Source organism: Salmo salar, chromosome ssa16 (genome assembly GCF_905237065.1).
Source record: "Salmo salar chromosome ssa16, Ssal_v3.1, whole genome shotgun sequence".
NCBI lineage: Eukaryota > Metazoa > Chordata > Actinopteri > Salmoniformes > Salmonidae > Salmo > Salmo salar.
The window spans coordinates 15,954,743-16,098,921 of record NC_059457.1 but is presented as its reverse complement, the minus strand read 5'-3'; the positions used below and the strand labels follow the sequence as shown (position 1 = coordinate 16,098,921).

General features: G+C 43.1%; 5 protein-coding genes across 9 annotated transcripts in view; 3 read left to right on the top strand and 2 right to left on the bottom strand.

Annotated features, from left to right (window-relative positions):
- Positions 1–35,251: 35,251 nt before the first annotated feature.
- On the bottom strand, positions 35,252–77,457 carry LOC106573268 (zinc finger protein 536). The gene is made up of 5 exons (XM_014148177.2): positions 77,391–77,457; positions 58,861–58,915; positions 57,072–58,711; positions 50,252–51,490; positions 35,252–35,749 (listed from the first exon to the last, which is right to left on the bottom strand). The coding sequence occupies exons 1-5, from the start codon at positions 77,455–77,457 to the stop codon at positions 35,475–35,477; spliced, it is 3,276 nt and encodes a 1,091-aa protein (XP_014003652.2). The 3' UTR covers positions 35,252–35,474.
- Positions 77,458–84,945: 7,488 nt separating this feature from the next.
- On the bottom strand, positions 84,946–99,530 carry LOC106573169 (unconventional prefoldin RPB5 interactor 1). The gene is made up of 10 exons (XM_014147885.2): positions 99,147–99,530; positions 97,946–97,980; positions 97,632–97,710; positions 95,597–95,732; positions 94,354–94,445; positions 87,299–87,564; positions 86,887–87,160; positions 86,600–86,751; positions 86,150–86,390; positions 84,946–85,879 (listed from the first exon to the last, which is right to left on the bottom strand). Exons 1-10 carry the CDS (start codon positions 99,216–99,218, stop codon positions 85,697–85,699), a joined length of 1,530 nt encoding a protein of 509 aa, XP_014003360.1. The 5' UTR covers positions 99,219–99,530; the 3' UTR covers positions 84,946–85,696.
- A 1,504-nt stretch (positions 99,531–101,034) lies between these two features.
- zgc:112052 (protein C19orf12 homolog) lies at positions 101,035–111,927 on the top strand. Of its 2 annotated transcripts, XM_014147886.2 has the most exons (3): positions 101,035–101,274; positions 102,053–102,213; positions 111,357–111,927. In XM_014147886.2, the coding sequence occupies exons 2-3, from the start codon at positions 102,054–102,056 to the stop codon at positions 111,620–111,622; spliced, it is 426 nt and encodes a 141-aa protein (XP_014003361.1). In that variant the 5' UTR covers positions 101,035–101,274; position 102,053; the 3' UTR covers positions 111,623–111,927. The 2 variants fall into 2 exon arrangements, with proteins under 2 accessions (XP_014003361.1, XP_014003362.1); XM_014147887.2 differs by lacking the exons at positions 101,035–101,274; positions 102,053–102,213 and adding an exon at positions 106,904–107,375.
- Positions 111,928–126,570: 14,643 nt separating this feature from the next.
- Positions 126,571–131,162, top strand: rxylt1 (ribitol xylosyltransferase 1). Of its 4 annotated transcripts, XM_045696662.1 has the most exons (7): positions 127,359–127,863; positions 128,000–128,116; positions 128,245–128,332; positions 128,495–128,597; positions 128,713–129,027; positions 129,389–129,559; positions 129,915–131,162. In XM_045696662.1, the coding sequence occupies exons 5-7, from the start codon at positions 128,846–128,848 to the stop codon at positions 130,315–130,317; spliced, it is 756 nt and encodes a 251-aa protein (XP_045552618.1). In that variant the 5' UTR covers positions 127,359–127,863; positions 128,000–128,116; positions 128,245–128,332; positions 128,495–128,597; positions 128,713–128,845; the 3' UTR covers positions 130,318–131,162.
- An 8,338-nt stretch (positions 131,163–139,500) lies between these two features.
- LOC106573171 (SLIT-ROBO Rho GTPase-activating protein 1) overlaps positions 139,501–144,179 on the top strand; it is a 157,138-nt gene continuing 152,459 nt past the window's right edge. The window contains 1 exon segment of the mRNA XM_014147891.2: positions 139,501–140,021. Within this exon segment, the coding sequence (XP_014003366.2) occupies positions 139,958–140,021 (64 nt within the window). The 5' untranslated portion in view covers positions 139,501–139,957.

Below are 144,179 nucleotides of genomic sequence, written 5' to 3'. Positions count from 1 at the left end.
CTAGCAGTGCCGCGGAACCAGTTTGAGGACCACCTCGAGCAGATTTTGTCAGTAGTCCAGTCGTGAAGGATCGGCAGGGTTCCGTGCCCCGTACTGGCAGTAGAAGGGGTCCAGGCCAGTTGGCAAAAGGGTATTATAGCCCAGGAGTGGCTGTTGGGCTTCTTCTGCTAGCCGGGATATGGGCCTAGCATGGGCTAGCTCCAGCCTAATTGGTGCTAGCTTCGGGACAGGGACGTGGCGTTAAACCAGGAATAGTCACTCGGATTGCAGCTAGCTAGCTGTGGTGATCCAGGTGAAAAGGTTCAGCGCTTGCGGTAGGAATCTGGGGATATAGAGAGAAAATAGGTCCGGTATGCTCTGTTTTGAATCGCGTTGTACAAACTGGCGAGAGCTTTCCGAGCTAAAGGTTAGCTGATGACTGCTAGCAGTGGTTAGCTGACTATTAGCTAGTTAGCTGGCTAGCTTTTGTTGGGGAATACCGGTTCGGAGGTGGATAAGAATACTTTAGAAGAGACAGATCCACACCACATTGGGTGAGGCGGGTTGTATTTGGGTGAGGCAAGAGTATTTTGAAGTTGAGGTTTAGAAAAATATAAAAGATATGCAAAGAAAAAAAAGATATAAAAGATATATACATGGGACATATACAAGATGAAGAACAAAGACGTCTGACTGCTACGCCATCTTGGATATTCATGAAGTAGACTTCGATCCAGAGGGCTCAGTGGACCAGACAGAATGGGGCCAAGACAGTCGAGATAGTCTGAGTATCTGCGTCTGCTGGATACTCCAGGTGTGGTGGGTACATTTTTTTTATTAGACTGGAATTTCATTCTGTTTGCTTTGATTAACTAGCCTGGCTAACGCGACCCACGTAACTCACAGTGCAAGGAGAGTGGTGACCACACTGGTCTGCAAAGGAGGCTGTTTGTTAATGCAATATTTGCAAATAAATTGTATGTCTGGGTTTGATTGATTCTCTCAAATGTTTTTTTTGTTGGTTGAGACCTCTCATTGTTTGGATTTGAAAGTCCAACCATTGTAATAGGAGGGGGCGGCGCTCAGAGGCTGTGTGTGGCTGTGGGTGTTTGAGCAGTGGTGTAAAGTGCTTAAGTAAAAATACTTGAAAGTACTACTTAAGTCGTTTTAGGGGGTATCTGTACTTTACTATTTATATTTTTTAACAACTTTTACTTTTACTTCACTCCATTCCTAAAGAAAATTATGTACTTTTTACTCGATACATTTTCCCAGACACCCAAAAGTACTTGTTACATTTGTTATGCCTAGCAGGACAGGAAAATTGTCTAATTCACACATTATCAAGAGAACAACCTTGGTCATCCCTACTGCCTCTGATCTGGTGGACTCACTAAACATATGCTTCATTAGTAAATAATGTCTGAGTGTTGGAGCATGCCCCTGGCTATCTGTAAATAAATAAAAAACAAGAAAATGGTGCCATCTGATTTGCTTTATATAATGAATATGAAATTATTTTTTACTTTCACTTTTGATACTTAAGTATATTTTAAATCAAGTACTTTTAGACTTTTAATCAAGTAGTATTTTACTGGATGACTTTAAGGTATCTTTCCTTTTACTCAAGTATGACAATTGGGTACTTTTTCCACCACTGTGTTTGAGTGAGAAAGACACAGGAGAGCCAACCTGTAAAAGCACGGCCCACTTCATTATTGACACATTATGCCAACAACATCAAAGAGCCATTCCAGACTCTGAAGTCAGGAGGACTTCAAGAGTTAGGTGTTAGCCAGACTAGTGATTAACTGCAATGGAAAAGTAATTGTTTGTCTGGCTACAACGTAACACAATTTGAAATCATAAGGGGCAGAGTCTCACAAGCATTAGAAACAGCATTGGGTGTGGATACATACGGTTGGAACGTGGATCTGAGCAAGTGTGATGTCATTCATTTTTGTGGAAGTGTATGTAAATGTTAAGTTGTCAATTGTTTTTGTCAATGTGTTTTTGTTTGTGAAAAAAATCAATAACTAAAATAAAATATGACTGAAAAAGTCATTGTCTGCTTTACTACAGATTGCTCAGGACTTCTACATTTTAACCGACCTGCTCGGGGAAACTCACTGATGCCTGGATTGTGATCTTCAAGGACAAAAAACTTTGCTTCGCCATCCCAAAGAGAAGCAGGCCCAAGATACTCTCAAAGTGCAAGTATAGTTTGAAATGACCCTGCTGGTGGTGCCTCAGATGCTCATTTATTTTTAGCCTGAAACAATCAAGTTATTCTCGAAACATTCTTCTCTCTAGATACATGTGACATCACATTAAGACTACTGAGTGGTCCTCCCAACACCAGTCTACAGATAGGCAGAAAGAATTTCGACCCAGCTTCAATGAGACCAGAAAGTCCTTAATTGACTTGCAGCCTGTAAGTTTAAATAGTGGAGATTGAAGGTGGAAATTAGATGATGGCATTTTGTAAGCCTTGAATGAAAGGAACAGCATTCCAAAATCTGTTACCCATAACTGCACACACCAAGACACTAGCTAGGTTTCCATCCAATTTGCGACAGATATTCATACACATATTCTAAAATCTGCAGTTTTTCAACTGTTGCATTATATGGCAAATGTGCCCACTCTGGTCTTGGCACATGCTCTCTAGCCAACAGCTTGGAGCTACGCTATCTACATTATGAGATTATTATGAATAAGAGTGATATTATTTGTATTTGTCAAACGGCAGCCAAGTCTGAGTCTGTAATACCAACATGTTTCAAGCAGACAACCATAATCCCTGTGCCCAAGAACACTAAGGTAACCTGCCTAAATGACTACCGACCCGTAGCACCCAAGTCTGTAGCCATGAAGTGCTTTGAAAGGCTGGTCATGGTTCACATCAACACCATTATCCCAGAAACCCTAGACCCACTCCAATTTGCATACCGCCCCAACAGATCTACAGATGATGCAATCTCTATTGCACTCCACACTGCCCTTTCCCACCTCGACAAAAGGAACACCTATGTGAGAATACTATTCATTGACTACAGCTCAGCGTTCAACACCATAGTGCCCGCAAAGCTCATCACTAAGCTAAGGACCCTGGGACATCAACACCTCCCTCTGCAACTGGATCCTGGACTTCCTGACTGGCCGCCACCAGGTGGTAAGGGTGGGTAACAATACATCCGCCACACTGATCCTCAACACGGGGGCCCCTCAGGGGTGCATGCTCAGTCCCCTCCTGTACTCAAATCAAATCAAATGTATTTATATAGCCTTTCTTACATCAGCTGATATCTCAAAGTGCTGTACAGAAACCCAGCCTAAAACCCCAAATAGCAAGCAATGCAGGTGTAGAAGCACGGTGGCTAGAAAAAACTCCCTAGAAAGGCCAAAACCTAGGAAGAAACCTAGAGAGGAACCAAGCTATGAGGGGTGGCCAGTCCTCTTCTGGCTGTGCCGGGTGGAGATTATAACAGCACATGGCCAAGATGTTCAAATGTTCATAAATGACCAGCAAGATCAAATAATAATAATCATAGTAGTTGTCGACGGTTCAACAAGTCAGTAACACAAGAGTAAGTGTCAGTTGGCTTTTTCATAGCCGATCTTTGAGAGTATCTCTACCGCTCCTGCTGTCTCTAGAGAGTTGAAAACAGCAGGTCTGGGACAGGTAGCACGTCCGGTGAACAGGTCAGGGTTCCAGCAGGTCTGGGACAGCAGGTCTGGGACAGGTAGCACGTCCGGTGAACAGGTCAGGGTTCCATAGCCGCAGGCAGAACAGTTGGAACTGGAGCAGCAGCACGGCCAGGTGAACTGGGGACAGCAAGGAGTCATCAAGCCAGGTAGTCCTGAGGCATGGTCCTAGGGCTCAGGTCCTCCGAGAGAGAGAAAGAAAGAAAGAGAGAATTAGAGAGAGCATATTTAACACAGGACACCGGAAAAGACAAGAGAAACACTCCAGATGTGAAAGACTGACCCTAGCCCCCCGACACATAAACTACTGCAGCATAAATACTGGAGGCTGAGACAGGAGGGGTCAGGAGACACTGTGGCCCCATCCGATGAAACCCCCGGCCGGACAGGGACAAACAGGTAGGATATAACCCCACCCACTTTGCCAAAGCACAGCCCCCACACCACTGGAGGGATATCTCCAACCACCAACATACCATCCCGAGACAAGGCCGAGTATAGCCCACAAAGATCTCCGCCACGGCACAACCCAAGGGGGGGCCCCAACCCAGTCAGGAAGACCACGTCAGTGACTCAACCCACTCAAGTGACGCACCCCTCCCAGGGACGGCATGGAAGAACACCAGTAAGCCAGTGACTCAGCCCCTGTAATAGGGGTAGAGGCAGAGAATCCCAGTGGAGAGAGGGGAAACCGATCAGGCAGAGACAGCAAGGGCGGTTCGTTGCTCCAGCCTTTCCGTTCACCTTCACACCCCTGGGCCAGACTACACTTAATCATAGGACCTACTGAAGAGATGTGTCTTCAGTAAAGACTTAAAGGTTGAGACTGAGTCTGCGTCTCTCACATGGGTAGGCAGACTATTCCATAAAAATGGAGCTCTATAGGAGAACTACTCCCCGTTCACTCATGACTGCACGGCCAGGCACGACTCCAACACCATCATTAAGTTAGCCCGATGACACAACAGTGGTAGGCCTGATCACCGACAATGACGAGACAGCCTATAGTGAGGAGGTCAGAGACCCGGCCGTGTGGTGCTAGGACAACAACCTCTCCCTCAACATGCTCAAGACAAAGGAGATGATTGTGGACTACACAAAAAGGAGGACCGAGCACGCCCCCATTCTCATCGACGGGGCTGCAGTGGAGCAGGTTGAGAGCTTCAAGTTGTTTGGTGTCCACATCACCAACAAACTAACATGGTCCAAGCACACCAAGACAGTTGTGAAGAGGGCATGACAAAACCTATTCCCCCTCAGGAGACTGAAAATAGTTGGCATGGGTCCTCAGATTTCAAAAGGTTCTACAGCTGCATCCTGATTGGTTGCATCACTGCCTGGTATGGCAACTGCTCGGCCTCCGACCACAAGGCACTACAGAGGGTAGTGCGTACTGCCCAGTACATCACTGGGGCCAAGCTTCCTACCATCCAGGACCTCTATACCAGGCGGTGTCAGAGGAAGGCCTTAAAAATTGTCAAAGACTCCAGCCAACCAAGTCATAGACTGTTCTCTCTGCTACCGCATGGCAAGCGGTACCGGAGCGCCAAGTCTAGGTCCAAAAGGCTTCTAAACAGCTTCTACCCACAAGCCATAAGACTGCCGAACATCTAGTCAAATGGCTACCCAGACTATTTGCATTGCCCCCCCCTATTTTACACTGATGCTACTCTCTGTTATCTATGCATAGTCACTTTAATAACTCTACCTACATGTACATACTAACTCAATTATCTTGATTAACCGGTGCCCCCCGCACATTGACTCTGTACTGGTACCCCCTGTATATAACCCCGCTATTGTTATTTTACTGCTGCTCTTTAATTATTTGTTGCTTTTTTTCTTATTCTTATTTATTTTAAATTTTTTAACTGCATTGTTGTTTGGGACTTGTAAATAAGCATTTCACTGTATGGTCTACATCTGCTGTATATTCGGCGCACGTGACAAATACAATTTGATTTGTTTTGATTTGAGAATAAGGAGCGTCAAGCTCATCACCTTGAAAATTCACCATCCTCTGAAGTTCATCATAATTTATTTAAGTTGTAGCCAAATAAACTGCATTCTTTCCCGAGTCGTAGTGGGAGGACCACACAACATATCATTGTGTGACCTCAAGTTTACATCAATGTGATGGTTACTATATCAATATTTGCACATAAAGGATTTTCCACCGCCATTTCTCGCATAAAAATACAAAATCCATTTTGTGTGATGGTATTGTCAGTGTGCCTCCATGCTTTGCACAAGTCTTCATATTCTAAAATCAAATGATTTCTCTAACAGGTTGGGACCAACATGGTTGATTAACTGCACCAGGCGGAGGTGACCAGACCCTACCCGTTAGTGTTGGCTCTTGGGGACAGCTCACAGGTGTTTACAGCCATTAGTGGACCGGCATCAGAGCAAGGTACACTGCTTGGGGCACTGGATGCGTGCTTCAAGTCCTATTATGTGTTTGATATCAACTTTCCCACTGTGCCCCCAGCATGGGAATTTCTACAGACAACGGTGTATCAGGTGCCAGGAACAGAATCCCCCACAGTAAAACTGTTGCAAGCATGTATTTTTTCCACTGAACAATAATGGATAAGTATCTGCTCTTGTATGTAGTGTGAAAAGTGACAGGAGGAAGCACAGCCCTCCGGCTGATGTGTTCCAGTGAATTATTAGATCAATGGATGGATGAGCCAGTGTCTCATTTTGATGCTAATATGCTCTTAGGGCACCATTTATACAATAGGTCTGTTTGACTTTCTCAGATTGACTTTTGGTTTGTTTTTTAATACATTTGTGCCTGCTTTTTGCCTACAGTAAAGGTATGCGGTTTGTTTGCTTTTAGTTCAACTACTGAAGCGCTTTCTGGTCGTTTTCATTCTATCACAACAATTTATTTTAAATACAAATGTTACATTTTGGGGATTGTGAAAAGTGCTTTATGAATGAAATACAGTTATTAAGTAATAAGTCATTAGTCCATGTTATTAGGAGAGTGACCTTCAAATGTAATATTTTATACTTATACTTTTATACTTGTTCTGTGCAACAAGGTTTTAACTCGATCCAAATGTACAACATTATTGTATGGCAAAACAGTATTATGAGTGTGTGTGTGCTGTCAGCTACAGTAAGATAGCCAAAGTGTGTCACTGAATGTGAATATCTATTGATTAGCTCTGACACTGTCTGATAGACAAATCTGTGTTAATACCACATAAGACAGACAGTGTCACACGCATGCAAGCTTTGTTTTTCTCAAATTGCAATATGAGAGTGCACATCAATTGCAACTGAGGCTTTAGTCTGATGTTCGGACTGTTTGGTTCATAAAATAATATAAACAAATTCTAATAATCAACCCTATCTTATAAAATCTTATCTTGAAAGCTTTGTTTCAATGTGCTACTTAAAAATGGCATATATTCTAGTACATTCTCTGATGTGATGTATGTTCTGAAAAGCAGGCAATAGAAATGAATTATTTGAAATTCAACATTGCATCTTGATTGTGTGTGTAGGAAATGGAGGGGGTGGGATGGTAGAGATGACAAAAATATGCAAGCAAAATAGAAATGAATATGACATTGAAAATAACCCCAGGATTACGTAAAGAATTACCTAACTGCTGACTCAATCCCTCAACAAAATGTTCTGGGTTTATGTCACACTGGGTTGTTTTAACCCAGCAATATAGTCTAATTTACCCAGCAGTTGGGTCAAGCGCTCAACCCATGGCGCTGGGTTGAATTAACACAATGCTGTGTTTGTCCAATATTGACCCAGTGCTGAGTTGTCGAAATTAGCCAAAATAGGGTATTTTTAACCCAGCATATCTTTCAGTAACAATAATTCATTTTGGAAAAATAATATGAATTGCCATATTAGGCATAACTAAACTTAGCTTTTAAGATGCAAAAATATAAATTGTTTTCAGTATCCTAATTTTGTTTTGTTTTCTGATTCATTCATCACGCTTTGGACGAAGGACTTCCACAGTTCACTCAAAAAGGCAATAGTTCTGAACTGGGTTTGATTTAGTTTTTGTTGTTTTAATAATGAAAATATCCTTAATTATCTTTTAAACTTATATTGGTCAATCTATTGCTCAGTTATCACTTGTCTCATGTAATACATTCTGTTGTTGTATCACGTTTCAGGTAAGACCCAAATGCAGACTGTGTCGAAGTGACAATGTTTATTACAGCAACAGGGGCAGGCAAACGACACGTCAAGGCAGGTAGGGGTCAATATTCCAGAGTAGTGGGGCAAAGGTACAGGATGGCAGGCAGGCAGGCTTAAGGTCAGGTCAGGTCAGGCAGAGGTTGGTAATCCAGAGTAGTGGGGCAAAGGTACAGGACGTCAGGCAGACTCGGGGTCAGGGCGGGCTGAAAAGGTCAAAACTGGGGAAAACAGGAATAATCAAGAGATAGGAACAGAGGGGAAACCGCTGGTATGCTTGATGAAACAAAACGAACTGGCAACAGACAAACAGAGAACACAGGTTCAAATACACAGGGGATAATGGGGAAGAAGTGCGACACCTGGAGAGGGGTGGAGACAATCACAAAGACAGGTGAAACAGATCAGGGAGTGATAAGTTGCCCCTTTAAACATCCTAAGGTCAACATTTCTGTAGTGTTCACATTTCTCTCATGTAAATGTTGTAGCTACATAAAAATATTAAACAATTTATTTGGGATTTATTTAATTAGCATATTCATACTGAATTTGCAGCAAAGATAATGTTTGCCAGAAGTTCACAAGTTGGTGCAAATTTACCGCAACAGTTTGCCACAAAACTAATTTGCTTGTGAAAATATGAGCTTGCCGCCAATTTGCCTAAAATTGGCCAAAGGTTTGACACAACTGTTTGACAGAAGCCAGTTTTTTCAGTAAGGGAAATCCTGCCTATTTCTACAATTTATCTTCATAAAATCGGGTTTAACCTTAAACACACTGCTAACCTTATGCATAACCCTAACCTTAAATTAAGACAAAAAGCTTATTTTTGTTTTCATTCACTTTTACAATACTGACAATTTTGACTTTGTGGCTGTGGATGTTTACGGTGAAAGGCAAGGTGATGGTGGTGAAGTAGGTACGATGGCCGACAATAAAAAGATAAGCTTTATAGTTTTTCAGTAGAGAACATAACCAACTAACTAATCAATTATGATTTTAATATTGAAATTGAAATAGGTGTTATTTGGTCTCACCTAGTGGCTAGCTAGGAGCTAACTAGCTAGCCAGTTAATTAGCTAGCTAACTCTTAACCACATATAAAAGTTACTAGTATCTTTGGTTTAACCAAGAGCACTATAGCTTGCTAGCTAAGTTAACTAGGGGTTAGTAGGGTAGGAGGATTTGCAAGACCAGCATGACTGGGAGGGAGTGGTGGAGGAGGGTGTCACGACTTCCGCCGAAGTCGTGACACCCTCTCCTTGTTCGTTCGGCGGTTGACGTCACCGGCTTTCTAGCCATCGCCGCTCCATTTTTCATGTATCCATTTGTTTTGTCTTGTTCCCTGCACACTTGGTTTTCATTCCCCAATCAATCTACATGTATATGTATTTATTCCTCTGTTCCCCATCATGTCTTTGTGAAAGATTGTTTGTGTTACGTGTTTATTGTTGACGCGCCAGACTGGTTTGTTTTTCCGTGGTATTTTTTCACAAAGATGTTTATTGTTAAACATAATTCTTGTGACTGTTTTGCGCGTTTTGCACTTTTGCCTCAATAAAGTGTGCACCTGTTCACAAATCTCTGCCCTCCTGCACCTGACTTCGCTACCAGTACGCACACACCTGACAGAGGGAGAGGTAGGGTTAGAACAGACAAGGAAGGCTCACTGGGGAAGATGAGATGGGGTGAGGAGGAGCTAAGAGAGATCAAACCCAAACTAAATTTGTATTTCTATTTATTATGTATCCCCATTAGCTGCTCCCAAGGCAGCAGCTACTCTTCCTCAGGTCCAGCAAAATTAAGGAAGTTAAACAATTTTAAAAACATTACAATACATTCATTCATTACAGAATTCACAACACACTAAGTGTGTGCCCTCAGGCCCATACTCCACTACCACATATCTACAACACAAAATCCATGTGTACGTGAGTGTATAGTGAGTATGTTATCATGTGTGTGTATGCATGTGTCTGTGCCTATGTTTGTGTTGCTTCACAGTCAGCTGTTCCATGAAGTATATTTTTATCTGTTTTTTTTTAAATCTGATTCTACTGCTTGCATCAGTTACCTGATGTGGAATAGAGTTCCATGTAGTCATGGCTCTATGTAGTACTGTGCACCTCCCACAGTCCGTTCTGGACCTGGGGACTGTGAAGAGATCTCTGGTGGCATGTCTTGTGGGGTATGCATAGGTGTCTGAGCTGTGGGCTAGTCATTTACAGAGACAGCTCGGTGCTTTCAACATGTCAATACCTCTCACAAATACAAATACTGATGAAGTCAATCTCTCCTCTACTTTGAGCCAGGAGAGATTGACATGCATATTATTAATGTTTTCTCTCTGTGTACGTGAAAGGGCCAGCTGTGCTGCCCGGTTCTTGTATCAATATGTTTTGACCATGACAGTTTACAATCCAGGGTTACTCCAGCAGTTTGCTAAATTTCCATATTATTTATTACAAGATTTAGTTGAGGTTTAGGGGATAGTGAATGAATTGTCCCAAATACAATGCTTTTAGTTTTTGAAATATTTAGGATGAACTTATTCCTTGCCACCCATTCTGAAACTAATTGCAGCTCTTTGTTAAGTGTTGCAGTCATTTCAGTTGCTGTAGTAGCTGACGTGTATAGTGTTGAGTCATTCACAATCATAGACACACTTTTCTCAAAGCCAGTGGCATGTCATTAGTAAAGATTGAAAAAAAATAAGGGGCCTAGACAGCTGCTCTGGGGAATTCCTGACTCTACCTGGATTATGTTGGAGAGGCTTTCATTAAAGAACTGTCACGGCTGTCTTCGTCTTCTGACGATATAGCGAAATCGTCGTCTGAAAATGTAGACCAATACGCAGCGGATGTCGTGTTCATTTTTAAATGTAATTAATCGCTCACGTGAACACTATACAAAAAACAATAAACAATGACAGTGCAACAGTTTTGCAGGCTATCCTAACGCAGTGCAAAAACAATCTCCCACAACAGACAAACACAAACACACCCTCATATGGGACTCTCAATCAAAGGCAAATAGACAACACCTGCCTTCAATTGAGAGTCCCAACCCCAATGAACCCAAACATAGAAACAGACACACTAGACTCAACATAGAATTACATAAACATAGATCATAAACCAAAACCCGGAAATACTAAATCAAACGCCCTTTTACCAAAACACCACCCCGAACCACATAAAACAAATACCCTCTGCCACGTCCTGACTAAACTAAAATGACAATTAACCCTTATACTGGCCAGGACGTGACAGTACCCCCCCCTTAAAGGTGCTAACCCCGGAAGCACCTTAAGAAAACAAGAAAAACAACCCCAAACAACAAAACAAAAATTCCCCCCTACTAAAGGGAGGGAAGGGAGGGTGGCTGTGCTACACCCCCCGTCCCCAACCCACCTATATCTAGAGGTGGCGCCGGTTCTGGCCGTTCCAGGCAGTCGGGCCACTCTGGCAGCTCGAGGCAGTCTGGCAGCTCGGGGCAGTCTGGCAGCTCGGGGCAGTCTGGCAGCTCTGGCAGCTCGGGGCAGTCTGGCCACTCTGGCAGCTCGGGGCAGTCTGGCCACTCTGGCAGCTCGGGGCAGTCTGGCAGCTCGGGGCAGTCTGGCAGCTCGGGGCAGTCTGGCAGCTCGGGGCAGTCTGGCAGCTCGGGGCAGTCTGGCAGCTCGGGGCAGTCTGGCAGCTCGGGGCAGTCTGGCAGCTCGGGGCAGTCTGGCAGCTCTGGCAGCTCCTGACTAGTGGGTGGCTCTGGCGACTCTTCACTGATGGGCGGCTCTGGCGATTCCTCACTGATGGGCGGCTCTGGCGATTCCTCACTGACGGGCGGCTCTGGCGATTCCTCACTGACGGGCGGCACTGGTGACTGTTGACTGGCGGGCAGCTCTGGTGACTGTTGACTGGCGGGCAGCTCTGGTGACTGTTGACTGGCGGGCAGCTCTGGTGACTGTTGACTGGCGGGCAGCTCTGGTGACTTGACTGGCGGGCAGCTCTGGTGACTGTTGACTGGCGAGGCTGGGTTTACGCACTTGAAGCCTGGTGCGTGGTGCTGGTACTGGGCGTACCAGATTGGGAACACGCACCTCCAGGCTAGTGCGGGGAGCGGGAACAGGACGAGTTGGACTGGCCTGACGCACTTCCGGGTCCGCACGAGAGACAGGAGCTGGAAACCCAGGGCTATGGAGGCACACAGGCGGTCTTGATCTTACCTCCTGCACAACCCGTCCTGGCTGGATGGAACTAGTAGCCCTGCATGAGCGGGGTGCTTGTACAGGGCGGACTGGGTTGTGCAGGGGCCTGATGGTAGCCGTGCGTAGAGCGGGAGTTGGGTAGCCTGGTCCTCGGAGGCGTACCGGCGACCAGATGCGCTGCGCAGGCATCCTCCTACCAGGCTGGATGCCCGCTCTAGCACGGCACCTGCGAGGGGCTGGAATAACGCGCACCGGCCTGTGCGTGCGTATGGGTGAGATAGTGCGCTCCTCAGTGAAACATGGCGCTCTCCACCTCATACGCTCCTCCAAAAAACCACGGGTAGCTGGCTTCCGGCTCTTCCTAGGCCTAGCCAAACTACCCGTGTGCCCCCCCAAAAAACAATTATTGGGGGTGCCTCTCGTGCTTCAACGCCAGTCGTGTCCCTCGGAAACGTTCCCGGTCCATACCAGCCTTACTCCATGGGCCTTCTCCCGCCATAACCTGCTCCCATGTCCATCTCTCCCCATAGTCCGTATCCTGAGCGTGCTGCTCCTCTCTCCGCTGCTTGGTCTTGGTTTTGTGGGAGATTCTGTCACGGCTGTCTTCGTCTTCTGACGATATAGCGAAATCATCGTCTGAAAATGTAGACCAATACGCAGCGGATGTCGTGTTCATTTTTGAATTAATCGCTCACGTGAACACTATACAAAAAACAATAAATAATGACAGTGCAACAGTTTTGCAGGCTATCCTAACGCAGTGCAAAAACAATCTCCCACAACAGACAAACACAAACACACCCTCATATATGGGACTCTCAATCAAAGGCAAATAGACAACACCTGCCTTCAATTGAGAGTCCCAACCCCAATGAACCCAAACATAGAAACAGACACACTAGACTCAACATAGAATTACATAAACATAGATCATAAACCAAAACCCGGAAATACTAAATCAAACGCCCTTTTACCAAAACACCACCCCGAACCACATACCCTCTGCCACGTCCTGACCAAACTAAAATGACAATTAACCCTTATACTGGCCAGGACGTGACAAGAACACCCTCTGTGTTCTGTCAGACAGGTAAGTCTTCATCCATAATATAGCAGGGGGTGTAAAGCCATAACACATACGTTTTCTCTCAGCCAAGCATCAGCCATTTGTGTAAGTGCTGTGCTTGTTGAATGTCCTTCCCTATAAGTGTGCTGAAAGTCTGTTGTCAACACAATTTTTTCCAAAACTTTACTAAGGGTTGGTAACAGGCTGATTGGTTGGCTATTTGAGCCAGTAAAGGGGGCTTTGCTATTCTCAGTTAGCGTAATGACTTTTGCTTCCTTCCAAGCCTGAGGGCACACACTTTCTAGTAGGCATAAATTGAAGATATGGCAAATAGGAGTGGCAATATCACCCGCTATTATCCTCAGTAATTTTCCATCCAAGTTGTCAGACCCCGGTGGCTTGTCAATGTTGATAGACAACAACTATTTTTTCACCTCTTCCACACTCAATTTACGGAATTCAAAATTACAATTCTTGTCTTTCATCATTTGGTTAGATATACTTGGATGTGTAGTGTCAGCGTTTGTTGCTGACATGTCATGCCTAAGTTTTCTAATCTTGCCAATGAAAAAATTATTAAAGTAGTTGGCAATATCAGTGGGTTTTGTAATGAATGAGCTATCTGATTCAGTGGATGATGGAGCTGAGTTTTCCTTTTTTCCTTTTTTCATTGAAGGTGCTCCAAAGCTTTTTACTATCATTCTTTATGTCATTTATCTTTGTTTCATAGTGAAGTTTCTTCTTCTTTTTATTCAGTTTAGTCACATGATTTCTCAATTTGCAGTACGTTTGCCAATCGGTTGTGCAGCCAGACTTATTTGCCATTCCTTTTTCCTCATCAATCCACGGGGATTTAACAGTTTTTACAGTAATTTTCTTAATAGGTACATGCTAATTAGTAACTGAGATAAGCTATTTTATAAATGTGTCAAGTGCAACGTCTGTTTGCTCCTAATTACACACCATGGACCAACAAATATTCTTTACATCAGCAACATAGGAATCACTACAAAACGTATTGTATGATCTCTGATACACTATATTAGGCCCAGCCTTTGGAACTTTGGTTTTCCTAGATATGGCTACTATATTGTGATCACTACAGCCGATGGATCTGGATACTGCTTTCAAGCACATTTCTGCAGCATTAGTAAAGATGTGATCAAACTAAATAACCAATATTGTTAACCGCTAATTGCATACTTTGAGATAGTCCATTTGAAATACAGATTTGATTACTTTTACTCTGGCCGTTGTTTTGTGCAGTTACAATAAAAGAGAATGACCTCTAACCTTCTCTCTCTCTCTCTCTCTCTCTCGATCCCTTTCTCCATACAGGCCCACTTTCACTATGTGGTGGGGAGATATGAGATATGAGATATGACATAGATATAAGATACAGGAGTCCACTCTGTTCCAAGTACCCTGGCTCTCCTCTATGCACCTCACTCTGGGGACTTCCTGCAGGTAACCATGACTTCTATTAATCACTTCCATAACTGAATCATTAGTGGTACTGAGAGATACTCTAATTGCTTTGACGCTGTATGGAGGCATTGTTATTAAGACATTTGTCATGTCGAGTTATTGAATTTAACCAATTGCTGTCTATTTGGTTAGAAAGATGGTTCTATACAGAGGATGGTTCTATACTGACTGTGTAGAAGTAGGTTAGGTAAGGGATGAAGTGAACCTACAGGAGGATAACTCTCCACAACGAGGGTTGGGCATGAAATGACAGCAGGTTGTTCAGTGCCGAGCCATACTGACTGACTAGAGGGGTGGATTGGTACAGCTCGGCTCAGACCAACATGTAGTATGTTATCACTTATTTGGCTAAATTAGAATCCATATTGCCTCTTTTGATACAGCATCAGTATTAAAAGTGACACTAAGATGTTAAAACATACTACATCTCCAATTGAACTCTCCAATTGAACTCTATGACATTTCCTATTTTTACTCTTTCTCTCTGCAGTTGTTCTCAGGAGACGGGTTAGTGTGTGTGTGAAGAATATATGTCTGGCAAGGTGGAGTCAGGTTTCTACTTCATAGCCCTGTGAGTCTCCTTTGACCTTGACGTAACTTTCTTCTAAGGCTATTGGGGTAATGGATGTTCCCTAACTCATCTTGTGCCTTACACAACTCATTATATACTGTATGTATCCCTCCACCTTCCTCAGCGGAGTCCTGACCAGGGGTATCAAACTCCAATGTCTATGAACCTGTTGTGTTGGCGTAGTTACCGGACCAGTGGGAAGAGGTGTTGATGACAGTGATGTGTTCTCAACAAACAGCCGCTGTGCCAACACCATGCCTGATGATGAACACCAGATGATGTTCCTCCACCCTGGATCACAGTAAACACACACCTAGTCTCTCTCTTTGTGTATGTTTGTTGAGAGTGAGTAATGGGTCTGTATATGCAAGTGTGTGTGTAGTGTAGGATATATGTGTTGTGTATATGAGTCTACACCCTGTATTACCTGCTTGTGTTTTGTTTGCACACTGTTTTTTTTGTGTGTAATTAGTGCAGTGTTTTGTGACATCCCTCTCTCTCTCTGGTCTCCTCAGATATTTGGTGCTCCCCAGACCAGTGTTTTCAAGGCAGGGATGGACTGCACTGTTCGTCTGAGCTTGTCCCTCTACTCTGCACTCAGTGATGTCCGGTCCCCATACACAATCATCAACTCAGTTAGTTCCCACACACACACACTGTTAAACACCTAGATACAACTGAGGCTTTTGCGTAAATCATGCATTGATGTCACTTGCATAAATATTAGCGCTACAAGAATTTTATGTTGGGATTCAGCCCTTTGACTCCATACTAAATCTAATTCAATATTCTGTATCTTTCTGTCCTCTCTATGGGTTATGCTGATGCACCACTGTAAGAACCTGGAGATCTTCACTGGTTCTGAGGGGGATGATGTGGCCACCAGCAGTGCTTGGAACATGTTACCGAACGTGGTCAAGACCCCTTCTACAGACATCTGCTTCAACTTCACCTTTAGCGTGTCAGCTCTGCTGCACCAGGGAGCTAAAGGTACGTACTCCTAAAAGTCATGTATGACTACTTAAACATCCTTAAACATACTTCTATGATCATTTAGGGTATGTGTTTCTTAACTTAAGGTCTAAGGAAGTTTCTAAGTTTCTTATGGCTCAAAACTGACAAACGGCGTGGATTGTACACCTCTGCTCAGTCCCTCATAGTGACGTCTGCCATCCCATTTTGAGGCAAACATGCAACAGCTCTGTGCCATTTTATCTTTCCTTATTTCCGTGCCTCCTTTCTAAAATTCCATCGGAGTAGAGGACCCAAGGTTCCTCTCCTTGGACCTCCAAACAGTAGCAGTGCGTGAGTAAATCACTGGGGAAGCCAGAAAAAAAAGCCATGTTTTAACCTATTTGTTGTGATAATTGCGTTGTTTGCTCTATAACCTGTTAGTTCATATGCCTTACCACCGTGAAATATAGGCCTAAAGGCTGAGACAATAAGAAGACATAAATTCAACCACACCTTTGTTTCATCACAAAACCGGAGAACAACCCCGGTGAACACCACAAAGCATATTGCATTTAACAAACAGTTACATGACCTACAGCATGGTCAAGCAAGTTAATGTTTCCAACATTTTCTGACCGCTAAACAACTATTGATTTAGAACCACGGAGAGTTACCACAAGTCGCAAAGAAACAAGAGCTGCTTCCACTATTCAATTTCAACTTCAACATTTTCAAATCACCTATGCTTAGTCTAATACAGTGACAACTGAAAGATACAAAAAGCAATTTAGTCCAATCAACGTAAGCTAAATATGATGTAACTCTCCATGTTTCTGATATCTGTGTGCATGTGTGTGTGCGTACGATCACGTTCGTGCAAGTAGAAAAACATGTTGACTCAACCTGCTTGTAGAGAAACGCCAATGCCATCCTCCTCTCTTTCATGTTGACGAAACGGTCTATTACTCTGTCATGCAGTACACACTTACATTTTTGTTGTCTTGGGCTACCTGGCTAAAATGCCTGCTCTCTAGCCTAACTTCCTTTCATGGGCAACATTAGATAGTTAACATTAGCCTATATATTGAGCTTCCATCCTCGCAGGTTCTTAACTGACTTGCCTAGTTAAATAAAGGTTAAATTAAAAATAAAAAAATATAAATATTTAACTTCTGTCCTCTCAGCTAAGGGCACAATGTATGAATTAGTGGTTGGATCAGAATCGCCATTATAATTATTGGCCAGTACAGAGAATTAAGTAAAACCTGTCACGTCTGCTCCCGCTCTTCCCTTCCTCTGGCGCTTGAGGGCGCCAGATTACCCTGCATCACACACTCCTGCCATCCATCACGCACACCTGCCTTCCCTCATCACTCGCATCAGCGTTATTGGACTCACCTGGACTCCTGTTTATCTCCTGTTTATTTCCTCCCCTATATTTGTCAGTTCCCTAGCTCTGTTCCCTGCTGCTGCATTGTATTGTTTTTGTCTTTGTATTTGTTTCTGACGCTGTTCCTGTCTCGTCTCTGTTCCTTATTATTAAATGTTTTACTTGCTTCATCTCTCCAGTGTCATTCCGCGTGACAGAATGAAGCAGCCTACATACGAAGCATCGGGGAGTACTGGTGTTCCGGTTGGAATGGTGGCAGCTGTTCTGGGTCGCCACCGATGGAACCGGGGATGCCTAGCCAGCTCATCGAGCTTCCACTCCCTAGCTGGCTCGAGAGGTTTCCTTGGCTCGGATGGTTCAGATGGCGCCCATTCCACGTCGGGCCTCAGCCGGATCGTCAGTTCTTGTTCGCCCAGCTGGTCCAGGGGTTTTTGTTTTTTGTTTTGTTGGTGACATCGGGGTGAATCCCGCCGCCGATGGAAGCGGGGGTGCCTAAGCCAGCCCGTCGGGCTTTCACGACCTGGCTGGCTTGAGAGGTTTTCCTGGCTCGGCGGCTTCCCATCCCTCGTCACACATCACTGGATCATTGGGCTCCCCGTCTGCTGCGGGATCAAAAGGCGTCTTGCCTCAGCCGGATCGTCAGGCTCTCATGCCTCGGCCGGCTCGCCAAGCTCTCACGCTCCTGCTGGTTCGTCAGGTTTTCACGCCCCAACCGGCTTGCCCAGCGCCCATGTCTCAGCCGGTTCGCCCAGGTGGGACGCCGAGTGGCGCTTGAGGGCGCCAGATTACCCTGCATCACACGCTCCTGCCATCATCACTCACACCTGCCCTCCCTCGTCACTCGCTTCAGCGTTATTGGACTCACCTGGACTCACTTATAACCTGTTATTTCCTCCCCTATATTTGTTCCCCAGCTCTGTTGCCCCGCTGCTGCATTGATTGTTTTTGTCTTTAGTTTTAGTCTTTGACGCTGTTCTGTCTCGTGCCATGTCCGTTCTTCATTAAATGTTTACTCCCCGTACCTGCTTCGTCTCTCCAGCGTCATTCCGCGTGACAAAACCACAAGTCCAAATCCCTATCTCCATCCATCGCTAATTTATGAAGGGGCCAATTTTAGCATGCTAGCTAGCCACTGGAGGACAACACAACTAGAGGCAACAATTCAAGTTGTTTCCGTCAATGACGTATACTCTCGATGCGATTTGATAGGAGTGACGCCAAATCCAAACTGGCTTCCCTTTACACTTTTTTTTGGTGCGCCAGGACCATTCACAGTTGAGCTCACACAGTTTATCTCAATGCTGATTGGCTACTTTATACTTTTTTATCAAGGGAGGCCAAATGCTCGCTGGCTTTTATTGCATTCAATGCTGCGGGCGGCAACAATGTCATACTCTTTTGGACCAGACCACATCAGATAGATGGCCTACACATACAGACAGAGAGGTGTTGTTTCGCTCGCCATCCGGTGAGATACATTCAGCCTCTTGCGAATTTAAGGAAAATTATGTAACAGAGACGAAAGATAAATTATTTGATATGTTTTTAAACAAATGTATAGGTAAATTCTTTTGGTGAAGCCTAGCTTCCCTTGGCAACCATGAATACACGCTACTGAATTTAAGTGACCAATGTTTTTATTTCACCTTTAGTTAACCAGGTAGGCCAGTTGAGAACAAGTTCTCATTTACATCTGCGACCTGGCCAAGATAAAGCAAAGCAGTGCGACAAAAGCAACAACCCAGAGTTACACATGGGATAAACAAAGGTACGGTCAATAACACAATAGAAAATCTGTATACAGTGTGTGCAAATGAAGTAAGGAGGTAAGGCAATAAACAGGCCATAGTGGCAAAGTAATTACAATTTAGCAATTAACACTGAAGTGATAGATGTGCAGATGAGGATGTGCAAGTAGAAATACTGGTGTGCAAAAGAGCAGAAAAAAACTAATATGGGGATGAGGTAGGTAGTTGGTTGGATGGGCTATTTACAGATGGGCTGTGTACAGCTGCAGCTATCGGTAAGCTGCTCTGACAGCCGATGCTTGAAGTTAGTGAGGGAGATATAAGTCTCCAACTTCAGTGATTTTTGCAATTCGTTCCAGTCATTGGCAGCAGAGAACTGGAAGGAAAGGCGGCCAAAGGAGGTGTTGGCTTTGGGGATGACCAGTGATATATACCTGCTGGAGCGTGTGCTACGTGTGGGTGTTGCTATGGTGACCAGTGAGCTGAGATAAGGCTGGGCTTTACCTAGCAAAGACTTATAGATGACCTGGAGTCAGTGGGTTTGGCGACCAATATGTAGCAAGGACCAGCCAACGAGAGCGTACAGGTCGCAATGGTGGGTAGTATATAGGGCTTTGGGGACAAAATGGATGGCACTGTGATAGACTGCATCCAATTTGTTGAGTAGAGTGTTGGATGCTATTTTGTAAATGACATCGCCGAAGTCAAGGATCGGCAGGGTAGTCAGTTTTACGAGGGTATGTCTGGCAGCTTGAGTGAAGGAGGCTTTGTTTTGTGAAATAGGAAGCCGATTCTAGATTCAATTTTGGATTGGAGATGCTTAATATGAGTCTGGAAGGAGAGTTTACAGTCTAGCCAGACACCTAGGTATTTATAGTTGTCCACATATTCTAAGTCAGAACCGTCCAGAGTAGTGATGCTAGGCGGGCAGGCAGGTGCGGGAGCAATCAGTCAAAGAGCATACATTTAGTTTTACTAGCGTTTAAGAGCAGTTGGAGGCCATGGAAGGAGAGTTGTATGGCATTGAAGCTCGTTTGGAGGTTTGTTAACACAGTGTCCAAAGAAGGGCCAGATGTATACAAAATGGTGTCGTCTGCATAGAGGTGGATCAAAGAATCACCCGCAGCAAGAGCGACATCATTGATATATACAGAGAAAAGAGTCGGCCCGAGAATTGAACACTGTGGCACCCCCATAGAGACTGCCAGAGGTCCGGACAACAGGCCCTCCAGTTTGACACACTGAACTCTATCTGAGAAGTAGTTAGTGAACCAGGCGAGGCAGTCATTAGAGAAACCAAGGCTGTTGAGTCTGCCGATAAGAATGAGGTGATTGACAGAGTCGAAAGCCTTGGCCAGGTCGATGAAGACTGCTGCACAGTACTGTTTTTTATCGATGGTGGTTATGATATCGTTTAGGACCTTGAGCGGGGCTGAGGTGCACCCGTGACCAGCTCGGAAACTGGATTGCATAGCGGAGAAGGTACGCTGGGATTTGAGATGGTCGGTGATCTATTTGTTCACTTGGCTTTCGAAGACTTTAGAAAGGCAAGGCAGGATGGATATAGGTCTTGTCACGACTCCCGCCGAAGTCGGTCCCTCTCCTTGTTTGGGCGGCGTTCGGCGGTCAATGTCACCGGCTTACTAGTTGCCACCGATCGATGTTTCACTGTTCGTTTGGTTTTGTCTTTATTGTGTACACCTGTTTTTCATTTCGCTAATCATGTTCATTATCTAACCTCTGCATTTCCTGTTTGTCTTGTCGGTGATTGTTTGTCTGTTTTGTGTAGTTGGAGGTGTTTCTCCAAACTATGTATTTTTCGATGAGAAGATTTGATTGATCATTTTAGTAAACACGTTTGTTTACCTTTATCCCTGTGTCCTGCGCCTGACTCCTCCACTTCTCTAAGAAAACCATTACAGAATCACCGACCTCGCAATGGAGCCAGCAGGAGCAGCCAGTCCTCCTCTTCATATAGAGGAGCGCGTTCAGCAGCAGGCGAGTATGATCCAGAATCTTATGACTGCCATGGATTGCGTGCTGCTGACCATGGAGAGAGTGGAGAGGAAAGGATGTCCCGTCGACCCAGCCACACCACCGCCCGGCGCACCTCTGGATCATATCCAACCGCCGTCTAGATCCGGTGGGATTCGGCTCTCGCTCCCGGGAGCGTATGACGGAGCAGCTGCCGGGTGTCAGGGGTTCCTACTCCAGCTGGAGCTCTACCTGGCGGCTGTCCAGCCGCCTCCCTCGGGACGCGAGAGAGTGAGCGCCCTCATCTCCTGTTTGACTGGTAAAGCCATGGAGTGGGCCAACGCCATCTGGGAGGTAGAGGACCCGACTCGGGATAACTACAAGGACTTCTCCCGCCGCTTTCGGGCAGTATTTGATCATCCACCAGAAGGAAGAGCGGCGGGAGAGCGCTTGTTCCATTTAAGGCAGGAGATGAGGAGCGCTCGGGAGTTTGCACTGGATTTTAGAACTCTGGCGGCTGGTGCAGGATGGAATGAGCGGGCCCTGATCGATCACTACAGGTGTGGTTTGCGAGAGGATGTTCGTAGGGAGCTAGCCTGCAGGGACACCACCCTCCACCTGGACCAGCTGGTGGACTTATCTATCCAGCTGGATAACCTGCTGGCCTCCCGCGGACGTCCGGATCGGGGTCCGTTGGTTCCATCCTCCAGTCCCTTAGCGGGGCTGATACTAGGGAGACCGGAGGGGAAACCGTTCCATGCACCAGAGGTGACCGCAGAGGACACACTGCTGGTCGGTGCTGGGGAGGTTTTCCCGGTAGTCGAGGTGGTAGGCGGAACACTGGTGGTTCATCTCAGGTGAGTAGGCACACGACTCACCCAGACCCCCCTGTTGCTCACATGTGGTTATCTATAAGATTTCCGGGGTTTTCCCCGCATTACCAGCATAAGGCGCAAGTAGATTCAGGCGCAGCTGGGAACTTTATTGTTCGGTCCTTGGCCAATAGATTAGGGAATCCTATTGTTCCCGTTGATGTTCCCTTCCCTATACATGCCCTAGATAGTCGTCCTTTGGGGTCTGGGCTGATTAGGGAGGTCACAGTTCCCATTGCTATGGTGACGCAGGAGAGTCATGAAGAGAGTATTAGTCTCTTTCTGATTGACGCTCCTGCGTTTCCCGTTGTGTTGGGGCTTCCCTGGTTGGCTTCTCATGATCCTATTATTTCGTGGCAACAGAGGGTTCTCAAGGGATGGTCCTGTCAGTGTTCAGGGAGGTGTTTAGGTGTCTCCTTAGGTGCCACTACGGTGGAAAGTCCAAACCAGGTTTCCACCATGCACATTCCTCCCGAATATGCCGATTTGGCAATCGCCTTCTGTAAAAGGAAGGCGACTCAATTACCACCCCATCGACCGGGGATTGTGCGATAAATCTCCTGGAGGGTGCTGCACTTCCCAGGAGTCACGTGTATCCTCTGTCACAGGAGGAGACGGCGGCTATGGAAACATATGTCGCTGAATCTCTGGGACAGGGATACATTCGGCCCTCCATTTCACCTGTCTCCTCGAGCTTCTTTTTTGTGAAGAAGAAGGATGGAGGTTTACGCCCGTGCATTGACTATCGAGGTTTGAACCAGATTACTGTGAAATACAGTTACCCGCTACCTCTGATCGCCAGTATGACAGAGTCATTGCTCGGGGCGCGCTTCTTCACAAAATTGGACCTCAGGAGCGCGTACAACCTGGTGCGTATCATGGGAGGGGATGAGTGGAAGACGGCATTTAGCACTACTTCTGGGCACTATGAGTACCTCGTCATGCCGTATGGGTTAATGAATGCTCCATCCGTCTTCCAATCATTTGTGGATGAGATCTTCAGGGACCTGCACGGGCGGGGTGTAGTGGTGTATATAGATGATATTCTCATATACTCCACCACCCGCGCTGAGCATGTGTCCCTTGTGCGTACGGTGCTTGGTCGACTGTTGGAGCATGACCTTTACGTCATGGCGGAATGTCTCTTCTTTCAACAGTCCGTCTCCTTCCTTGGGTACCGTTTGTCCGCGTCAGGGGTGGAGATGGAGACTGACCGCATTTCAGCCGTGTGTAATTGGCCGACTCCAACCATGGTAAAGGAGGTGCAGCGGTTTTTAGGGTTTGCCAACTACTACCGGAGGTTTATCCAGGGCTTTGGCCAGGTGGCGGCTCCCATTACCTCCTTACTGAAGGGGGGACCGTTGCGGTGGTCGGGTGAGGCGGACAGAGCTTTTGGTAACCTGAAGGTTCTGTTTACCACGGCTCCAGTGCTGGCACATCCTGATCCCTCCTTAGCGTTCATAGTTGAGGTGGATGCATCCGAGGCTGGAATAGGGGCTGTGCTATCTCAGTGCTCGGGTAAACCACCAAAACTCCGCCCCTGTGCTTTCTTTTCGAAGAAACTCAGTCCGGCGGAGCGAAACTATGACGTGGGGGATAGGGAGTTGTTAGCTGTTGTCGGGGCTCTGAAAGCGTGGAGACATTGGCTTGAGGGGGCTAGACACCCTTTCCTCATTTGGACTGACCACCGAAATCTGGAGTATATTCGGGCAGCGAGGAGACTGAACCCTCGCCAGGCTAGGTGGGCTATGTTTTTCACACGCTTTTCTTTCACTCTTTCCTATAAACCAGGTTCCCAGAACGTCAAGGCAGACGCACTGTCCCGGGTGTATGATACAGAGGAGCGGTCCACAGAGCCCACTCCCATAATTCCAGCCTCATGCCTGGTGGCACTGGTGGTTTGGGAGGTGGACGCGGACATCGAACGGGCGTCACATGCAGAACCCACTCCCTCCCAGTGTCCCGTTGGGCGTGTGTACGTGCCGTTTGATGTTCGCGATCGTTTGATCTGTTGGGCCCACACATCACCCTCCTCTGGTCATCCTGGTATAGGTCGGACAGTGCGCTGCCTTACGGGGAAGTACTGGTGGCACACGTTAGCCAAGGACGTGAGGGTTTATGTCTCCTCCTGTTCGGTATGCGCACAGTGCAAGGCACCTAGACATCTGCCCAGAGGGAAATTACAACCCCTTCCCGTTCCGCAACGACCGTGGTCACACCTATCGGTGGATTTCGTGACGGATCTTCCCCCGTCACGGGGTAACACCACGATCCTGGTCGTTGTGGATCGGTTTTCTAAGTCCTGCCATCTCCTTCCTTTGCCCGGTCTCCCTACGGCCCTACAGACTGCGGAGGCCCTATTCACCCATGTATTCCGGCACTACGGGGTGCCTGAGGATATAGTCTCTGATCGGGGACCCCAATTTACGTCTAGAGTCTGGAGGGCGTTTATGGAACGCCTGGGGGTCTCGGTCAGCCTTACCTCAGGGTTCCACCCCGAGAGTAACGGGCAGGTGGAAAGAGTCAACCAAGAGGTGGGTAGGTTTCTGCGGTCCTATTGCCAGGACCGGCCGGGAGAGTGGGCATCATTTATCCCTTGGGCCAAAATTCCCTACGCCACTCTTCCACTAACCTTACCCCTTTTCAGTGTGTGCTAGGGTATCAGCCGGTCCTGGCACCATGGCATCAGAGCCAGATCGAGCCAGATCATGGAACGCTGCCCATTTACGTCTTCAACGAGCCATCAGGCGGAAAAAGGCGAGTGCCGACAGCCACCGCAGTGAGGCCCCAGTTTATGCACCGGGGGATCGGGTCTGGCTCTCGACCCGAAACCTGCCCCTTCACCTGCCCTGCCGGAAGCTGGGTACCGGCGGAAGACATCCTGGATCCGTCGTTAATCCAGGATTTTCACCGCTTCCGTCCGGATCGCCCTGCTCCCCGTCCTCCGGGGCGTCCCCGAGGCCGGTGTTGGCGTGCCGCTGGAGCCGCGCGTCAGGGGGGGGTTACTGTCACGACTCCCGCCGAAGTCGGTCCCTCTCCTTGTTCAGGCGGCGTTCGGCGGTCAACATCACCGGCTTACTAGTTGCCACCGATCGATGTTTCACTGTTCGTTTGGTTTTGTCTTTATTGTGTACACCTGTTTTTCATTTCGCTAATCATGTTCATTATTTAACCTCTGCATTTCCTGTTTGTCTTGTCGGTGATTGTTTGTCTGTTTTGTGTAGTTGTGTTTCTCCAAACTATGTATTTTTCGATGAGAAGATTTATTGATAATTTTAGTAAACACGTTTGTTTACCTTTATCCCTGTGTCCTGCGCCTGACTCCTCCACTTCTCTAAGAAAACCATTACAGGTCTGTAACAGTTTGGGTATAGAGTGTCTCCCCCTTTGAAGAGGGGGATGACTGCGGCCGCTTTCCAATCTTTAGGAATGTCAGACAATACGAAAGAGAGGTTGAACAGACTAGTAATAGGGGTTGCAACAATGGCGGCAGATAACTTTAGGAAGAGAGGGTCCAGGTTGTCTAGCCCAGCTGATTTGTAGGGATCCAGATTATGCAGCTCTTACAGGACATCAGCTGTCTGGATTTGGGTGGAGAAATGGGGGAGGCCTGGGCAAGTTGCTGTGGGGGGTGCCGAGCTGTTGGCCGGGGTTGGGGTAGCCAGGTGGAAAGCGTGGCCAGCCGTAGAGAAATGCTTATTGAAATTCTCGATTATCGTGGATTTATCGGTGGTGACAGTGTTTCCTAGTCTCAGTGCAGTGGGCAGCTGAGAGGAGGTGTTCTTATTCTTCATGGACTGTACAGCGTCCTAGGTTTCTAGACATGGAGAGTTAATGTGTGGGGGCACCAATTAGTCGAGGTAATTGAGGTAATATGTGAATGTAGGTAGAGTTATTAAAGTGACTGTGCATAAATAATAAACAGAGAGTAGCAGCAGCGTAAAAGAGGGTAGCCATGTGTAAATAGTCTGGGTAGCCGTTTAACTAGATGTTCAGCAGTCTTATGGCTTGGGGGTAGAAGCTGTTTAGAAGCCTCTTGGACCTGGCGCTCCAGTACTGCTTGCCGTGCGGTAGCAGAGAGAAGAGTCTATGACCAGGGTGGCTGGAGCCTTTGACAATTTTTAGGGCCTTCCTCTGACACCGCCTGGTATAGAGGTTCTGGATGGCAGGAAGCTTGGCCCCAGTGATGTACCGGGCCGTACGCACTACCCTTTGTAGTGCCTTGTGGTCGGAGGCAGAGCAGTTGCCATACCAGGCAGTGATGCAACCAATCAGGATGCTCCCGATGGTGCAGCTGTAAAACCTTTTGAGGATCTGAGGACCCATACCAAATCTTTTCAGTCTCCTGAGGGGGAATAGGTTTTGTCGTGCCTTCTTCACGACTGTCTTGGTGTGTTTGGACCATGTTAGTTTGTTGGTGATGTGGACACCAAGGAACTTGAAACTCTCAACCTGCTCCACTGCAGCCCCGTCGATGAGAATGGGGGTGTGCTTGGTCCTCTTTTTCCTGTAGTCCACAATCAACTCCTTTGTCTTGATCACACTGAGGGAGAGGTTGTTGTCCTGGCACCACACTGCCAGGTCTCTGACCTCACTATAGGCTGTCTCATCGTTGTCGGTGATCAGGCCTACCACTGTTGTGTCATCAGCAAACTTAATGATGGTGTTTGAGTCGTGTATATACTGTAGTATATACTGTTTGACAGTTATTGTCTGATAGCCTATATCTGTTTTCGCTCTCTTTCCAATTCCATTTCTGTCATGTGAGTTGGCAAAACAGCACAATCACATTTGGGACTCGGGCTGAAGGTTTGAGATTAAAACTTGGTTCAACAATAGGTCCATTAAGCTGGAACTTTGATCCAGGGGTCATCTGGGGGACTGACAGGAGAGTGATGATGCTATATAACGCATAATTTCCCTTACATGACATCAGGGCGAACAATTAATGGTTTGTTCTCACTAGGGATGTATTCCAGTCTCCGGGGTGGGCCGTGAAAGTGATCGACCACTCAGGGACGTAGCGGACAAACCATGCTGTATACATACATTCAGACACAGACACCCAAATTCACATGCGCACACACACACACACACACACACACACACACACACACACACAGAGAGAGAGATAGGCACACACATGCACATATAGAGACAGAGAAAGATCTTGTAACTCTTCAACAATTTAACATACACTCTTAGAAAACAGGGTTGCAAAAGGGTTTTTCAGCTGTCCCCATAGGAGATCCCTTTTAGGTTCTAGATAGCAAGTATTTTTTCTAAGAGTGTGTAGTAGTAATGCTTATAGATATACAAAGATGTCATCTGCACAAGGTGTTGACTTCTAGGGCTAATGTTTAAAGAAAATATGTCACTTATCCCCCTCCACTCCTACATTGTCTGCACACGTTTAACAACTGGAAGCACCACGTTTTCCTGTCACACACACACACACACACTCCTAGCGAGGCAAGGCCCTTCGAATACGCACCGTGTCATCAGTGAGGTGCTACAGCTTGTCAAGGTATAGAAGTGTCAGAGGGCCTTGGCGGGACCACACGTTCCCTCAGATAGAAGTGACCCAATAATGTCAAAGGCTGTGAACCAGAGGCTTCCACTCTGTCCATCCATCAGCATGGTGTCTCTGCACAATACAGTCAGTGTCTCTCTGCTGAAGCCCGTCTGAGTGTCCAGGTACTGTACACAACATCGTTAGCAGCCTGTGTTACACATCATGAAGAATGATGCACTATTGAATTCTCATTGAAAAGCAATTGATTGATCTGTGCAGTGAGACACACATCTAGAGATAACAATGTTATGTACACACGCACGCAAAAACACACGCACACGCACCCATAGACACACATACGTACACCAAAGGTTTTTGTTAGGGCAAATCAAGGCTGACATTTGTAATTGGAAATTACAACCTTTAGAAGCCTTTTTAAAACTCAAATATACTACAGCAAAACAGTAATCTAATTAACACATACACAGTGAGAGAGAGACCCCACCCCCAGCCTTTTCAAGCTGAACCTCAGTATCTACACCACAACAGACCTGAGACTGACCCAGTCTATAGGAGTGAGACTGGGGCTGGGGGACTCCAAGGAAACAATGAAAACACAATAAACCAGGGCTTTATGGGATGCTTGACCAGTGATTAAGCAGATATTTCATAATGAAAAAGACTACAAGGATCCATGATAATGGGATGAGACCAGAGACATGATAATGGGGTTGATGATGATGATGATGATGATGATGATGATGATGATGATGATCAAATCAGTCGAAAGCAGAGGGCATGATCTATATTCATGTAGATCCCCTGGCTTGACATCTATGAGCCTCTACGGAGAGAGCAAAGATGATTTAGAGTTGGTGCAATGTCAAAGGAACAAACCCTAATGCTTACACAGTTTACTTCTATATAGACAAGAAGAATAAATCACATCAAAAGTTGAAAAAGATAAGCACAAGGACGTCGGAAGAGACAAGAAAGGAGCTATAATATATTAAATATAAAATGTTATCATTTTAATGACATCAAAAGCACTCAGGATTAATGGCATATCAATCTGTAATTAAAGTTGTTTATCTGAGATGTAATGATATCCATGACCTGATAGAAAAATACATACAATTATATTTTCATTAGAGTTTAACTAATGATGAGCCTGACCTCTAAGAAGAAGTACAATGTTAATAATCCAAAACAGGCAGTAATCATGCTCATTACAGGAAGTACTAAGTGGTCTGTGAATCTGTTTTGCTCTGAATCATCATTACTCAACATTGCACTATATTATCTTTAGGAGGCAACAATAACAATGTCAAGATCATCAATCTAAAAAATGCATTCAACATGTTTGTCTTCTCACCCCTGATCATTTTCTTTCTTTCCGGTCCTTTGTTTGAATAGTTCCATTCTTTCACTCTCAGAGTTTCTACTATTACTGTATATAAGGGAATATACCTTCACGTACTCTTGTGCAAAAAATAGACAACAAAGATAGCAATAAGTACATGGATTGAGAAAATAGAGCATACAATACACACATCTCGAATTTAAAAAGAAAAGTACAATTTTGTGTGATCGCTCTACGTCTCCCTCAACACTTATGGGTGGGCTGTCGAGAAGGGTTCACTTCAACGTTTTTCCCATCAACCCATGGCGCAAGAGATGGCACCAACACCTTCAGAGTCAGACATATGACATCTAGTGAAGCTATGCAGAGAGACAGGAAAACAAAGACTGTGTATCTCTGTAGTGCCAGAGACTGAAACACAGTGTGCCAGGTTATATTCAACCTGATTTGTTAGCATTTGAACATCCTTTATGAAACCCAAAAACTCTTAGCACTTTCAATGTCATTCACAGTGAGGGGGGAGATAACAGTGAATGTCACCCTTCTCTGATCTTTCAATCATCCACTTTCAATCTATCCCTGTCCCAGGGTTTTTGAGACAGCTTGGTGATGATGCCAGTAAAATGGAATCAATAGAATAAGGGAGAAACCGACCAGACAATCTCTTACCCCCTTGAACTTATGTACTCATGATTGATTTGTCCCTTGTCTCAAGAGAGGAGGCATTACAGCAAAGGAAACATGTGGTATGGTGTGTGCATGCGTACTTACTTGCGTGTGCGTGCATGCATACATGGATGCATATGTATGTGTGTGTACGGGCATGCTTGCATACATGTGTTTGGGTGTGTGTGCGTGTGTGTATGACGTACTTGCACACTAAGCCCAGTGATTGATGATCTGAAGCACACACATCATCAGTAAGGCATTTGTGAGGTGTGTGAGTCAGCTATCATCCCCCTTAGTCTCCCCCAGCATAGCCTACTGTGGCTGATTTATAGTAAATCATTAAAATCTGCTTATTATTGCAGCAGCTCATCACCCACCTCCTCCCTCAGTCCCCATAACCAGCCCCTCCCCCAACGCTGCCATTGGAGGGAGAGAGAGAGAGAGAGAGAGAGAGAGAGAGAGAGACCAATTCTTCAGAACCAAACAGGACTTTACCAGTCCTGACACACAGAAGCCATGCAAACAAAAATGAGTCTCTAGGACGTCCCCAGAACATCCTGAAGTGATCATCTAAAGTAGTCAGGACGTTGTGTCGTGGTTTTTGTCTAGGTCTCAGTGTTTTCCCAAGGACGTTTTTAGGATGTTCTTAGGACATTGTGTCATACATTTTAGTCAATCTAATTTAAAGTAATAATTGTATCCAACTCAAAATAACAAGTTCTCCCAGCAAAGGAATAGCATCTATTTCCCAATGTGTTGCTTGGCATGGCAAAGTAAAACATTGACGTTTACAGAAATGTATCCCAAAGAGACACACAAACAACCACACACACTTTCATAGCCTCGCTTGTGTGACACTGACAATGCAATGTGACGACCCAATGACAGGTGTATATTTGTCAAGGACGTGGCTGTCTCTTCAAATCAAGATACAGAACCAACCACTAGAGGAAACTTTCCACTTCTGAAGGTTGGGTCTGACATGATTTCATCAAAGAACGCTCACCGGTCTGTCCCTCAATACATAGAGATGCACAATAAAAGGGTTTGAGGGTCAAACCACATTTCTAGTGTAAGACATGTCTAGTGAATATCCTAGCATCCGTACTGTCAGCTAGCAGTGTATCATCTGGTAAAATAGATTTCAATTAGAGGTCATAACTCAAAGCTGTATCACATCCCCCGTGAAGTGCTTATAATGGAGTTTGCAGTGGTGCAGACGTTTATAACGCAAGACAGGTCTTATCTGCAAATAGCAGAGAGGAGGCCTCATACCCAAATTAACTACAGGGGTAAACAGACACGATTGGCTGAGCATTCGGCTGATACTCCATGTACGAATTGAACCTAACCGATTCAATGTCGGTCGTCAGCCTATACTTTTAATGCATTTTCTGCAAAAGGTGGGTAAACACTCGCACAGAATAAAAAAGGTGCGGAAACAGTTTTTACGTACATTTACCCTCCACTACACCACTGGTCATTCCTGTGTATGACAATGTGCATTTATTTATGTAGATTAGGTTCATCTCCCCATTATGTACGTGGGTTTTGGAATCCAAGCAAGCAAAGTTTCTCAGGGCCCACGCTCTCTCTCTATCTCTCTCTTTCTCCTACCTCCACCCCCTCTCTTCTCTCTCACATCAAAGCGTCTTCCCTCTTTCCAGCCTGTCTCTAAATCCCCCTGGAGGTTTAGAGCACAGGTGCAGGACTCGGGGGCTCCAGTCTGCAGCTTCTGTAACAGGAGAGGAACGTACACACAGAGAATTATCCAGCCTCCATTTCTCACACTGGCATAATCCTTGTGTTTTATTTGTAATTATTATTTTTTTATCTTGAGCTTGTGTTCTTTGGAAAACACTCAATCCCAGCCTCGGGACATGGGTGGCTGTGGGGAACAAATGTGTGCCTAGTTGCTGTTAACGAGCATTTGTTTCTTTGTAACTGTGACTAAACTCGCACGTCTCAGTTCTGTGGGAGGGAGCGTGTCTCCTTTTTTGACAGACAGGCCTTGACTGGATTCTGTACTTTAAGTCTCACACGGTCTTGTCATGTGTGACGTGTGGTATGTCAAAAGCATTCTGTACTCAGCCGCCTGGCCTGCATGTCTGTCAGTCATGTTGATATGGCGAACCATTATATCCCTGAATTGTTCTAATGTATAGACCATGTTTACCTCGACAAGATGTCCTTAGTCTTGAGATCTGACATGGAGAATGTGAGTATATTCTACAGTGGGCTTGGTTTCATCACACACTCTACCCTACCTGACAACTATTTCAGTATTCAGCAGATGTCACTGCAAGTACACTGAGGGTGTGTTTTTTCATCCAAGAGTTGAGACGTCTGAGGTTGTAAACTGTCAGGGGGGAAATCTGTTAAAACTGTGGCACTACGATGCCAACGGTCTTAAATAGTGTTTTCACAACTGTGCGAGCTAATTAGCATTAATTTTTCATGGGCAGTGTTCAGTGTGAGGAACACAGTGTCTGTGTCCGAAATGGCACCCTATTCCCATAGGGCTCTGGTCAAAAGTAGTACACTAATTATGGATAGGATTCCATTTGGGATGCACCCTGTGATTAGTGTTCCATTAGTTCTCATTACCTCTCCTGTCACACTGTTTCCTTTACTTCCTACAGGCTGATTAGCTCAACATGACCTGTCTCTTAGAACTAAGAGTTACAGTACTGTATGTGGTGGCCAACTGGAAAGAGATCATAATGTGAATGAAAGGTTGAGTGTATTACACTTGAAAACACAATTATGAGAGCGCTAACCCATATTTTAACTTGACAAACTTCTACTTTAACCTTTTTTTAAAGAGATGCTCAGAATGCGAATACTAAAGTAAGTGAATGAAAGGTGGAATGAGTAGGTTTACATTCCTGTAAGTAGTATTACACTTAAAAACACAGTTATGAGAGCGGTATCCCATTAAGTTGCATCAACTTTAACTTGACAAACTTTGAATGTCCTCGAGGTTCCTTCACATCTTTACTTTGTTGCACATCAGTGCTGAACATGTTATGACTATTTTCCCCATCAGATGTAGTCAAAGGTTAATTGTTTGGGAGTGAGAAATGACATTTCCTCCAGGGTCTGATGGAGACAAGTATATTTCTGGATCTTACACAAAATGTATTAACAAGGTAAGCGTCATACATACAGGTGGAAAACAAAATACAACCCACGTTCGTGGTCTCCTCTGCTTCTGCTGAACTGAGTAGTGAACCTCTCTCAGTATGACATTGGCTTTGGTGCAAGATGACACCTGAAACATTAATCACGATTAGGAGTAATTAAAAAAGCTGATTAATGGGGTATGCTTTAAGGGAAATTGTACGTAATTAAGAGTTTGACATGACAAGGTTTGGGGTGATGTATACTGAGTCAGGTGTGTGTGTGTGTATGTAAGTTTGTTCACAGAGTTTGTTCAAAGACACAGGTTTTAATAGTCCCTCTAAACTCTGTGTCCTCTGTCACACATCATCCCACCCCAGGCAGGTAGGATAGGGTAGGGTACAGCATGGCCAGGTTTGGCAAGGCCTGGGCAAGGTATTAACAGATATGACAGGTCTCTGATTACCCAGTCAGCTGGGCCTTGTCACCTGTCAGGTACAGAGATGGAGGGATGAGTGAGCAGAGAGAGGGAGGGGGAGGGAGGAGAGGAGGAGCGGGACAAGACAGAAAGAGAGGAAGAGAAGGAGGAGTGGATTTGAGAGAATTCGAGGAATCACCAATGACAACAGACAGCACAAACATTAAATACATAGATGCAAATAATTTCCTCATACTGCACACAAGCAAACCTCACAGGGACTTAACATATGCAAGAGTCCCCTGCAAAGTTGTTGTGATCTCCTTCAATACCAGCACAGATCATTTCCCAGAAAGACAGACAGACAGACAGACAGACAGACAGACAGACAGACAGACAGACAGACAGACAGACAGACAGACAGACAGACAGACAGACAGACAGACAGACAGACAGACAGACAGACAGACAGACAGACAGACAGACAGACAGTTGAAACCCAAGGAATTGTGGGGATTAAGCGGCACCCATGTCTCGGAAAGAAAGAAAGAAGTGAATGTGAGGGAGGGAGGGGGAGGGGGAGGGGGAGAGTGTGGGCTGCCAGGCAGTGAGGGAGAGCAGGAGAGGAGAGCTTTGACAGACATGTCTCGCCCAGGCTGACAGCTCCGTCAATAGCCCCGGGATGGCCGCCCTGATTGACAGCTAACAGGTGGCTGGCTGAATGGAGTTGTCAGACCACCTGTCAATCAAACACATCGCCGTGGTTACTACGGCCAGCTGCAGACACACAGCTGCCCAAGGTGAGCTCTTGTTCTACAGTCGGAATATTGGCACACCGGTGGAGCTGCCGCCTGCCTTATTCATACTAACATTACCGTAGATAGCCACTACTGTGTGTGTGTGTGTGTGTGTGTGTGTGTGTGTGTGTGTGTGTGTGTGTGTGTGTGTGTGTGTGTGTGTGTGTGTGTAGGGCTTACTTTATTAAAATGGGCCAATATATAGTAAGTAGGCTGATACACTGAGTGTACAAAACATTGAGGACACCTTTATAATATTGAGTTGCACCCCCCTTTTTGCCCTCAGAACAGCCTCAATTTGTTGGGGCATGGACTCTACAAGGTGTCGAAAGCGTTCCACAGGGATGCTGGCCTATGTTGACTCCTATGCGTCCCACAGTTGTGTCAAGTTAGCTGCATATCCTTTGGGTGGTGGACCATTCTTGTTGAGCGTGAAAACCCCAGCAGTGTTGCAGTTCTTGACACAAACCGCTGCGCCTGGCACCTACTACCATACCCCGTTCAAAGGCTCTTAAATATTTTGTCTTGCCCATTCACGCTCTGAATGGCACACATACACAATCCATGTCTCAATTGTCTCAATGCTTCAAAATCCTTCTGTGACATGTCTGCCGCCCTTCATCTACACTGATTGAAGTGGATTTAAAAAGTGACATCGATAAGGGATCATACAGCTTTCACCTGGATTCACCTGGTCGGCAGGCTATGTCATGGAAAGAGCAGGTGTTCTTAATGTTTTGTATACTCAGTGTATACATTTATGGATGGTTTATCATCTTTGATTTGTAATGCATTTCAGCGCATCCGTGACATCAATGAATCTACACAGTTTTCCATTTCCTTGGTTCCCCTTAATTGAGCATTGTTGCATTGTTCCACAGAAGAAGGCATGAAGCATTGGAGTTAATGGGAGATAATGATACGTGTGTGAGGCTTTACCCCCCGAGTGGAATAGAGAACAAATGGAAGCATTCTACTCCATTACATCTGCCATGATTACACCCTGAACATCTGGTGTAGGATTCTGACTGATAACTGTTCTGAAGAACTCATATCAGGAGATATTAACAAAAACACAGGCATTTACACTGCGTGAAAGAGCATAGCTTGGGGGAGTTAGTTTGGTGCCTGCTCACGATCCGACAATCAGTCAGTGTTGAGCTGATAGATTAATGTGGGTAAATATAAATCATCATGACACTGAGTATAAATGAAGTAAAAAGCACTCAATCGCTCCGTGCTACACATACCACAAAACACTTTATTATAGGCCGTTTGTTTTTTACAGATAAATATATTTTGAAGTCCACACTGGAATGTACATCAACTTTTTTTTTAATCTCTTCCAACTCCATCTCCAACAACAACCCTATCCTCCGTCTCTCATCCTTCACACGCCAAACTAAACGACATGTCAGTGATTTCTAAATGTCTATATGTAGTTGCCATAACAACATCAAGTCCCACACAGTGACGTCATGGTGATATCTCTCACAGTGGGTGTAGGCCTAGGGGTGTCTCCCAAGCACATGATGCTTTGGGGCAGGTAGGAGGAACCAGCGGAGCCTTCCTGGGAGGACACAGGGGCGTTGGTATGGATCCGGCGCAGGCGTCTGTCTGGGTACAGGCTGCTGTCGAAGGGCCTGCGGTGGACACACAGGACATGGGTTTTCAGGTTACCCTTCTGGGTGGCGCTGTAAGGGCAGTACCTGCACTGGAAAGGCTTCCCACCTGGCAGAGAGGAAAGCATTGCTTTAGACAAATCAACCTCCCAGCCCTCCCTCATTCATTGTCTTTACTACTGCCAACTCTGTTGTGCCAACTGTTTACTGGTAATCATAAAATATTGTAGACTAAATCATAATAACACCAGCAGTGGAATAAGGGAGAAAATGATTCTGTTTTCACTTTGGGAACTCCATCCCCATGTGTTCCACATATACTGTAATTCCACCTCTGACTAGTACTACATGCTACAGGTGTGGTTTCTTCATTTGACCAGTTCTCACAGCAGGAAAACAATCCTGCAGCAACAGGAAATGTGAAATATTGTGTGGATTATAATTAATGGCCATTTGTGTTGGGGTTTGATTCATTTTAGTTAGGGCAAATCAATTCAAATTACAAACTTTAGAAGCCTTTTTAAACCTCGACCTCTTTAAACACTACAAGTTTGCATTTCCTGCAACAACAGGGGGATCAAATTAAGACATCTGTACATACTACTTTCATTGGCAACAGAAACACACACACTTCCTGGGCTCATGGTGGTGATGAGTATTGGGCTGATGAATGACAGACATCTGCAGCTGGCTTCACTAAGGCCTGCGAAAGCTTCCTGTCTGTTCCTCTCTCTCTCTCTCTCTCTCTCTCTCTCTCTCTCTCACTCAGATAGTTGTGTGCCTAGACACAAATGACCATAACACACCAATGTCCTCTATTACTTGCTTGCAGTACTGTCTTATTTAAACAAGCACTTTACACCCAATTTGAAGACCAAAGCATTGAATCTCATCTGACACATTTCCGCTGGATTATACTCTGTTTTTACTTTGACACCAACACAATGTCTATTTCAGGCTCTGTTACTTCACCACTACAGCGCCATGCTTCCTTTCCTTCTAAAAACCCTGGGACTTCTTCTATCATTCATGATTACAGTAAACCGTTATGAGATGGTTATGGGATGATGTCATATGACATCACTTCCCAAAACACAAGCTGCCATAACCTTTTAACCTCTCTCCTCCTCTCCCTTCTCCTGTAGGCTATGAAACTGAAAGCTCTCTTTCACATCTACATAAAAAGTCATTTTGGGGAAAAATGTAAAAAGCCCACAGAAGGTGTTGGGCAATAAAAGTTAATGCTCCATCTGTTGGTGTATAATAACCTGCTGGTTATAAAGGACACATATTTAGTCAGCAGTACAGGAAATGAGACTGAGTGACACATCTGAATACCCTCTGAATATCACTAACCTCTCTGTCTGATAAGCAACATATGTCTGAATATCACTGACCTGTCTGTCTGATATACAACATGTCTGAATATAATCTTGGAAACCCAGAACTAAAATCTTGCATAAATGCACTAGATGTTACGTATTCTGTCCATGAAAGACTAATCTGAATATCACTGACCTGTCTGTCTGAATATCACTGACCTGTCTGTCTGATATACAACATGTCTGAATATAATCTTGGAAACCCAGAACTAAAATCTTGCATAAATGCACTAGATGTTACGTATTCTGTCCATGAAAGACTAATCTGAATATCACTGACATGTCTATCTGAATATCACTGACCTGTCTGTCTGAATATCACTGACCTGCCTGACTGAATATCACTGACCTGTCTGTCTGAATATCACTGACTTGTCTGTCTGAATATCACTGACCTGTCTGTCTGAATATCACTGACCTGCCTGACTGAATATCACTGACCTGCCTGACTGAATATCACTGACCTGTCTGTCTGAATATCACTGACCTGTCTGTCTGAATATCACTGACCTGTCTGTCTGAATATCACTGACCTGTCTGTCTGAATATCACTGACCTGCCTGACTGAATATCACTGACCTGTCTGTCTGAATATCACTGACCTGCCTGACTGAATATCACTGACCTGTCTAATTGACACTGGGAGCTAAGATATAATTACTTTACTCATTTAAAAGCTTTGCCATTGTATTGGAAGAAGAAAAAAAATACATTTAAACCCTGACTTGGCTGAATTGATGTAATACATAGTTTAATGCAGAATTAAATATGTTTGGAACAGGTCAGGGCAGTACATTTGGTTAACCATATGTTTCAAGGAAATCAAATTACTACCAAATTTACTTTTTCTTAGAACCATTACAAAATGCAAGTCATTTTTTTACCCACATTAAGCAACATCAGCAAATAATACGATATAAAGCCAGTCTTATCCCTACACGTATAGTGCTTTCCCTATCTCTCCCCTCTTTCTCTCTCCTCTTCCTGTCTCGTACATTCTTTCTTCCTGGTATTTCCCTCCCACTGGAGGAGAGGGGAGGTCCAGGACAGGGCAACCTCCAAATAAGTTCCATTAATCACAGGCCACAGTCTAATGTAACTAATATTTTACAATTAGAGGAGACAGGACTGAGCCCAGGGCCATCCATCTCCCCAGCGCATGATCATCCATTCATAGGCTACACACTAGCCTGAGACCTAACCAGCTCACACACACATTTACCAGGAAACAAGAAAGGATGGGAGAAGGGGAGGGAGAGGGAGAAAGTATATGTGTGAGTGTGTGTGTGTGTTGCAGGCAGAGATAATGACCATGATGACAGTGGCGGGGCTGTGGGGGCCAGAGGAGCTGAATGGTGACGGATGACACAGCGCGGAGCTCTGATGGCACACAGACAGTGAGTGATGACTGCACATCATTCCCAGCGCTCCACCCTTCATTATCTCTATGGGGAGACCCAGTCACAAAGGCAGCCCGCTCTGCCTGCCCTCTCTCTGCCCTCAAACGACATCTGCTCACAGAGACAGCCACACTAGCCTTCTTCTTTCACCTCTCTGTCTCGCCATCTATCTCCATCTATGCTCCCTCTCTCGCTCTCTTTCTCACTCTGTGTTTCTCTGTCTCTCTCTGTCATCCTTTCAGTAGAGGGTTTACACCCGGCAGACAATGAGGTAATGACTCTATCCCCTTTCAAATCAGCTCTTTTCTTTATTTTTCTTTCTTTCATTCTTAGATAATCCGCTCTGTATCAATCTACTCGTATTCACCAAGCCTCACGTGTTGGGAGGCCCAATCTGATGTCTCCCATATGTGGAGGATGTGGTATGCAAGAGTCGCTGTCCTCTCATCTATTCTCTCATATCGGATGAAACTCCTTTGTCAATAACATTCCGTATATACTGCATTATCTAATGACACATTAAATAGCAACGGACAGTGAACTAACGTGTAAATATTTCCTAACATGGCATGATGCCTTGAGCAAAGTAAACATGTAACCACAGCTATATGATTATATCGCCATCTAGTGGCTATGGTTGGGAGATGTAGTGACAGGGCATTAGCCATGAGGGAGGACTCTATATGAAACTAATGAGCATGCAGACAGATTCATCCAGGGGTCACCATCTGGCCAATTACCACTGTTGGCACACTGTGTCCGACCTGAACTGTCATCGCACACACATGGCAAATCACTCCATGTCCACGGTGCCCTGCAATATGTCACAGAGTGACTAGACCTAGACCACAGTATGGGGACATAGGGATAGGAGGCAGTTACTTGACAATGCCACCTAGTTAATACTGCAAACAGGGCAGGCAGAAGTAGTTGGCGTGATGAGAACGATGTCTGACTGGCCACCTGCTTGTTGTTTGTAGTTAGAGCAGCCAGGTCACCCGTGATACAAGTCAGTATTCGACGTCCATCCATGTCTGAGGACGTCGGGAGATAATGCGGAAACCAGACACTAGGGGCAACAGTGAGCGCTGTTAACTTTCATAGGTTTCGTAAGCATCTGCCTCTGGTGCCAAAGGTTGTATGTTTGTATCCAGCGATAGAAGGTTGTTTTTGAAATAATTTCAATAAAGTACTACTGGAATTTATATATAAACGCCTGGAATATTTCAATTTTGGAGAATCTCTTATAAAACGGATTAAAGTCATGTATAGTAACCCTAGGTGTAAAATAGTAAATAATGGCTACTTCACAGAAAGTATTAAAATGTCAAGAGGAGTAAAACAAGGTTGTCTATTTATTATGGCCATTGAAATGTTATTGATTAAAATCAGATTCAACAATAATATCAAGGGGTTATAAATCATGGGCTATTTGGAGTATCTTGATAATTTTTGTAACCTCTCTGGATTACAACCAAATTATGATTGGATTGGGGTGGACCACTAAAAAATACAATTTTTACATTACCGCGAAGTTTACCCCAAAAATTGTCTGCCGGTGATGTGGACATACTCGGTATACATATCCCGAAAGAAAGAAATGAACTCACAACAATCCTTTTTTTACCCCCTTTTTCTCCCCAATTTTGTGATTGCGATCTTGTCTCATCGTGGCAACTCCCCATTGGGCTCAGGAGAGGTAAAGGTGGAGTCATGCGTCCTCCAAAACATGACCCGCCTAACCAGACTTCTAAACACCCACTCTCTTAACCCGGAAGCCAGCTGCACCAATGTGTCGGAGGAAACACCGGTCAACTGACGACTGAAGTCAGCATGCAATCGCCCGGCCCACCACAAGGAGTCGCTAGAGTGCGACGAGCCAAATAAAGCCCCTCCAGCCAAACCCTCCCCTAACCCGGACAACGCTGGGCCAATTGTGCGCCGCCCTATGGGACTCCCGGTCACAGACAGTAATGACACAGCCTCGGATCGAACCCCAGGCTGTAGTTGACGCCACAACACTGTGATGCAGTGCCTTAGACCGCTGCGCCACTCGGGAGGCAACCACAATACATTTTTTTATAGAAAGTTAGCAAAAATAGATACGATTTTGCCACCATGGAAAGGAAAATACCTGTCTATTTGTGGAAAAATCCCCCTGATAAACTCTTTAGTCATATCCCAGCCTATTTATAAAATGAATTCGGAGGGCAGAAATGATTAAATATTAAAGCATTAGACCTCTCACTAAAGGCTTCGTCATACAAAAGTTATACTTAAATCCAAACTGGTTCTCTAGCAGATTAGTAAGAATGTCTCACCCCATGTTCAAGAATGGCCTTTTTCCCTTTATGCAGATTACAACCATTCACTTTCGTTTATTTGAAAATGAAATAATCTCCAAAATATCGTTATTTTTAAAACAAATAATTTGACCAACTTGGGACATTTTGTTAGTCCCCATGAGGTCAAATGCTATTTCTATGGGGTTTAGCGTAAAGGTTAGAATGAGTGTTAGGGTTAGAATTATGTTAAGGGTTAGGGTTAAGAGCTAGGGTTAGGGTTAGTTTTAGGGTTAGGGTCAATGGTTAGGTTTTTTGGTTAGGGTAACAGAACGGGTTAGGGTTAGAGGTTAGGGCAAATAGGAATTTGAATCGGACTGAATTGTGTGCCCCCACAAGGTTAGCTGTCTGGACAAGACTGTGTGTGTGTGTGTGTGTGTGCGTAACGATGTGCGCTGAGTGTCGGGAAGCAAGTTCAGGGAGTGAGTGTTTTAATAAATAAAGAAACAGGAACAATGCACAGGAACAGAAACAATAACGGCTGGGGAAGGAACCAAAGGGAGTGACATACAGTTGAAGTTGGAAGTTTACATGCACTTAGGTTGGAGTCATTAAAACTCGTTTTTCAACCACTCCACAAATGTATTGTTAACAAACTATAGTTTTGGCAAGTCGGTTAGGACATCTACTTTGTGCATGACACAAGTAATTTTCCCAACAATTGTTTACAGACAGATTATTTAACTTATAATTCACTGTATCACAATTCCAGTGGGTCAGAAGTTCACATACACTAAGTTGACTGTGCCTTTAAACAGCTTTGAAAATTCTAGAAAATTATGTAATGACTTTAGAAGCTTCTGATAGGCTAATTGACATCATTTGAGTCAATTGGAGGTGTACCTGTGGATGTATTTCAAGGTCTACCTTCAGACTCTGTGCCTCTTTGCTTGACATCATGGGAAAATCAAAAGAAATCAGCCAAGACCTCAGAAAACAAAATTGTAGACCCCCACAAGTCTGGTTCATCCTTGGAACAAATTTCTAAACGCCTGAAGGTACCACGTTAATCTGTACAAACAATAGTACGCAAGTATAAACAGCATGGGACCACGCAGCCGTCATACCGCTCAGGAAGGAGACACGGTCTGTCTCCTAGAGATGAACGTACCAGAACAACAGCAAAGGACCTTGTGAAGATGCTGGAGGAAACAGGTACAAAAGTATCGATATCCACAGTAAAACAAGTCCTATATCAACATAACCTGAAAGGCCGCTCAGCAAGAAAGAAGCCACTGCTCCAAAACTGCCATAAAAAAGCCAGACTGCACATGGGGACAAAGATTGTACTTTTTGGAGAAATGTCCTCTGGTCTGATGAAACAAAAATAGAACTGCTTGGCCAAACTGACCATCGTTATGTTTAGAGGAAAAAGGGGGAGGCTTGCAGGCCGAAAAACACCATCCCAACCATGAAGCACAGGGGTGGCAGCATCATGTTGTGGGGGTGCTTTGCTGCAGGAGGGACTGGTGCACTTCACAAAATAGACGGCATCAGGAGGATGGAAAATTATGTAGATATATTGAAGCAACATCTCAAGACATCAGTCAGGAAGTTAAAGCTTGGTCGCAAATGGGTCTTCCAAACGGACAATGACCCCAAGCATACTTCCAAAGTTGTGGCAAAATGGCTTAAGGACAACAAAGTCAAGGTAATGGAGTGGCCATCACAAAGCCCTGACCTCAATCCCATAGAAAATTTGTGGGCAGAACTGAAAAAGCGTGTGCGAGCAAGGAGGCCTACAAACCTGACTCAGTTACACCAGCTCTGTCAGGAGGAATGGGCCAAAATTCACCCAACTTATTGTGGGAAACTTGTGGAAGGCTACCCGACCCGTTTGACCCAAGTTAAACAATTTAAAGGCAACGCTACCAAATACTAATTGAGTGTATGTAAACTTCTGACCCACTGGGAATGTGATGAAAGAAATAAAAGCTGAAATAAATCATTCTCTCTACTATTATTCTGACATTTCACATTCTTAAAATAATGTGGTGATCCTAACTGACCTAAGACAGGGAATTTTTACTAGGATTAAATGTCAGGAATTGTGAAAAACTGAGTTTAAATGTATTTGGCTAAGGTGTATGTAAACTTCCAAAGCATCCTTCACTCATGCTGCCAAACATACCCTCGTAAAACTGACTATCCTACCGATCCTTTACTTCGGCGATGTCATTTACAAAATAGCCTCCAACACCCTACTCAGCAAATTGGATGCAGTCTATCACAGTGCCATCCGTTTTGTCACCAAAGCCCCATATACTACCCACCACTGTGACCTGTATGCTCTCGTTGGCTGGCCCTCGCTTCATATTGGTCGCCAAACCCACTGGCTCCAGGTCATCAATAAGGCTTTGCTAGGTAAAGCCCTGCCTTATCTCAGCTCACTGGTCACCATAGCAGCACCCACCCGTAGCACGTTCTCCAGCAGGTATATTTCACTGGTCATCCCCAAAGCCAACTCCTCCTTTGGCTGCATTTCCTTCCAGTTCTCTGCTGCCAAAGACTGGAACGAATTGCAAAAATCACTGAAGCTGGAGTCTTATATCTCCCTCACTAACTTTAAGCATCAGCTGTCAGAGCAGCTTACCGATCATTGCACCTGTACACAGCCCATCTGTAAATAGCCCACCCAACCTCATCCCCATATTGTTTTTGTTTTTGCTCCTTTGCACCCCAGTATCTCTACTTGCACATTCATATTCTGCACATCTATCACTCCAGGGTTTAACTGCTAAATTGTAATTATTTCACCACTATGGCCTATTTATTGCCTTACCTCCCTAATCTTACTACATTTGCAGACAATGTTTATAGATTTTTCTATTGTGTTATTGACTGTATGTTTGTTTATCCCATGTGTAACTCTGTGTTGTTTGTGTCGCACTGCTTTGCTTTATCTTGGCCAGGTCGCAGTTGTAAATGAGAACTTGTTCTCAACTGGCCTACCTGGTTAAATAAAGGTGAAATAAAATAACAAATAAAATACCAGTAGATGGCGTAGTATAGGCTTGGGCCTTCAGCAAATGACTTGTCTGAGAATGATAAAGGCACAGATGAGCCTTGTCTAGAATAACCGACTGAGGTGCAAAATAAAAAGTATTTTTGTTTTAGGCTAGGCTTATTTTGTTATCTAAATATGTCATGCTGTTGTGTCTTATTTAATAGCCATATAATTGCATAATTAATTTATATAGCCTACTGTTGTGATCATGTAACCTAATGAATCACACTTTTTCCAGTATTTGGGAGCACGGACTGTAGGCCTTATATTAGGCATTTTGACTGTTGTATTAGTGAATTCCTCTCTGTGTGTAGGCTCTGTGTGTAGGCCATGTGTATTGCACAACCCCATCACGCAGAGGCTATATCCATATCAATAAATGAGACAAAACAAAATATTGATTAAGTATTGGCTATAACCTGTCCTGAGCGAAATAGCCAAGGGGCCCCAAATGGTCAAAACTATCCATATGGCCTATTCTTATTGCCAGATCTGTTGTCCCTATCAGCCACTGCATGTGCTTCTTCGACTATTTTGTTGAAAATCTATTAGGAGGCTATAATTATAGGCCTGTGAGGTAAGGTCTCTTGTTAAGGGGAGCCCTGTAATAAAAACAGTTATAAAACAGAAACAGAGTTCTAAAATTATTCTGCAAGACACCAGTACCCCAAATAATAGCCTGAAATGCAATACCTCCAAGTTGAAGGCCTACTTTTTATTTGGATATGCCTAAACTAAACATTGACTTGAAGTGATAGGCTAAAGAACTTTAGAGAATTTAGATAATTTTAAATACACACATGGATTTCAACAAACAAATGGATAAGACTGTTATATTCTCTTTGATTTAGTTCCTATTGCAACTCAGACAAATGACTGAATTGATGACATACTGACTGACTGAACTGAATAAAATATTACTTAAATGTTCAAATATGTTGGAATGATGAGTTTCACGCACCATACATGCTCTGCACTTTATTGGCTAGTAGGCAAATAGGCCTACATTAGGGTATAATGACTCTATGGCTCCAGAAGGGCATCCTTTGAGGCTGATGGGTGCTTTTACGAAGACGCATTGTGCTGTAGTGCTGCATAGAGATCACAAGCTCTTCAACTGGCCAGCAGTGTCGTGATGGTGGGAAGAGCCTATAGGGAGACTAAGACCACTGCAACAGAGTTATTGTAAGTGTGGAAATAAGTTTATGCCAGATTTAGCCTACGTCCTCTCTCTTGTTAATTTCAATGTCCATATGTTCATGACCCGATTCATATAAATCGTGTCAAATTATTTAAAATTCATATTAACCCCTCCTGCAGAATATGCTTTGGCAAGATGTTGAGTGATGAAATAAACATAAAAATATTCTAGAATTTTTATTTATTTTGAGTGGCAAAGACTCCAGTGGTCATGCATAATTCATAGATTCACCAAACATCTGTTATTATTCTGTTTCATTATTCCTGGTATACACTACTGTTAATGATTTATTATTCCTGGTAGATACTACTGGTTATGATTCATTATTCCTGGTATATACTACTGGTAATGATTCATAATTCCTGGTATATACTACTGGTTATGTTTCATTATTCCTGGTATATACTACTGGTTATGATTCATTATTCCTGGTAGATACTACTGGTAATGATTCATTATTCCTGGTAGATACTACTGGTAATGATTCATTATTCCTGGTAGATACTACTGGTAATGATTCATTATTCCTGGTATATACTACTGGTTATGTTTCATTATTCCTGGTAGATACTACTGGTTATGATTCATTATTCCTGGTAGATACTACTGGTTATGACTGCAGACAGAGCCCAGAGAATAGGATGGTGCAATATTGAATTAGTCATATTTTGATACGTGTATGCATGGGGATGTCCACATCACCCAGAGATATACCCATGCTGTACAGATACACCTAGCGGACTGAAACTTCACCGTTGTAGGCATAATACAGCTAGTGCTATCTAGACTTGTGCTGGCAAACAAATCCATTACATTAGCTACCTACATGTTAAGTAAACTCAGCTGAGGAGTAATAGAGACTTTTAACTTGAAAACATGCAGGATACCTCTTTCAGGTTTCCCTGACTTCCGTTTTTTTTATACTGTGTTATGCTTGTTTGCATAGCACTCCTCACAGGCAGTTTGGTGTACTTTGTTTTTAACTGCCAAAACTCTGAAAGGTACTATTGTACTTCAGAATTGCAACACAAGATTTGTTCAAGCCTAAAATGTTTGTCCGTAATCGTAGCATGGTGTTTGTATGTTCACATATGAAATTTCACGTTTACGTTTCATGTTTCACACATTGCCATTGCTTTTCTTACGATCCTAACAATTTACGCATGGATTTTCTTACGATCCTAACGATATGTACATTTCGGCAGGTATCTAGCTCCATTCATCTCTCCCTGTCAAACATATGTGCAGTGTATGTGTACATTAAATTATACAGCGCGCATGGCTTGAGCGAGGATTTTCGTTTGCAGGATAGGTTAAGCACAGTTTCGACATGGTGGGATCTTTTTGTGTCAGTATAATTAATTGTGCAAGAAATGGCGTTGGAAATGACTTTATGCGCAAATATTGATATAATAACCATCATATCGAAAGTAAACTTGGAGTCACACGATGATATGTTGTGTGGTCCTCCCACTACGACTCCGAAAATCATGCAGTTTATTTGTCTACATATGAAATAAGTTATGATGAACTTCACAGGTTGGTGAAAGTGCACGGTGTTGAGTTTGATGCTTCTTACCAATAAATATCAAGAGTCGTATTCTAGGTGACATGATGAACAATCCTTGGCTGCCGTTTGACAAATACAAATAATGTAATAATAATAATAATATCCATAATAATCTCATCATGTAGGTAGCCTACCCGCACTGTATCTGCGAGCTGTTGGTAAGAGCGCATGTGCCAAGACCAGATTGGGCACATTTGCTATGTAATGCAAAAGTTTTTGTGACAAAATCAAATAGGGTTGAACGTGCAATGGAAACCCATTTAACTTGTATTTTTTAATCGGTACGTTGGAATTTAACCGCAAAAGTGTTTTTTTTTGTGCTCTACGTCATCACGCACAGCCGTTTATCCAAAATAAGACAGTTTGATGGAAACATCTCCAGTAGGAAAATGCGAATATTGTTTTATGCAGATTTTTGAATATTCGTATGAAACTCTGTTGCCAATTAGATGGACACCTAGCTCCTGACACATTTGTTCATGTGTCATTGGTGCTGGTGGCCTGTGTTCGAGACTCGCTATGGGAATCACCCTACTCTCATATTCTTAGCAAAATTGTATATGTGATATATATTTTTAAAAAGACCATAGAGTTCTCTTTGAGATGCTCAGCTATATAGAATTAATACATATTGTTAATTCATGAGGTAATGGAAATGTGGTCATAATTCGTGCTCAAGGGGAAATCCTACACATTCCCATTTTTCAATGACAAACACATTTAGATCAGAGAGGTGTGTTGTAACTTGCTAAATAATGACATTAACATATTTTGCTAAGAATATGAGAGTAGGGTGATTCCCATAGTGAGTCTCGAACACAGGCCACCAGCACCAATGACAAATGCCCTAACCACTGTCCCAATATGGGATATCTCTAGGTGTGCTTATTGGGCCAGCATAGTTAGGCCCTGTACTGTCCAAAAGAAACCCTACCCCTCCCCCATAGGCAATTGGGTAGATCCGAAACAACTTGATAGGTGTAAGGCTGTAAGCAATAGGATGAATGCACAGTAAATCTCAGCTCTGTTAAAAGTACACTCAAGAAAAACTTTTATTGATCATAGTGATTTAGAAGTATCATTAAAACAGGTTAATATGCCCCACCAACGTTAGACAACTATACTGAAAGCCCTTAAATTGCTGAAATAAGTCAATGAAATAAGTGATGAGACTAGTTAAATTAACCCATACATGACATGGACATGGTGGCGTAGCAGGAAGATCGGTGTAGCAGGAAGATCGGCGTACCGTGAACCAAGAGGTTGTGAGTTTTAATCCCAGGTGAAGACTGTTGAATAATAATTACTTTAGAAATGAACATGCACAATTTTATCATGTGTGTCAAAGTGTGTCAGTTGAAAACACTCTATGTGTCAGTATCTTTATCATTGCCAACAGACAAAGAGCTATGAATGGATCAGTGGTTCACCAATCAGGGCCTTGATTGGCCCAGGCAACGGTAACAAGGCATGATGTGTAATGATGCCATTTTTTGGTGGGGAGAACATTTCTTTGGTTCCATCAGGCGACGTCATGACAACTGATACACAGAAATGTTCTTGCAACGTTCCCATGAAACGTGTCTAGAACATTAATATCTTGTGTTCTGAGAACATGGCAACCATGTACTGTGTATGTTTGGTGGGACGTTAATGGAATATTCTCCTAACCCTCTGAAAACTGGACACGCATGTTCTTGCAACATCCCATGAAACGTATCTAGAACATTAGTATTGTATATTCTGAGAACATGGTAACCACAATCTGGGTATGTTCTGTTTGACATTCTACAACGGTGGGTCTAATCCTGAATGCTGATTGGTTAAAAGTGCATTCCAGCCTGTGTCTATTCCACAAGTTACCACCGGCTAAGTCTATGACGTTAAAATGCCTATTTACTCTGTTCCATCTGTTCCATCCACTGTCTCATCAGCCCAGGCAGTGAAGTTAGAAACTTGATCTCCACTATAAATGGAACATTTAGAACGAACGACTGGGTCGCGTCCATAGATACAGAACAAAAAGACTGAACGACTGGGTCGCGTCCATAGATACAGAACAAAAAGACTGAACGACTGGGTCGGCGTCCATAGATACAGAACAAAAAGACTGAACGACTGGGTCGCGTCCATAGATACAGAACAAAAAGACTGAACGACTGGGTCGCGTCCATAGATACAGAACAAAAAGACTGAACGACTGGGTCGCGTCCATAGATACAGAACAAAAAGACTGAACGACTGGGTCGGCGTCCATAGATACAGAACAAAAAGACTGAACGACTGGGTCGCGTCCATAGATACAGAACAAAAAGACTGAACGACTGGGTCGCGTCCATAGATACAGAACAAAAAGACTGAACGACTGGGTCGCGTCCATAGATACAGAACAAAAAGACTGAACGACTGGGTCGCGTCCATAGATACAGAACAAAAAGACTGAACGACTGGGTCGCGTCCATAGATACAGAACAAAAAGACTGAACGACTGGGTCGCGTCCATAGATACAGAACAAAAAGACTGAACGACTGAGTGGCGTCTCTGGCAACCGAACCGATAGAACAAACGACCAGCCGGCTTGGGTAGCAACCCTAGATTTGTTTCGGGACTATATCTTGTGGAAGGATGAAATAGTATGAATAAATTCATCAAAATAATATTTTTAATGAAAATATGTCAATCATTATTTGAATATGTTGGTAACCCGTTGTATAAAGTGATAATGCCTGAGAAGCCGGTGTTTAGAGGATATATCGGCATGGTTTGCCAGCCCTCAACTTCGTAACGGGCCTAACAACACCCGTGCCAATATATCCTCCAAACACCGGCTTCTCGGGCATTATCACTTAATTAAGGGAATGTTCTCCTAACAATGACACCAAAACATGCTAACTAGATAGAATGTTCTCCCGACTAACAGAATACTGGAAATTCAAACATTAGAGGAACATTACGGGTAACATTACAAAAACATTCTCTCTACCCTAGAATTGTTAGCTGGGATACTGTACACTTTTGAAGGCAGTAAGTCACACAAGAACAGAACAGATGTTGTGCCCAAACAGAGTTGACTGGCACTTTAATGTCTTTTATAAGAGCATATTGTGTTTCATATAGTGTTTCATATTGTGTTTCTGCATCAGATGGATCAGACTGACAGAGTTTCGAGTTGCACGCGTATTACATGCATATAATATCAAAGGATCCCAGCTGTCTGAAAGATCTCTCTAGAGAGGCAGGTGATTAAATCTTGCTCTCTGCAGGCGTATCACACAAGATTTAAGCCACTCCATCAAATGGGTCCCGTTGCCTGGGTGATTTGTTACTGATCAGATGGTGAAATTGTATCTTCCTCTAAGTGGGGATGTAATCAGTGCCACACACCTATGACTCCAATACCCTTGTTTTAGTCCTTCTGAGAATCACAATCAAAAGTGTTCAAACTAACTACAGTGCAACCGTTTCCTCTGACACATTGTCTGCTGAGGTAAGCCTATCTACCTAATGAAACAGTGTTCTAAAGATCCAAACATAGGAGAGGATAGTATAGGTAAGGCGTATGATGTTATAAGGAGGCAGGATCACTACTTGACCACTAGATGGCATTGAACGCTCATGTAATATGAAGTTACTATGGGGAAAGAGTAAGATTAGGAGACAGAGGTACAGATGACATCATTCATGGGGTAGAGAGAGAGAAACACTCACCTGAAGTCTCTGCTCTCTCCATGGGCCCTACACCGCCACCATTCAAGCTGGCTGCATGGCCGTTGAGGAGCATATGGTTCTGGCCACTGGAAGACTGGAGGACTGACAGGAGGTTTCTGTGGAGGTGGTGGTGGTGGTGGTGAGGAGTCGGCACTGGCTTCAGCAGCTCCAGAGGAGAGAGGAGAGGCTGGATGACCGACCTGCCCCACTGGCCCTGCTTCTCCTGGGGACACTGAGGGGCCTCACTGGGCCCATGGGGACGGCCAACCATCATCTCTGTCATCTTCTCACTCAGCCGTGCTTCGCTGCTGCTACTCTTCATGATCCTTAGCTTGTTGAATTCCTCTTCTTCCTCAGCTTTGTTAAACACATGGCTCTCGGGTGCACAATCCTCATCGTGAGCTGAGAAGTCATAGTTGTGTTGGTCGTCCTGCTCTGTGGGCATCTCCAGGTCACCAGTGCCAGATCCAATCTCTGACTGTTCGGCCGTGTGTTGCCCAGTGTGTGCCTGGAGCCTGTTGCTATTGGAGGAGAGGGAGCCATTACACACACTGCTGTGCTGCAGGAATAACCCAGTCAATCCCCCTTGAGATCTGTCCATGTGGGCTGAGCCAGCCTGAGGCGACAGCACCCAGTCTGGCCTGAGAGACAGATCCAGAGGCTCATACTGGGACTTCCTGGTCCTAGGTGTGACTGCAGAGCCACCAGTACCTGTCTCCCCCTCACTGTCCCGGTCACTCCCCTTGACTCCAACACGGTCCTCCCCCTCAGAGCTCCCCTGTCCTCCCCCCCGAGTGCTGACCATACCTCCCCCTGCCCTCCTCTTTCTGTCCCCTCTCAGAACACTAGATGTCAGGCCATTGATGAAGGTCTGAATGGATTGATGAAGACCCTGTGGCTTCACACTGTTGTCCTCCATAGCTGGAGGTCCTCCATAGGCCTGGTGCAGGTTGGAAGGTTTAGGCAGATTGGGTGCTAGCCTGTCCATGTGCAGAGTTGCTGGGTTTTTCCTGTTCTCATCAGGATCCTCCAGCCCACTGTAAAGGTCAGAAGTTGGGCTCCGGTCCCTGGGGCTGGGGGTCTGTGGGGACGAGGGGTCTATGTTGTCCCTGGTGTCGTGGTTCCACTGGGGGTGGTGGTGGAGGTGGTAGCCTTCCAGACGGTAACTGAGAGAAAGTGACTGTGGGCTGGTGTAGTCACTGGGGGGACAGCTGTACGGCTTCTCCTCACCTGTTAGAGCTACAAGACAGAACAACGGCACAGCCTGAATCAGATCGTCTCGACTACCAATCTTTCACATTCATGTTTCTCTGGATAGTATGTGCTATATTTCAGAGACAATTGTCTGACTTGTACGACTAAATTATTGGCATACTGAAAACCAACCTAAAGAACCTGAGCGATTGGATCATCTCTGTGAACTTGGGAAATGTGTGTGTAAATATGGTCGCCATTTCTGAACATGAACAATGTGTGCAGCGCCACACAATACTGAGTTGAATGATTTAAGTTGTGCTCTGTAGTAAATCAGGCTTGTAATCAGCTTTCAGCCCAAGCCATGCATCATTGCACAGTATGGAGAGCAGAGCACCATACGCAATGAATATACTCAAAGATGTAAGCAGCAAATAAGAATCTTTATAATGACATACTGTAGTAGCTATCTTCTAAATGAAATGAAAGAGGTGCACATGTTGCAGACAGAGGGCCCCATTCTATCGAAAGCAACTAACTGGGTTTCCCCATAAACTTGGTGAGCAACTTGGATTGACTTCTCACCTGTACGATGTTCATATTAGGACAAAGTCACATGTCCATGAAGCTTGTGTTAAAGTCATTTGTGTGCCTGTCCTAATATGGACTCCGTATACATGAACATTTCCCACCATGTGTCATGTTAGGTTGAGCTGTGTAATAACAGCCTTTCCTATAGGGTTACATAAACTTCCACAATTTTGAGTTAGTGCTTGGCTGTGTCCCAAATGGCACCACATCCTCTATATAGTGCACTACTTTTGGCCAGGGCTCTGGTCAAAAGTCGTGCTGTATATAGAGCATAGTATGCCATTTGAGACACACTGCTTCAATTCCTCTGTCTTTAAGCAGCCCAGCTGTTTCTGTGCCATTCCAATTACTGTAAAAGTCATCCGGCGCCATTAAGCCACAAATATTGGCAGTTTATTGTCCAACACTCTCCTGGCATTTGAAGGTCAGGTCATATATTATACTGTGTCTTTTAGGGATGTGGCGTCTGGGATGGCGAGATAAAGCCCAGCGCTGTTCATCTAATTCTATGCATATTGATGCCTTATTGTTCTTCTTTAATGGACTAATATCTGACTAACAACAGTGATTCCTTTCCCTTGGCTGAAATATACATTTTATAACAACCCCAGATCAGACCTGACCCTGAGGAATTTCTCCCTGAGGTCAGTCTCTAATGATCTAGAGTTGTTTGTTATGCTGTCTCCAACTTTAATACTAACACCATCCATCATTTAATGATAAATTATTTTATTTTTAAAGAGCCTTTCTTTAAATATTAGAATTTTAAATGACATAATATAGCTAGAGGAGAGAGGAATATAAATGAATTGAATGGAGCAGATCATAAAGCCCCACACTAATAATGAGGTAGAAAGCACTGCTAGTCACATATAAATGACCTTGAACTACACACAGTCAACTACACACAGTGTGTGTGTGTGTGTGAGTGTGAGTGTGAGTGTGAGTGTGAGTGTGTGTGTGTGTGTGTGTGTGTGTGTGTGTGTGTGTGTGTGTGTGTGTGTGTGTGTGTGTGTGTGTGTGTGTGTGTGAGTGTGTGTGAGTGTGTGAGTGTGTCCAGCCAGGACAGTGAGCAGGTAAGGAGCCTCCTCAGAAACACCCATTGTCTCCCCACTTAGCACAGACGTCAGTTCAACATATAATTTTGATTTACATTAGACTGAGTTGTCCACTAACGTGAATAACAAAAAATGTTACCATGTTATTCGATTTAGGTAAAAATTCCCTTACCTTGATGGTTTTTTGCAAATCCAATCCGTTTTCCAAGTGTATTCAATGTCCTCACGTTGAATATTTTGGTTGAAATAAAGTGGAAATAACGTTGATTAAACGAGTTTTTGCCCAGTGGGTCCAGTAACAAAAAAAAATCCTACTGCTTAACGGCAGTCTTTCAGACTCACAGACACACGAGCTAGGTTTCTATCCAATTGGTGACAGATTTTCATGCGACTAATAAAACATTTGCATGAAGAAAATATGTGCATTTTCACACCAGTAGTGTATTTTCACCAAATAGGCTTGTTGCGGACAAAAAATAAATAAAACGCAGAACACAGACATATGTGACCTTATCTTTGGCCACTGTCTCTTTCATAAACACATTTGCTCGCTAATACCCCCCAGAGCAGCAAAACCAAACAAAGACTCAACACCCGACTCTCCCCTTTTCTCTTGTCCTTGGACGGGTGCCATCTTTGTAATTGTGTTGTTCATGCTAACTTAATCAGTTTTAGATTTACTTACACTGCTGAGGCCCACATTATGTGCGAGAGTAATTTTAGCGCTTCGATTGATCAACCGAACTCCAATTACTGTATCATTACAGGGCCCTGCCTCTCTCACCTAACACAGAGGATCATACAATGAAGTGGTGCATATGAGTTATACAGCCTGCGATTAGAAATGCAAAATAACAACTCAAATAATGTGCTGTGGCAAACCATCCAGCTGGTGGGGAAAGTGATTCATTTCATATGGAAATGCATTCTTTATTCAATGTATTCACCCCCCATGTATACAGACACACACACACACACACACAAACACACATGAGTGTGCACACACACACACGTGTACACACACAAACACATTATTGTTCTATTATAAAAGTATAGATGCAGTATAAACTAAAGCACCTAAATGAATAAACCTAGGTGGTTTGCTTTAAGATGGAACCATCTGAGAGGAAGAGACACAAGACTGCTGGGGAGAAAATAAGTGCACCAGATGTTCTTTGATGTTTATAATAGCATATATTATTAATATTAATTAGACCACATCGTCAATGACGCATTTGGGACGTTTCCAAGTCAATTAAGCCAAATGGCATTCAGGAGACGTGGAGCAATATTTCAAGGCAGGTGTTCACAACTCCCACGGTAAATCTTTTTATCAGCGTCTAGGAAAACAAGAATTTTGAGCTTCATTTGAGCCTCATACCTCTTATCTGCAATAATAATTAAAAAGAGGATTAAGGGACAGAAGTGAGAATGGGAAGTCAAGCCAAAAGGTAATCCGGTTTACAAATCAGAAATCAGAAGTGTTCAAATCTACTTGTATAGGCCCAGTTTATGCATTTAAAACCCCCCAGCTATGGTACACATTTAAAGGGATTGTTCAGCGAAATTACAAATGTAGATGTTTTTTTCTGAACTATCCCTTTAAGCATCATCAGATGGAACTAGAAGTTAGAACGATTAAATACAGTTACACTGATTTCTATACCCCTAAACATGATCCTTCCTTGTCTCTCTGTAACCACTCGTAACGTGTTAACATGTATACAGTAAAAGTAGCGTGAAGGCCGGGGAAAGGAACAAAGACTAAGTGATGACGATATCATTACATGCTCATTGACCTTGGGGTTAAGAGTTTGAATAGGACTAATGAATAACTGTCAGAGGATTTCAGGCATGTTTATGTTCCCAATTCAAATCCAGACGCTCTGATGTAGGTCAGGGGCCTCTAAAGCACTCCCATTAGTTTATCTTTTAAAAAACGAGTCATTATTCACGATCCAAGATTAGAATTAGAGTATTTCATCTGTCTTGATTAGATTTTAAGAACACCATTCTCAAGACTAGCTAGTATCCATATGAGTAAACAGACCATAATCTAACATGTTGACACTTGTATCACTACTGTATTTGGACAACTTTATCTGCATGTACTGTATCTAGTAAAGCAGTCGCTAACTCTGACAACTGTATCCGCTATCCATATTGGAAACATCAGTATAACTTCATGACTACAGCCATTTTGGATAGGAATAAAACGGCCACTTATTCAGGCCTAATCAATGTGTCTCAAGCTGAAACATCTGGCAACAATGATAATTCCTCAACATCTCCTGAATTAGAACTCCTCCAGCCACTGTAATACTCCAGCCCATCGAGACACACTCGATCAGTTAGCAGGCGCAGCAAACTTATCCCATTCCTAAAGCCCCTCATCAAGACTTGCACTTAGTGCCTGTATGTTCTCCAGCAGCTGCAGAGGTCTCGGGGATATATTGTCAGAGCAAAACAATGCAGTCCTTAAGCCCCTGAGTGAGTCTTCCATTACACAGGAACTAGGGGAACAAGATGAGGAGAGGCGAGCCGGGATCCATCATTTAAAGAAGCACTGACGCCTGACCTTTAAAATGAATTAGTTTCCATGCTTAATATCGACTCAAATTACACTCTGATACCGAACGTGGCAGCCCAGACTTCCTCCGATTCATTCTCAGCTAGCTTTTACAAACATAGGCCTGTAGTATTGGCTGGGGACTGGGGAAGCAGGAGAAGCTGAAAATACCATAGATTGTAGCTGTTTTGTAAAGGGCTGTGGCAGGATTACCCTTAAAATGCTGGTATTTACATGTGCATACAAGTATAAGTAGACAATATGTCAACAAAACATTTAACAAGATTAGACCTGATCCATTTATCTCTGTTTCACGGCCTTCATTTGGGGAAACAGTGGATCAAATCCCCCAAAACCGTGTCAGAGACACTGACTCTCACTAACCCTGCTAGAAGATCAAACCTGGGTTCAAAGACTATTTGAAACCTTTCCAATACTTTGAGTATTTGCTTTAGTCTACCTAGAGTGCCCAGTTGCCTGGTGGGAGTTTGCACTTTGGGGACTTTTCTATTGGTTCCATTGCAACACGCGAGCTCAATCGACAACAGCTAAAGTATTTGAAAGAATTTCAAATAGCATTTGAACCCAGGTCTGTAAAAGATCCAGAATTCTAAGCTAAGGAGGAGATGAGGAAGCTTGTATTTTTATCTGAAAACACTAGAGCTGCAGCTAGAATCCAGACAATGTGTTAACAGGATGTCATGACAAGAAAAGCATGCACCCAGGGAGTCAAATCATCAAAATCACCAGGTGGAACAGAAGACTATCAATAAAAATACCATGTGGTATATCAAATCATAAAAATCACCAGGTGGTATATATCAAATCATTAAAAACACCAGATGGCATGCATTAACATATTGTGCCCCGTAGGAAAGGCAAGGGGTTGGAATTGGACTGATATAAAATAGCAGAGGCTAATTATCTCTAGCATTCAACATGACAACATTAAAGTTAATAAGCAAAGAAAGGCCTTATTATTACTGATTATATTTTTTGTATGGATATGCTGCTGTACTGACCCTGTGCTTCAAGACAAGTTCACCTGAATACATTAGTGAAGTTTAGCCAAAGGCATAGTTTTATCTCCTAATGGAACGGTGCAGTTGTGTTCCATTCTAGTCTATGCATGATGGGAGGGATAGAAAATGGTATATATTTGGAACATATGGCCGATTTATGGAAGTTCTCAAACATCCTCTCTATATAAATGTGCCCATTGAAGTCATCATATGCTGGTCATCTATTTGACCTTGACCCTGGAACTGAGGATACGTCAGTTACTGTAAAATATTGACTATAGAATACAGAATGCATAAATAGACCTATAACAAATCATTTAGAAAACCAGAAACAACAATGTCTTAAACAATCTGCAACCACTAAGTAAGAGAAGATGGTTATGTACCTGAGACTGGGGAGGAGGGTAGGCTGCTGTCATCCTGGGTACTGCCAGTCTGAGAGAAGCATGGTCCTATGAGGCTCTCTTCCAAGACATGGCTCAGTCCTGGGCTGCTAGGCCTACTAATAGCCTGGTTCTCTGGGTCGCTCACAGATGCTTGTCGCTCATCTAATGACACCCTCCGCTTAGCCAGGTAGACCCGCTGCTGTTCTTTAGCTGTATATATGTCTCCCTGATCTACAGCCGGTCCTGGTGCCATGACCTGCCAGCCTGGGTAGCTGTTGAGGTTGTCTCCCTTGTTGGCAGAAGCCTGTAGTTGATACTCCCTGTTGCTGGCAGTCAGAGGAGGCACCAGATTATTCAAGCCCAACAAAGAGTGATTACTCTCCCCCTCAGTCATTGAATCGTGTCCTGGTGCCAGCATCCTACCCAGCATCTCTTTCACCTTCATCCCAATGCCAGTTGTGGCGAAGATCTGCTGGAACTCCGAATGGCCCGCTCTCTCAGCGGAGAGGAACCTGCTGTTGAGGCTTGAGATGTACTGGGAGTAGAGGTGGATGTAGTGGGCATCCTGGGCTACACTAGTCATGCTGACAGATACCCCCGGGTCAGCAGGGAGCTGCTTGTTCTTAGCAGCCAGCTTGTTGAGGTGGACCTTCATGTGGTTCTTGAGGAACCAGGGTTCTTTGAATCGCCGGCTGCAGATCTGGCAGCAGTGCTCGAACGAGTCCTTGTGTTTACGCATGTGTCCCTTGAGGAACCAGGCCTGACTGAAGGTCTGACCGCACACCTCGCAGGGGAACTCCCCACCAGGGTGCTTCATGCCCCGACCGCTGCCCAGCGTGGGCCTCTGAGTCTGGGCCGACTCGGAGGCGATGTGGGCCGTCTCCACATGGCTGATGAGCTCCTCCTCATGGGAGGTGGCGAACTCACACAGGGTGCACTTGTAGGGCTTGTGGAGGATCCGGATGTGGCGCTCTAGCTCCTGCTGCTTCCTGAACTTGCCCTTGCAGAAGGAGCAGCGGAAACCTGCAGAAGGCTGGGCCTGGGTGTGATCCTCCAGGCCTGTGATGGTCATCTTGGGGGAAGTGGATGGCAGTGATAGAGTCTCTACAGGGCTAGAACCTGTGAAGGTCAAGGGGAGCTGGGTGGTGGTCGAGACAGGCTTGGGTTGCTGGGGATGGGCTATGTGGGGTCGTGGTGGCTGGGGCAGACCACCTAGACCACCCCTGATGTGCCTGTCCCTCAGGATGGCTCTCTCCTCCAGCTCGTGGAGCAGTCTGTTCTCCTCTCTGATCCGGCCACGGCCTTTCCCAAGGTTGCCCTGCTTGTGAGTGCGCAGGTGGATCTTGAGGTTGCCCTTCTGTGCTGCCCGATGGTCACAGTAAGGGCATTTAAAGGGCTTCTCGCCCGTGTGCGTGCGCATGTGCAGCGACAGGATGCTGTTAAAGCGGAAGCGCTTGCCACACAGTTGGCACGGGTACTTCCTGTTCTTGCGCGTGTCTTCCTGGGTGCCATTGACTTGGGTCATGTGACCCTGGTTCTGTACCCTCAGGAACTGTGGGAAGTGGTCCACCCTCCCATTTATGACACTCACAACCCTGGCTGAATCCATCAGCTGATTGGCTAGCAGTGCCATCTGGCTCCTTCAGTGTGACTGTCCTCGTCCAATGGCGTGGCACCTTTATCTACTCAGGGATCTGTGGACTGTTACAGTATGGTGGTCAGAGATTGGATGTCCCAGAGTCCTTCAGAAGCTTCTGCTTGTGGTTGATGGTATAGCAACCTTTGATACCTTTTCCTCAGACATGGGAGTTGGACACACCTAGGCACATAATAGAAACTTCCACCTAAAAAGAGAAAATAATAGAAAAAAGACACATAAGGCATGAACGTGAGCAATAAGTGCAATAGAGCCCTCATATTACATATTACATTTACAGAAAACTCAAAGTGAAAATTATGAAGTATTCTAGGGAAGTTTTGGTGTAAATGTTCTAGTTAAAGGCCCAGTGCAGTAAAAAAACATTTTTTTTCTGTGTTTTGTTTCATATTGTAAAACAGCAGAAAACTAACACTCTAAAAGTGTGGAAAAAGTTGGTCAGTGTTATTTCCTCATACTTGCTGGTTGAAAATACAATCTACACAGTTCCTTGTAATCAGCAGGTTTGCATTGGCGGGAGTTTTGGTTTGCCTGTCGACATCACCAGTCGGTAAATTGGATAATAGACCAATAACAAAGAGAGTTCAAAACCTCTCTGCCAATAACAGCTAGTTTTCAGTTTTCTCCTCCCCAGTCAGACCACTCCCACACAGTCCTAGAAAAATTATTGCTTGAGAAATACTTTTTTTCTAAAAGCTATTTTAGTTTTTTGGAAAACTATTACATTAAGGTAGTTAATTGTTATCATGAAATGTTTTAATATTGATACAAAAATGGCTGCATCGGGCCTTTAAACATATCTGACAAATTAAGTATGTATGTTGTTAACATGCTTGATCATTTCAGCTAGGAGATAATGCACCTGAAATAGGTAATCAAGCAGAGTAAGACAAATACTGTGTGTTTCTTATTCCTGTCTTTAGTATTTGTCTCACCTTATTGTTGTAGGATGCTAAAAAGCTGATTACGCCTAACAACAAAGTCTTCCTCTCCATTTACAGTATACCAATACTATGATGTGAGATGGAAATCTTTCTCTTGGTCTCATTTTAGACTGACAGAAGGTAGCTACAATACTTAGCAAGCATAAACAACACAGCACCAAACAACGTATCAAATCATGTCCTACAAATCCTACCAAATATTTCACAAATATTTCAAATTGTTGTACAACCAAAAGCCAAAAAACAATGAAACATAACCTCTTCTCCTCTTCTCCACCGACCCATTTCCTCTCCATCTCTATGTACTAACAAACAAAGAGGCAAGTTCAAAACATGCTACGACGGCATAGGTTACATAAATACTAAAAACCAAAAGTTCTATATAAGAGTTATTTGGGTTGTAACCATAGCGGATACCTTTTTGGTACTATATAATAAAAAATAAAAAAAATTACAATCGATATCAGTCAGAATTAAACAACAGTTGGACTGATCCTACAGCCTTCTTAGACTCAACAACCTTGAATCAACTATCAGCAGACAAAATATTCAATAAAAACAGAGATGACCCAAAAATAAATATTAGACACTGTTAAAACATTCGTATGGAGAGAAGCACCAGGAATGAAAGGCTTTCCCATATAATTATATTTAACATTTTGGGACAAAGTAGCACCCCTATTTACACAAATGACAAAACACCACACTCAATTCAGTGCTTCCTAGTTCCATGTATCAAACAGTTATTTCAATTATATTAAAATCATGAAAATCTGGAGAGTCCCCTGCTGATTACAGACCCATAAGTTTAATACATTGTGACAATAAAATAATAACAAAGCTCATAAGCAATAGAATGGCAAAAGTCTTATCAGACTTGATACATATCAATCAAACAGGGTTTATTAAAAATAGACACTTACAAAGAAATACAAGAACATGTTTTAGTTTAATACAATATGCAAAAAAACAAGATATAGGTTGATCAGACTTTCGACCATCTTAAATTGCATTTTCTATTCAAAACTTTGGAAGTTTTCAACTTTCCAGCTGAAATAATAAATGTAATAAAAGTATTATATAAATGTCCAAAAGCAAAGATATACACAAATAATACATTATCTGATGAAATTGATTTAGAAAGAGGCACAAGACAGGGATGTCCTCTTTCCCCATCCTGTTTGCACTTTCAATTGAACTGCTTGCAGAAAGAATTAGACAGGTATCAGTATTGGTAAACATGAATATAAACTAAACGTATTTGCAGATGATCTCCTGATATACCTGACCAATATTGAAAACTCAATGCCCCCCTTGTAAACAAATATTTTCTGAATACAATAAAATCTCAGGATCTAAAATTAATGTGGGAAAAAAGGAAATAATGGCAATAGGAAAAATATAAATAATAATTATACACCAATCCTTTAAGTGGACCACAAAAAATGTCAAATACATAGGATGCTTAATAAGTGATAACAAATATATAAAGATAACTTTATCCCATTCCTTAACAATATGAAAGCAGATCTAATTAAATGGAACAATCTTCCCATAAATCTTCCAGGTAGAATAAACCTTTTCAGAATGGCATGGCTCCCAAAGTTTTTATAGTTATTCTCAGTAATAACAATTACCCCACCGAACATATTCTTTAAAAAAGTATACTTGGTCATAACAAACTTTATTTTGCTAATAAAACTCATAGAATAGAAAGGAGCATTTTACATCTTCCTAAGTCTGAGGGTGGTTTTAACCTTCCAGACTTGAAATTGTATTAATTAACTTGCCACCCAAGGCTTTTACTTGCAATATATAGTTAAAAGCAGTAAAGAGGAACAATGGGTACATAATGAAGAGGTGCATGCTACATGATGAAGAGGTGCAATCTTTTCACGTGTCTGTTTTCAAAGGATGGAGCAAAGAACATTAACAACTTCAAAATTAAGAACATTAGAACAACATGGAAGAACCAATACCACTCCCTACATACCAACGCTATGGAACAATCCTTGGATAGCTTTTTAGAATTCACAGATACATTGGTCCACATGAAAATCTAAAGGCATAGAATGTACGTATAATCCACTATGAACTAATGTATAGATTTGTTTTATATAAATTGTACAGCAAAATGGCTGAGTCATGTCTTAAGTGTAAAATGAACAATGACTCAATCCATGACTTCTGGGAATGCTATAAAGTCCAAATGTTATGGGCGGAGTTAGAAAGTTGGCTGTCAGAAGAATTACAATGTAAATGTACTTTTAACCCGCCTGTCAGTATATTTCAAGACATGGCATATGAGGGTGCAGTGAGATACCCGATGGGTTGGACAATACTTTTCTTGTCAATCATCTTGAAAAAACATATACTTAACTGGAAATCAACCAATCCTCCGTCGTTAACACAATGGAAAGGTAAAATGCTTTATTATCTAAATGTTGACAGTGTGTGGGCTTTGGAGAGAAACAAAATGGTGCAGTTTGAGGCCATGTGGCGGAGAGTGATGCTGGAGATGGGGGTTGTCATCAAGGCAAAGGGTAGCTATTTGAAGAATCTCAAATATGAAATATATTTTCATTTGTTTAACACTTTTTTGGTTACTACATGATTTCATATGTGTTATTTCATAGTTTTGATGTCTTCACTATTATTCTACAATGTAGAAAATAGTAAAAATAAAGAAAAACCCTTGAATGAGTAGGTGTTCTAAAACTTTTGACTGGTAGTGTAGCTGCAAAACATTGTTCCGCTATGGTTACAACTGTTTTAGGTGCTATATAGAACCCTTTTTTATTGGTTCTTTATAGAACCTTTATGGAGTATGGTTATCTAAAGAACTTTTTATCAATCTCAAAAGTTATTTTTCGATCCTTTTGAAGAACCATGAAGGGTTTTTTAATCTGGTAAGCCATATTTTACTGTTAAAATTCCTTAGGCGTTATTGTTGTGTTAAATGACAAGTTGAATCAGTTGTGCTAGCTCTGAACAGCTGGGGATCCCTAAGGAGAGAATTGAGAACCACTGATTTAGTAAACCGTTCTCAATTGACACAAGGCCATACATGAGTCTTGGCCACAGTCACATGGCATACAGTATATTTGAGATTTGTATCTAAAATAATCATTGACAAATGATTGGCATATGAGATTTTGGCATTACCCAGGCTTCCTTCGAGACTCAATAGTGTTTCAAATGTACAGTGCATCCGGAAAGTATTCAGACCCTTTGACCTTTTCCACATTTTGTTACATTACAGCCTTATTCTAAAATTGATCAAATAAATGTTTTCCACATCAACCTACTCATAATAACCCATATTGACAAAAGTGAAAACAGGTTTTTAGGAATTTTTGCAAATGTATTAAAAATAAAAAACAGAAATTCCTTATTTACATAAGTATTCAGGCCCTTTGCAATGAGACTCGAAATTGAGCTCAGATGCATCCTGTTTCCATTGATCATCCTTGAGATCTTTCTACAACTTGATTGGAGTCCACATGTGGTAAATTCAATTGATTGGACATGATTTGGAAAGGCACACACCTGTATATATAACCACTAAGACTCTTCCTAGATCTGGCCACCAGGCTAAACTAAGCAATCACGGGAAGAAGGGCCTTGGTCAGGGAGGTGACCGAGAACCCGATGGTCACTCTGACAGAGCTCCAGAGTTCCTCTGTGGAGATGGGAGAACCTTCAAGATGGACAACCATCTCTGCAGCACTCCACCAATCAGACTTTTATGGTAGAGTTGCAAGACGGAAGCCACTCCTCAGTAAAAGGTACATGACAGCCCGCTTGGAGCTTGCCAAAAGGCACCTAAAGGACTCTCGGACCATGAGATAAAATTTCTCTGGTCTGATGAAGCCTGAATGCCAAGCGTTACATCTGGAGGAAACCTGGCACCATCCCTACGGTGAAGCATGGTGGTGGCAGCATCATGCTGTGGGGATGTTTTTCAGCGGCAGGGACTGGGAGACTAGTCAGGATTGAGGGAAAGATGAATGGAGCAAAGAGATCCTTGATGAAAACCTGCTCTAGAGCCCTCACCAAGGCGAAGGTTCACCTTCCGAATGGGACAACGACCCTATGCACACAGCCAAGACAACACAGGAGTTGCTTCGGGACAAGTCTCTGAATGTCCTTGAGTGACCCAGCCAGAGTCCGGACTTGAACCAGATTGAACATCTCTGAAGTGACCTGAAAATAGCTGTGCAGCAACGCTCCCCATTCAACCTGACAGAGCTTGAGAGGATCTGCAGAGAAGAATGGGAGAGACTCCCCAAATACAGGTGTGCTGTATAGTGTCATACCCAAGAAGACTCGAGGCAGTAATCGCTGCCAAAGGTGTCTCAACAAAGTACTGAGTAAAGGGTCTGAATACTTATGTAAATGTGATATTTCATTTTTATATTTGTAATACATTTGCAAAAATTTCTAAAAACTTGTTTTTGCTTTGTCATTATGGGGTATTGTGTGTAGATTGATGAGGGGGAAAACTATTTAATCCTTTTTAGAATAAGGCTGAAATGTAACAAAATGTGGAAAAAGTCTGAATACTTTCCGAATGCACTGTTGGATCTACAAAGAAAACAATGGTGTCATATGAAGCTTTACTGCTTTCTCTGTAATATGAGTAGTATTATGATTTCATGAACATTTTAAAATATAAACATGAATATACAAAATATACTATTTTTGATTTTGCATTTTTTTATATATATTCTTGAAAATAATTTATTCTACGGGCATATCAAAGTTCCAGAATGGGATCTCTGCTACTTTTAGAGGTATGATCCAATTTGTCAGCATTACCAACAGAGTGAATGTGAAAATGGATTCAAAATGGTCGCCCTCTGCTGGTGATCAACAGGAATTCACCAAAACAATTATAATATCTCGGAAATCTGTTCCCAAGAATAAAAAACAAAAGACATATGTGATCAATGTAAACAAGGTATGAAATTATTGTTATTTTATATATAATTTCCTTTTGAGTTTAGTTGTGGTCAAATTTCAGTGTACAAATTATTATAATTATGTTCCGGCCCACTGACCATCCGCTACGATCTAAAATCAGCCTGCGGCTGAGTCGAGTTGCCTATCCCTGATTTACATTATATTGTTACACACAGATAATGAGCTAGCCTACTAGCTAAAGTCCAAACAGTACTTTGTTCCCATGTCTAATCTATATATCAGGAATCTACAATACAAAGTATAGGACCAGTTTTGCCTTTTAGATAATAATGAAAAATATTACATGGACAGGGGAGACCTGATCCTTGATACAGGCCCTAAAATACAACCTAATCATCCTGAAAGCTAAGCACATTTGAAACGTGTGAGAGAAACATTGAAAGACATCCACCTCATGTTTGAAGAAGCGCTGTCCTGATCATCTAGGTGTGTAATCACAAGGCTTAGAACCATGATCAGGTACTAGTTAATATGACAGGCTGGATAATGTGGAGGTGGAGGGAGACAGGGTTGCTGGCGAAGTGAATAGGCAGACCTGTCAGGTGCTATCTGTCAGAGTGAATTACACTCTTTCAGGGGGAGATTGAGAGAGAGGGTGATTGGTATTAAGCATTGTGTGATGTGATTGGGCTCCCAAGATGTGGCCGTGCATATACACTGAACAAAAATATGAACGCAACAAGTAAAGTTTTGGTCCCATTTTTCATGAGCTGAAATATAAGATCCCAGAAAGGTTCCATATGCACAAAAAAAGCGTATTTCTCTCAGATTTTGTGCACAATTTTTTTTAAATCCCTGTTAGTGAGCATTTCTCCTTTGCCAACATAAACCATCCACCTGACAGGTGTGGCATATCAAGAAACTGATTAAACAACATGATCATTACACTGGTACACCTTGTGCTGTGGACAATAAAAGGCCACTCTAAAATGTGCAGTTTTGTCACACAACACAATGCCACAGATGTCTGAAGTTTTGAGGTTGCATGCAATTGGCATGCTGACTGCAGGAATGTAGCTGTTGTCAGAGAATTGAATGTTAATTTATCTATCATAAGCCACCTCCAATGTCATTTTAGAGAATTTGACAGTACTGTACGTCCCACCGGCCTCACAACCGCAGACCACGTGTATGGCGTTGTGTGGGCGAGCGGTTTGCTGATGTCAACGTTGTGAACAGAATGCTCCATGGTGGCAGTGGGGTTATGGTATGGTCAGGCATAAGCTACGGACAACGAACACAATTACATTTTATCTATGGCAATTTGAATGCACAGAGATACTGTGACGAGATCCTGAGGCCCATTGTCGTGCCACTAATCCACTGCCATCACCTCCTGTTTTGGTATGATTATGCACGGGCCCATGTCACAAAGATCTGTACACAATTCCTGGAAGCTGAAAATGTCCCAGTTCTTCCATGTCCTGCATACTCACCAGACATGTCACCCATGTTTGGGATGCTCTGGATTGACGTGTACGACAGCGTGTTCCAGTTCCTGTCAATATCCAGCAATTTCGCACAGCCATTGAAAAGGAGTGGGACAACATTCCACAGCCAACAATCAACAGCCTGATCAGCTCTATGCGAAGTAGATGTGACGCGCTGCATGATGCAAATGATGGTCACACCAGATACTGACTGGTTTTCTGATCCATGCCTCTACTTTTTTTTAAGGTATCTGTGGCCAACTGATGCATATCTGTATTCCCATTCATGTGTTATCCATAGATTAGTTCCTAACTGTAACTCAGTCAAATCTTTTAAATTGTTGCATGTCGCATTGATAGTTTTGTTCAGTATATATGCTAATGCTATGCATTTTTTATATCCCTTGTTAGGTATGCTAATTGACTAACTGCTAATATAGACCAATGACAGTTCTAGAGCAGGTATTCCCAAACTGGAGTACGGGGTACGTGTAATGCCGTCGGGGGTACCCCTAATTAAAATGTGATTCACATTAAAAAAATATATAAACTTTTTTTTTTTCTTTACATTTTCAAACAGTCCATTTATATTTTCCAACAGGGCTATACATTTGGGTGAGTTCTTTTTTCCGCCTGAGTAGCCTCGTTTCACTGCCAAAAATAAAATTAAACCATCTAGTGTTCAGCGAAATAACAACACAATGTCAAATACAGGTAGCCTAGTCAAATAATTAACATCCAATCACATTAACCGTTACTCTCCACTAGCGTCCGTATGTAGCAAAACATAGCTGCTGCTCATGTTGGTATCTGTACTGATGGCGCAAAAGCCATGACAGGGAGACATAGTGGAGTGGTAACACGTGTGCAATCAATTGCTCCCGACGCCACTTGGGTACACTGCAGCATCCACCGAGAGGCTCTTGCTGCCAAAGGAATGCCTGACAGCTTGAAAGACGTTTTAGTCACTACAGTGAACTCACGTGTATTTTCTGCACTATGCAATGACATGGGCAGTGACCATGTAACGCTTTTACAACATACAGCAGTGCGCTGGATATCAAGGGGCAAAGTGTTGACACTGTTTTTTTTATTGAAAGACGGGCTTAAAGTTCTTTACTGACCATAATTTTCACTTGTCTGACCGCTTGCATGATGACGAGTTTCTCACACGACTGGCCAATCTGGGTGATGTTTTTTCTCGCCTGAATGATCTGAATCTAGGATTACAGGGACTCTCCACAACTATATTCAATGTGTGGAACAAAATTGAGGCTATGATTAAGAAGTTGGAGCTCTTCTCTGTCTGCATTAACAAGGACAACACACAGGTCTTTCCATCATTGTATGATTTTTTTGTGTGCAAATGAACTCAATCTTACGGACAATGTCAAATGTGATATAGCGAAGCACCTGAGTGAGTTGGGTGCGCCATTACGCAGGTACTTTCCCGAAACAGATGACACAAACAACTGGATTCGTTATCCCTTTCATGCCCTGCAGTCATCTTACTGATATCTGAACAAGAGAGCCTCATCAAAATTGCAACATGCAGTTCTGTGAAAATTTAATTTAATCAGAAGCCACTGCCAGATTTCTGGATTGGGCTGCGCTCAGAGTATCCTGCCTTGGCAAATCATGCTGTTAAAGACACTGATGCCCTTTGCAACCACGTACCTATGTGAGAGTGGATTCTCGGCCCTCACTAGCATGAAAACTAAATACAGGCACAGACTGTGTGTGGAAAATGATTTAAGACTGAGACTCTCTCCAATACAACCCAACATTGCAGAGTTATGTGCATCCTTTCAAGCACACCCTCCTCATTAACATGTTGTGAGTTATTCACAATTTTCGATGAACAAATAAGGTTTTATATGTAAGATGGTTAAATAAAAAGAAAAGGTACTGATTATTATTATATTATTATTTGTGCCCTGGTCCTATAAGAGCTCTTTGTCACTTTCCACGAGCCGGGTTGTGACAAAAACTCACACTCATTCTTATATTTAATAAATGTATCGTATAGTGTGTGTGTGTGGCAAGCTTACAACAATGGCAAAAAACAACATTTGAGAGTGCGCTGACCCTGGTGCTAGAGGGGGTATGCAGCTAGAGGTTGAATGTTTGAAGGGGTACGGGACTATAAAAAGTTTGGGAACCACTGTTCTAGAGCATTGGACAGATTCTCAACAGACATTGGACAGATGTAAAACCAATTGAAATCAAAATTCTGATTCTAACATGTTCTAATTTCAAGTAGGGGATGGTTTATGATGCAATGTTGCACCTTTTCAACTGTGGAAAAAAAATACCATGTTGGCTGAGCCTGCAATTGCTTTCAATTAACAACAAACAGCAACCTAAGCCAAGTCCTATAACAACATAGTACCACAGTAATGTTGTGACCTACACTTTCTTTTACATGAACGAAGAAGAACATAAACAGCAGTCACAATAGTTGGCCCACTTGGACTGAATAGCCCAGACTCTTTGGCTTTGCCTTGTGTCATCATGACCATGAAAGATGACATGTTGTCAAACTTTTCACATAAATGTCTGATTTAAAACTTCTATGGAGATACAAAGGACTCATAAGAATTACTCGTTGCAAAAAATGTAGCTCATGTATAAAAATCGACATTTGAAAAATCTAAGTACATGTAGGCACCCTGCTTATCCATTGTGCATATCCACCCCACCCAGCCTGTGGATTGTCACACTGTTGATAAAGACCCTTTACTAAAGCAGAGGATAGGCCTACTGATAATGCAGCTGACCACCATGGCCTAGCCCTAGACAGAAGATACTCACAGCTCTTCTGACAGGGGGATTAATGAAACCCTATAGGAGCTTCACTGTAGGCCCCCAAAAACCCTGACTGAGACAGAATGGCCTAACCAGTCCCATTCATTACTGCACCAATACAGTGGACAGAAAGAGCACGTGAGTAATAGAGAAGACTCATATACGCTTGTTGTGCATGCAGTATCTTTACCAGTCTTTTGGGAAATATCCAAATGAAACAGCCTATTCTAGTAAACGATATGTCAAACAAAGGAGGCAAAGGGAAATGCCTTCATTCACAACAATGCAAGACAATGAGACAAGGATCATGGTGATCTGTCTTCACACTGTGTAATTTGAGGTACACATACAGTACGCTCACAAAGGCCTGTTTAACATGGCTTTTACTCAGTGTATGCACACATAAGGCATGTGTAAACAGCACCATCAGGAAACACACACACACACACACACAGTGACAAACACACAGTGATATTAAATCACTAACGTGTAAACAGTTGCCCTTGTTCGCACAGACCAACTGTTCATTCTGGACAAAAACAAAGCTCTGGCTCAAATTACAGGAAGTGTTAACACTGAGACAGACAGGGAGGGGATGTCTTTCACCTGAGCAGTGGATCAGTGTGTATCTGCATGGGGTAGTCCTCTTCAGATGGTTAGACTCTTCAGATGGTTAGACTCTGCAGGGCAACAGCCCTATCCAACCATCTCTAACACAGCTCAGAATAGCATAACTCCAGAACACGGCCAAATCCTTTATGTTCACCAACATGCCGCTGGGTGCCCTTTTTTCATTTTGAGTTCCTGCTCCCTGAAAGATCTGTGCACGGCCCTGAGTCAGTGTACCTTATGTTTTACTTTAAACGTTCTGGTTTACTATAATTATGTCTTCCTTGGCAGTGATTTGTCATCTGTTGTGATACATACTACAGAGCACAATAAGACCCAATAGTGGCGGCAGGTAGCCTAGTGTTTAAGAAGGTTGGGCCAGTAACCGAAAGGTTGCTGGAATGAATCCCTGAGCTGACAATGTAAAAATCTGTTGTTCTGCCCCTGAATAAGGCAGTTAACCCACTGTTCGCTGAAGACATGGATGTCGATTATGGCAGCCCCACCACCACTCTGATTCAGAGGGGTTGGGTTAAATGTGGAAGACACATTTCAGTTGAATACATATCCCCTTTCCCCAAGAAGGAAATGTATATTTGAAGACTATATTTCCTAAATACTATATCCACCAATTGTTCACGTGTGCCTTTTCATCAGAAATGATTGCTTATGTGTGTGTAAAATATAACTGTTCTCCCATTTTTAATTAATAGATTTTAGATGTGTATGAAAATAGTTTTTTTGCAAAACGCTATGTATGTTCTTATCCTGTATATGTGACTGTGATATGTGGTTGTCTCACCTAGCTATCTAAAGATGAATGCACTTACTGTAAGTCACTCTGGATAAGAACATATTCTAAATGACTAACATTTCGAATGTAAATGTTTTACGTACAGATCTCATATTACTGTATTGAATAATTTTTTCCAAACATTAAATATTGATATCACAAATGTATCATTTGCACAGTTATTTATAAAGAAAATTGTTATTTGTTACTTTTGTAGGTGTAAAACCTAGCAGGACTACTTAGACTATATAAACACCATGTCACGCCCTGACCTTAGAGAGCCTTTTCATTTCTCGATTTGGTTAGGTCAGGGTGTGATTTGGGTGGGCATTCTAGTTTTTCTATTTCTTTGTTTGCCGGGTATGGTTCCCAATCAGAGGCAGCTGTCTATCGTTGTCTCTGATTGGGGATCATACTTAGGCAGCCTTTTTTCCCACCTTAGTTTGTGGGATCTTGTTTTTGGTACTGTGCTGTATGCCCTACTGAACGTTACGTTTTCGTTTGTATTTGTTTTGTTTTCGGTGTTCATTTAATAAATGTAAAATCGACGAGCGTAGCAGAAGATCCCACCACCGAAGGACCAAGCAGCGTGGCCAGGAGGAGCAGGGATCCTGGGCCCGGGAGAAAAGGGAGTGGAGGACATCATGGACACGGGAGGAGGTTATGGCAGGGGACAAGACCCTGCCATGGAAGCGAAGGAGGATCAATGACGACTCCGGGTTTCGCAACCAGGACGCAAGCCCAAAAGACAGCCCCCCCAAAAAATTGGGGGGGGCACACAGAGTGGTCGGCGGAGCCGAGGGGTGAACAAGAGCCAGTCAGGGAGTCAAGTGAGGAACTCGACGAAAGATTCCGGAGAGAGGTGTTGGCTTTGAGAGCGCTGCAGAGCGGGCGTGCTGAGGAGCGTGACACCAGTCCGGTGTCATATGCACCAGTTTCATGCATCTGGCCTCCAGTGCGCCTCCCTAGTCTGGTACGTCCTGTGTCTCCTCCACGCACTCGCCCTGAGGTGTGTGTCACCGTTCTGGTACAATGTGTGCCAGTTCTACGCACCGTGTCTCCAGTGCGCCTCCACAGCCCAGTGCGTCCTGTGCCAGCCCCCCGCACTTGCCGTGCGAAGGTGGTCATCTGTCCAGGACGCGTTGTGCCAGCTCTATGCTCCAGACCTCCAGTGCGCCTCCACGGTCCAGGATATCCTGCGTCGGCCCTACGCACTGTGTCGCCAGTGCGCCTTCACAGCCCAGTGCGTCCTGTGCCAGCGCCCCGCACTTTCCAGGCTAAAGTGAGCATCCAGCCAGGACGGGTTGTGCCAGCTCTACGCTCCAGACTTCCAGTGCGCCTCCATGGCCTAGTATATCCTGTGCCAGCTCCGCGCATCCGGTCTCCAGTGCGTCTCCCCAGCCCGGTACGACCTGTGCCTGCTCCACGTACCCGGTCTCCAGTGCGTCTCCCCAGCCTGGTAAGCCCTCTGCCGGCTCCACGCACCCAGTCTCCAGTGCGTCTCCCCAGCCTGGTAAGCCATGTGCCGGCTCCACGCACCAAGCCTCCAGTGATGATCCACGGCCCGAAGCCTGCAGCGAAGATCCATGGCCCGGAGCCTCCAGTGACGATCCATGGCCCGGAGCCTCCTGTGACGATCCATGGCCCGGAGCCTCCTGTGACGATCCATGGCCCGGAGCCTCCTGCGACGGTCTGCGGTCCTGAGCCTCCAGCGACGGTCTGCGGTCCAGAGCCTCCAGCGACGGTCTGCGGTCCAGAGCCTCCAGCGACGGTTCCCAGTCCGGAGCCTCCAGCGGGGGTTCCCAGTCCGGAGCCTTCTGCGGCGATCTACGGTCCGGAGTCTCCGGCGACGACCCACGGTCCGGAGCTTCCGGCAACGATCCCCGCACCAGAGTCACCACCAAAGATGGCGGATTCGCGAGCGGAGCGGGGTCTACGTCCCGCACCGGAGCCGCCACCGAAGCTATATGCCCACCTGGACCATCCCCTATAGAGTCAGGTTTTGCGGCCGGAGTCCGCACCTTAGGTCAGGGTGTGACTTGGGTGGGCATTCTAGTTTTTCTATTTCTTTGTTTGCCGGGTATGGTTCCCAATCAGAGGCAGCTGTCTATCGTTGTCTCTGATTGGGGATCATACTTGGGCAGCCTTTTTTCCCACCTTAGTTTGTGGGATCTTGTTTTTGATACTGTGCTGTATGCCCTACTGAACGTTATGTTTTCGTTTGTATTTGTTTTGTTTTCGGTGTTCATTTAATAAATGTAAAATGTACGCCTACCACGCTGCACCTTGGTCCGATCCTTCCATCGACGAGCGTAACACACCATGTATTCAAATTAGTGAAATCGGCTATTTCAGCAACACATGTTGCTGACAGGTGTATAAAATCGAGCACACAGCCATGCAATCTCCATAGACAAACACTGGCAGTAGAATGGCAACTGAAGAGCTCAGTGACTTTCAACATGGCACCGTCATAGGATGCCACCATTCCAATAAGTCAGTTTGTCAAATTTCTGCCCTGCTAGAGCTGCCCCGGTCAACTGTAAGTGCTATTATTGTGAAGTGGAAACGTCTAGGAGCAACAATGGCTCAGCCGTGAAGTGGTAGGCCACACAAGTTCACAGAACAGGACCGCCGAGTGCTGAAGTGCAGAGTGCGTATAAATCGGCTGTCCTTGGTTGTAACACTCACTACCGAGTTCCAAACTGCCTCTGGAAGCAACGTCAGCACAATAATTGTTCATCGGGAGCTTCATGAAATGGGTTTCCATGGCCAAGCAGCCGCACCCAAGCCTAAGATCACCATGCGCAATGCCAAGCGTCACCTGGAGTAGTGTAAAGCTCGCTGCCATTGGACTCTGGAGCAGTGGAAATGCGTTCTCTGGAGTGATGAATCACACTTCATCTGGTAGTACGACAGATGAATCTGGGTTTGACGGATGCCAGGAGAACACTACCTGCCCGAATGCATTGTGGCAACTGTAAAGTTTGGTGGAGGAGGAATAATGGTTTGCGGCTGTTTTTCATGGTTTGGCGTAGTTCCCTTTGTTCCAGTGGGGGGAAATCTTAACGCTACAGCATACAATGACATTCTAGATGATTCTGTGCTTCCAATTTTGTGGCAACAGTTTGGGGAAGGCCCTTTCCTGTTTCAGCATGACAGTGCCCCCGTACACAAAATGAGGTCCATACAGAAATGGTTTGTCGGGGTCTGTGTGGAAGAACTTGACTGGCCTGTACAGAGCCCTGACCTCAGCCTTATTGAACACCTTTCGAATTAATTGGAACGCCGACTGCAAGCCAGGTCTAATCGCCCAAAATCAGTGCCTGACCTCACTAATGCTCCCATAAGAGTGGAGGCTGTTATAGCAGCAAAGGGGTGGACTCCATGATTTCAGAATGAGTTGTTCGACGAGTCCACATACTTTTGGTCATGTAGTGCATTTCTCTGAGAGTGAGGCGGATATATAGCATTTTGCAAAAATAAACATGATTATTTTTTTTTCTGAAATGAAACCATCAAGTGATACATTTTAAACAAATACACGTCTGTCATTGAACCCCATGCCATGCTTAGACAGTGAAAAACCCCACCAATCTCTTTACTAATTTCTTTAAACGATGAAAGCTAATTTACCAACATTTCTGAAAAATGGATATATAGCATTTTGGAATGAAACTCTTCATTTCCAGTTTACACAGCGACACTCAGAAGCACTAGAGCAAAAGTAATTAACCGAGTCATCACAAAATCACAGCAGGCCTATGGTAATGCCACTTATCTCATTAAGACTATGGCATCGACAGAAAACTGACAAACAAAGAAGCTAATCCACGGCACATTAAGTGTGCTGGTAATTCAATAGAACCTTCATTTGGCAGCCATCTTGCTCTGTTTGTTCGATGATGCTCTTTCTTTCCAAACAGTACAGCACACAGACCCATCATAAGGTCTCACTCTGTCTTGCTCTCTCTCTCTCTCTTGCTCTCTCTTTCCTAGAAAAAAAACATCAACCATTAGACAATGGGTAGCAGTCTTAATTAGAAAAATGACTTCCTTTGCAATCCTGGCTAAGTAGTTTACATACTGTAATTACAGGGACCAAATCATCTTTTCATCATTTCACTGATTGAGCTCATCAACCCAGTAGGATCTCTTGTGTTGTGCTGCTTGTGCTCAGGGAACATCTGGGCTCAGAGAATTAGCCTTTATTGTAGCAAACCTTACTACATGTACCCTCCTGCTGCATTACATTACTACATGTACCCTCCTGCTGCATTACATTACTACATGTACCCTCCTGCTGCATTACATTACTACATGTACCCTCCTGCTGCATTACATTACTACATGTACCCTCCTGCTGCATTACATTACTACATGTACGCAATACTACAAGTTCCCATTTCATTTTATTATGATCATTTCTGCATTAGAAAGATCACAATAAAATCTGAAAACATGGGCAGGTAAATATTTGCGATCACTGATTTCCCAAGGACATCATTTGATGATGTTTTAGGGATTTTGGTTGGCACATTTAGCTATGAAGCTCCACATTCACTGTGGAGTATAAACGCATTGCACTGTGGTTAAGTAGAGTAGATGTAACCAGCACATTTCACATAAATGTAATTTCCATATTTCATCAACTTTTCTATGCCTTCAGTTTACTGTGACAATGACCCTTAGACTTTGGTCAACCTTAGTACATTGAATAATAGTGAGGCTCATTTTATGCAGAGGATTTTTTTTGTGTGCATCTTTGGTCACACCTAATCTCCAGTCTAAACTACCTGTCACCTTTGAGGTCATAAGGTGAAGTTTTTCTCCCCCGGTCCTATGAGGCAGCTAGATCTGTCACTATGTGTCGCCAATAAAGCCAATAGTTTAATGAGGCAGCTGTTGGATTTTCACTAATCACTCTACCCTGATTACTCTGATGAGTGGATGATGCTCTTAAATAATCACCCACACAAAAAATTGGCAAAATAATTATCATCATCTCCCTAAGTACTGCAGCTGCACCGCCTGCAATAATTACAAATAGAACAGAGCACTTTCTGTCATCCTTTATAACCACTTATTATTAGAGCTAATGCTGAGTGGAGCAGTACTGTAAAGACAGTACTCAGTAGCACATCAGTTGAATACCTAGCTACATAAAGACTTCATAACACATCCATAACCCATAAATAAACCATTCATAAGCAGTACATAAGGAAAGCTTATACTAACAACGTCAAGATGATGTTTTGTCACAGTGATGTCATTTATACTGCCATTATTATTAACCCTTACTTATTCTTCATGGGATTCATCATATAATACCTTATTTGGTTTTCACAATACCTAGTTGGAAGTATTGTAGCCAGTGTTGTGGTATTGACAGTGCATACTGAGTGAGGAACACTGATAATCAGTGCAGGGATGGTAGTAGACTTCATATCAGATCCCCGTGGATCTGTTGCTGCCCTCACCCAGCCACTCCTCCCCCTCGCCCAGTAACGGCCTGGCAGACACAATTAACATTTCCATAAAAACAATTCCCTGCTTCCAATAGTCCAATGCAATTTGTTTTCCATCTCTGTTCATTAATCATTGTTTAAATCAGTGAGCCATCTTTTCCTCACTGCCATCTGCACTCAGCTGTGTTACAGAGATGACACCTCGCCTCTTAATCGAAGCTGACAGCCAAGAGGACGCCTGTCCAAATAGCTTTCTGCATATTTGCTCCACTTCTCCACTCAACGTCCCTCCTTGCAGCCATCAGGTAAAAGTGGGTTATTCAATGGATTTATAATTAATCTAAGAAGTGCAGACACACACGTGCACGCAGGCACGCACACACACACACACACACACACACACACACACACACACAATCAACAGTTTCATTTGTGAAATGTAAAGCTATGGCTGCTCGTAAAGAGAAAAGGAGAACAACAAACGCAACAACAAAGGAATCTCATACATTCCACAATTTGTTCAAGCTGGCAGGATAATTTTTTCTGTTAAATGAGTGCACTTTTTCCTATACAACACTATTGTTTTCCTGGAATTGGGAGCAAGGTTATTAATTATTCACTGTTTAGTGTTCTTGTATGAGGGAGCTGTGCTTTTCATTCCATTGCCTCATAGTTCACAGACTTAAGGCCATGGAGCTTTGGAAATTTCTTCAGGCAATATGCTGAAAGAGTGTTGTTAATCATAAGCCAGGTATTAAAATGAAACTTCACTGTGTTAAGATAAAAGTAACAGTTTGGCGGGTTGAGAAGGTTTTTGAACTCATTTATCCTTCTCTCACTGGATACCAGATTGACCAGTGTACTGCCGAGGACCAGAGCGTCCAGACGAACACCTCAAAAAACTTTGACTTCACACTTTTATCGTAGTTTTTTAAGCCGAACGGCAAACAGCTTTGACCTTTTGTGAGAAAATCTGACATGTGGTGGCAAGAGAGTGCCAACAAATGCATTTGGCTTGTTCATCTGAGCTTGGATTACAGATATTCAAATCATGTGCTTTGTGTTTAAACAATTGATTCCATCAAGGGAGAAAGTTTCTAAGCATATCTTTGCCATGTACTGCACTCTAACATCACTTGCAACATAGTAAAGAGGATAAGATGCTAGCACCTGACTTGACGTTGATTTCAACTTCAGTCAACCTCACTCTGATTTTTTCCTTCTTGCTTTACTCACATTGTCATATTTTGTAAAAAAAAATAAAAATAAACTTCCCTCTTGTATTTTGCATTATGATAGAAAAGGCTATTCTAATATAAGCACAATTCCATTAGCTAGGGTGTCAGTCTGTTCTGCTTTCTTGCCAACTTCTCATGGAATTGCCATGCCAAACTCTGGTACCCAGGCTACAATTTCATCATAATAAACAGGTAATATTCTGAGACATTTTCAAATCAAGACATGCCTTGCATTTCACAGCTTGCTTATTCTCTCATCAACAACAAACACATTTATCAACTAGCTCCCATTTTTGCTTTTCTAATAAAGAGGGTTGCGGTTAAATTATGTGTAAATTCCAAGGCTGAATATTTAATGCTGATTGATCGTACTGGCTGCAACCCACCTGCTCCTCCTCCTGTCCCCTTGGAGCCTGTGAGAGGAGAACTCTGTACTGGAGAGGAACAGAGCATTATGGACTCTTAGCTCACATATGACAGATGGGGCATCATTGCTTCAAAGGCAAGCATTTGCAGATGAGAGGGGGGAGTGTAGGTAAGGGCTAAGGGGTATTTCAACAACACCTCTCTATCTAGGTGACAGTGATAGATATTAGACTAGAGATTCTCTACTATCAAAGTATTCACTGCACCCACTCACATCCTCTGTGTATCACCATTCACATTACACACATTATTATACATAAGGAGAAGTCTGACAATAATAAAACATCTGTACATCCAACAGACCTCAACCCAATTACCACAGTGGATGACTTGATATGTGTCGCATTAAAATGAGTGTTTACTGCAACATATTATCTAGGATGAGAAGATCACAGTGGACTGTCATTATACCACAACAGATTATCTAGGATGAGAAGATCACAGTGGACTGTCATTACACCACAACAGATTATCTAGGATGAGAAGATCACAGTGGACTGTCATTATACCACAACAGATTATCTCGGATGAGAAGATCACAGTGGACTGTCATTACACCACAACAGATTATCTAGGATGAGAAGATCACAGTGGACTGTCATTATACCACAACAGATTATCTAGGATGAGAAGATCACAGTGGACTGTCATTATACCACAACAGATTATCTAGGATGAGAAGATCACAGTGGACTGTCATTATACCACAACAGATTATCTAGGATGAGAAGATCACAGTGGACTGTCATTATACCACAACAGATTATCTCGGATGAGAAGATCACAGTGGACTGTCATTATACCACAACAGATTATCTAGGATGAGAAGATCACAGTGGACTGTCATTATACCACAACAGATTATCTATGATGAGAAGATCACAGTGGACTGTCATTATACCACAACACATTGTCATTCTCATTGAAAAGAGAGAAAGAAAAGACGCATTAACCTAGAGTCTAATTAGGAATCAACGATCAGCCACACACAGTATATTTTGACATACGATGCCTTCAAAAAGTATTCCCAGCCAATGATCCCTAAAAAGAAATGTCGGCACTGAGCAAATGTCAGGTCTGCTGAGCGCAAACTTGAACCTTGTGAAAATTCTGTGCAACTTCTAAGTTAGTTATAACAGTGGTCAAGTAGGCTGCTGTGGCTATTTGATAATGATGTAGGCCTATCAGAGTGCCTACCCTCAAAAACAACGCAGAAAATGCATCCCAAAATATTTTAACATGGAAATAGCTGTTTTGTCATTCAGCCTACAGTAGCAGCTAAAGTGTGGTGTTCAACGTAGGCCTACATTCTGTGAGACTTTTGGAAAAAAATATGCAGGGCTTGACATTAACCTGTTTATCCACTTGTCCATCAGACAAGGAGACTGAAAATGTGTTGTTTGATGCAAGAAACTACTTTACAAATTAAAGATCATTATTATTCCCACACCATTACTACAGAGAATCAGACAAATTGTGCTACCCTCTGCCTATTGGCTACTTCGCTTAATCAAGACCGTCTCAAAATACAACACTGCCCCTTTAAGACAGAAAAAAAGCTCTTTACCTGACTGGGTTTTCAAAGATGTCTAGAAATGTACATGTTTTGTGCTCTTATGGGAAGTAACCACACCCCCTTTGCTGACTAGAAATTAGCTATAACTGGGTTAATAACTCACTAACAAGCAAAGGATATGAACAAATGTGCACAGGTGGCTACATGCAGTACTCGCTTTGATCTCAAAACAAGCACATCTACTCACGACCACTCATGCTGTAAATACAGTCTAGTTCAAATTGAAGGGCACAGACTCATATATGGCAATGGTCTTTTTTCATGTAAGGATACTGCAGCTCTGATTGGTTATGCCGCACCGGTCTGTAGAGTACAGGCTGAGTGCCTGTCATGCCTGTCAATGCAACAGAATCCTACTCCGATGCAATTTGCCTACAAGAAAATCTCTTGCATCGTTAGTTATGTATACTAAGTCTTGCATAGTTCACTTTGTTTAGGTATGTTGCATTGAAAGTGGTGATTACAGCTGTGAGTCTTTTGGTGTAAGTCTCTAAGAACTTTGCACACCTCGATTGTACAATATTTACCCAGTATTCTTTTAAAAAATTACTCGAGCTCTGTCAAGTTGGTTGTTGATCATTGCTAAAAGCCATTTTCAAGTCTTGCCATAGATTTCCAGACGATTTCGGTCAAAACTGTAACTAGGCCACTCAGGAACATTCAATGTCATATTGGTAAGCAACTCCAGTGTATATTTGGCATTGTGTTTTAGGTTATTGTCTTGCTGAAGGGTGAATTTGTCTCTCAGTGTCTGTTGGAAAGAAGACAACCAGGTTTTCCTCTAGGATTTTGCCTGTGCTTAGCTGTATTCCATTTATTTTTATCCTAAAAAACTCCCTCATCCTTGCTGATGACTAGCATACCCATAACATGATGCAGCCACCACCATGCTTGAAAATATGAAGAGTGGTACCCAGTGATGTGTTGGATTTGCCCCAAACATAACGCTTTGTATTCAGGACAAAAAGTAAACATTTTTTACACTTCTTTTGCAGTATTAATTAAGTGCCTTGTTGAAAACAAGTTGCACGTTTTGGAATATTTGTATTCTGTACAGGCTTCCTTCTTTTCACTTTGTCATTTAGGTTAGTTTTGTGGAGTAATTGCAATGTTGTTGATCCATTCTCAGTTTTCTCATATCACAACCATTAAACTCTGTAACGGTTTTAAAATCCCCATTGGCCTCATGGTGAGATCACTGAGCAGTTTCCTTCCTCTACGGCACTTGAGTTAGGAAGGACACCTGTATCTTTGCAGTAACTGGGTGTATTGATAAACCATCCAAAGCCTAATTAATAATTTCACCATGCATGATCGTTGCCCTTCTTTGCAATGCATTGAAAAACCTCCCTGGTCTTTGTGGTTGGATCTGTGCTTGAAATTCAGTACTCAATTGAGGGACCTTACAGATAATTGTATGTGTGGGGTACAGAGATGGGGTAGTAATTCAAAAAGCATGTTAAACACTATTATTGAACACAGAATGAGTCCATGCAACTTATGTAATTTGTTAAGCACATTTTTCCTCCTGAAGCTTGCCATAAGAAAGGGGTTGAATACTTATTCACTCAAAACATTTCAGCTTTTAATTTTTTATTAATTAAAAAAGAAATCTATAAAAAACATTGATATTATGGGGTGTTGTGTGTAGATCAGCGACACAAAATCTAAATTTAATACATTTTAAATTCAGGCTGTAACTCAACAAAATGTGCAAAAAACAGGGGTGTGAATAATTTCTGAAAGCACAGTACATAAGACCTGCTATTCCACCATCATACACAATGCTGTCCATTCGACATGACTTATGACTGAATTTGGGGTCAATTCAAGCATTGAAATACATACACTATCCTACACTATATGACTGATTACCCCACCTATACTTACTTTGGCTATATTTCCCAAGTTCCCTTCACTTAATAGCCTACTGACTTTGGCATTACCAGGGGCAGCCAACCTCACCATAAGGCGCTCATGCATGCACGCACACAAATCTATTCTGAGAAACCATGTCATTCTGAGAAAACGGCATTCGAATAAACTGAAAGTTAGAGTTGCTGGAGATGATAAATACGTTTGACTGATTATTGCAACAACAACAAAAATCCTTACCTGAGCATTTAGATGAGCGCATGTAAAAGACTCCAGCACGTATTGGACTCGAAGTGACAGCTTGAGTTCAGTCAGTGACAAGTGATGGCCTGTGTATCTGACTTTTCCGTGATCCTGCGCTAAAGGGTAATAATAAAATCAGACCTCCGTCAACATCCTTCAACTATTAAACATGCATGCTTTCGAAATGAAGTATGGAAGCATATGAGCTTATAGTTTAATGTCTGTGAGAAGGAGGGGATATGACCACTTCGAGATGGCGTGGACTCCCCCATCTGGTAGTTGACAAGCACTGCGTAAATTATGCATAGGTTATTTACACTCCAAGATTATCAACTACCCGTTTCACTTAAATTAGTCATCATGATGCACATAACATTCAGTAATTTTTTGCTCTGTAAAAACGTCACATTTGAGTGGGTTATTTTAAATTAGACCTAGTCACCATGCACATTAATTGTTGTGAATTTTGGCACCGTAAAAACGTCACATTTAGTAGGCCTAGCAGAGTTTATTTTCGGCATCCTCTTATGAGGTTTGGTACGACTATGCTATAGCCCACCTCCTTATCATCTTAATCTTTCCAGATCTCTCTCTCTCTGTGTGTGTGTGTGTGTGTAAAATGTTTGATTGAGCCTTGCTCCTTAAACCCATGGACTGTGTCAACATCGAAAAAGTAGCCCTGTGACCTCCGATCGTCTTCTCAAAATATTTATAATGAGGATTTTAGCCACTCTGACCCTTTGTAAAACATAATGAATAATGCAGGATACCGCTGACTTGTGATTCAGCTGTTTTTACAGTTAGTGCTTAGAGCGCTCATAGGCTTCTTTTCAGAAAGCTTAATTGGGTGCTTCTAACATTCATCACACTCCTGCCATCCCAATGACCTTCCCAATGGATTATTTTCTAATAGAGAGATGGAATTTATCTATACAATAACCACACACACACAAAAAAGACCCTATTGTGCATACATCCTCAGGCATTCTACCTAGATGAAATGTATAGCCTCAAAGTACTGTACTGATGTTAGCTGTTGTTAGCCGCTGGTGCACTTTGACACCATTTACAGAGGTCTGACTTTCATTCAAATTAACTATATGACCCCAGATTGCTGAAATATTAAATAGATGCAAGAACATGTGCGTGTGTGCATACTTACATTATATAGACACAGATTAATGTAACACTTCAGGGGATGTTTCATCGACCAAGCAGTGATTCTCTATGGAACATGGTTTGAAGTACAGGAGTAGGCTTTATCTGGGCCCATGAAACCAGTCCAGGTGTACAGCAAGGAACAGTTTAATGCCTCTTCTGTAGCTGGGAACATGAGCCTCTTTTCTGAGCAACTGTCTGGTCAACAATACCTGCTTGTCTCTGCAAGGAGATCCTAAATAACCTAACTCTTAAACCCTGCAATGTGGATCTCACTGTTGTGTTTCAGATTAACATGTTCCTTAGGTCTCTTTGAACTGTTAAGTATATGGTCCAACATCTACCTTTGAAGATGAGCTTTAAGTCCAATGATCTGTGTCTAGCCAACGCTCAATCAAGTATGTTAACTGTTAGCTAATTTGTCTCATGCTAACTGGATTGGATTTTCATATTGCAGCCCTAATCCTGATGGTGAGGTGATCACCTCAAGACCAGTTCAGTTTAAACGCTGCTTATCAAACCCTGCACTCTCACCACTTAGCAAGCAGCAAGTGATACAGTGCCGTGAAAAAGTATATACATTCTGATTTTATCTAATTTTTATTTTATTTACACTGAATGTTATCAGATCTTCAACCAAAACCTAATATTAGATAAAGGAAACCGGAGTGAACAAATAACATGAAATGTTGATACTTATTGAATTTTTTTAAATTATGCAACACCAATTGCCCCTGTGTGAAAAAGTAATTTCACCATCACACCGCCGGTATGTTGTTCTTACTGTGGAATGCAGTGTTTGGGACAGACATAACCGGACCCATGTCGTCCAAATAGTCGACTAGAATTTGCCAAAAAGCACCTGGATGATCGTCAAGATTCCTGGAAGAATGTTCTATGGACAGATGAGTCAAAACTAACTTTTTGGACGACACTGGCCCCGTTATGTCTGCGAAAACCAAACACTGCATTTCACAGTAAGAACCTCAAAACAACAGTCAAGCATGGTGGTTGTAGTGTGATGGTTTGGGGATGCTTTGCTGCCTCAGGACCTAAACGACTTGTCATCATTGAAAGAACCACAAATTCTGCTCTGTATCAGATAATTCTAAAGGAACATTTCAGGACATCCATCCGTGAACTGAAGTCGAAGCACAACTGGGTCATGCAGCAAGACAATGATCCAAAACGCACAATCAAGACATCAGAAAGGCTGAAAAGCAACCGGTTCTGGAATGGCCTAGTCAAAGTCCAAACCTGATTGAGATGTTATGGCAGGACCTGAAACGAGCAGTTCATGCTCGAAGACTCACCAATGTCGCTGACTTGTTCAGTGGTTGAAAAAGTACCCAATTGTCATACTTGAGTAAAAGTACAGATACAGTACCTTATTAGAAAATGACTCAAGTAAAAGTCACCCAGTAAAATACAACTTGGGTTAAAGTAAAACAAGTATTTGGTTTTAAATATACTTAAGTATCAAAAGTAAATGTCATTGCTAAAATATACTTAAGTATCAAAAGTATAAATCATTTCACATTCCTTATATTAAGCATACCAGACTGCACAATATATTTGGTGTCTTTTTTACAAATAGCCATAAAACATTTTTACATAGGAGAGATGATCTACTGTTGGTCATTGTGTTTTGACATTTTCAGGATACACTATACAAAAGTATGTGGATAAGCCTTCAAATTAGTGGATTGGGCTATTTCAGCCACACCCGTTTCTGACAAGTGTGTAAAATCTAGCACACAGCCACGCAATCTCCATAGTCAAACATTGGCAGTAGAAATGGCCTTACTGAAGAGCTCAGTGACTTTCAACGTGGCACCGTCATAGGATGCCACCTTTCCAACAAGTAACATTTCTGCCCTGCTAGAACTGCCCCGGTCAACTGTAAATGCTGTTATTGTGAAGTGGAAATGTCAAGGGTTTCCATCCCCATGAGCAATGACAAGCGTCAGCTGGAGTGTTGTAAAGCTCGCCGCCATTGGACACTGGAGCAGTGGAAACATTCTCTGGCGTGATGAATCACACTTCACCATCTAGCAGTCGAACGGACTAATCTAGGTTTGGTGAATGCAAGGAGAACGCTACCAGCTCGAAGGCATAGTGCCAACTGTAAAGTTTGGTGGAGGAGGAATAATGGTCTGGTTTTTCAGGGTTCGGGCTAGACCCCTTAGTTCCAGTGAAGGGAAATCTTAACGGTACGATTCTGTGCTTCCAACTTTGTGGCAACAGTTTTGGGAAGGCCCTTTCCTGTTTCAGCATGACAATGCCCCTGTGCACAAAGCAAGGTCCATACAGAAATGGGTTGTCGAGATCGGTGTGGAAGAACTTGATTGGCATGCTCAGAGCCCTGACCTCGGCTTTTGGTCACGTACTGTATGTGGCATACCTGTTATGGACAATAAAAACCAACACGAACATCAGCAGTGGGCAGCCATCCTATCACCTCTGACCAAAGAACATCAGCAGTGGGCAGCCATCCTATCACCTCTGACCAAAGAACATCATCCGTCATCTTGTTAATTTCCCAACAATTTTACATGTTCAATCACCCCCCTCTGACACTCAGCAGGTGATCTACTGCGCACAGTCAACGTTTGTGTTGGTCTGGCTCGTCCTTTAGTGGGAAAAAAAGGTTTCAGAAAATCTACCCAAAGGGGAGTAACACGTGACTTTTTCCCCCCCAAATCTTTTATTTTCCTTCCAGTTTACAACAATATTTATTCTGACATAACGCTGGTCACAGAGGTGGGCATTAGGCAGGTACAAGGGGATTGGGGACAATAAAGGGCAGTCAGCATATGACCCAGTGTAGAATAATCGTAGAAAATAAAAAAGGAACAAAAATAAATGACGCAGAGCATGTCGCTTTTAGCATTGCAGGCAAAATGATGGATCAAACAAATAGAGTGGTAAACCACTGGCCTTGTCAAGACACTGACACGAGAGCAACCACCATAAAATGAGCACCTAGGCAGTGTGGACTAGTGTAGTGCCATAATGTTGGAGGATGAGGGCTCTAAATAAACAACTTCTTGACTTAAATACATATTGCAATTAAGTGCTTACTTAGCAACAAAAGCTTGATGTTCCTTACAAGGCAGGTAAATGATTAAGCGTAAGGGCATTGGGTTGCGTTCTAAACAATGCTATGCTACTCTTAGAGTACTGCCTCTTATAGAATAGTCATACTGTAATAGTGTACTAACAGGAAAAGCGTTATGAGAGAGAAGAGAGGCTTGAAGAGTGATGACAAAAAAAAAAGAAGAGACATGGCAGATATTAAGGAGGGTTCACGGTCTGTCCAGCTCAACAAAGTGCTGGCATAGAAAATCTATGTAAAAAAAAAACAACAAAAAACAGCCTGTAGTGTGGATCCTGGAGACTGGCTTTGCAGGGTCACTTCTGCTGCAGCCGGGCAGCTTTGAACTTGGACACCCGCTTAGGGGCCTCACGGGGGGCTTCGGGAGCCACATCCTCCAGCTTCCGCTCCGGGATAGTGGGCAGAGCTGGAGGGGCGATGGTTAGGTGGGGGATCGACGAGGGAATGGGCTCCTTCTCCACCACTGTGCATGAAAAGGCCTGGAAGATCAACAACAAAAATAACAGGAGGTTAATGAGAGGATGTAGAGCTGGACAGTGCACAGACAAACAGCTTGTCTAAGGTGTATCCCTATTCAACATTCAAAGATCATGATTCGAAAAACAAAATCAGCAGAGAACCAGGGTCGTATTCATTAGGGCCTGCAACGTAAAATTAATGTTTCTTATTGCACAAGATGTTCAGGTAGTCCCTCTCGGTCAGTTGTCTTCTGTTAAGTGTCTAATGAACATGACCCAGCTGAGTTTTACCTCGAAGTGTCTGGTGGGGTGTAGAGGTTTCCCGGTGGGGCTGTCCTCCTCGGTGATGCCGTCGCTGGCGTCACTGCACGTGTTCTCGTCGTGGCTCAGGGTGCGTCCGAACGTCCTGCGCTCTTCGAAGTCGGCAGCGCTGCTCTCGCTGGTGTCGCTACACCCACTGTTCTCTCTGCTACGGGACTTTAGGATGGACTTCCTGGGGATGGGCTCGCCATTCTTCACATCCACAAACAACCTGACAAAAGTCCACAAACATAGGCCTAGTCAGCCATTATACCCAATCAGATCGCAGAACAGGTTAATAGACAGACACCATACCGAATCAGAACAAAGTACCTGGAAACATTGAGTAAATAACATGTAAATATATATATTGGACCCAAAATGTTGCTAAAAAAGTATGCCAACCAAGACCTAGATAAGTGATGTGTAGTGTGGGTTTACCTGTAGATGTCTGTGGGTGTGGTGATGTTGTGGAGCCCGTGGTGAGAGTGGCCATTGCTGTTGCCGTTCTTCTTTTTCCTCTTGGCTTGCTGCTTCTGTTCTTTCAGCTCACTGAACTTCAACATGGTGTTCTTCCCTGTGTTTATCCTCACCTGGAGACGAAGCGACAGAGAGACAGAGAGAGAGAGAGAATTGTAGTACATTGATTTACGTGACTCAAATAACATAACTGAAAACATTTGACTGTTGACTGCATTGAGCTTAATACGATTTATAAAAACACTGACCTTCTTGGGTTCCACCGTATGAGAGAAATAGATGGTAGGCAAACCGTTGCTTTCCTCCTCTCCCTTGTCTTCCTCCTCTTCCCTGTCCCTGGTTGTACCGTTAACTTGGCCACTGTTGTGAGGCACAGACATCTTGCCTTCACTCCTCTCGACTTCACTCCTCTCGTCATGTCCGTTGACGCGATGATGGCCGCCACCATCTCCCTCCTTCTCTTCCTCAGAGGAAGAGGATGTTGTGTCGTCATTGCCGTTGGTGTCTGCACTTCCAAAGTGTCTGAAAACAAATCAAAACAATGCATCATGAGAAATCTAATCTTCACTTTTGCAATGAAACACAGGTGTGAAGGTGGGAAGAGTGCGCTGAATCACATCTCAATGTGAAAGTCCATGCATTTTGTGTGTGCAACTCTACCGGTCATGCTCCTCCTCAAGCTTCTCCTTTGCTTCCAGCTCATCTAGTCTGGCCCACAGCTCCTCCTCAGACAGCACTCCTCTCCTACTCCCTCCATCTCCCTCTCCACCGCCCTCCTCCTCCTCCTCTTCTTCTTCCTCCATCTTGACAATAGCCTCCATTTTGGGCTGAGAGTGGGGCTTAAGGGCCACACGCTGCTTTCCTTTGCTTACAAATTCTTCAATACTTCCAACCTCTTCTCTGATGTCCACATAGTCCCCTTTAGCCTGAGGAAACAGAAGGGTAGAAGCCAGAGTGTTAACAATGTCTGCTCATACAAATTGCTTTATCTGCACAGAGGAGTTGTCTATCAGATAAGCTGGCTGAAGAGGATCCTCAAAGCTCTTTGTTTTCACTGTAATTACACTTTTATATATATATATATATATATATATATATAAAACACCTTTATTTAACTGGGCAAGTCAGTTTAGAACAAATTCTTATTGACAATGACGGCCAACCAGAAGGCAAAAGGCCGGGGGCTGGGATTAAAAATAAAAATATAGCACAACACACACATCACAACAAGAGAGACACCACAACACTACATAAAGAGAGACCTAAGACAACAGCATGGTAGCAACACAACAGACCAACATGACAGCAATATTACATGGCAGCAGCACAAAACATGGCACAAACATTATTGGGCACAGACAACAGCACAAAGGGCACGAAGGTAGAGACAACAATACATCACGTCAAGCAGCCACAACTGTCAGTAAGATTGTCCATCATTGAGCCTTTGAATGAAGAGATGAAGATAAAACAGCCTAGTTTGAGTGGTTTTTTTTGCAGCTCTTTCCAGTCGCTATCTGCAGCGAACTGAAAATAGGAGCGACCCAGGGATGTGTGTGCTTTGGGGACCTTTAATAGAATGTGACTGGCAGAGGGTTTTATATATAAGCATCATTCAGGGGATCTTGGGACGGGTATACAGAGATGACCAGTTTACAGAGTAGTATAGAGTGCAGTGATGTGTCCCAAAATAGCATTGGTGGCAAATCTGATGGCCCAATGGTAAAGAACATCTAGCCGCTCGAGAGCACCCTTACCTGCCGATCTATAAATTACATCTCCGTAATCTAGCATGGGTAGGATGGTCATCTGAATCAAGGTTAGTTTGGCAGCTGTGGTGGAAGAGGAGCTATTACGATAGAGGAAACCAAGTCTAGATTTAACCTTAGCCTGCAGCTTTGATATGTGCTGAGAGAAGGACAGTGTACCGTCTAGCCATACTCCCAAGTACTGTATGAGGTGACTACCTCAAGCTCTAAACCCTCAGAGGTAGTAATAACACCTGTGGAGAGAGGGGCATTCTTCTTACCAACCACATGATCGTTGTTTTGGAGGTGTTCAGAACAAGGTTAAGGGCAGAGAAAGCTTGTTGGACACTAAGAAAGCTTTGTTGTAGAGCGTTTAACACAAAATCCGGGGAGGGGCCAGCTGGGTATAAGACTATCGTCTGCATATAAACGGATGAGAGAGCTTCCTACTGCTTGAGCTATGTTGTTGACGTAAATTGAGAAGAGCGTGGGGCCTAGGATCGAGCCTTGGGGTACTGCCTTGGTGACAGGCAGTGGCTGAGACAGCAGATGTTCTGACTTTATACACTGCACTCTTTGAGGTAGTTAGCAAATCAGGCCAAAGACCCCTCAGAGACACCAATACTCCTTAGCCGGCCCACAAGAATGGAATGGTCTACCGTATCAAAAGCTTTGGCCAAGTCAATAAAAATAGCAGCACCACATTACTTAGTATCAAGAGCAATGGTGACATCATTGAGGACCTTTAAGGTTGCAGTGACACATCCATAACCTGAGTGGAAACCAGACTGTATACCCAAGAGAATACTATAGACATCAAGAAAGCCAGTCGACAAGTTTTCAACACTTTTGATTAACAGGTCAAAATAGAAATTGGCCTATAACAGTTAGGATCAGCGTCATCTCCCCCTTTAAATAAACGATGCACCGTGGCTGCCTTCCAAGCAATGGGAACCTCCCCAGAGAGGAGAGACAGGTTAAAAAGGTCAGAGATAGGCTTGGCGATGATAGGGGCAGCAACCTTAAAGAAGAAAGGATCTAAACCATCTGACCCAGATGTATTTTGCGGTTCAAGTTTAAGGAGCTCCTTTAGCACCTCGGACTCAGTGGCTGTGGTCCAAACACTTAAAAAGACACACCCTATCCCCTCACCCCTCAAATTAAGTGGACACTTCTGATGACGTATGACGAGTATACACTTGCTGGGCAAGGGAGGCATAAATCATTTTTTTAATGGACCACCACACTTGGTCGGATATTTGTCACTCGTTCATCCCGCGATGATTGTCTTTTCAGCCACCGGTAATTTGTGGGTGCTTTATATGCGCTACAGTCAATTATGATTGCATGTCTACTTATATTAAATAATTATTAATATACACTACCGTTCAAAAGTTTTGGGTCACTGCGTTCGTTATGGGTCTGTGGTAAAACGACCACCCCTCATCACTGTCAAACGCTCCCTAAAACACTTCTGCGAGCAGGCCTTTCTAATCGACCTGGCCCGGGTATCCTGGAAGGATATTGACCTCATCCCGTCAGTAGAGGACGCCTGGTTGTTCTTCAATAGTGCCTTCCTCACAATCTTAAATAAGCATGCTCCTTTCAAAACATTTCACTCCAGACCTGACTGCCCTTGACCAGCATAGAAACATCCTGTAGCGCACTGCACTAGCTTCGATTAGTCCAAACAATACTCAACTTTTCAGGGAAGTCAGGAACCAATATAAACAGTCAGTTAAGAAAGCAAGGGTTAGCTTTTTCAAACAGAAATTTGCATCCTGCAGCACTAACTCCAAAAAGTTTTAGGACACTAAAGTCCATGGAGAGTAAGAGCACCTCCTCTCAGCTGCCCACTGCACTGAGGCTAGGAAACACTGTCACCACCGATAAATCCACGATAATCAAGAATTTCAATAAGCATTTCTCTACGGCTGGCCACCCCAACCCCAGCTAACAGCTCTACACCCCCCGCAGCAACTGGCCCAAGCACCCCCCCGCTTCTCCTTCACCCAAATCCAGACACCTGATGTTCTAAAAGAGCTGCAAAATCTGGATCCCTACAAATCAGCTGGGCTAGACAATCTGGACCTTCTCTTCCTAAAATTATCCGCCGTCATTGCCGCAACCCCTCTCTCTTTCGTATCGTCTGAGATTCCTAAAGATTGGAAAGCGGCCACGGTCATCCCCCTCTTCAAAGGGGGAGATACTCTAGACCCAAACTGTGACAGACCTATATCCATCCTGCCCTGCCTTTCTAAAGTCTTCCAAAGCCAAGTGAACAAACAGCTCATCGACCATCTCGAATCCCCACGTACCTCCTCTGCTTTGCAATCCGGTTTCCGAATTGATCACGGGTGCACCTCAGCCACGCTCAAGGTCCTAAACAATACCATAACCACCATCGATGAAAAACAGGACTGTGCAGTCATCTTCATCGACCTGGCCAAGGCTTTCGACTATGTCAAACACCTTATTCTTATCGGTAGACTCAACAGCCTTGGTTTCTCTAATGACCGCCTCGCCTGGTTCACTAACTACTTCTCAAACGGAGTTCAGTGTGTCAAATCGGAGGGCCTGTTGTCCGGACCTCTGGCAGTCTCTGGGGGTGCCACAGGGTTCAATTCTCGGGCCGACTCTTTTCTCTGTATATATCAATGATGTTGCGGGTGATTCTTTGATCCACCTTTACACAGACGACACCATTCCGTATACATCTGGGCTTTCTTTGGACACTGTGTTAACTAACCTCCAAACGAGCTTCAATGCCATACAACACTCCTTCCGTGGCCTCCAACTGCTCTTAAACGCTAGTAAAACTAAATGCATGCTCTTCAACCGATCGCTGCCCGCACCACTACTCTGGACGGTTCTGACTTAGAATATGTGGATCACTATAAATACCTAGGTGTCTGGCTAGACTGTAAACTCTCCTTCTAGACTCATTAAGCATCTCCAATCCAAAATTAAATCTAGAATCAGCTTCCTCGCAACAAAGCCTCCTTCACTCATGCTGCCAAACATACCCTCGTAAAACTGACTATCCTGCTGATCCTTGACAAAATAGCCTTTTTTCAACAGTCAAGAGGCAACTCCGGGATGCTGGCCTTCTAGGCAGAGTTGCAAAGAAACAGCCATATCTCAGACTGGCCAATAAAAAAAAGATTAAGATGGGCAAAAGAACACAGACACTGGACAGAGGAACTCTGCCTATAAGGCCAGCATCCCGGAGTCACCTCTTCACTGTTGATGTTGAGACTGGTGTTTTGCGGGTACTATTTAATGAAGCTGCCAGTTGAGGACTTGTGAGGCATCTGTTTCTCAAACTAGACACTCTAATGTACTTGTCCTCTTGCTCAGTTGTGCACCGGGGCCTCCCACTCATCTTTCTATTCTGGTTAGAGACAGTTTGCACTGTTCTGTGAAGGGAGTAGTACACAGCGTTTTACAAGATCTTCAGTTTCTTGACAATTTCTCGCATGGAATAGCCTCCATTTCTCAGAACAAGAATAGACTGACGAGTTTCAGAAGAAAGTACTTTGTTTCTGGACATTTTGAGCCTGTAATCAAACCCACAAATGCTGATGCTCCAGATACTCAATTAGTCTAAAGAAGGCCAGTTGCATTGCTTCTTTAATCAGTACAATAGTTTCCAGCTGTGCTAACATAATTGCAAAAGGGTTTTCTAATGATCAATTAGCTAATCCAAGTTCAGCATTTTAAAAGGCTAACACAATGTGCCATTGGAACACAGGAGTGATGGTTGCTGATAATGGGCCTCTGTACGCCTATGTAGATAGATTTTTTTAAATATATTTTTTTAATCAGCCATTTCAAGCTACAATAGTAATTTACAACAATAACAAGGTCTACACTGTATTTCTTCTGATCAATTTGACGTTATTTTAAATGGACTTTTTTTATAGCTTTTCTTTCAAAAAACAAGGGTATTTCTAAGTGACCCCAAACTTTTGAACGGTAGTGTACGCCTACTGTATGTCAGCTAGCAAATGAATTAGCTAACTGTCGTTAGCCTGGCTAGCTGGAACTTCTGAAGAAGTAAACATTTTTTTTTCTACAATTTGCAAACGATAACCAAACAAAAACATATTTACGAGACGTGTTTGTGCCGTCATGTGCATTAGTAGCGCAATTTCTAACTTATTTGCATTTGTTTTTACTTACACTTGTATGTTGACTTCTCCATTGATGTTGTTTTTAAGTTTTCACAGACTTTTCTTAGCGGATGTTCAATCGGCGCAAACTGAATTATGGGGAGTTTCAGGCCCCAGAGTGAACATAATTATACACTCACAAAGCTGACTAAAAACGAGGGCTGAGGGCCTTACGTTGCAAACTTCCCTTGCTTGGCTAATCATTTGGACCACCCTCCAAGATGGCGACAGGGATTCCCCCAAGGGCATAAGGCGAGGGTAAGTGGACGAGTGTGTCTTAAGTGTTTGGACCGCAGCCAGTGACCGCCTGCAAGGAGAAACTTGGTAGCAGGGCAAGAGACAAAAAGGGAGGACTATTGGGGATAGTCGCATTAGAAGGGGTGGGAGATGAGGAAATGTTGGACGGGCAAGGAGGCATGACTGAGTCAGATAGGAATCCTGACTTAATGAAGTGGTGATTAAAGAGCTCAGCCATGTGCTCCTTGTCAGTAACAACCACATCATCAACATTAAGGGACATGGGCAGCTGTGAAGAGGAGGATTTATTCTCCAGGTCTTTAACAGTTTTCCAGAACTTCTTGAGGTTAGATCCACAGAGAGAGAACTGCTCCTTAAAGTAACTAACTTTGGCCTTCTGGATAGCCTGAGTGCACTTATTTCTAATTAGCCTGAACGAGAGCCAGTCAGCCTGAGTATGACGAGCGATTTGCCAAATGGAATTATTGAGGTGGAGTAACTCTGCCAGATCAAGGTCGAACCAGGGACTGAACCTGTTTTTAATTCTCATTTTCTTCATGGGCGCGTATCTGTTAACGATACCACGGAAAATATCAAATAAAGGTCCAAGCGTCTTCGACAGAGGGGATCAAGCTGATTCTATACCAATTTACAGAGGCCAAGTCATGAAGGAAGGCTTGCTCAATAAAGTTTTTCAGCAAGCGTCTATGACAAATCAGGACAGGTCGTTTCACTGAGCAGCCATTGCAAACACAGGCAGTAAAACAGTGATCACTAAGGTCATTACAGAAAACACCAGACTGATACCTATCAGGATTATTTGTAAGGATAACATCAAGGAGAGTAGCCTTTTCTGGGTGTTTGGAGTCATACCTTTTGGGATTGGTAATAATCTGGGAAAGATTTAGGGAGTCCCATTGCTTTAAGACTTGGTCAGGTGGTTTAAACATGTTTTGGTCACCTAGCAGGACAAATTCAGACTTAGTGCAAGGGGCCAGGAGAGAGCTTAGGGCAGTTAGGGTACAGGCCTGTGCTGATGGTGGCCTATAACACCCAGCAACAGTCAACAAAGAGTTATTTGAAAGTTAATGTTTAAAACCAGCAAATCAAATTGTTTGGGGACAGAATTGGTGGTGACAACCGAGCACTGAAGGTGTTCCTTGGTAAAGATTGCTACTCCACCACCTTTGGAAGATCTGTCTTGCCGAAAACATTTATAACCAGAAAGGTTAACATCAGTGTTCAAAACACTGTTTCTTAACCACGTCTAAGTAATGACCAACACATCTGGACTGGAGCTGTGAACACACACTTTTAGGTAATAAGCTTCTAGTGTTAACGTGCAGAAAACTCAGGCTTTTTACGAGAGCAGAAGTCAGTGAAGCAGATATCAGAGCACAAATCAGAATTGGGCCTAGCAACAGTAGATGGGCCAGGGTGTACATGCACATTTCCAGGTATAATCAGCAATAATACAATCAGGGCACAGCAGAGGACAGGGAGAGCTCTGCAAAGTTGATTTATAACATTTGAAGGTGCTTTAGATGGCACTTACACCTGAGAGTTTTTCTAGATCCTCTGTGAACCCAACTCTGGCTTCAAAGTTCTTCCTCGTCTTGTGCAAGTCATCCAGCGCACTCCTTACATCTAAAAAACAAAAGGGAAATGTTTTGATTTGATATCATTTGAAAAATAAAGCACCAAAATTGTGTGATTAGTATGGAATTGGAAAAATGTGTGTGTAAGGGGTCAAGACATGTCGCTCGTGAACCAGATTGGTCGCAGTCAGGAGAAAAGAGAAACAAAAACCACAGTATTCGGACCAGCAAGGGGTTAAATCCTGAACACACTGACAAAAAAGGGAAATGATGACACAAACAGTTCATAATATCTCATGCCCTCGGTGCTACTTCGGATCATTAAATCTTCACAACAATTAAACCCCCGTTTGCTAATGGCAGCAAAGGGCCCCGTTGCCATGGCGACGGCGAGCCCTCAAGCCGTACGTCTCCGAAGCGTTGGGGAAAGGTCAAACACGGACAGCCTGACAACTCAGCGGGGCTGTTTGACAGATCTCAGCCAGCCATGTTTGCATTATGGCACTTAGCTGTGTAAAAGCAGCCTGGGCAGGGTCAGGGAGGGGTGGACAGGGTTATGGCACATTCACGCTTCAGTAAACATCAGTCTAATAAAGCTCCCATCACTATCACACATTGTTATTTAGGCCGATTTGACACAATATTAAATTGCTTTTCAGGGCGTAGGGTGAATAACAAAGGAAGCAAGGGGAAACTGCTTTCTCTTACATGGGTAAGAGAAAGAAAGAACGGCCAGCAGTGGAATGGACAGGAGGATTTTTAAGGCTGGACTGTAGTGACAAAATGACAGCAGAACATGGTCAAATCGACCTGAGTAACCAAACAATGGCTTTATCAATGTGTAACATTCTGGTCACAATTCTGCATTTTCAATATTTAATTGCCCACCAGCAAGACTACATCAAATATGATTATAATCCAAATATTCACAAAATGAGTAGCCATTCAACTTTCCTTGATAACACTGAGTGATCACCTCTTTGTTTCTGACAGCAAGTCTATAACAACAGCCTCCTCTGCTGGGCAAATGGTGGGAGTCTTAAGACATTCATAATATGACCTCAATATTTCACAATAACCACACATATACAATTGAGAAGTTAACTAACATTATAAAAAGACTAGAGAAATGAGTGTCAAAGTTTGGCAAGGAATCATGGTATCTGAGAAAATTCAACATGGCTTCCAAAATAAACTCACGTTTCTTCCTGTGCTCCACGAGCTTCTGGGCTTGCTTGGCAGAGCACTTGGCAAACCAGTTGTCTCCCAGTAGCACAGTGATCTCATTGGTATGGACCAGCTTCCCAGGCATGAATGCCAAAGGGCCAAACGGCACCTGTTACAGCAGAGAGGGGAGGAAAAAGGGTTTTAAAATAAATACTGCATTATTTAAGTTTCGAGTTCAAGTTACACCTCGACTAAAATCATTTTTATATTACGGCAATTCAAACATAGTTCTGCATATTTTTTTACAAACTGAAAGTGAAACTTAAAAAAATAAAGGGAACACTTAAACAACACATCCTAGATCTGAATGAAATAAATAATCTTATTAAATACTTTTTTCTTTACATAGTTGAATGTGCTGACAACAAAATCACACAAAAATAATCAATGGAAATCCAATTATCAACCCATGGAGGTCTGGATTTGGAATCACACTCAAAATTAAAGTGGAAAACCACACTACAGGCTGATCCAACTTTGATGTAATGTCCTTAAAACAAGTCGAAATGAGGCTCAGTAGTGTGTGTGCCCTCCACATGCCTGTACGACCTCCCTACAACGCCTGGGCATGCTCCTGATGAGGTGGCGGATGGTCTCCTGAGGGATCTCCTCCCAGACCTGGACTAAAGCATCCGCCAACTCCTGGACAGTCTGTGGTGCAACGTGGCATTGGTGGATGGAGCAAGACATGATGTCCCAGATGTGCTCAATTGGATTCAGGTCTGGGGAACGGGCGGGCCAGTCCAGAGCATCAATGCCTTCCTCTTGCAGGAACTGCTGACACACTCCAGCCACATGAGGTCTAGCATTGTCTTGCATTAGGAGGAACCCAGGGCCAACCGCACCAGCATATGGTCTCACAAGGGGTCTGAGAATCTCATCTCGGTACCTAATGGCAGTCAGGCTACCTCTGGCGAGCACATGGAGGGCTGTGCGGCCCCCCAAAGAAATGCCACCCCACACCATGACTGACCCACCGCCAAACCGGTCATGCTGGAGGATGTTGCAGGCAGCAGAACGTCCTCCACGGCGTCTCCAGACTCTGTCACGTCTGTCACGTGCTCAGTGTGAACCTGCTTTCATCTGTGAAGAGTGGCTAATTTGCCAATCTTGGTGTTCTCTGGCAAAACCCCCACCTGTGGACATCGGGCCCTCATACCACCCTCATGGAGTCTGTTTCTGACCGTTTGAGCAGACACATGCACATTTGTGGCCTGCTGGAGGTCATTTTGCAGGGCTCTGGCAGTGCTTCTCCTGCTCCTCCTTGCACAAAGGCGGAGGTAGCGGTCCTGCTGCTGGGTTGTTGCCCTCCTACGGCCTCCTCCACGTCTCCTGATGTACTGGCCTGTCTCCTGGTAGCGCCTCCATGCTCTAGACACTACGCTGACAGACACAGCAAACCTTCTTGCCACAGCTCGCATTGATGTGCCATCCTGGATGAGCTGCACTACCTGAGCCACTTGTGTGGGTTGTAGACTCCGTCTCATGCTACCACTAGAGTGAAAGCACCGCCAGCATTCAAAAGTGACCAAAACATCAGCCAGGAAGCATAGGAACTGAGAAGTGGTCTGTGGTCCCCACCTGCAGAACCACTCCTTTATTGGGGGTGTCTTGCTAATTGCCTATAATTTCCACCTGTTGTCTATTCCATTTGCACAACAGCATGTGAAATTTATTGTCAATCAGTGTTGCTTCCTAAGTGGACAGTTTGATTTCACAGAAGTGTGATTGACTTGGAGTTACATTGTGTTGTTTAAGTGTTCCCTTTATTTTTTTGAGCAGTATATATATATATATATATATATATATACACACACACACACACACATTAGGCCTGTTCCTATATATATATATCATAGGAGCTGTATTAATTGATGTGTTTCTTTCCAGATCAAGACAGGACAATTTATAATAAGGAATTCACTCTGTGACACACCTCATTTAATGAACTTTAAATAAGCCCTGCTATGGAAACTCTCCCCCGTGCATTTAATAAGAGAGAACGTACCATGATGTCATAGGACACCTCATCTGGAAGAGTTTTGAGTTGATCCTCAAGGGCTTCATAGTCACCTTTTACCTTCTCCCTGAAAGTCCAAAGATTTTAATTTTAGCTAAGTAACGGCACACACAATGATCCACATGCCCTTCCTGGTCTACCGGTTATCCCAGAACTAATGTTTAGACTATCTATGTACTATCAAGGATGTGGTGAGGGACTAGGTGTAACTAGTAATCTAGGAGCACAGTAGCATCGTCATTTATGAGATTCTGTTTGACTCCTACGCCAGTCACTACGCGGAATCGCTACACAAGACTCACCAGTGCTGGATCTGAACTTCGCAGCCTTTCACCACCTGTTGTTGACAGAGTGACAATTCTATAGGTCAAACTTTGCATTTTTATTCTCCATAAAAATTAAAAATAAACTCTAAATAACTATAAAATGCAGGGGGTTATTCTCACTTACTCAATGTTGGGGAAGCAAATTCTCAGAAAGTTTAGGGTGTTTTGATTTAACAGCTGTCAAAGATGAATTGACAAAAGCTTTTCTGGAACTCACAGGATATACTTACACAGAAGCACCAACTTGGGGACAGGAAGAGGCATCTGTACACTTTACAGTGGATGTCATACTAGGAAGTAGCCTATAATACTACACTTTTGATAGGGGTATGAAATATGACGTGTACTATGGAATGAGGCAGATACAATTCTTTACTCAATACGACAGAGATTTAGCTAAGCATGTCTGGTCAACACATTAGGCCTGTTCCTATTTGAAAGTAGCTACAGCAAAGATGCATGAGTCAAATTCTACTGTAACACAACACGAGCATTACTTTGCCAACTGACTTGCTAACTAACTTTAATTTTGTCCTACATTGCATTGCCATCAATGCATGTTAATAAACATCCAATCACTGCCCAACACTGTGTATTGATATTCTCTGAACATTTAGATACGATTATACTAACTCTAGCTAGCTATGGATGTTGAATCTAGGTCAATGTTGAAAGGCCAGTAGTAAATTAGCTAACGTTAGGCCACACAAGGTAATGCTTGTGTGCATAAGTGTATGGTAAATTCATTAAACTATCCTTCATGCATTGGGCAAGTACATTTGTTTATTTATGCATTATGCATTGTGTTTGCTAAAAAATATAATTCAACATCAGACCAATTGACAAACTTCACTTTGCATATTCGATGTTTGTAGTTAAACAACACGGTTTGGCCAGGATCCAAGCTGAAATAAACTAGAAGCAACATGTGACCGCAGGCTCAAGGAAGCTTCTAGAAAAAGGTTGAACTCGCTAGGTTTCCACGATGAATTATCTGTCGAAGATGCCACACGCATTAATGAATATGCAACTAAATAGCTAGCTTGCAACATTCTGAAAGAGAATGCACGTTAGGCTGTCTCATTTAATGAACATGTAAAACAATTTGATAATTATAAGTCGACCGCGTACATTGTCAGACAGAGCACGCACAATCCACCTAGCTCGTTTATTTTACCTTCTTATGCTCCACTCGAAGTCTGTCAACTCCTTGTAGGACCTCTATGTTCCTTTTATTTCTCTCAGCCATCTTCCCATGTAATAATCAAATGAAATGTGACGTTTGTGAATCCAAAACAATGCTCAGGGGTTGTAAGTCCTAAAGAAATGTTTATGAATACAATTGCAGGTATTCCTGAGACGCGTTTTCCTCTTATTCATCAAAGGGGCAGTGATAGATATCCAAGACTTCGGAAATGAGACCATTTCACACTCTCATTTTAGGATTTCAGCATGATCTCAAAAATATCCACGTAATATAATCCTCAATGTTCAGCGTCCTCCTCATCGACCCTGCGCCATGTTCCCATGTCTGTTTCCCGGTGTACTCTGGGTAAAATGCTCACTTTCACAACAATGTTGCAAATGAATGGAAAGGATCACAGTATGTAAGACTGTATCCAATAGGCTACATATAAACAGGATTTCCCTCTCTTGCAATGGTATTAAATTAAACATATTTATCTTTATTCCCAATCAAATGCTTTAACTACATTTTAAACCTTGAGTGTTTACCTTATATCGCAAATTATATCTCAAGTTACAGTTGTAAATTCACTAGTTACAGAGCTGACACATTTACAGAATAAAGAAACAATTCTCACTCAATATTATCCCATCAATCCAACTAGTATGATGACTGAGGTTGTAAAATTACTGTCATGATTGTCTTTTACATTCTTTGGCATAATGCAAAATCGAATAATCTATTTATAATGTTGCTCCAAGATGCACATGGTATAATTCATTGGCCGGATGATCTCATGATAGAGGACAGCAGTGTAGTTGGGAAGATTAATAGTCTGTCTCCTTTGCAGAATGATATACAGTAAATTCAAATGGCACAATCTTAGCAAGAGGGCACACAGGCTCAGAACTCAACACGGGAGATGTATCAATGAAGTCACATGTGTAAACACGCTGCCAGTTGACCACGTGGTCCACTGTGCTCAGCAGAGGCTCAGGGAAGTAGAATGAAGTTGCCCTGATCTGGGTTGTCACTAGTTACCACAGCCACAAAGTCAAAATTATGGCTAAACCCCGACTATTTCTACAATTTCTCTTCTTAAAATCTGATTTTAAACCTAACCTTAACCACACTGCTAACCTTATACCTAACCATAAATTAAGACATAAATATATATATTGATGAATTTTTAAGATATAGACATTTTTACATTTTTGCATCGTGTTCACAGTCATATCAAAGACAGTACTGTGGCCATGTCTTTGTTATTTGGGACAAGTAAGCTGATCCTAGATCTGTGTTTCAAAGACAACTTCTACCAGCAATGTGTATCAATCTAATTGATTAGAGATGTAGGCTAATTTGATGTAGTTTGACTCGTTTGATGTAGTTTGAATGTTTGAATAACCTATTATTGAAAAAAAAAAACACATATTAAATACTATCAAGCCAACACGATAAGGTTATTTTCAGACCTCTTCTCATTGGCTCACATCTCTCTGACGTAGTGGCTTTACAGGAAATGAACCAGTACCTTAAAGCAATACGACCGTGACAAGGAAGGAATTCGATTAATGCCCCGGGTACGCCGGGCTAGTGCTGATCGCATTCGTTTTGAAACTGGGCTGCCTCCTGGTGGTGAGCCGGGTAAAACGGTCAAATCAAACGGGGAAGTCCTCTGAAAACAAAAGTGACGTATGTTAAGTACGTGGATTAATGAGTTAGGATTCAGTGTTTTCACATGCAAAAGTGTTAGATCTTTATAAAAACGCATATATCGCTTTACCCACACTTCCCAAGGAAGACTATTTGTAAAGAAATTGTCAAATATATTTTATATAAAAATTAATACATGCTTTGTGTTTCTGAACGATTCATCATGTTTTGTTGACATTATGGCCAGAAGATGCTCGATGAGAGGGTGCTCCTCCCTCACCGCTTTTGCCTGGTGACGTGACGTGCCATAGACCGGTTTTCCCCGGTTCAGTCTAATGGAACTCTCTCAAGGCTCGGGAAATCAAGAATGACGCTTGAAAAAACCTCTAGTTTTGACTGGAATTGAACCTTCATATAAATATAGTAGGCAGACAATATACAAGGAATTTAGTTCATCATCAAGGTATGTTGACTATTAGTTTATATTACAATATTTGTATCTTATCGCTGCAAATTCGTTTAGCGAAACAATGTAAAACACATTCAATGTCAGAGAGTAAATTTACTTATCATCGTCACGTGATCATCTTTAACGTTCTGAAGTGATACATTGTACCTTGAATTGTAGCAAATACATTCTAGCAAATAGAATAAGCATTACTTGTATTGTGGAGTTAATACATTAAAGATATCTTCACCAAAACAAGCAGAATACTTACATTTCGATTATAGAGTATATACTGAAATAATATGACATTGATGACAATCCTTATCTATTTATTGTTGCCACATATTTCCTGCTGTTCAAAGGTCATGCATAGGGTTTTTAAAGGTAATCATATACCCATTTGATTCTTATAAAATGCAATTCAAATGCTTTATGACCTTAGTACAGCTGTCTTATCATAGCCCAAGATCAATGGCTGTATTAGTCAATGTTTGTTGTCATTTGAGTGTTTGGAAACGATTTCTAACTTATATGTTTTAAACTATCATGATAATCTCAGACTGTCAATCCTTGCATCCATAGCACTATGAATTTTAGTGTTTACATTTCCCCCGCCCCATCCCTCAGTTTACCCCAAAAGTTGGTGGGTCAGACTGTTGAACTGGCAGATTGTGGCATTAAACAGCAATAGCCTATTATGTTTTCCCCTCAGCCCATTCACTCTATGCAGCTGTCAGTGTCATTGTTGAGTTATTGTAAACGTGGGTCTAAACCCTTAACCTTTGTTCCCCAGAATGTCGCAACGAATTAACGATGTTGTGCGGCTGTGTTGCGAGTTATCTGCAAACCAACAGATAAAGACCACAGTGAAGGGATCTTCCAAAGGGGCGGTGGCAGCAGGGGGACTAGCCTTTGCAGGAGGACTGGTTGGAGGCCCCCTTGGCATCGCTGTGGGTGAGTGAGGATTATAAAAATCACGAGTTGTTTGTCTCACATCTAAATGACAATACTTACACAACTTGTCCTCTCTTATAGTAGTGCGAACCACCGCATTTAACCATGGAAAAAGGTCTGGGAATATGGCTGAATATAAACAGTGTAGTTATTCTCTCCGCAAGGCAATCAAACAAGCGAAATGCCGGTACAGGGACAAAGTGGAGTCGCAATTCAACGGCTCAAACACGAGACGTATGTGGCAGGGTCTACAGGAAATCACAGTCTACAAAAAGAAAACCAGCCACGTCACGGACACCGACGTCACGCTTCCAGACAAACTAAACACCTTTCTTTGCCCGCTTTGAGGATAATACAATGCCACCGTCTCGGCCCGCTAACAAGGACTGTGCCCCCCCCCTCTCCTTCTCCGTGGCCGACGTAAGTAAAACATTTAAACGTGTTAACCCTCGCAAGGCTGCTGGCCCAGACGGCATCCCTAGCCACATCCTCAGAGCATGCGCAGACCAGCTGGCTGGTGTGTTTACGGATATATTCAATCGCTCCCTATCCCAATCTTCTGTCCCCACATGCTTCAAGATGGCCACCATTGTTCCTGTACCCAAGAAGGCAAAGATAACTGAACTAAGTGACTACCGCCCCATAGCACTCACTTCTGTCATCATGAAGTGCTTGAGAGACTAGTCAAGGATCATATCACCTCCACCTTACCGGCCACCCTAAACCCACTTCAGCTTGCATACTGCCCCAACAGGTCCACAGACGATGCAATCACCATCACACTGCCCTATCCCATCTGGACAAGAGGAATACCCATGTAAGAATGCAGTTTATTGACTACAGCTCAGCATTCAACACCATAGTACCCTCGGAGCTTATCATCAAGCTGGAGGCCCTGGGTCTCAACCCTGCCCTCTGCAATTGGGTCGCCCCCAGGTGGTGAAGGTAGGAAACAACATCTCCACTTCGCTGACCCTTAACACTGGGGCCCCACAAGGGTGCGTGCTCAGCCCCCTCCTGTACTCCCTTTTCACCCATGACTGCACGGCCATGCACGCCTCCAACTTAATCATCAAGTTTGCAGACGACACAACAGTAGTGGGCTTGATTTCAAACAACGACGAGACAGCCTACAGGGAGTAGGTGAGGGCACTCGGAGTGTGGTGTCAGGAAAACAACCTCTCACTCATCATCAACAAAACAAAGGAAATGATCGTGGACTTCAGGAAACAGCAGAGGGAGCACCCCCCTATCCACATCAAAGGGACAGCAGTGGAGAAGGTGGAAAGTTTAGTTCCTCGGCATACACATCACAGGCAAACTGAAAATGGTACAGCGCCTCTTCAACCTCAGGAGGCTGAAGAAATTTCGCTTGTCCCCCAAATCCCTGACAAACTTTTACAGATGCACAATCGAGAGCATCCTGTTGGGCTGTATCACAGCCTGGTACGGCAACTGCACCGCCCTCAACCATAAGGCTCTCCAGAGGGTGGTGCGGTCTGCACAACGCATCACAGGGGGCAAACTACCTGGCCTCCATGACACCTACAGTACCTGATGTCACAGGAAGACCAAAAAAATAATCAAGGACAACAACCACCCGAGCCATTGCCTGTTCATACTGCTACCGGTTCATCAAAGCTGGGACCGAGATACTGAAAAACAGCTTCTATCTCAAGGCCATCAGACTGCTAAACAGCAATCACTAACTCAGAGAGGCTGCTGCCTACATTGAGACCTAATCACTGGCCACTTTAATAAATGGATCACTAATCACTTTAAACAATGCCACTTTAATAATGTTTACATATCTCACATTACTCATATCATATGTATATACTGTATTGTATTGCTCCTTGCCTATGCCGCTCGGCCCTCGCTCATCCACATACAGTTGAAGTCGGAAGTTTACATACACCTTAGCCAAATCCATTTAAACTCAGTTTTTCACAATTCCTGACATTTAATTCTAGTAAAAATTCCCTGTCTTAGGTCAGTTAGGTTCACCACTTTATTTTAAGAATGTGAAATGTCAGAGTAATAGTAGAGAGAATGATTGATTGATTTATTTCAGGTTTTATTTCTTTCATCACATTCCAGTGGGTCAGAAGTTTACATACGCTCAATTAGTATTTGGTAGCATTGCCTTTAAATTGTTTAACTTGGGTCAAACGTGTCAGGGAGTCTTCCACAAGCTTCCCACAATAAGTTGGGTGAATTTTGGCCCATTCCTCCTGACAGAGCTGGTGTAACTGAGTCAGGGTTGTAGGCCTCCTTGCTCGCACCTGCTTTTTCAGTTCTGCCCACAAATTTTCTATAGGATTGAGGTCAGGGCTTTGTGATGGCCACTCCAATACCTTGACTTTGTTGTCCTTAAGCCATTTTGCCACAACTTTGGAAGTATGCTTGGGGTCATTGTTCATTTGGAAGACCCATTTGCGACCAAGCTTTAACTTCCTGACTGATGTCTTGAGATGTTGCTGAAATATATCCACACAATTTTCCACCCTCATGATGCCATCTATTTTGTGAAGTGCACCAGTCCCTCCTGCAGCAAAGCACCCCTACAACATGATGCTGCCACCCCCGTCCTTCACGGTTAGGATGGTGTTCTTCGACTTGCAAGCTTCCCCCTTTTTCCTCCAAACACAACGATGGTCATTATGGCCAAACGGTTCTATTTTTGTTTCATCAGATGAGGACATTTCTCAAAAAAATACGATCTTTGTCCCCATGTGCAGTTGCAAACCGTAGTCTGGCTTTTTTATGGTGGTTTTGGAGCAGTGGCTTCTACCTTGCTGAGCGGCCTTTCATGCTATGTCGATATAGGACTCATTTTACTGTGGATATAGATAGTTTTGTACCTGTTTCCTAAAGCATCTTCACAAGGTCCTTTGCTGTTGTTCTGGGATTGATTTGCACTTTTCGCACCAAAGTACGTTCATCTCTAGGAGACAGAACACGTCTCCTTCCTGAGCGGTATGACGGCTGCGTGGTCCCATGGTGTTTATACTTGCGTACTATTGTTTGAACAGATGAAAGTGGTACCTTCAGGTGTTTGGAAATTGCTCCCAAGGATGAACCGGACTTGAGCTCTTGGCTGATTTCTTTTAATTTTCCCATGATGTCAAGCAAAGAGGCACTGAGTTTGAAGGTATGCATTGAAATACATCCACAGGTTTTACTTTTTTTTACCTTTATTTAACCACGTAGGCTAGTTGAGAACAAGTTCTCATTTACAACTGTGACCTGGCCAAGATAAAGCAAAGCAGTGCGAAACAAACAACAACAGAGTTACACATGGAATAAACAAACACAGTAAATAATACAATAGAACAAGTCTATATAGAGTGTGCAAATGAGGTAGGATATTGGAGGTAAGGCAATAAATAGGCCATAGTGGCAAAATAATTACAATATAGCAATTAAACACTGGAGTGATAGATGTGCAGAAGATGAGTGTGCAAATAGAGATACTGGGGTGCAAAGGAGCTAAATAAATAACAGTATGGGGATGAGGTAGTTGGATGGGCTATTTACAGATGGGCTATGTACAGGTGCAGTGATCTGTGAGCTGCTCTGACAGCTGGTGCCTAAAGTTAGTGAGGGAGATAAGGGTCTCCAGCTTCAGTGATTTTTTTGTAAAAGATTTTTTAGTATTTTTTTTCATATTTTTTTCATTATTCTTAAAAAAAAAAAATTGCAGTTCGTTCCAGTCATTGGCAGCAGAGAACTGGAAAGAAAGGCGGCCAAAGGAGGAATTGGCTTTGAGGGTGACCAGTGAAATATACCTGCTGGAGCGCGTGCTAAGGGTGGGTGCTGCTATGGTGACCAGTGAGCTGAGATAAGGCGGGACTTTACCTAGCAAGGACTTATAGATGACCTGGAGCCAGTGGGTTTGGCGACGAATATGAAGCGAGGGCCAGCCAACGAGAGCATACAGGTCGCAGTGGTGGGTAGTATATGGGGCTTTGGTGACAAAACGGATGGCACTGTGATAGACTGCATCCAATTTGCTGAGTAGTGTTGGAGGCTATTTTGTAAATGACATCGCCGAAATCAAGGATTGGCAGGATAGTCAGTTTTACTAGGGTATGTTTGGCAGCATGAGTGAAGGATGCTTTGTTGCGAAATAGGAAGCCAATTCTAGATTTAATTTTGGATTGGAGATGCTTAATGTGAGTCTGGAAGGAGAGTTTACAGTCTAACCAGACACCTAGGTATTTGTAGTTGTCCACATATTCTAAGTCAGAACCATCCAGAGTAGTGATACAGGATGGGCGGGCAGGTCTGGGCAGCGATGGGTTGAAGAGCATGCATTTAGTTTTACTTGCATTTAAGAGCAGTTGGAGGCCATGGAAGGAGAGTTGTATGTCATTGAAGCTCGTCTGGAGGTTAGTTCACACAGTGTCCGAAGAAGGGCCAGAAGTATACAGAATGGTGTCGTCTGCGTCGAGGTGGATCAGAGAATCACCAGCAGCAAGAGCGACATCATTGATGTATACAGAGGAAAGAGTCGGCCCGAGAATTGAACCCTGTGACACCCCCATAGAACCCTGTGACACCCCCATACAGACTGCCAGAGGTCCGGACAACAGGCCCTCCGATTTGACACACTGAACTCTGTCTGAGAAGTAGTTGGTGAACCAGGCGAGGCAGTCATTTGAGAAACCAAGGCTGTCGAGTCTGCCGATAAGAATGTGGTGATTGACAGAGTTGAAAGCCTTGGCCAGGTCGATTAATACAGCTGCATGGTATTGTCTCTTTTCAATGGCGGTTATGATATCGTTTAGGACCTTAAGCATGGCTTAGGTGCACCCATGACCCGCTCTGAAACCAGATTGCATAGTGGATGTTACGTTCCCCAGTTTCTGTGTTGTGGTTTGTGTATTTTCATGTATGTATTCCAGGAAATGGATTCCTGAAATTCTCTACAAGCAGCTGATTGGTCAGCCCCATTGATGATTGGAGAGCTGACCCCGCCCCCTCATCAGGACACAGCTGTCTCCAATTACCAACTCCTTCTGAAGCTTTATAAGCCAGTGTTCTGTTGCTCAGAAGAAGGAGAGATGATTGCTGAGAGAGGAGGCTGAGGGTTATTACTTTGTTTGTTACTAACAGACATGAGTGTCCTGTGTTGATTGTTGCTGGAGAGCTGATTGGTAAATTCTGTGTTCAGAGTTTTGTTTAAGTATTGTGTAGCCTCTGATTTGAGGTATGTGTGTGCCAATAGAACTGTGTTTTTGATTATTGAAACTGTTACTTACATTTGTGTTATTCTGTTTCATTTGTTCCCAGGGGGGAAGGGGAAGGCACCTAGGGAGTGCTAAGGCAAGAGGCCCGCGTGCATACATAACCCGTAGTAGTTTACTGTCTATGCACACTAGGAAAGACCTGGGTGGACCATCCCCTGTATTTTGGTTAGTGCACCAGGTGGTGCTAGTTGGTTAAGTAGTGGGTAGGCAGGTAAGGTGGGAGAGGGGGCTTTGATATTTACTTTCTTTGCTTTGGTTCCATCCAGCCCCTTTCCCCCAAAGTACCGTGTGACGGAATATATTCCTTGTAAACGGTAATTCTCTGCCTTTTGTCATCCTTACTCACACCTACAGTCCCTACCTCTTTCACACCACGAGAGTTGAGTTGTAGCAGGGTGTCGCATTCCCTCTTCCTAGAGGCTTGCGTAACAGCGGAGAAGGTACGGTGGGATTCGAAATGGTCGGTGATCTGATTGTTGACTTGGCTTTTGAAGACCTTAGAAAGGCAGAGTAGGATAGATATAGGTCTGTAGCAGTTTGGGTCTAGAGTGTCTCCCCCTTTGAAGAGGGGGATGACCGTGGCAGCTTTCCAATCTTTGGGGATCTCAGACCATACAAAAGGGAGGTTGAAGAGGCTAGTAATAGGGGTTGCAACAATTTCGGCAGATAATTTTAGAAAGAGAGGGTCCAGATTGTCTAGCCCAGCTGATTTGTAGGGGTCCAGATTTTGTAGCTCTTTCACAACATCAGCTATCTGGATTTGGGTGAAGGAGAAATGGGGGGTGCAGGGCTGTTGACCGGGGTTGGGGTAGCCAGGTGGAACGCATGGCCAGCCGTAGAAAAACGCATATTGAAATTCTCAATTTTCGTGGATTTAACAGTGGTGACAGTGTTTCCTAGCCTCAGTGCAGTGGGCAGCTGGGAGGAGCTGCTCTTATTCTCCATGGACTTTAGTGTCCCAGAACGTTTTGGAGTTTGTGCTTCAGGATGCAAATATCTGTTTGAAAAAGCTAGCCTCTGTTTTCCTAACTGCCTGTGTATATTGGTTCCTAACTTCCCTGAAAAGCTGCATATCGCGGGGGCTATTCGATGCTAATGCAGTACGCCACAGGATGTTTTTGTGCTGGGTTATGAGAATTACGTTCCCAATGTTAACTTCATTGGGAACGAAAGTCTGCAACCCGGAATTGGTAAGATTCTGGTTGAATGAAGAGTCCCAGCTTACAACAGGCAGAATGTTTATTCACAAGAACGTTCTGAAGTCCGTTGTACAGAGACATCGATTATATACCACTCCTTATTTACGCACACACATACACACAAACATTAAGGAGAGTTCGTTATCTTCTTCCCCAGAACTCTCAACACTGTAAAACCTCACCCAGCCTGACAGTTTCATTCCTCTGAGATTAGGGAAACCTCTCATATCATAAACCCTTAGAGTTCAAGCTAGGCCAGGTCAACCACAGTTTAACAGTTCTTGGTGTTTACTTAAACACACACAGACACACATTCTTCTCTTTCCCAGTCCAACCTCATTAGATTTATGCTTAACCCTTTAGTTACTCATTCTACATGCTATATAGACCATATCCCTAATAGCTAAGTTTCAGGGTAGAATTATTTAATCATTACATTCAAACATATAAATCCCTTAACAGGCAGTCAGGTCTGGAGTGAACCAAGGGCTATATCTGTTCCTGGTTCAGAATTTTTTTGAATGGGGCATGCTTATTTAAGATGGTGAGGAAAGCACTTTTAAAGAATAACCAGGCGTCCTCTACTGACGGAATGAGGTCAATATCCTACCAGGATACCCGGGCCAGGTCGATTAGAAAGGCCTGCTCGCTGAAGTGATTTAGGGAGCGTTTGACAGTAATGAGGGGTGGTAGTTTGACCGCAGACCCATTACGGATGCAGGCAATGAGGCAGTGATCGCTGACATCCTGGTTGAAGACAGCAGAGGTGTATTTGGAGGGCAGGTTGGTTAGGATGACATCTATGAGGGTGCCGGTGTTTACGGATTTAGGGTTGTACCTGGTAGGTTCATTCATCATTTTGTGAGATTGAGGGCATCTAGCTTAGATTGTAGGATGGCCGGCGTGTTAAGCATGTCCCAGTTTTGGTCACCTAACAGCACGAGCTCTGAAGATAGATGGTGGGCAATCAATTCACATATGGTGTCCAGGGCACAGCTGGGGGTTAGAAGGCGGTCTATAGCAAGTGGCAACGGTGAGAGACTTGTTTCTGGAAAGGTGGATTTTTAAAAGTAGAAGCTCAAATTGTTTGGGAACAGACCTGGATAGTATAACAGAACTCTGCAGTAGATTGCAACTCCGCCCCCTTTGGCAGTTCTATCTTGTCGGAAAATGTTATAGTTAGGGATGGAAATTTCAGGGGTTTTGGTGGTCTTCCTAAGCCAGGATTCAGACACGGCTAGGACATCCGGGTTGGCAGTGTGTGCTAGGGCAGTGAATAAAACAAACTTAGGGAGGATGATTCTAATGTTAACATGCATGAAACCAAGGCTTTTACGGTTACAGAAGTCAACAAATGAGAGCGCCTGGGGAATGGGAGTGGAGCTAGGCACTGCAGGGCCTGATTTAACCTCTACATCACCAGAGGAACAGAGAAGAGTAGGATAAGGGTACGGCAAAAGGCTATAAGAACTGGTCGTCTAGTACGTTCGGAACAGAGAGTAAAAGAAGCAGATTTCTGGGCACGGTAGAATAGATTCAAGGCATAATGTACAGACAAAGGTATGGTAGGATGTGAATACAGTGGAGGTAAACCTATGCATTGAGTGACGATGAGAGAGATATTGTCTCTAGAAACATTTAAACCAGGTGAGGTCACCGCATGTGTGGGAGATGGAACTAAAGGGTTAACTAAGGCATATTGAGCAGGGCTAGAGGCTCTACAGTGAAATAAGGAAATGATCACTAACCAAAATAGCAATGGACAAAGCATATTGACATTAGGGAGAGGCATGCATAGCCGTGTGATCATAGGTGTCCAGTGAGTTGCTCGGCAGGCTGGAGACACGGCGATTCAGACAGCTAGCGGCCGGGGCTAGCAAGCTAGCAGAAGGGCCTTAGAGGGACGCCGCGATGGAAGAAGTCTGTTGTAGCCCCCTCTTGCTGTTACTGTCGGCAGATCATTCGTGATGGATCAGCAGGGCTCCGTACACCTACAATTCACTCAAATGATGTCAATTAGCCTATCAGAAGCTTCTAAAGCCATGACATCATTTTATGGAATTTTCCTAGCTGTTTAAAGGCACCGTCCACTTAGTGTATGTAAACTTCTGACCCACTGGAATTGTGATGCAGTGAATTAAGTGAAATAATCTGTCTGTAAACAATTGTTGGAAAAATTACTTGTCATGCACAAAGTAGGATGTCCTAACCGACTTGCCAAAACTATAGTTTGTTAACAAGAAATTTGTGGAGTGGTTGAAAAATGAGTTTTAATGACTGCAACATAAATGTAAACTTCTGACTTCAACTGTATTTATATGTACATATTCTCATTCAACCCTTTAGATGTGTGTGTATTAGGTAGCTGTTGGGAAATTGTTTGAATACTTATTAGATATTACTGCACTGTCGTAACTAGAAGCACAAGCATTTTGCTACACTCGCATTAACTTCTGCTAACCATGTGTATGTGACCAATAAAAATGTGATTTGATAATGTTGTGTGCAGAGGTGAGATCACACGTAAGAGGTCCATACACAGAAAAATACATAAAAAAATGGCTCATACTTAAAACTGTTGAAAATGTGTTAGACTAACAAGGTTTCCAAAGAAATGGATGATTGATTTCAGACATGCATCCTTACCTCAGCCTCCTCATTCTTGCCTCTTCCTCATTATCTCTGTCAGGGGGTGCTGTCGGTGGCCTACTGGGATGCTGGATGACCAGTGGACAGTTCAAGCCCCTGCCTCAGATCATCATGGAACTGACCCCGGTGCAGCAGCAGAAGCTCTACGTTGACATCATGGCCATCATAGGTGAAGTCCAGTGGACCGACGTGGCCCAGCTGACTGCCCTGGTCATGGGCAACGCCACCCTACAGCAGCAGGTGACCGCTGCCCTCCTGGGCTATGTGACCAAAGAGCTCCAGGCAGAGGTGCACTATATAGACTGACAAGGCCTCTATCAGAGAGCACATCTCTTTAGGGTTTTCAAAGGAAAATTGAAACAATGCTGGTCTGACATTTTGCACAACCTCAAAGGACAATTTAAAAATGAAGGACAAGAGATTATTTATTAAAAGTGGGGCAGTACACTCAAGGATGAAAACCTCCATGGTCTGTGAGAAGGGAAGGAGCCACTGATTGAAAGTGCATGAAATGAGTTGTGGCTAATTATTTCAAGGGTTTGTGTGACTATGTATTGACTACCTGAGTTAAGAATTGTGTGAAAAGAAATACAACCTTTTAATCCGTTCAATTCTGTACTCCTGGATGTCACTTGTATACATCTGTGAAAGCTGGCACTTATCAAGTAAGTTTTTTTCTCATAGACTGGTGTGCTCTGCAAGTTTAACCAGCGAGATTATAGGAGCCTAAGTTAGACCGCCTAATGCTTCTTGAGGGTTTGGTCAATCATACTCAGACCACAGTCTTTATGCATTCGGTGCCAAAAATCAATATAATTTAAATAAGTAAAATTGACAAACTGACATTCACATGCTGATACACCGGGATACACGCCCATCTGAAATGTGTTGTAATATTATCACTGATTATAACATACGGATCCTGCCCGCGAGGCTATTCAATCTGACACGGGGGAGGTGTGCGTAAAAAGAATACATACTGAACAAAAATATAAAACGCAACAGTTCATGAGGAAATCAGTCAATTGAAATAAATTCATTAGGCCCTAAACTATGGATTTACTTTTTTTTTAAATGGCACTTCTCCAGAATGACTTACAGAAGTGAATGCATACATTTTCGTCCTGGTCCCCCGTGGGAAACAAACCCACAACCCTGGCGTTGCGAGCCCCATGCTCTACCACCTGAGCCACACAGGACACATGACTGGGAATACAGATATGCATCTGTTGCTCACAGATACCTTAAAAGAAATGGGCCTCACAATTGTCCTTAGGATCTCGTCACGGTGCATTCAAATTGCCATTGATAAAATGCAATTGTGTTCGTTGTCTGTAGCTTACGCCTGGCAATACAATAACCCCACCGCCACTATGGGGCACTCTGTTTACAACGTTGACATCAGTAAACTGCTCGCCCACATGACGCCATACATGCGGTCTGCGGTTGTGAGGCCAGACATTCCTGCAGTCAGCCTGGCAGTTGCACGCTCCCTCAAAACTTGACACTTTTTAGAGTGGCCTTTTATTGTGCTCACTAACAGGGATGTAAACAAATTTTGCACAAAATTTGAGAAATAAGGTTTTAAGCATATGAAACATTTCAGGGATCTTTTATTTCAGCTCATGAAACATGGGACCAGCACTTTACATGTTGCATTTATATTGTTGTTCAGTGTACAGTATAACACATACTTTTTGTGTGTTGGGGGGGGATTATTTTGGGGGAAAGAAACACTCCAGGCCATTCTTAAACATCAAACTATATAGAAAGTATGTCAAAACTATAATGGACTTATACGTTTTCAAATAACTTTCTTGCCCACAAATTGCTTTTGGCAAATAAAAAAGTAGAGTAACCTTTCTTTTTCACCTAAGAGTTCTCAGCCAGACCCATCTTTAAAAACATACACTACATAAAAGTATGACACCTGCTCACCGAACATCTCATTCCAAAATCATGGGCATTAATATGGAGCTGGCATTGCACATGGTGTTCTTAGGCTTGTGTGTGGCTGCACGGCCATGGAAACCCAATTCATGAAGCTCCCGACGATCAGTTCTTGTGCTGACGTTGCTTCCAGAGGCAGTTTGGAACTCGGTAGTGAGTGTTGCAACTGAGGATAGACAATGTTTTCATGCTTCAGCACTCGGTGGTCCCGTTCTGCGAGCCTGTGTGGCCTACCACTTCGCATCTGAGCCATTGCTGCTCCTAGACATTTCCACTTTACAATAACAGCACTTATAGTTGACCGGGGCAGCTCTAGCAGGGCAGAAATTTGACTGACTTGTTGGAAAGGAGGCATCCTAAGACGGTTCCATGTTGAAAGTCACTGAGCTCTTCAGTAAGGCCAATCCACTGCCAATGTTTGTCTATGGAGATTGCATGGCTGTGTGCTAGATTTTATATACCTGTCAGCAACGGGGGTGGCTGAAATAGCCAAATCCACTAATTTGAAGAGGTGTCCACATACTTCTGTATACATAGTGTACTAGAGAGGAAGGGAATGGAGCTCCAACGTCTATCCCACAACAACTGTGTCGTCGTCCGGGAACTCGTAATAGGACACCTCCAGGTTGAGGCGCACGGGCCCCTTCCTAATTCTCCCTGAGGCATCATAGTGGGAGCTGTGGCAGGAGCAGCAGTAGTAGTCTCCGGTGTTTTCCTGGACTCACTGCTCTCCTGGGAGGACTTCTTGGGATCCAGTAACTCAAGATGAAGGTAATCTGAGAAGACTGGGACCTTGAGGTCGGTGTGGGCTGGTGGGAGGAGCTATAGGAGGACAGGCTCATTGTAATGGCTGGAATAGAATTAATGGAACGGTATAAAACACAACAAAGATTTGGAAACCACATGTTTGACTCAGTTCCATTTATTCCATTCCAGCCATTACAATAGCTCCTCCCACCAGCCTCCACTGGTGTGGGCCATGTGAATTCCACCAGGGGCTGCATATGAGACATATAATATGTCAAATAGCAACAACATTATGTTCACAATTGAAGAAAATGGTTCAAGTTATTAGACAGGTTCTTTATGGGCAATTCCACAGTAAAAGACTCAGATGTTTCACTTTAAAATGTACGCCAAACAAAAACCAATGATTGCGAAGTGAAACTATGCGCAATGACTACTTTAAACAATCCTTTTGCTACCATTTCTGTAAATTCTACTCATACAATTTGATGCATTAATTGGATTTATAACATTTTCCACTGAAAATGTTACAAACGTTTACTTGAAGAACAAGAATGACTGTTTGCATATTCTGCACTGTTCTTCAAGTAAATGTGTTTTTGTAACCTTTTCAGTGGAAGTTGTTATAAATCCAACTTATGCATCAAATAGAATTACAGAAATAGTAGCAAAAGGTGAATGTTTAACTTTTGTTGCACACGTATCCGGTAAAAATGTTGGATTACATTATGAAAAAAGTTTGACTGCAGAATCTACCATGTTGTTATCATGTGTTGCTGCCATGCTATGTTGTTGTCTTAGGTCTCTCTTTATGTAGTGTTGTTTTGTCTCACTTGTCGTGATGTGTGTTTTGTCCTATATTTTTATTTAATATATTTTTAGTCCCGTCTCCGCAGGAGGACTTTTAGTAGCTGCCATTGTAAATAAGAATGTGTTCTTAACTGACTTGCCTAGTTAAATAAAGGTTAAATAAATAAAATAAATAAATAAATACAAATAAATGTATTACGTAGCATTGATGCAATGACCTTGTCTGTCTGATCAAGTGCGCCATTCTTGATCACAAAACATGAAGTTGACCAGACAACCATAACAAACTAAAGCCAAGGAGTAAAGTACCAAACAATCTGCTTGAGACTTAAATCAACCAAATCCCAAACCAAAAATGAGTCATAGATAGATCATGTCACTGACATTGAGGCGGGTAAAAAAAAAATACTCTACAATGCTCAAGTAAAGTAAGCCCAAAATCAGCAACTAGCTAGCTAAATGCGATTTTGCGACCTGACCACTGACATAAACTGGAATAGTAGCGCTGTCTTTGAGCTGGATTTCAGCAGTGAATCTCCCTTCATGGCTCCCGGGACCAGAGCTTGGAGTGGTCTATTCACAGCTACATTGGTCGCCTGCAAGTACGGGGACAAAGCCCCACACCTAAGGACAGCATCTTTAACCGAACCGGTACTTTAACTCGTTTTGGGACATGTCGACCTTTTGAAAAGATTAGTGATGTGCAGTTCGTGAACGAGTCGTTCTTTGGAACGACTCTGTTTACCAACTCGAGAGTCATGATTCATTTTTCCGAGTGACGCATTCATTTTAGTTGTTGTTAGCCGCAACGACACCAACTGTCTCATGTGCGTGCAGCATAGAAGGAAAAGACACGTTTAGAGCTGATAAATGATCACATGGTGCAAGAATGAATGCAATTAATTGAATATTTAATGATATCAATGGACAGCTTTGTAGAACCAAAACATACAGCGTGCCTCTGCTTAACACTGGAACTTGAGGACAAATCGTTTGGGTGGCTGCTGCAGTTTGCAAATTATAGCCTATTGCTATTGGCAGTGGCGATTTTAACATATAAATATTGGTGGGGCAAAAAAAAAAAATGTTTTTAGATGCATGCCAGCAAAACCACTACGCAAACACAACACTAAACAATACATGAATTGCACTATAATGGTGACAAACGGTGCCCACATACTGTTAGGGCCTCCATAAAGCTGTCCCAGCAGCAGAGCTTTCTTTTCAGCACCATGGAGTGAATCCTTACCACTGCTACACCTGGCTATCAGCAGAGCCTTGTCTGGCAGTGAAACAGTTAATAAAGCCTCATTTTCTGCCTTTAAAAAACATAGCTGATATCGCTGACTTGCTTAAACAAATGTGGTTTCTACTGACAATTCAGATGTGCCAACTATGGCATAAGGGGACGACGAGCGGATAAGAGGCAATTCGTAATTTCGATTAAGACATTAATGATGGATCTAGGACAAACGTAGTCAATATAACTATTTGTTCAGCACTTTTGAAATGTACAGTGACAGAATTCAGAACATGGGCCGTTCTTACAGTATTCTCCCTGTATACCAAGTCAGAACCGTAGGATAAATAAAGGGGGCATATAAGCAGACAATGAAAGCTCTTACATTCAATGATTGCATTTCTCTTAAACAGGCTTTAGGCTACATGTGCACCACCAAGTCAGAACAATAGGTTAAGTTATGAGGGGGAAAGGGACCAAATTATTAGGGTGAGGCACATGGGCTACTAACAGCCTACTACACAACATACACTTAGTATTACTTTCTTAGCTACAGTATACATATCTCCCTGGCATATTACATAATTTATGCAGCAGCATACAAGACATTTTTGGACTCACCTTGTTGTTCTCACTTGAACAGGAAGGTGGCGGTCCTTCTTGTGGGCAAATGTTGCCATCAAAGTCTGGCATTTTCTGGATTTATGGTGCTTTCAAGACAACTGGGAACTCAGAAGAAAACAAGGTTGAGTCATGATGTCAGTGATCTTCAGGTTGGAGCTCTAGAAAGAGGCCTAAGTTCCTGACTTGGAATTCCGAGTTGGATAACCGTTCAAAACGTATTTTCCCAGTCGGAGCTTGTTTTTTCCCCCCAGAGTTCCCAATTGTCTTGAACTCACTGAAGTCTGAGATTTCCCAGTTCCGAGTTTCCAGTTGTTTTGAACGCAGCAGAAGTCATGCTGGATTGACAGCATGGCCAAAGTATTCAATATTTTCTGGCCCATGGTGTTGCATGTGAATGTTTGTAGCTTTAAGCTTGGAAAAGAGACCCTTAAACCCAAACATGGACCACATACCCACTCCACTGAATATCAGGCTAGCGATTGCTTTGTCTAGCTTGCTAGCCTCTATGGGCTAGGTGGGACGCTAGCGTGCCACCCGTGGTGCACTCCATCAACAGCAGGTGCATTTCAAGAGCGGCAAATTTGAATCCAAATAAATGTCAAAATTCAAATTTTTCAAACATACAACTATTTTACACCCTTTGAAAGATAAACATCTCCTTAATCTAACCACGTTTTACGATTTCAAAAAGGTTTTACGGCGAAAGCATAAATTTAGAGTATGTTAGGACAGTACATTTACAAGAGTTGTGTGTAATGTTTTGTCAATTCAAAGACAGGGTCACCAAAACCATAAAACCAGCTAAAATGATGCACTAACCTTTTACAATCTCCATCAGATGACACTCCTAGGACATTATGTTAGACAATGCATGCATTTTTAGTTCTATCAAGTTCATATTTATATCCAAAAACAGCGTTTTACTATGGCATTGATGTTGAGGAAATCGTTTCCCTCCAATAACCGGCAGTCAAGTCAGCGTCACAAATTAAATAATTAAAATTAGAAAACATTGGTAAAATATTATATTGTCATTTAAAGAATTATAGATTTACATCTCTTGAACGCAATCAACTTGCCAGATTTAAAAATAACCTTACTGGGAAATCACACTTTGCAATAATCTGAGCACTGCGCCCAGAAAAATACGCGTTGCGATACAGACTAGACGTCATGTTGGGGAGATCTAAAATCGAAAATACTATGTAAATAATCCATTACCTTTGATTCTCTTCATCAGATGTCACTTCCAGGTATCACAGGTCCATAACGAATGTAGTTTTGTTCAAAAAAGCTCATCATTTATGTCCAAAAATCTCCGTCTTGTTAGCACATGATCTAAGCCAGCCGGACTTCTCGTCATGAACGAGGGGAAAAAATATATTTACGTTCGTTCAAACATGTCAAACGTTGTATAGCATAAATCATTAGGGCCTTTTTTAACCAGAACATGAATAATATTCAAGGTGGACGAATGCATACTCTTTTATAACGTATTGGAACGAGGGTACCCAACATGAACTCGCGCGCCAGGTGTCTAATGGGCCATCATCGTTCCATGGCTCTTGTTCGGTCAGATCTCCCTCCAGAAGACTCAAAACACTTTGTAAAGGCTGGTGACATCTAGTGGAAGCAATAGGAAGTGCCAAAATATTCCTCAGCCCCTGTGTTTTTCAATGGGATAGGTTTAAAGGTAATACAACACATCAGGTATCCACTTCCTGTCAGAAAACGTCTCAGGGTTTTGCCTGCCAAATGAGTTATGTTATACTCACAGACACCATTCAAACAGTTTTAGAAAATTTAGGGTGTTTTCTATCCATATGTAATAAGTATATGCATATTCTAGTTACTGGGTAGGAGTGGTAACCAGATTAAATCGGGTATGTTTTTTTATCCAGCCGTGTCAATACTGCCCCCTAGCCCTAACAGGCTAGCTAAGATTTTGAAAGTATGATATTGACAGGATCAGTCCAATCAAAGCTACGGTAGATAATGTGATTTGATGTCATTTTATATGTGGCCAATGACCTTAATCCTTCATGGATGGGCACTTTTAATGTAACTCTATGGCAGTACCCAAGGGGCTTGAATTTTCGAGCTCTCCCTGTAGATTTTGCGGTGACATACTGTTCCCATAAGTGACAGAACACTGTGCCAATCACGGTGCAATTAGAGAACATTACCTACCCCTAAGCTCCGTATTTTCCGCTGGCTGCCCCACCACCACAGAAAGCACTGAGCTAGGTTGAAATACCTGCATTTTGGAGCTGCCTTAGCTTAACAGGTGGAGCTCAAAACAGGCGGGGCTCTGCTATTGGGTAAATCTCCCTCGCAGCAGTCATGCAATCCGGTTGCGGCCACAATTAGACCTCATTTCAAAGGTTTGAATCAATAATTGTATTTGTATGCCGAGCAATCAGAAATTATATTAGTAGCTAGTTTCCATCCAATTGGCGATAGATCTTCATGCAATATACTATATCTGCATAAATAAAATGTGAATATATCCACCAGTGGTGTGTTTCCACCAAACAGACTTGTTTCAGATAAAAGTCAGTGGGTGATGATGTCGTGCACACAAAATGTACTTTTTCGCTTAAGTTTTTATGTATTGAATACAAATCTAAAGTTCAATGTGTTTCCATCGCATTTTCAACTCTACTCATAATTTTGTCACAAAAACAGTGTTAAATAGTAAATGTGCCTACTCGTCTTGGCAAGTGCGCTCTAGACAACAGCTTGCAGATACAGTGTGTACATCAAATGTCAAACTTATTCCACAAAGGGCCAAGTCACAGATCAATGAGACAGATATTTCACCATATGTATAAAACTAAAACAGGAAGTACCAATGAGTCGCTCAATAATGAAGTGGTCAGATGATGCAGATGCTAAACTACAGGACTATTTTGCTAGCACAGACTGGAATATGTTCCGGGTTTCATCCAATAGTATTGAGGAGTATACCACATCAGTCACCGGCTTCATCAATAAGTGCATCGACGTCGTCCCCACAGTGACCATACATACATACCCCAACCAGAAGCCATGGATTACAGGAAACATCCGCACTGAGCAAGGGTAGAGCTGCCGCTTTCAAAGAGTGGTACTCTAACCCAGACACTTAAGAAATCCCGCTATGATATGCCCTCTGACGAACCATCAAACAGGCAAATCGTCAATACAGGACTAAGATTGAATTCTACTACACTGGCACTGACACTCATCGGATGTGGCAGGGCTTGCAAACTATTACGGACTACAAAGAGAAGCCCAGCCACGAGCTTCCCAGTGACACAAGCTTACCAGATGAGCTAAATGACTTCTATGCGCAGTATGAGGCAAGCAACACTGAAGCATGCATGAGAGCACCAGCTGTTCCGGACGACTGCATGATCCCGCTCTCAGTAGCCGATGTAAGACATTTAAACAGCTCAACATTCACAAGGCCATAGGGCCAGACGGACGTGTACTCAGAGCATGCGCTGTCCAACTGGAAAGTGTCTTCACTGACATTTTCAACCTGTCCCTGACCAAGTCTGTAATACCTACATGTTTCAAGCAGACCATCATAGTCCTTGTGCCAAGAACACCAAGGTAACCTGCCTAAATGACTTCCGACCCATAACACACACATCTGTAGTCATGAAGTACTTTGAAAGGCTGGTCATGGCTCACATCAACACCATCATCCCAGAAACACTAGACCCACTCCAATTCACATACCGCCCCAACAGATCCACAGATGGCGCAATCTCTATTGCACTCCACACTTCTCTTTCACACCTGGATAAAAGGAACACCTACGTGAGAATGCTGTTCATTGACTACAGCTCAGCGTTGAACACCATAGTGCCCTCAAAGCTCCTCACTAAGCTAAGGACCCTGGGACTAAACACCTCCCTCTACAACTGGATCCTGGACTTCCTGAATGGCCACCCCCAGGTAGTAAAAGTAGGGAACAACACATCTGCCACGCTGACCCTCAACACGGGGGCCCCTCAGGGGTGCATGCTTAATCCCCTCCTGTACTCCCTGTTCACCCATGACTGCGTGGCCAAGCACGACTCCAACACCATCATTAAGTTTGCTGACATCACAACGGTGGTAGGCCTGATCACAACGATGAGATAGCCTATAGGGAGAAGGTCAGAGACCTGACAGTGTGGTGCCAGGACAACAATCTCTCCCTCAACGTAAGCAAGACAAAAGAGCTGATTGTGGACTACAGGAAAAGGGCCGAGCACGCCACCCATTCATGGCGACGGGGCTGCAGTGGAGCGAGTCGAGAGCTTAAAGTTCATTGGTGTCCACATCACTAAGGACCTACTATGGTCCAAACACACCAACACAGTCATAAAGGAGTCTGAAAAGATTTGGCATGGGTCCTCAGATCCTTAAAAAGTTCTACAGCTGTACCATCGAGTGCAACCTGACTGAATGCATCACCGCCTGCTATGGCAACTGCTCTGCCTCTGACCACAAGGCACTACAGAGGGTAGAGCATACGGGCCAGTATATCACTAGGGCCAAACTTCCTGCCACCCAGGACCTCTATACCAGGCGGTGTCAGAGGAAGGCCCTAAAAATTGACAAAGACTCCAGTCACCCTAGTTATAGACTGTTCTCTCTGCTACCGCACGACAAGCGGTACCAGACCGCCAAGTTTTTCTTCCCTCCAAGCCATAAGACTGCTGAACAGCTAATCAAATGGCTACCCGGGCTATTTGCATTGACCCCCCCCCCCCCTGTTTTTATGCTGCTGCTACTTGCTGTTTATTATCTGTGCATAGTCACTTTAACCCTACCTACATGTACATATTACCTCAATTACCCTGACTAACCTGTACCCCCACACATTGACTCGGTACCCCCTGTATATAGCCTAGTTATTGATATTTTATTGTTACTCTTTTACATTTTTTTACTCAATATTTTCTTAACTCTTATTTTTCTTAAAACTGCATTGTTGGTGAAGGGCTTGTAAGTAAGCATTTCACAGTAAGGTCTGTTATATTTGGCGCTTTTGACAAAATACATTTTGATTTGAAATGGCCGGCAGTGGGAGAAGATGGAACAAGATGGATTGTGGCCGACATTCTACTAATTGTCTTATCAATTAAACATTTGACCTCAAATCAGCTTTCTGTTCCCAAAACTACAATCTGTTACGAACAGAGTAGACTAAGTTTTGTAGACTTTACCCTTTACCAAAGTTTTAAAACATGTAATTGTTTAGAAGGATTGCAAAGGCAAATTGAGTTATTGTACACGCACACTTCGGAGTAGGCGATCCCTAACGGAAATATGCAAATGTTGCTAGAACGCACCAATAGGATCTCGCTAGCTCGTGCTTGGCTCTGCCGACCTCCTTGCTTGTTTTGCCCACTATGACTCATTTGTTCGCATTTGAAATGACATGCTGTGGTCTATCTTGGTTTAGTTATAAAACATCTTTGGCCGAGTGTCTATGGATTTCTTCGTCTTTAGGATTTGGTTGGCGGATCGCATCCAACTTTTGGGTGCGTACACCACCACCTACTGTACTGGTGTGTGAGGTCATTCACAGCCTACGTACATTAAATTCTTGATACAGTAATACAAAATTGTGGAAAAATAAAATTTCCCCGCCAACAGTTAACTCTCTCCAAAAAAAATACACTAGTCCACTATTTAACCCTATCTAATTCTACTCCAGACCAATGGTCTGTGAGGACAGAACACTACTAATCAACACCTCCTACAACTGCTCTGCAATAAATCCTCGCAATCCCAAGTACTTCTCTGCCGCTGCCACCACAACCTCTATTTTATGTGACTTATGATCCATTTCTGCAGTACAATTGACAACCATGGCTATAAATGCTGAAAAGCCCACCTTACTGAAGCACATATTCTTCCAATTACTCTCTCTTGGTCTCTGCCTATCCATAGGAATCCTCTCAGTATCCCTCACCCTGTACCCATCTTCCTCTACCCTTCACTTCACTGCTTCGGCATACACCACTTTCCGTACTACTCTAACCCTGGCAACCTAAACCTGCCTCTCTCTCAAAGGACACCTCCAATCTCCATCCCCATAGGCAACCCCATAGCTAACACACACACACACACACACACAACTTTCTCCACCGATACTACACATTCCTTCGACTCATTCCCTCCTGCACACTTCTCACATCTAGGAATCTCCCTCCTACACACTGCTGCAACATGCCCATAAACTTGACACCTGAAACACCGTAGTATTTTCAGAACAAAAGCTCTCAAAGGATAACAGCTAGCCTAGTGGTTAGAGTGTTGGGCCAATAACCGAAAGGTTGCTAGATCAAATCCCTGAGTTGACAAGGTAAAAATATGTCATTCTGCCCTTGAACCCACTGTTCCTAGACCGTCATTGTAAATAAATGTGTTCTTAAATGATTTGCCTTAAATGACTTACACTTCCTAACTTGACCTTGTCAAGACTACATCAAAACTTAGCAGGACAGACAATGGCTTCTCCATTTCCCCAGACTCGACACCGGATCTGCATTGCACCAAACGGCAGGCATAACAGGTACTGGGAATCTTCAATTTCAACTAATCCTCCTCAACACTTAATGCATCCCCCTTTATCACTCCTTTCAACGACACTCTGCTCCAGAGAGCAAAGCAAGTCACATTTCTTGTCTCTAATCGCGTGATCCGGAGCGCCCACTCCCTCTGGACTGAATAAACACAAATCATCACTAATCCACTCTGAGTTACTCTCACCAACTAAACAGTCCCCCAACCTGACACCACATATGGATCAGCCAAAACGCAAGGATCCATTCTCTCCACAAACCTCAACCCCCACTGGGCCAGAACCAACCTTTTCATCCTCGGGACGAGGCCCGAACTCGGCGGTCCTCACCGCCTTCTTTTGTGACCTGCTGCTTCTCGCAGCCGTCTGCAGGTTTCTTCTTCTTCTTTGAAGTTTTATGGCAGACTACACCTATTGGTGTATTGCCGCCACCTACTGTACAGGGACTTCTTTGATATTATGGCGGGCCGCAAACAAATGCTATCGGTGCATGCCGCCACCTACTGTTTTGGCTGTATATCAACCCAAATAATAAACGTAATTATTTGGGTTGATACTATTATGTCCAGTTTCTTTGACTTTATTTTCTTTTGTGCAGTACAATTAATCACATGCGCAATAAACATAAAATCCACCTTCTTCACAATCAGCATATCAGTTTCCCTCAACTGTTTAACAGCCCTCAATCTCCACAGTCTGCGGAGCATCCACTGCCATATCTTCAGCTCCTTCAAATATTTCACGTGTCTCCGTGTAGTAGACCTGCTGTATAGCCCTGACCCTCTGTGTAGGAGACCTGCTGTATAGCCCTGACCCGCCGTGTAGTAGACCTGCTGTATAGCCCTGACCCTCCGTGTAGTAGACCTGCTGTATAGCCCTGACCCACCATGTAGTAGACCTGCTGTATAGCCCTGACCCTCCGTGTAGGAGACCTGCTGTATAGCCCTGACCCTCCGTGTAGTAGACCTGCTGTATAGCCCTGACCCGCCATGTAGTAGACCTGCTGTATTGCCCTGACCCTCCGTGTAGGAGACCTTCTGTATAGCCCTGACCCTCCGTGTAGGAGACCTGCTGTATATCCCTGACCCTCCGTGTAGTAGACCTGCTGTATAGCCCTGACCCTCCGTGTAGTAGACCTGCTGTATAGCCCTGACCCTCCGTGTAGTAGACCTGCTGTATAGCCCTGACCCACCATGTAGTAGACCTGCTGTATAGCCCTGACCCTCCGTGTAGTAGAACTGCTGTATAGCCCTGACCCTCCGTGTAGGAGACCTGCTGTATAGCCCTGACCCGCCGTGTAGTAGACCTGCTGTATAGCACTGACCCTCCGTGTAGGAGACCTGCTGTATAGCCCTGACCCGCCGTGTAGTAGACCTGCTGTATAGCCCTGACCCTCCGTGTAGGAGACCTGCTGTATAGCCCTGATCCGCCGTGTAGTAGACCTGCTGTATAGCCCTGACCCTCCGTGTAGGAGACCTGCTGTATAGCCCTGACCCGCCGTGTAGTAGACCTGCTGTATAGCCCTGACCCTCCGTGTAGTAGACCTGCTGTATAGCCCTGACCCTCCATGTAGTAGACCTGCTGTATAGCCCTGACCCGCCGTGTAGTAGACCTGCTGTATAGCCCTGACCCTCCGTGTAGGAGGCCTGCTGTATAGCCCTGACCCTCCGTGTAGGAGACCTGCTGTATAGCCCTGACCCTCCGTGTGTGAGATCTGCTATATAGCCCTGACCCTTGCCACTTCATACTCTTTTATCCTAACCAGGCACTCTGGGGAATTGGGAATATGGTTGCCATCACAATTATAACATTGTACATCCTCAGATTCTTCAACAACATTCCTTCGGCACACACTTGACACATGTCCATACCTTTAGCAATTCCAGCAAAACAACGGCTTGAACACAAAAGCTTTCGCCGCATATCTAACATATCCCACCTTCACATGTGAAGGGAGATACTCTTCATCAGAGATGACACCTTTTAACGGTGCTCTGCTACAAAAATCGAAACTCTTCACTTCAAAAGTCCATCTGCGGGTTTTCACTGCTCCCTTGTACTTGATTGATTAATTAAGGTCACTAATTAGTAAGGAACTCCCCACACCCGGGTTTAATTGAAAGGGAAAACACTGAAACCTGCACACACTAGGCCCTCCATAGTATGAGTTTGACACCCCTGGTCTACATGATGAGATTATTATGCATATTTTTATTTGTCAAAAGGCAGTCAAACATCAATCATCATGTTACCAAAATAAAACCCTTAATATTTATTGGAAAGGACCATCAAGACCCCCTGTGCACTTCATAATTTATTTAATCTGTAGCCTAATAAACTGCATGGTTTCCCAAGTCATAGCGGGAGGAACACACACCATACCATCGCGTGACTCCAAGTTTACTTTGATATGATGGTTATTATATCAATATTTGCGCATAAAGGCGTTCCACCACCATTTCTCGCATTATTAATTTTACCAACACAAAAAGATCCCACCATGTCGAATGAACAAATTATCTGTCGGCATTTATAAAATTGTACCGAAAATACCTGTTTCCATCACAGCTGTTTTGATTTTTTGGGGGGATGGTGTGACTTTACTTACATAAAAAATTGGGATGAAAACCACAGGAGGTTGGTGGCACCTTAATTGGGGAGGGTGGGCTCGGGGTAATGGCTGGAGCTGAATAGGTGGAATGTTATCAAATACATCAAACACATGGTTTCCATGTGGTTCTGGGAGGGGGGGCCAGTGCCCCTGTGACAACCATTTTGGACCCCCTTGTGGCCCCCTTAAATGTGGAGTATGAAATAATTTTTACATAACACATTTTTGCTATCATTCTTTTTTTACTTCCATTATTAGACAGTGGCAACGTGGAACACTAATTTAACCCACACATTTTCTAGAGGGATGGCTTTAGGTGGAACACAACAGTATCGTACCACATGCAAAACGATATGACAACAATAACGTCTAATGTAACTGGCCCGAGCTTGGCCCCCCCAGTTGAAATGGTCTAGAACCGCCACTGCGCCTTTCCAGACATTTATTATGAGCCATCCTCCAATCAGCAGCCTACACTGATGGAAACATAGTTACTGACTCAAATTAATGAAATTAGTATAAATAATTGTTTCTTTGACTGAACGAATCGAAAAGATCACAGTGAATAAAAAGAGTCGACCTTCCCATCGCTAGAAAAAGAACAGTGAGGGGTTCCCTATGTCTTAACCAGAGATACTTTTGAGGAGATGCAAAAATCCACTGGAATCGTAGTAACTTCGTCAATGGGCCGCGCGGTGCATTCTGGGACAATGAAAGCTCTCCTTTAAGGACTTAATGGGAGTCAATTGGGTGCTAGCTCAAAATAATATATTCGCATACGTCTCGTCAACAAGAAGTACAACATAACAAATATTTTCGGAGATGTGAGATAATTAATTTATCTGTAATATCATATAGCTTTGGAATCTTGACATTAAGTACTTTCGAGGAAAATAGGCAGGTTTCTCGACTCGGTTTAGCAACCGCGTGACGCTGTACGACAATGTGAACGCGATTGGTCGACAGTCTGCTGGGTGAGACGTTATACATTCACCCATTTATTGCCCAGTGGGATTCATATCTCTCCTTTCTCTAATAAATCTGCCTTAACCGCAAGAGTTTTTAAACTCAGAGGGGCAACATTGCGAGACTTCTGGGAAAGCTTGTGAAGCAGACCAGGCCGGGGTTTGAGTAGTCAATGACAGAAGTTTTATATATTTTTATTTATCGAAATCTAAAGGCACAACCTTGATTCGAGCCAATGTCTTAAGTAGTTGTACATGTTATTAGTCCAACCTGTTGAAAGTGATAAACTGCACCTTTTCATTTTCGTCAAACACTATTTTATATTGGATTGCCTTTGATTTGATGGCTTGCACATGCGCAGTTTGGCGCGTGTCGACCGTTAGACCCGATTGCGTGTTTCTGCGCATGAGTTTAGCTAGCCAACGTCGCCATGACATCGCCTACGAGCGTGATCGTGGATTTATAAAGGATAAGCAGTTTCTGTCTTTGCCTTAACTGGCAGCTCGCTCCACATTAGGTACGTCCTGGGTAACATCCGGGATTATGTTTCAGCGCGCGGTCTCAATTCTTATAACATCTTTGTAAGCAATTTGTTTTGTATTTAATTTCAAATATGCCACACGAGTCGCTTTAATTATCAAAATAAAAATCGGTTCTGTATGACGATAAAAGAAAATGCTTCACATAGATGAATTCCAAAAGGGGAATAACTTTTCTCCGGCAAATCTTATGCCAGCCTTTGAGCTGGGTCCTTGAACTGTAAACAGTCGCCTTTGATTGCTTTCTCAGTGTTTCCGAGACAACGAGCTGCACAGATATTGGTTACTTTAAAGGGGTTAACTGGTACTCGAGTGCAGAATGGTAACGTGAGAAGGAAAACATGAAAAAACATCACAGAAAAATATTCATCCTGATAGTTTTTGTCTATGTGGTGTTTTCCTTGTATGCTGCATACAATGTATTTTTTAATACGAAGGTGATCACCCGTGTCCACAGAGTGGTGAAGAAAATTACAGTCGCAACCTCAGGTAAATTAGCTAGCTAGCTACTTATCTGAGAAAATAAACTTACTGTCCATAGTTTGCGGGTCATGTCCAATGTTGTATATGATCATATACAGTTACAATCCAAAATGGTGAGCATTACAAGCATATGTGGCCACAGGGTACTTCAAATAACAGTTACGTGGTGGGTCGGCAAAACTGGGTCTGGAGTCACCACGTGAATACCCTGACAGGGTTATGGACTCGTCATGTGAAAACCACTAACTAGCTAGCTCCAGTAAGTGTTATTTTCCTGTTGTTTTGGTGATTACAGGTGGTGGTGTTGTGGCTCCTTACATTGGGGATGATGTGTGGAACCCTTGGGAGGATGAGCAGGCTAATGCGCTTTCTGCTCTGCACAAACAGAGGGATGCTTTCAGACAATACCAGGAGCGCATTGACAAGAACAGGCCCAAGAGATACAAAGTTCAAATCTGGGGGAAAGCGGCCATAGGTAATGCCTTTTTAGGGATCTTCTGTGATAAGTTGTACAATATTGCTTGGTATCTCTTTGTTGTTTGATGCTTCCTCTTACAATGTTAGGTTACATTATGGTGTGTAAAAAAAACATTCTTATGGATATTGTCCCTCTGAAGTAACTCCTCTCTTCTATCAGGACTTTACCTTTGGGAACATATTTTAGAAGGTCCCCTCAACCCCACCGACATACAAGCACAGTGGAGAGAGGGGGAGATACAGGTGGGAAAGATAGATTTCAGGTAAGGCATCACAAATGAGACTCCTATCACAATATAAGATGCATATGATCTAGCTGATGTCAGCTATTCTGACAGCCCTCCACCCCACCATCTCTCTCTCTCTGTCTATCTATAGTTTCTACACAGGTCCAGCGGTGATCCAAGGCCACGTTCCTCTGGACACAGACAGTGTGGTTCTGGTGCTGAACGGCCGGGAGCAGCAGAAGATCTCCTACGCCACCCGGTGGCTGCAGCATGTCCAGACCTTGATGCAGTTCCACGCTGTGAATCGTGTGGCTGTGGTTCTGCTGGGCAGCGAGCGCTGCACCAACGACTGGATCAGCCCCTACCTGAGGAGGCACGGGGGCTTTGTGGACCTGCTCTTCCTGGTCTATGACAGCCCCTGGGTTAACGACAAGGATGTCTTCCAGTGGCCCCTCGGAGTAGCCACGTAGGTCGTCTGAACCCTTATTCATAAAGTATCAGAGAAGGAGTGCTGATCTAGGATCAGTTCTATCTTTGAGATCATAATTATATGGAAAGAGGACCTGATCTTAGATCAGCACTCCTACTCTGAAATGGTTTGTTAATACAGGCCCTGATTTAGTTTGAGGGTTTCTCTGAGTGTGTTTCTCAAGTTTCAGAATTCTGCATTTCTTGTTTGTCTTTCTTCCCTCAACATGTACTTTTCCCTTCTTTCACTCATGTTTCCATTGTAGGTTACATAATAGTACATTTTAACACTTTAGGTATTGCATTGCACCAGAGAGGAGCATATTTTAAAAGTGGATTTGTATGCCCGCTCTGTTCAGATACAGGCAGTTTCCTGTGGTCATGCCAAACTCCCATATGGTGAGCTCCGCAAGGCCCTTCCTCTGTAACTTCCTGGGAACTGTCTACAAGAACTCCTCGAGGGAAACACTCATGGGGATCTTGAAACAAACAGGACTGGACAAAGAGTGCATCACTACTGGCAGAGAGAAGTATTTCACTATGCTATGTTGTCACTGTCAAGCACTGTATCAATTCACAATAATGGTTTTCAGTCCAATTTTTGCATCCTGTCTTTCTCAATGAGGTTTGAACCTCTAGTAGCTCACTTCAGTGGAAATACTTTTGTTGGTGGGCTTTGTTTACCAGTCAAATATCAATTGAGTCAGCACACTCAAATAGAAGTTCAACCCTTTTCTGATCTTTGCATTTAAAAATTCATGAAGCGCAAAGGGGAATTTACAAGTACTATGTGTAATATTCACAACAGAAGCCTGTTTAAATACGTAATACATTAAATGAACTCCCTGCTCACTAGACGTTAATATTCCTCCTCTTCTGCATCAGGTGGCTTCCTCAGGAGACAGTGGAGAGTCTGAGACAGTACCAGACAGCCCTGGCCCAAAGCGAGCTCACCCTCTGCCCTGTGGGAATCAACACGGAGTGCTACCGCATCTACGAGGCCTGTGCCTACGGCTCCGTACCCGTGGTGGAAGACATGCTGACCCCCGGTGGGTGCTCTGCTGCACGCAGCTCCCCACTGCGTCTCCTCAAAGCTGCAGGAGCCCCCTTCATCTTTCTCAAAGACTGGAAGGAGCTTCCAGGCCTCCTGGAAAAGGAGAAGATGATGAGCCACGAGGAAAGGACTGAGAGGAGGAGGAGACTGCTGGAGTGGTATAGCAGTTTCCGCCAGCAGATGAAGGACAGGTTCACCGAGGTCTTAGAGGAGACCTTCTTCAAAAACAGCTAAGTCTTTTTAAAGCTCAGAGTTAAACACAAAATGGCACAATTACGAGGTACAATGTGGATCTCGTTGGCAGTGTGTTTAAGGGAGAAAAGCCACCTTTTGGGGGGATTTTGTGGGCTTATGGCTCCATTTTGTAAAGTTTCCACTGGTAGCTGACAACTGTCTCTCAAGATAATGTTCAAACAAAACATTTATTTCAGGCTATGGGTGAATTATATTAGAATGAGGTGGCTTTTAATCTTGTTGTTCTCCATAATTTATTTTACATAGTTCAAGATTTACATGTATTTATGTTGTAACTTAAAAGATTATGGATTTCAGTTACTCTTGAACTACTTGCTGAATGCACACTCCAAAGCAACATTGTATTCGACCTTTCAGTAAGGCCCAGTTATTGTATTTTTACCCGAGGAGGGTGGCGCTATAGGAGGACAGTCTCGTTGTAATGGCTGGAATGGAATGAATGGAACTTTATCAAACACAGTAAACATATGGAAACCACATGTTTGACGTTCCATTTATTCCATTACAATAAGCCCGTCCTCCTTTCGCTCCTCCCACCAGCCTCCTCTGATATTTTTCCCATCTAGATATTTGTCAGGAGGATATCTCCTTTTCCTTTACATTTATTATAGACCTGTCCTTGAACTAAGTAGGGCTTGTTGTTGTGGCAGGAGTAGGTCTATCTCTAGTGCAATTGCAGTAAACCATATCCTGTGGTAAACCATAACCTCATGTTTTCATGCTGTTAATGCATTAGAGCTTGAAAAATGATTAACACTGTTCTTGTTTTCTGTGAAATTCTGTAAACGGTTTGTTTTGCTATTAAAATGTGTAATATTTGTTAAGTTGTAAATGTTTTATTTTTTTCATGAGACTGGAGAGAAAATTAATCTGTACCATAACATGATCACCAGCAGATGGAGCAATAGAACCACATTCATTTCAGTACACATTGCTTTTATTTATATATATATATATTAGTACCAGTGAAAATTTTACATTAAAGAATAATAGTGAAGACATCAACACTATGAAATAAATTAAACAAATCAAAATATACATTTTATATTTGAGATTCTTCAAAGTAGCCACCCTTTGCCTGATGACAGCTTTGCACACTCTTGGAATTCTCTCAACCAGCTTCATTTGGAATGCTTTTCCAGCAGTCTTGAAGGAGTTCCCACATATGCTGAGCACTTGTTGGCTGCTTTTCCTTCACTCTGCGGTCTAACTCATCCCAAACCATCTCAATTGGGTTGAGGTCGGGTGATTGTGGAGGTCAGGTCATCTGATGCAGCACTCCATTACTCTCCTTCTTGGTCAAATAGCCCTTACACAGCCTGGAGGTGTGTTGGGTCATTGTCCTGCTGAAAAACAAATCCACTAAGCGCAAACCAGATGGGATGGCGTATCGCTGTGGTAGCCATGCTGGTTAAGTGTGCCTAGAATTTTAAATAAATCACAGTCATTGTCACCAACAAAGCACCATCACACCTCCTCCATGCTTCATGGTGGGAACCACACATGCAGAGATCATCCGTTCACCTACTCTGCGTCTCACAAAGACACAGCGTTTGGAAACAAAAATCGCAAATTTGGAATCATCAGACCAGAAGATAAATATTTGTGATTTCCACCAGTCTAATGTCCATTGAAAGTCTCTTCTTATTGGTGTTTTTTAGTAGTGGTTTCTTTGCAGAAATTTGACCATGAAGGCCTGATTCACCCAGTCTCCTCTGAAAAATTGATGTTGAGATGTGTCTGTTACTTGAACTCTGAAGCATTTATTTGGGCTGCAATTTCTGAGGCCGGTAGCTCTAATGAACTTATTTGCTGCAGCAGAGGTAACTCTGGGTCTTCCTTTCCTGTGGCGGTCCTCATCGAGAGGCAGTTTCCTCATAGCGCTTGATGGTTTTGTGACTGCACTTGAAACTTTCAAAGTTCTTGAAATGTTCCGTATTGACTGACCTTCATGTCTTTAAAGTAATGATGGACTGTCGTTTCCCTTCACTTATTTGAGCTTGGTTTTCTACCAAATAGGGCTATCTTCTGTATACCACCCCTACCTTGTCACAACACAACTGATTGGCTCAAAAGCGTTAAGAAGGAAAGAAATTCCACAAATGAACTTTTAACAAGGCACACCTGTTAAAACCTCTCTAGGGTATGTGGGACGAAATCGTCCCACCTACTCAACAGCCAGTGGAATCCCGTGGCGCGATATTCAAATACCTTAGAAATGCTATTACTTCAATTTCTCAAACAATGACTATTTTACACCATTTTAACATGCATGTTTTGTTCAATCAAGTTCATATTTATATCAAAAACCAGCTTTTTACATTAGCATGTGACGTTCAGAACTAGCATACCCACTGCAAACTTCCGGTGAATTTACTAAATTACTCACGATAAACGTTCACAAAAAACATAATTATTTTAAGAATTATAGATACAGAACTCTTCGGCAAAAGCACATTCTGCAATATTCTGAGTAGATAGCTCGCCATCACGGGCTAGCTATTTTGACACCCACCAAGTTTGGCACTCACCAAACTCAGATTTACTATAAGAAAAATTGGATTACCTTTGCTGTTCTTCGTCAGAATGCACTCCCAGGGCTTCTACTTCATCCACAAATGTTGTTTTGGTTCAAAATAATCCATAGTTATGTTCAAATATCCTCTGTTTTGTTCTTGCGTTCAAGACACTATCCGAACGGTGACGCGCGGACGCGTATCGTGACAAAAAAATTCAAAATATTCCATTACCGTACTTCGAAGCATGTCAAACGTTGTTTAAAATCAATTTTTATGCGATTTTTCTCGTAAAAAGCGATAATATTCCGACCGGGAGACGTCCTTTCCGTTCAAGGACTCAAAATCTAAAATGGACTCCTCATGTGCACGCGCGCCCCCGTCTCATTGTTCTCAGATCGACCACTTACCAAATGCGCTACTGTTTTTCAGCCTGGGAAGGCAGAGTCATCATTCAACGTTCTGGCGCCTTCTGAGAGCCTATGGGAGCCTTACAAAGTGTCACGTTACAGCAGAGATCCTTTGTTTTCAATAAAGAAAGTGTAGAAGGCCAAGAAATGGTCAGAGAGGGCACTTCCTGTACAGAATCTTCTCAGGTTTTTGCCTGCCATATGAGTTCTGTTACACTCACAGACACCATTAAAACAGTTTTAGAAACTTTAGGGTGTTTTCTATCCAAATCAAACAATTATATGCATTTTCTAGTTTCTGGGCAGTAGTAATAACCAGATTAAATCGGGTACGTTTTTTATCCGGCCGTGCAAATACTGCCCCCTACCCCCAACAGGTTAATTGAAATGTCATCCAGGTGACTACCTCATGAAGTTGGTTGAGAGAATACCAAGAGTGTGCAAAGCTGTCATAAAGGCAAAGTGTGGCTACTTTGAACAATCTCAAATATAAAATACTTTTTTGGTTACTACATGATTCCATATGTGTTTTTCATAGTTTTGATTTCTTCACTATTATTCTACAATGTAGAAAATAGTAAAATAAAGAAAAACCCTTGAATGAGTAGGTGAGTCCAAACTTTTGACTGGTATTGTATATTTGGGGACTACATTCACATTTCCGAACTCCAAACCATATAAACTTGAATGCTTATTGGATTTAATCATTTTCAGGTGATATGTATTTGTGTAATGAGGGAGGGTGTGGCGAAAGTGAATAACACCTTATATCAAGGTGTGCATAATTATTAGGCAGCCTCATTACCTCAGGTAAAATGGGCCAAAAAAGAAATTTAACTGACACTGAAAACGGATGTGACACTCTTTAAATAGCTAAACTATTGAGGTGTGACCACCGGACATTCAAACGTTTTGTTGCGAATAGTCAACTGGGGCGCAAAAAAACGCATGGGGAAGAGAAGGTGCAAATTAACTGCAAAAGACTTGAGAAGAATTAAATGTCAAACTACCAGGAACCCATTATCTTCCAGTGCCACCGTATTCCAGAACTGCAACTTACCTGGAGTGTTCAGAAGTACAAGGTGTCAAGTTCTCAGAGACATGGCCAAGGTCAAGAAGACTGAAACAAGACCACCACTGAATAAGATTCACAAGTTGAAGCGTCAAGATTGGGCAAAGAAATACCTGAAGACAGATTTTTCAAAGGTTTTATGGACAGATGAAATGTAAGTGACTCTTGATGGACCAAATGGATCAGTAATGGACACAGGGCACCACTTTGAGTCAGGTGCCAGCAATGTGAAGGAGGGGTACTGGTATGGGCTGCTATCATTGAGGATGAGGTAGTTGGACCTTTTCAGGTTGAAGATGGACTGAAACTCAACTCCCAAACCTACTGCCAGTTTCTGGGAGATTCTTTCGTCAAACAGTGGTACAGGAAGAAGTCCTCAGCATTCTAGAAGGCCATGATCTTTATGCAGGACAATGCTCCATCACATGCATAAAAGTACTCCACTGCTTGGCTAGCCAGCAAGGGCCTCAAAGATGCCTGAATAATGACCTGGCCCCCTTCCTCACCTGACTTAAATCCTATTGAGAACTTGTGGGCCCTTCTCAAACGTGAGATTTACAGTGATGGAAGACAATACACCTTTTTGAACAGCATTTGGGAGGCTGTGGTTGCTGCTTCAGTGAAAATTGATCGTGTACAGATCAAGAAACTGACAGACTCCATGGATGGAAGGCTCATGGCAGTTATTGAAAATAAGGGTGGCTATATTGGTCACTGAATATTTTTGAAAGGCCAAAAATGTAATGTAATTGTCATTTTGTATTACTTATCTGTTACACTTACTCAAAAAATGTAGAATAAACAAGTGAGTTGAGAGAAATTATTTTTGTAATTTAGTTGCCTAATAATTCTGCACACTAATAGTTGCCTAATAATTGTGCACACATATATTTCCCTGAGAAAGACAAAACTCACTTTTCCTTTGTTAAACATTCAGGTTTGAGGTTCAATAACATTTTGGATTGACTGAGAGCATTGTGTTTGTTCAACAATAAAATGAATCCCGAGGAATACAATTTGCCTAATAATTGTGCACGCAGTGTACTGAGCAAATATGAACGCAACATGTAACAATTTCAAAGATTTGACTGAGTTATAGTTCATATGAAGAAATCAGTCAATTTAAATTAATTCACTAGGCCCTAATCTGTGACTGGAAATATAGATATGCATCTGTTGGTCACAGATACCATAAAAAAAGGAAGGCGTGTGGATCAGAAAACCAGTCAGTATCTGGTGTGACCACCATTTGCCTCATGCAGCGTGACACATCTCCTTCACATAGAGTTGATCAGGCTGTTGATTGTGGCTTATGGAATGTTCTCCCACTCCTCTTCAATGGCTGTGTGAAGTTGCTGGATATTGATGGGAACTGGAACACGCTGTCGTACACGTCGATCTAGAGCATCCCAAACATTCTCAACGGGTGACATGTCTGGTGAGTATGCAGGCCATGGAATAACTGGGACATTTTCAGCTTCCTGGAATTGTGTACAAATCCTTGGAACATGGGGCCGTGCATTATTATGCTCAAACATGAGTTGATGGCGGCAGATGAATGGCTTGACAATGGGCCTCAGGATCTCGTCACGGTATCTCTGTGCATTCAAATTGCCATAGATAAAATGCAATTGTGTTTGTTGTCTGTAGCTTATGCCCACCCATACCATAACCCCACCACCACCATGGGGCATTCTGTTCACAACGTCGACATAAGCAAACCAGTCGCCCACAGGACGTCATACCCGCTGCCCGGTACAGTTGAAACCGGGATTAATCGATCCAGCACACTTCTCCAGTGGCCATTGATGATGAGCACTTGCCCACTGAAGTCGGTTACGACCGTGGTGAGGATGATGAGCACACAGATAAGCCTCCCTGAGATGGTTTCTGACAGTTTGTGCAGAAATTCTTCAGTTGTCCAAACCCACAGGTTCATCAGCTGTCCGGTTGGTTTAGAGTACCCTTTTATTGTCCCCAGCACAAGGTGCACCTGTGTAATGACCATGCTGTTTAATCAGCTTCTTGATATGCCACATCTGTCAGGTGTGTAGATTACCTTGACAAAGGAGAAATGCTCACCAAATTTGAGAAAATACGCTTTTTATGCATATAGAAAAATTTCGGGGATCTTTTATTTCAGCTCATGAAACATGGGACCAACACTACATGTTGCGTTTATATTTTTGTTCAATATAGGTATAGATGGACCTTTTATCAATTAGATTTGTTAATCTCCTGCGTCCTCTCTCCTCTGTCTTCTCTCACCTCTTGCGTCCTCTCCTCCGTCCTCTCTCGCCTCCTTTGGAAAAGGGTCAAAGTTAATCGATGAGAGTTGGTGATGGATGGCAATTGGTTTGCTTGAAATGAGACGGTCCTTCTCCGCTCGCGTCATTAGGCAAATTATGTTTACAGGGGTGGATCCCAAAATAACTGTGTAAACTGACATATTGCAATAAAGTAACATATTGTTTTTAAACATGTGCATGTTTTCCTCTTCTGACACAACAAAAGATTATTCAAAAGGTGTGTGGCAGATTTCAAAACTCTTCCCTCGTAGGATACACATGAGTATCCTCAATGAAAGTTGGCAATTGAGGAGGTGAAGACGCTTCCATTTGTCTACTAAAGAATTGGCACTCAAGGACCACTTATCGTTTTCCGGGTCACGGAGGAGAGAGGACGGAGGACGGTCTTTTGCCAAAACGAGAAAACCCCATAATGTGCACAATTGTTACTCAGTTACAATGGGAATAGTTGAAAATATTAAAAGGTCTCTTTTCACAAAGCATGTTGAACACCAAATATGCTCTATATTCTCATAGGGTCCTTATCGGGGACATTGATCCTGTTAAAGAAAACAACTTATGTAAGTCGATGTCGCTTTTTACATAAGATAATTCCATACATATATTTTCACTGATACCGTAGACGCACATAAATTGAGGTTTATGTCACACACCACAGATTAGAGGATGGATGGATGACTTGTAATATTGTATAGAATATATTTTATTTTTACAAAACCATTTTGAAGTGTAGAAACCGCCAAAGCTATTTCACCAATGGAAATATTGTAACACTGGTAGCAGGTGAGGCCTACTTTGTATAATCATTTCAATGTCACTGGAGCCACTTTGATGCAATGAACAGCCGTGCTTATAATATCAACACTGCCTTGGGGCGTATGTATATGTGGATCACACCCTGTACGTACATACCTGGGGAACTTCTAGCAGGGATTTCATGATATTATCAGAATACATAATCGGCCATCTAGCAATTCTGGCAAATGCCAGATGGGCTGGACACACAAAACTGACACACAAAAATATTTATATATATATGTATATATATGTATATATATATATATATATATATATATATATATATATATATATATACAAAAATCAATAAATTAAAGGTGACATGGCCGGTGGCCCATGGGCCTGTTAAGTTGATATTTAAAAAAAAATATTAAATTCACAATCTCTCTGTTATACTAATCTATGATGAGCCTTTGGCTGGTCATTGAGCAACGACCGGTCCCCCTACCAAGATTGGCAGGCCCGGTTTAATGAGCTGAGGTCACGCAAACTCACATTGAAAGTGAAAACACAGCATCAGCACCTGTTCTGACTCTGTCATCAGTTAGACAGCCAAGATCATGGACGGTAAAAAATGGAAAGGGTGCCTGTAAACATAGAAAGAGCACATTCTACATTGTCCTCTCACTCTAAACGTTCTATTTTTCAGGTGGCTAAAGCCATGACTTGGTCAAACAGTAGTGCATTATCCTCATGATTCCTGTAATGAAAGTGTGTGCAGTGCCCCTGTGTCTGTTTTGCTGGGGCCTGCTGCTGTAATGAGCGAGCCACTCTCCTCTCCCACATGCGCTCGAGAGAGAAATGTGTCCTGGTCTTATAACCTTTAAAAATGCAATTGCAGGAAAGACACCAGTGGAGGCTGCTGAGGGGAGGACAGCTCATAATAATGTCAGGAACGGCGCCAATGGAGAGAATTTCTTTTTTTTAATTACATTTCCTGCAATTCTACACATTTTGCCATGGGGCGGAGAGAAAACATTGGAGTTTTACAGTTAATTTCCTGCAATTCTACCCATATTGCGATGGGGTGGAGATATCATTTTTTTATCCAGTTTTAAAGCTAATTTCATGCAATTCTCCACATTTTGTAATGACTTATGTTATGCCATGTTAATATGATATCTGAGTGGGAATGACTAACAAAGTCAATGAGGGTCCCTCTGGAGGTCAGGGCCCCTGGGCCCGGTTGGTATTCGGCCATGATTAAGACAAGTTTAAATAGCTGGCTAGACTAACTACCAATCTAAACATTGTAGCTGACATGGCCAATTGAGTGACTGTCAGTGAATGACATAAAAAGAGAAGAACTGCTGATGCACAACCAAGTTGTAAAGAATGGTGTTTGCAATGCCAGCATGGTGTGTGCAACGCCAGGGTTGTGGGTTCGATTCCCACGGGGGGGCCAGCACAAAAAAAAAAACAATGCATGAAATGAAATGTATGCATTCACTACTGTAAGTCACTCTGGATAAGAGTGTCTGCTAAATGACTAAAATGTAAATGTTTCCATTGCATTTTCAACTCTAACTAATTTCATGCTATTCTACACATTTTGCAACAAGGCTGAGATAATTGAGTGTTTTTAAAGCAAATTTCCTGCTACTCTACATTTTCTCATTAGGCTAATAGAAAATGTAGAAGTTGTATACTTAATCTCATGGCTGAGAGAAATGTGCAATTTTTAAGCTAAGTTTAGATAGCTGGCTAGACTAACTACCAATCTGAACATTGTTAGCTGACATGGATAATTGAGTGACTGTCAGTGACTGACATAACAAGAGAAAAACTGGTGTTGCACAACCACATTTTGCAATTGCAGTTTTGCTACAATTTTAATTCTCAGTAGTAAATTGAGACCCAACTGAGTTCCTTTTGGGGGGGGGGGGTCCGACCAAATCATGGGCTGGTATGAGGTTGTTGGCGGATCACAGTGATGTGGGCTGGTGTGGATAAAATGCCAGGCCCGAATTCTTGCCCAAGTCCGCCCCTGTAATCGGCCCTACTGGTTAGACAAAAATCATGTCAATCCATGTCTTGTTTCCGTTATGCCTCTTCGATACCTCCCATTTCCACAGTGACTCTCCGGCAGCTGCGCTGCAGTCAGTCTTCTCTGTGAAAAACAACGAGGCAAATGGGAAGTGTGGGACCGGGGAAACTAGAGAGCACCAAAGGAAGTATAAGATTAAAGTCGACATACTATATATTGGTACTCCGCGTGCAATAAAACCTCGCACCTTCTCTACTTGCGTTGAACATGGTATACTTTACTGCGTGGTTGATCTGATTATCAGAGGTTATGCTGTTGCACCGACTCGACATCTTCGCTCTGCCTGCCGCGGCATAGCCAGCGGTTATCTGTGATTTCATTGATTGATATCAGGATTTCGTGTTGGCCTATTCTTTTCCAGCAATAGTCTACTCGTGTAGGAGAATGGACTGAACGTTTTCTTGAAAAGCAACTTTTTTTTGTTGACTAATAGTTTAACTTCCGAACTACTCTAAATCGACCTGAAAATGTCTAATACAAAGTTCAAAAAGGATAAAGAAATCATTGCTGATTACGAGAGTCAAGTTAAAGGTACGTTTGTTTATAATGTTGTATTTACATAATTTTGCCTAGATTATTTTATCTCCATTATGAGCCTATTTTCTATTCAATGACAAACCAAATCCGTGGGTCCAATGTCTAAACTCTGACCATGAGATGTATGGGTCAGTGGCACACCGCAGTTTCAAGGTCTGAGCAAGAATTGCAGTTTTATAACTAATCTCATGCTATTGTGCAGATTTTGCCATGAGGTTAAGATAAAATGTTTATATTTTAAAGTTAATTTCCTCCAATTCTACACATTGCCATGGAGCAGAGTTGTATAGCTATTCTACACATTTTGCAATGAGGCTGAGAGAAATTTGCATTTTTAAAGCACATTTCCTGCTATTCTACACATTTTTCAATGAGACATAGAAATTATTTTATTACAAGTGAATTTCCTGCTATTCTACACATTTTGTGGGTTGCCATGGTTTATGTGTTCATATCAGTGGAGGCTGGTGGGAGGAGCGATAGGAGGATGGGCTCATTGTAATGGTTGGAATGGAATAAATGAAATGGTATCAAACATATGGAAAACACATGTTTGGCTCCATTCTATTCCAGCCATTACAATGAGCCTGTCCTCCTATAGCTCCTCCCACCAGCCTCCACTGATTCATATGCTACCTTGGGGGTGGGGGTGCTGCTGTTCCTGACGCTGTTCCTGCTACTGCCACCACACCCTTTAATCCATTTTAATGGTCTCTTGTGTTCATTAAATAGATCACAGCATTTTCTTTGCAACTTTGGGTAGAAATCCAATAGCTTTTGCTTATTATGAAAATGAATTATGTGGTCCAGCCAGTCCTCCATGAAAGCAATTCCGTTTGTCCTTCTCTTAGCAACTGAATGCTTCAACCAAACTCTCCTTGAATAGTCCAACAAATGGCAGCTCTCTGAGATGGCTATCGGTATGGTGCAGTTCCCATATGAAGACTTTCCCTACAAGTCCCAAACTTTTGAATGAGAAATTAGCTAGTGACTAAAATGTGACAACCCTAATAAAATAATACAATTATAAACCATTGCATGGCACTCAAATGGTTTTCAATAAAATGATTTAAAAAGACATCTCTATATGTAGTGTGAACAGTGACATTTACCATTCAACCCAACACCATTACCATTGCAAAACACTATACAGTGTTTGTTTGGGACTTTTACCATCGAAGACCATTAGAGACCATAACATTGAAACCATTAGAATTGCTGTTGCCTAATGGTTCACTTGTTCACCAGGAATGTTCTAACTAATCCAGACCTTTTTTGAAGGCAATAAACCAAACACAGGGGTGCTGTTTTCTGGACACAAATTAAGCCTAAGAGCAGGACAAACAATGCCATGAAGTCCAAAATGTATGGGCGGAACTAGAAACTTGGCTGACAGAAGTATTACAATGTAAATGTACTTTTAACCCGCCTGTCAGTATATTTCAAGACATGGCATATGAGGGTGCAGTGAGATACCCGGTGGGTTGGATGATATTTTTCTTGTCAATCATCTTGGGAAAAAAACGATACTTTACTGGAAATCAACAAATCCTTCATCCTTAACATAGTGGAAAGGTCAAATGCTTTATCTAAATGTTGAATGTGCGTGGGCGACGGAGAGAAATAAAATGGTGCAGTTTGAGGCCATGTGGGGAAGAGTGATGCGGGCGCTGGAGATGGGTGTGAGCAGGTGTGTCTGAGCAGGTGTTATGTCATTGATGTTGGTGTGCATCTGTATGCTGTTGTTTTGTATGTATGTTTTTGTATTGTTTAAAAAATGTAATCTTACAAAAAAAAGACAAACTGAATTGCTTTCCAAGAGGACTGGTTTGAATTGTGAGGATGACCACACCATTTATTTTCATCATGAGCAAAAGTTATTGGCTTTCTACCCAAAGCTGCAAAGAAGATGTTGTGATCGATTTAATAAACACAAGAATCCAGCTAAATTGATAAAAGGGTGTGGTGGCAGTAGCAGGAACAGCAGCATCTATTGGGTAAAACTTGGTTCTTAAACACAAATTTATGGTAAATAATGCAAGTGACTTCAATGGCTAATTTATCTGAACAGGGGAGAACATCACCACATTCACAGGGAATGATACATTAAAAAAGATGAAGAAGCAATACTCCAAGCAGCAGCTCCATACTACTTGTTAGACATAGAGAACTGATGCTGTATTGGTTGTTGGATTGGTGTGTGTGTTTGTGGAATTCATGGATTCCTCATGTCTTACTCATTGTTATTACATTTACATTTACGTCATTTAGCAGACGCTCTTATCCAGAGCGACTTACAAATTGGTGCATTCACCTTATGAGAAATTATGGTGCAAATTGGATGTTAGGTTCTATATTTTTTGAAGATTATATTTGTAAATTTTTTTATTTTACCTTTATTTAACTAGGCAAGCCAGTTAAAAACAAATTCTTATTTTCAATGACGGCCTAGGAACAGTGACAGAACGACAGATTTTTTTTACCTTGTCAGCTCGGAGATGCGATCTTAAAATCTTTCGGTTACTAGTCCAACGCTCTAACCACTAGGCTGAACAGGGGAGAACATCACCACATTCACAGGGAATCACCACATTTACAGCCTATAAATTAAAATGGCCAATTTGGGTGCAATAAATTAGCTTAATTTCTCAGTGATGAAATTATATTTAAACAAAATAATGTTTCAGGAATGCTAATCTTATGTTTCTAACTACAGAAACTATCTTTCTTGTTCTGTTTCAGGTGAGATTACTCGTATAGCTTAGTTAACTCACTAAAGCTTTTGTCAGACTTCAGTCACTGATGAGAGATCAAAAAGATGTTTGGGCCACGTAAAAAGAATTGAACAAACTTCTATTCTGGTTTAGTATCCAATATTCTATACAAGTCTGACTGAATATTGAGAGAGAGATTGAAACCTATTTAGGTAGATTGAAAGATTAGCATTTGTCACTCTGTGTTCCCTTTTATCCTCACTGTTCTCAAATGCTCTATCCTCTATTTTGGGTTCACTTGTTTTGCCTTCCTCATGTCATGTATGACTTGTTTCAAATATACCGTCATCGGTCACTGTCTGCAACACAGGTCAGTAAAAGTAGTCTAACCCAAATCTTATTTCAGGCGTGTCCTAATCCTTCTCAACCGACGGTACTGATTTAAATAGCTCCACTTTGGCTTGGAGTGTTCTTGTCACCTCAACCTAGCCTGGATCTAAAAATAACAAACACTAGCAATAAAACCTGGTGTTTATACAGGTGCTTCTCTTGATGCTTAGCTTGCCGACGTTTATGTGTATTTTCCAACTTCTCCAGTCTCCTCCAAGCCCCCTGCAAACAGACAGAAGGCTTTTTTTCCAGACAAAAGTGCACAGGAAACAGGCAGTTGCACCTGCTCTGTGGTAACCATGAGGACTTGGCCCTCGGCCAAGGAACTGCTGTTCTCCAGAGCTGTTAGGAGCTCTGAAATGCCACCTATTCACGTCTCCATAGCAAACCTTCAATCCAGAGAGCGAGAGGGATGGTGGTGGGGGGACCATGTCGCTTGAGGAATTACCAGATTGTGTGCGCTTGAGAAGCTCTCATTTGCGAGGAATGTGTGCAGCACCTTCGCCTGTGATGACTAAGGCCCTTCAGCCTGTAATAGAAGGGTGATGCACAGTCATAAGGGACACTGGCTGCGGGACCTTCCGTTTTGTAATGCAAAGGGGATTTGATACACGGCTGATACAACTGAGGAAAACTGTAGCATTCCTCATGGGGAACGGAGGTGTGAGTAGAGCACACAGACAGACAACGTGTTACTCTATGGCCCATCAGCCCTGATCTGGCTGTTGGTTTTACAGTTGTGTTTGTAGATACTCAATGTAGTTTGCCACATATTACGTTTCGAGAAAGATTGAGTTTACCCCATGATTAGGTTAAGGGGAGTGTTCCATTGAGGCATTGTCCTATTATTTGCATACCTTGCTGTCCACTTTGCATTGTGAATCTCTAACTTTTGTTTACTCAGTGTGAGAAGTGTCTGTTCAAGATTATTTACCTTAGATGTGTTCTACTTTCGTCCTATATAGCCATCCAGTCTGTCATGAGTACTGGTAGGAAGCATGGACTAATATGATTTCAGCGACATTTGGAAATAAGGGAATGGGCGTGA

Excerpts from the sequence above, each read along its gene's own strand:
- LOC106573169 (XM_014147885.2), bottom strand. The coding sequence starts at position 99,218 with ATGGCTGAGAGAAATAAAAGGAACATAGAGGTCCTACAAGGAGTTGAC. Across the intron at positions 97,711-97,945 it reads GAAGTTCAGATCCAGCACTG|GGAGAAGGTAAAAGGTGACT; the intron begins GTGAGTCTTGTG and ends TTGGACTTTCAG. Across the intron at positions 94,446-95,596 it reads CGTGGAGCACAGGAAGAAAC|ATGTAAGGAGTGCGCTGGAT; the intron begins GTGAGTTTATTT and ends TTTGTTTTTTAG.
- rxylt1 (XM_014147877.2), top strand. The coding sequence starts at position 127,716 with ATGAAAAAACATCACAGAAAAATATTCATCCTGATAGTTTTTGTCTAT. Across the intron at positions 127,864-128,152 it reads AATTACAGTCGCAACCTCAG|GTGGTGGTGTTGTGGCTCCT; the intron begins GTAAATTAGCTA and ends TGGTGATTACAG. Across the intron at positions 128,333-128,494 it reads CTGGGGGAAAGCGGCCATAG|GACTTTACCTTTGGGAACAT; the intron begins GTAATGCCTTTT and ends CTCTTCTATCAG.
- LOC106573268 (XM_014148177.2), bottom strand. The coding sequence starts at position 77,457 with ATGCTCTGTTCCTCTCCAGTACAGAGTTCTCCTCTCACAGGCTCCAAG. Across the intron at positions 58,712-58,860 it reads CTCCCATGTCTGAGGAAAAG|GAGCCAGATGGCACTGCTAG; the intron begins GTATCAAAGGTT and ends GTCACACTGAAG. Across the intron at positions 51,491-57,071 it reads ACCCTCCTCCCCAGTCTCAG|CTCTAACAGGTGAGGAGAAG; the intron begins GTACATAACCAT and ends TCTGTCTTGTAG.
- zgc:112052 (XM_014147886.2), top strand. The coding sequence starts at position 102,054 with ATGTCGCAACGAATTAACGATGTTGTGCGGCTGTGTTGCGAGTTATCT. Across the intron at positions 102,214-111,356 it reads CCCCCTTGGCATCGCTGTGG|GGGGTGCTGTCGGTGGCCTA; the intron begins GTGAGTGAGGAT and ends TATCTCTGTCAG.